The 144,179-nt window shown below is 38.9% G+C and overlaps 2 protein-coding genes across 2 annotated transcripts; one reads left to right on the top strand and one right to left on the bottom strand.

Moving 5' to 3' along the window:
• Window positions 1-26,238: 26,238 nt before the first annotated feature.
• Window positions 26,239-136,947, top strand: PRKAR2B (protein kinase cAMP-dependent type II regulatory subunit beta). Its single transcript, XM_068550388.1, has 11 exons — window positions 26,239-26,831; window positions 56,860-56,895; window positions 95,934-95,986; window positions 103,217-103,300; window positions 113,187-113,293; window positions 116,757-116,910; window positions 121,556-121,657; window positions 123,056-123,130; window positions 132,276-132,341; window positions 132,470-132,608; window positions 135,017-136,947. Exons 1-11 carry the CDS (start codon window positions 26,522-26,524, stop codon window positions 135,148-135,150), a joined length of 1,260 nt encoding a protein of 419 aa, XP_068406489.1. The 5' UTR covers window positions 26,239-26,521; the 3' UTR covers window positions 135,151-136,947.
• Window positions 60,117-60,721, bottom strand: LOC137768790 (glycine cleavage system H protein, mitochondrial-like). Its single transcript, XM_068550389.1, has one exon. It carries the CDS (start codon window positions 60,719-60,721, stop codon window positions 60,200-60,202), a length of 522 nt encoding a protein of 173 aa, XP_068406490.1. The 3' UTR covers window positions 60,117-60,199.
• Window positions 136,948-144,179: the final 7,232 nt, after the last annotated feature.

The raw sequence follows: 144,179 nt of genomic DNA, 5'->3' as shown, positions 1-144,179 counted from the left end.
GCTGCCCCTGCCCTAAACTACTGCAGCAAGCATAAGGTCCGTGAAGGGCAGGAGGGCAGAATGGATGGATCATCTATATCCACCTCCATCCCCTGCACAGATTTGGTCCATCTTGTTCACACTGTATCTCCAGCCCCTAGAACAATGCCTAGTGCACATTAGGCCTAAATCCATAATTGTTGATTCAGTAAATGATGGCTAGATTCAGATGGCTGAAGAGAAGTTGCAATTTGTGGAAAATCTTCAGATCCTCCTCGCTTCATCCTTCTTGTTCAAAACTAAAAAATAATTTGGTGTTGATTCTTTTCTACTACGAATCCTAGTGTTGAGAATCCACAGTAATAGGCCTTTGCTCTCTTCTGGCCAACAAAAGTCTTATCAATAATGAGATGACTAAATATTATGACCTTTAGCACAATATGTTATACATGGCCCAGCATCTAAATGGAAAACAGTATTTAGAGAGAGTTAAATATGTAACAGAGACCTGTTTTCCATGCAGATCATCCTGAAGAGAGGAATACAGGTATTTCCTGATGAGTGGAAGGAAACTAACAGTTCCTGAGCCAACTTTACACTAATGTGTTGTATACATTATTTCATATAATCCACATATGTCATTACAAGGTAGAGAATATTACATTTTACAGGTAGAAAACTGAGACTCGGGGAGTTTCAATAACTTGTTCAAGTTCCAAAAATTAGTTAGTAACAAACCATGATTCAAATCCAAGCCTGTCTGTTCCCAAACTTCAGGCTTTTTATATTATACCTGACTATAGTAGAGTATGTATTTCTAGCTCCATCAACCATTTGCCTTGTGACCTTTGAGATGATCACTTTACCTCATTCATTAAACACAAATATAAATAGCTACCCACCTGTCAGGGAGTTGAAAGAATTCATGAATGTTACAGAATACAGCACATAGCACTACCTTGCCCTCAATAAATATTTGCTGAATTTGAATTTTTCTGAATATCTGAATTGGCTGACAGTCATGAGAAAGGAGAGAAAAATATGTGGAGTAAATGCCTGATTTATCATCCCTGAGAGGGAGAAGAGAAAGAAGTAAGAAATGCAATTAAATGATTGTGTAGTTGAGGGTATAAACTCAGCCAAAGTGGACTGCAAAGCAGGATTCAGAAAATAGAAGAAGTTGGGTTTCTAGGAGAACTAACATAAATGGTACGTTAACAATTTTCAAAGGATTTTTGTTTTCGCTTTTGTTAGCAACAGAGCCTTTCTTCAGAAACCTTATTTTAAAGCCCAGTATAGAAAAGAAATATAGACCTCTTCTTAGCCCTGGTTTCTGATTTCCATGGTGTCCCCTAAGAAACTTTTATGGAACCCCTCAGGCTAGCTCAGGGCATGGTTTGAAACTTCCTGCTCGTATATCTGCCTCTTCCCTCAACACCCAATCAACCACAGGATGTATATTTAATAAAGGGGGCTGTTCTCTTTCTTGTAATAACACTATAAATACCTACTCTGTAGAGTGTTTTCCTGTTGATGGTTAACACAGTCAGAGGTTGAGGCATCCTTATGCATGGTTTGATTCAGGCTCTAAACGATGGGGTCAAGAATATCTGTCTCTCCATTTTTCTACATTGCATTCTCTGTGAATACTCCATTCTCAAACAGGCTCTCTCTATTTGTGGCAGAGATGGCCCTCAGCAATTTCGGGCTTAGATCATCCTCAGTCCCTACAATCTTGGGAAAGAGTGACCCTTGCTTAGTAGCACAAGTCCCCTTAAAATATTTGATTGACTCATCATCAGTCATGTGCTCATCCCGATCCAATTACTATGGTTGGAATAATTCAGAAAATGGTTGGCCAGGCCTGGTTCATGGTCTCACCCTTAGAGCTGGGGGGAAGCCAGTTCTACCAGAGCACAAGGATCGAGAAGGATAGGTGTGAAAGGAGATGCCCCAAAGTGATACCGAGCACAGAAAAACACATGTCCACTCTACCACTCAGAGACGTGATCACAATGAGCCCAGGACAGGGAGATCTGAAGACCACGTTAATTGAAGTGATGATGTAAGAAAAAGGCAGAAGTAGAATTCAGGAACAAAAAGTAAAGAAAAAAGATGGAAAAAGTGTCCTGTTGGCAGTGTGGACTTGTGCTTCCACAAGGAGAAGGAAAGGACTTTCAGTCTCTGGAGGAAAGGCAAATATATCGTGAAGTCATCCAAAGGACTATTTGTCATCAGGAGAAGATGAAAAGTAGTCAACAAGGGCCTGCAGGAGGATTTTGTGTGGGAATTCAGATTGTAAACTCACTGGGGAAGACTTCAAGAGACATTTTTTGCAAGGATTCAGTTGCCAAGGGTGAAAGAGCAAGACTTGAGCCTTAGGAGTAAAGCAATTTCTTATTTATTTTGGACACAGTGTCTAAGGAGTTAGAGCAGTTGGCTGGACACAGATAGCACTGAGCCAACCAAAGATAAAGACCACTTCTATGGCAGTGTAGCATGATGGTTAGATGCTCAAGCTCTGGAATCAAGTTGATATAGGTTTAAATACTGACTTCATTCATTCGTGATGTGACCTTGACAAGTGACTTGTTCTCCCTGGACCATGGCTTCCTCATCTGGAAAATGGGGATGATAATAATTTCTCATTCATGGTCTTTTGTGATTTAGGATTAATAGAGAGAACATTTGCAAAGGACTTCATACAGTGCCCAGCACATAATAAGGGTACATAAATGCTGGTGTTCATATTATTTAGAAACAAAATGGTTGATAGTTACCATGTAGATATTGTATGAATTATATCAAAACATGAAACCTAAATCAACTAAGTGAAAAACTGCATTGCCTCTGAGAAAAAAGTTGGAAAGAGACATAAATGAGAGTAGACCAGAATACCTGAATATTTTACTTGAAATAGAGATGTCATTGCAGTATATTTTTTCATTCATTCATTCAAGAATTTTTTGTTAAAAGCCATTAAGTGCCAGGCACTGCACACAAGGTACTAGGGATAGAAGGAAAAAGATAAAACTCTCAGCCTCAAATAACTCACAGTCTAGGAGAAACAGAGAAAGAAAAACATAAACGGTATCAGAACAGCGGGATGAGAACTACCTAAGTAGAGGTTTGTTCAGAGTGTGTGATGGGAACAGAGCAGTGAGCGGCCAACTCTGCCTCGACATTCTATGGGTCCAGACAGTATTTGAATACAATCTGTTTCATATTTGCAGGTTGGAGGTAAAGAGAAGTTCAGTAACATATAATCTTAGAAGGTCACATCTAGAAACAAAACTGGCAAATGTTAATAATTGTTGAAGCTAGGTGATAGGGATTCTTTCTGTTATTCTCCCTATTTTTATGTGTCTTTGAAAATTTGCATTTTAAAACTTTTAAAAAATGGCAACTGAAATCTAATTTCTCAGAGCCAGAAAAGAGCAGTGAGGCAGAGAAGCACGTGGCAGCAGCCATAACCAGGAACATACAGATGCTTAGGCAAAAGAAAAACATTGTGCCTCACTTGATATGGACAGAGGAGTAAATAGAAGAAAATAAGGGGTAGAGGCTTGAGAAAGACCACTTAAGGCCGTGAGAGCAAGGGGAAAGGAATAGAAATGGAAAGACAAGTGGGAGCAAAAAAGGGGAAAACTAACAATAACCAGAATTCTGAACACCCACTTATCAAAAAAATAAAAACAAAAAAGAAAGAAAGAAAAGAAAAAAAAAAACCAAGGAAGGAAAGAAAGAAAGAAAAATGAAAATGATCAAAGCAGACCTAGATGAAGCTGAATAACAAGGGTAAAGGCACAAGCAAAAAATTATTCTCTGAGATGAAAAGAGATTAGGATTGTGCTCCAAATAAATAATAGGGAAAGATGAAACAGAAAGATGATCCACGAGGAAACCAAGTACAGAGGGAGAGTAAGAGTTCAGATAAGCTACACAACACAATGTCAATATAAGGTGCTGCAGTGTAAAAAAATTTTCAGAGTGAGGTTGGGTTACTTTTGGGAAGATCCACATATACACCTTGACAAGTTCTTTCCTTCCTTCCTTCCTTCCTTCCTTCATTTCAATAAGTAGTTTGTTAATCTTGTTCTCTGGCAATAAACCAGAAAGTCAATCACAGAGCTTAGAGCCTAGCAACAGAGACAAACAACTAAACAAGCAATTATAATAAACTCTGGTGGAGCCCAGACAGGGACATGGCAGGTTCTCACAGAGCAGGCTTCATTTCCATGCAGGGGGTTCCCCCAATCCAGGGGCTGGGCCTTGGGCTTTGTAGGTACCGAAAGCTGACCTGCTCCCATGCCAATGTCCATCTCTTGGGGAAGGACACACCTTAGTCAAGCTCACAAAGACATAACCACCAGAAGGCCAATTTATTTATTTATAGTAAGAGAAACAAATATGAAAGATTTGGAGATTTTTATTCTCTGATGAGCGCATTCTTTCATGATAGACAAATCTAAGTGGGCTCGGATTAATGAGACAGGAAGGAAGTGGGCAGGGCACAACTGTTAAAAGAATGAGAAGGGGGGGGCTTCCCTGGTGGCACAGTGGTTAAGAATCCACCTGCCAATGCAGGGGACATGGGTTCGATCCCTGGTCCAGGAAGATCCCACATGCCGCGGAGCAACTAAGCCCGTGTGCCACAACTACTGAGCCTGCGCTCTAGAGCCTGCGAGCCACAACTACTGAGCCTGCAAGCCACAACTACTGAAGCCCGCGTGCCTAGAGCCCGTGCTCCACAACAAGAGAGGCCACCGCAATTAGAAGCCCGTGCACTGCAACGAAGAGTGGCCCCCGCTCACTGCAACTAGAGAAAGCCTGCGTGCAGCAATGAAGACAAAACACAGCCAAAAATAAAAATAAATTAATTAAAAAAAAAAAAAAGAATGAGAAGGGGGACACAGTCGTTGAGAAAAACAATATAACAAAAGCTGGTTAAAACCAACTAGGGCCAAGATGGAACATTTGCCTTCCATTAGACATTTAGCCTCATTATACCTTCACTGTAATACATTAGCATGCTAAATGACACACCCACCAGCAACAGGACAGTTCCAAGGCTGACCATAAAAAGCCAAAAAGTGTGGGCTTCCCTGGTGGCGCAGTGGTTGAGAATCTGCCTGCCAATGCAGGGGACATGGGTTCGAGCCCTGGTCTGGGAAGATCCCACATGCCGCGGAGCAACTGGGCCCGTGAGCCACAACTACTGAGCCTGCGCGTCTGGAGCCTGTGCTCCGCAACAAGAGAGGCCGCGATAGTGAGAGGCCCGCGCACCGTGATGAAGAGTGGCCCCCGCTTGCCACAACTAGAGAAAGCCCTCACAGAGAAACGAAGACCCAACACAGCCATAAATAGAAATAAATAAATTAAAAAAAAAAAATCATTTAAAAAGCCAAAAAGTGGGAGGTGGTCCAATTTCTGGAAATCCCACCCCTTCCCCAAAATAGTTGGAGTAATCTTCCCACTCATTAGTGTATGAAATTACCCAGCCCATTAAAAACTAACAACTCCATACCCAGGGCCCTCTCCCCTTCTGAGACAGCCCATATTCGGTCAGTGGAGTGTGTATTGTCCTGTGTAGATCTGCTTTCACTCTACTCTCTACTCACTCTTGAATTCTTTCCTGTGCAAAGCCAAGGACCCTCACCTGGAGGCCCATCTCAGGGACTCACTGGAGACCTGGGGCGTGACCATTCATTCTCTCGTGCCCTCTTCTCCTTCATTACCATCAAAGGATTGCTGAAGAGAATGGGTCACAGCAAAGGGGTGAGAGATGCACGCTCTTCATGCCCAGTGTCACTGAGCAGTGATAGCCCAGTGCGTGCTATCAGTCATTATCTGCCTCACAGAAGATACTGGTGTTCATGGGTCAGGGCACCATCCCTCTAGCCGCTGCTAGAGAAACTGTCACAGCCTTTCTTTCGCAATATCCTTCTATTTATTTCTATTTACACATTCATTCTCTAGATACAATCCAATATAATTAACTAAATATAATTTTCTTTGATATAATCGCCATTGAGTCTTGCCCCCCCTAAGGTGATACACAGATTATCCAGATTATATTTGGGTGCTCACAGTCTGTTGGGTCCTCTCTAGGTAGGTCTGGTTTTATCTATAATGTTTTAATTGTTCCTATTTTCATGTTCAAAGTATAATTTTAACCTCATTTTAGGGGGTGTGCTGCCTATTTTCTGTTTATTAGGTCCACTCTTTAGCCAGCTAAGATTGTGTTTGGCCAATAAATGGGGCATCAGAGATCAGAGAGAAGGAGGAAAATGAGGTCGGGACATTTCTCCCCCTTTTCCCCTTTTGGCGTTGGGGTGGTAACGGTTCCTGGTGTTGCTACTCCCACTGTGCCTTGTTGGTCTCCCTAATTCCTGTCCACACCATCGTAAAGTCTCTTTGTTAAACTCTCCTCCATTATCTACTTTGGGCATGCCGTCTCTTCCCTGTTGGAACGATGATAGAAGTTGGTGTTGACTTTAAACCCATATATTACCAATGGGAGGTAAAGGGAAATAAGACTGGAGCACAAATATGTAGCCAACTAATTATATAGTAATAAACCCCCAAAGAGCTAGGAATTTAATCTTCGGGGCTGTGAAAGAACAAATGTTAGGTATTACTTTCCTGAAACATAAATGAATGAAATAAAGTAGAATTTTGGGTTTGGTGGGGGTTTTTTGTATTTTTAAAATTTTTTTTAATTAAAAAATTTTTTTAAAATAAATTTATTTATTTTATTTATTTATTTTTGGCTGCGTTGGGTCTTCGTTGCTGCATGAGGGCTTTCTCTAGCTGCGGCGAGCAGGGGCTACTCTTCGTTGTGGTGCGAGGGCTTCTCATTGCGGTGGCTTCTCTTGTTGCGGAGCATGGGCTCTAGGTACGCGGGCTTCAGTAGTTGTGGCACACGGGCTCAGTAGTTGTGGCGCACGGGCTTAGGTGCTCTGCAGCATGTGGGATCTTCCCGGACCAGGGCTCAAACCCGTGTTCCCTGCATTGGCAGGCGGATTCTTAACCACTGCACCACCAGGGAAGCACTAAAATTTTTTTAAATTGAAGTATAGTTGATTTACAATGTTGTGTTAATTTCTGCTGTACAGCAAAGTGATTCAGTTATACATATATATATACATTCTTTTTTAATTCTCTTTCATTATGATTTATCACATTGAATACAGTTCCCTGTGCTATACAGTAGGACCTTATTGTTTTATACATAATAGCTTATATAGGCTAACCCCAACCTCTCACTCCACCCGTCCCCCCATCCCCCTCCCTGTTGGCAACACAAGTCTGTTCTCTATGCCCATGAGTCTGTTTCATAGATAGGTTCATTTGTGTCACGTTTTAGATTCTATATATAAGTGATATCATATGGTGCTCGTCTTTCTCTTTCACTTAGTATGACAATCTCTAGTTGCATCCATGTTGCTGCAAATGGCATTATTTAGTTCTTTTTTATGGCTGAGTAGTATTCCATTGTGTGTGTGTGTGTGTGTGTGTGTGTATATACACACCATATCTTCTTTATCCATTCATCTGTTGATGGACATTTAGGTTGTTTCCATGTCTTGGCTATTGTGAATAGTGCTGCTATGAACACAGGGGTTCACGTAGTATCATTTTGAATTACAGTTTTGTCTGAATATATGCCCAGGAGTGGGATTGCTGGATCATATGGTAACTCTATTTTTAGTTTTTTAAGGAACCTTCATACTGTTCCCCATAGTGGCTGTTACCAATTTACATTCCCACCAACAGTGTAGGAGGGTTCCCTTCTCTCCACACCCTCTCCAGCATTTGTTATTTGTAGATTTTCTAATGATGGCTATTCTGACCAGTGTGAGGTGGTACCTCACTGTAGTTTTGATTTGCATTTCTCTAATGATTAGTGATGTTGAGCATCTTTTTCTGCGCCTATTGGCCATCTGTAGTAAAATAGAATGTTTAATTTAAAAGGAAGCTTAAAGAGTGTCAAGTTTCTTAACAATGTATAAAATTGAGGGAAGTAAGGTTAAGTGGCTCACCTAAGATAACAAATTTCTTAACTAGAGAACTGAGAGTAAATTGGCTTTCTGGTTCTTAGTCCTTTGCTACTCTGTTTCTTCCAAGGAACATTGTTTTAGTTTCTAGAAGAAAGACAGCAACATGGGTGTTTTACAGTTTTCTTTCATCGAATAAGAATTCCAAAAAAGGGAGGGAGAAGGAGGTAGATGTTGTGGTTTTAAAATATGCCCACAATTTCTTTGATAATGTAACCAAGCAGGACCCCATCTTCCCAGGACAGATCCTTCCCTCATATCCTCTGCTGTAGCTCCTCTCTGAAGTACCTAGATAACAGTATCTGATGCATATTTCCTGAGTGGTTTTACAGATGCTAAAACCCTCCCTAAATGGAAGGCTTTAGCTACTTGAAGACCCAGAGCACGTAGCAGCCAGGCCTAAGGATTAACGATGTTAACCCCTGTGACACTGCCCTGTTGCCTCACCATCAGCCAATCAGAGTATTTTGCACGAGCTGATCACAAACCCTGGAACTCCCCTCCCTCGCCTGTCCTTTAAAAATGTTTTGTTGAAACACATCTGGGAGTTCGGGCTTTTTGAGCACTAGCTGTCCTGGACTCCTTGTAGGGTGGATTGGCTCTACTGCATGCGGGTGAGCGGACCCAAGTTTGGTTTGGTAATAATAATTCTCCCTTTCAGAGGTGGAGCTAGATTCCTCTCCTCTTTAGTGTAGGCTGGATTTACTGACTTGTTTCTAACGAACAGAACATGGTAGAAAAGATTGTGTAACACTTCCAAGACTAGCTCATGAAAGGAAATGTGACTTCCTCCTTGCTCTATCTCTGGGACATTTGCTCTGGGGGAAGCCAGCTGCCATATTGTATGGACACTCAAGTAAACCTGTGGAGAGGAACTAGGACCAACTGCCAATAGCCCTTTGAGTGCGCCATCTTGGAAACCGATTCTCCAGCCCCAGCACAGCCTTCAGATGACTGCAGCCCTAAACTGCAGCTTGACTTCCGTCCAGAGCCAGAACCACCACTCTAAGTTTCTCCTGAATTCCGAACCCACAGAAATTATGAGCTAATAAATATTTGTTGTTTTAAACTGCTAAGTTTGAGGGTAATTTGTTACATAGCAATAGTTAATACAGTAGAGAAGAGGAAGGAAGGAAGAGAAAAAAGGGAGAAAGAGTAATCAGAAAAAAATGCTGCTTATAAAACATTCTTGCACAGCACAGACAAAAATGCTCAGAGAATAACTAAAAACCACAGAAGCCCAATGAGTTAGGGAGGTGCCAAGTCAACATATTTGGAGCACAGAATGTCGTGGTTTCTGTAAGAATATATGAAAAAAATGTTTTATAATTTTAAAACGTGCAAAGTGCCACTCTGATCACATCGATCAGATCGTGGTCTGTACAAGCCCAATATTCTATTTATGATTGTGGGAGAAGATTTTGTGGGAGAATATGATTACTCTTTATGGCAATAATCTCTGAAGTCAAGAGAATATGCTCATTATTTATAATTTCACTCTTATATATAAAATATATATTTATATATACATACATATGTACACACGTATGTATATTTAGAGAGAGACTAAAAAAATATTGAGTTCTCTATCATCTTTTTTTTTTTTTTTCCTTGAAAATGCCTCCAAGCGCCAAGAGTTGATCCTTCCATCTAAAATCCTTGTGACTGTCTTTGCAGGAAGATCTGGGAGCCTAGAGGCCAAGGAAGCTCTGCTAGTTGAGTGTTAATATTTGGGGAGGGGATGGCTGTCAGAGACGTAAGCCCCCATAAAATAACCAAAGTTACAGTCATTACCCATCTCAACAGAAGATTTAATCTGAATGAAAATCAGTTGATCATATTGTCAATTAATTCTATGGTTTGGGTCTTCATGAAAGACACAAGTCCTTCTTGCTAAGTATAAATGCCTCCCTATGAACCTCTCCGTTTGTGGATTTACGTTACATTTAATACAGGATGAGGGGGCCCTCTGAACTTTCTTCTGATTCTGATATTTGTGGATGTCATTCCTCCTAAGTGTGGATTATTTCTCTTCTAGTCTTTGATTCCTTGTCCATTCAGCTTTCATCTTCTCAGACTCAACTATGGACCAACATCAAGGAGGAAAGCAAAGCTAAAGACAAATAAATATAAAAACGAAAGTTGAATTTTTTCGAACATGGTCGTATAAAACATAATAACTTGCTCCCAAACAAGTAAGGACGTGTGATAAGAGAGTAGCTGCGCTTTGTGCCTGGAATAAGAAGAGTCATCAAGTAAAATGCCTAACCTAGCAGGTGTGAGATTGGAGAGTGGGGTCAGGTTGTGAGACAGAGATGGTGAGGAGAAGGCAAGAGGAGGAAGGGAGTCGGCATGCCTAGCACCACGGAGGCAGCTGAAGGAGTGGGGATCAATCAAGAAGAAGAAATCCCTGAAATTAAAGAAGAAATGAGTCCATCCTGTGATAAACCATAATGGAAAAGAATATAAAAAAAGAATGCATATATGTGTATAACTGAGTCACTTTGCTGTACAGCAGAAATTAACACAACATTGTAAATCAACTATACTTCAATTAAAAAAAAAAAAAGAAATGAGTCAACCTAGCTTGGGAAAGGTAAAAGAGGGCACTGACTCGAGTAAGTTTTACTGAGAGACAGACTAATATATACAAGTTGGATGGAGGAGAAATTGGTCCTTGGCTTGATAGTAAGATGAGTAAGAAAGTAGGAACTAAGTAAGTGAAGAAATATCAGTAAAAAGAGAAGATGAAAACAATAGGAGAGTTTACCTAATGTTGGGCTTTTTTTTCCCCAGAGAAAAGAGAAGTCTGCAATAACTTGTGAGTGACACCGAGACTGCTAGGGGGTGATTCATGCCCATGCAGTCCAGCTCTGAAAGGAGAGCCTCTTAGGATTATGCAAGTATTAGGGCATGAAACAGGACTCCTTCTAATGCTCTGGGATTGTACTGTTTATTTTCCTAATGGGAGACTGTATTTTCAGGGGCAGAGGAAAACGTCTGAGAGTTAGAAAGCATAATAAAGTTCAGGAGGAAAAAGAGAGTTCCTGGAACAGACTGACTTACCACTGCATTTGCAAATAATTCCCCTACTGTTAAAATAAGCCTTTGGCAGATAGATTCGGTTTGCTTCTGGAGAAAAGGGAAATAATAAAATCCATTACACCAGTGCTTTTGACTATTTCATTGAAGGAAGCTAACAAAAGAATAACAGTAATTGGAGGTGCTCCACACTTTTTGATTCAGATTTAAAAGTTTTTGTAATTTTATTGCAAAGACTAGTAGTAGCAAGCGACAGAATAATACCTCATGCCTAAAATTATGCGGCAAAAAGAAGATGACAGACTAGACTTTCCAGTATCTTAAAATCAATAACAGAATGACCAAAAAGAGCTTGAATGGTGCCTTTATCTGAAGAGACAGTCGTCAATGCGAGACATAAATCTTTTAAAAATAGAGTCAGCATATGGGTTGCCTTCTAACTGTGTGAAATACATAAAAACGCTAGAAAAATGTGATTAGAATTCCAATACATTATGGATAAAGCTTGAAATAAGGCAAGAATATTCATGCAACCCTCTGCAATATGCATAACAATAGAAACTCTGAAAATATACTCCATGGTAAAATGCTAATGAAATATTAATAAGCAAAATTTTCTGTGCATGATCAGTGAAAGCAGAGAGCTATTAAAGATTGGAAATCTCTTATTTAGAGAAAAGTGCAGCTATATAAATAAAGAGGACAGAATTAGAAATGGTAGAAGCAATCTGTTCGGTGGATCAAGGAATCAGGAGAAAATAATACATAAAGTGTGATCCCAAACTTGTTTTAAAAAATAACAGCTATTGTCTCTGGATATAGGGAATATGGGAAATTCTAATATTTTCTTAGTATTTTCTTGTTTTTCAAATAATATCATGTATTATTGTTTAAAATACTATTTTTAAAAATTGTGCCACAGATTTAAGGCCAGTACACTGTATAAATAAGGGAAAGAGCATATGTAAGTTGTAACCTACAAAAATAATATTATTATAAGGATGACAAGAACAGATGGATTCTGTTTTCATTTTGGTGACAAATACGTAGGTCTAGATTCAGTGTAAGCAACTATAGAGTGATTGAGGCAAAGAAGAGGAAAAAACATTTTTAAAATGAGAAAAGAAAATTAAATTTTTATTAGAATCTTAAAAGTAAGATTTTTTTAATGGGTGAAAGGAGGCAAAACAAAATTGGAAGAGATATTAAATAAAGAGAATGTTAAACAGAGTTGATTTCCTGTAGAGTTTAAAATTATAACATCTATGTACATTGTATAGGATGTGAAGTATTTCTATTGAAACATACCTAGAATCGTAGAACTCTAGATCTAAAAAGAACCTTAGAGATTACCGAGTATTTAATTCCTTCATTTTGTAGAAAAAACTGAGACCCAGAAAGGCAAAGTGCCCAAACCTAGTCGTCAGCATTCAGTGCTCGTTTTGTCTGGCTTTACTGTGGTTTATGGCATATGTGAGCATTGCAGTCTTCCTCTTACAACTTCCAAAAAAGAGAAGGAACATTCATTAGGGCTGGGCCATGACATGATAGTGCATATTTTAAAGGGATGTGTTCAACTTTTCTAAAACTGAAGAGGATTGGATAACTGACAGGAAACTTAAAGAAAAAAGGTAAGCTACTTGTAAACTGAGTGGAGAAAATTGAACGGTGGGGTGGGCACGAGGGATGTCAGTGAACTCAGAACTCAGGAAGCATGAGTAAAAGAGATTAGCCAGTGGAGACTGACCTTGAATCAAGGGTAGAATGTGACAGCTCTCTATAGAACATTGATGGTCGATGAAAATGATAACATTGTAGGTGTTTAGGGTCTAAATTTGTAAAAAGACGGATAGACTCAGAAATAATTTTTCGTGGAAAGCCAAGTAGCCAAGTTTTCCAGAAGTCGTGAATGGAGAACAAAGGGTTAATAGGGTTCTCCTGTTCAGAGAACTATGACAAATAAAAAATAGGAAGAAAAAAGAGGGTAGGTCAATCAGGAGATGTGTGACACAGAACACTGAACACAAGAACACAGAAATAAGTTAGCTTTTTAAGGAATTATTTGACATAAAATAGTGCATTCAAGCCTTAGGAAGAAAATTCTGGGTAAAAATAAAAATGCACAACAACCCCCAAAATATATAAAGAGTGGGTAGAGATATTTAAATTTAGGTTTCTGTTATATTAACAATTATTAAATCTGAACTATAAAATGAATAGAATTTCATGGAAGAAACTCATCAGTGTATAAATAATGAAAGGAGAAAAGATTAGCTTTGGATAAATATTACAATTGTGAGTGTGTCAAGTTTTCTCTCTTTTTATATCACCCAGAAAAATTGTTTTAAATTGAAAATATTGGGACTTCCCTGGCGGTCCAGTGGTTAAGACTCCACTCTCCCAATGCAGGGGGCAACGGGTTGGATCCCTGGTCAGGGAACTAAATACCCGTATGCCACATGGTGCAGCCAAAATAAATAAATGAATTAATAATTAATTTACAAAATTAAAACCATTTATGAAGTCTTATGACTAAAGCATTGGCCAGCTTTAAAAAAAAAAAAAAAAGATTGCCAAGTATTTTTTTCATGACTAATGCTGACCTGTTTGTCCCCCTACCCACTAGAATCAGAGGCTCCTGCAATTATACAATAAAGCCAGCTTGGTGGGGGACTCAACAGGGTCCCTGCACACTGTGAGGAGATGTATTTCAAGGGAGGTAGTTTTATGGAAGTTTTGGTAGTTTTGGTAGTATGGTAGTTTTATGGCTATGTTTTGCCAACTGCTGTCTCGGGGACTCTGGCTCTGAGCTGGGGATCTGCATAATGTTATCAGCTGCTCTGGCCCTGCCGCTAACATCCTCTGCCTCGATTTAATAGCAGAAGATGGCATGCTTATACCCAATACCAGCAGTCGACTAGGAGGACGCAGTTCCACTCACCTCCAAATTAATTAGGTCTCCCAGTTTATATACTCTCAGACTCATCCTATATTTCTTCATAATTATGTAATTTGTTTTCTATTTATTTGTGTAATGTCAGTCTCCCTAACCAGAATGTAAGGACAGGAACCTTTTACTTCTATCCTAATTGTCCGTTTGTGTAACCAGAACTCCTAGCACAGTGCCTGGCACAGAGCAGGTGCTTTAAATAATGTTGACTTCATGGCAGAATTCTCTCAGAGAGCCACTACAGCTCTCTGTAAAGGAAATGTTCCTTAATCTATGTCAAACAGGTAACTTGCCACATTTTTTAATCCTGGAAGATAGGTGCATTTCAAATATCTTTCAAGGCTTATTCTTATTCATTTTGCTTAGTGCAACTCTCAGCATTAGTATTTTTGATTCATTGGGATGTACTCCAAAAATAGGAAATCAAATCTAAATACATAAATTGGACCAGGAAGTAGCCTCCTGGACATATTATTATTCTTATGGATGATGAACTCTCTTCCCAATAGCTTCCCATCCTCCCTGGATTATTTCATACCAAAAAAGGCATGCTTCACAGAGCTCTTCGTCCTTTAAGTGGCAGGTTCTATTTAAATACATAGATAAGCCTTGTCACGCTGTGCTGTATTAAGAATGAAGTACTACTGTAAAGTAACATTGCAGTTAAAACAATACTTTTGGTAGCTTTCCATGCTTCTTCAATCCTTCCTCATCTTTTGGAGACCTTGTGAACTTCGGGCCTGCCTTAAAAGAAATTTTTAAAAAATCAAGAACTAAGCAACAGCTAGAAATGCCATTATGATATTAACATTGTCATAGATACAAGCATACACAAGCAGTAAATATATTTGATTTTCTAATTATTGCATGATCCTAGTTTGACAGCGTCTCTGAGAAATCATGGGGAACACTATATGTTCAAATCTTTGCTCAATCCTTACATTTTGTAGTTTATGTGATTTTTAGCTTGTGTCCAGCCTTTTAAGACGATAGGCTTATTCTATTAGGATCCATGGAAAATAACACATTTCCTGAGAAAACAAGATCTTGCCCAGTCTTGAAGTACCAAACAGTGCCTGGAAGAAATGATTTAACAAGATTTAACCTTAGGTGCCCTCACTTGAGTTACTATGATTTGTTTCAGATGTTATCTTCATTTTCCTGGTAGCACGGTAATATCTTAGAAAAGATGAGGTCACTAAGCTGCTCTACAAATACACCTTTCCAGTTGACGCAGTTTATATATATATCTTGCTGATTCTGTTTCTGCTACTAAATAGCTGGGAAACCTTGGGAATGTCATTTTTAATCTCCATCTGGCCTCATTTTCCTCGTTTACAAAGTAAAGGAGTTGCGTAAGATCAATGGTTTAAAATATTTGGCAACAAAACCCTTTCTTCAAATAAAATATTTTGTCAAAGCCTGAGGTATGGAATAGAATATGGCTCCAATTAACATAGCTTGAAAATCACTGATTCAGATACTATCTTATGTCGATTTGACTATGAAATATTATAATTCCCATTAATAGATTCATGGTTCATATTAACAAATATTCATTGAATGCCTGCAGGTATTAAGGCCTGCAAGGATCTGCTGTATCATATGCAAGCCAGGCCATGACCTCTTTCTCCTAGCAGATTATTTTCCAGAGGGAAACCACATAATTCCACAAATTAAAATAAAAAGTTATAATACAAATACAAAAGGGTACACAAAATAGGGAGTGGTTACTTCTGGCCAGGGGATCAAAGAATTTTTCATGAATGAGGGGTGGCATTTGACCAAGATGTAGGATTTTTAACTGGTGAAGATATGTAAGGGTTTCCAGGTGGGGCAAACATAGTAAGTGAAGGTTTGGAGGCAGGAAATTGAAAGGTACTTTAAGAGAAGGGCAAGTGTCCCAGATTGGTTGTGGTGTAAATGGCATGATGGGGACTTTGAGCTAAAGCTGGGAAATTAGGTTGGAATCAAATTATCAAAGTCCTTGAATTTCATGATAATGAGGTTTGCTTTTATTCTCCAGGATACAAAAAGTCATTGGAAGATTTTTTTTTTTTTTTTTTTTAGCAGAAAGTGACATAAACAGAAATGTATCCAGGAAAGATTTTTCAAAATAATGTGTAACAAGAAATGGGAAAAACTCGAGACAGGATGGTTACTTAGAAGACAGTTGTCTGGCAAGAAGTGACAAAGCCCCAGCCTGGCACAGTGCTGAAATGTGGACTGAAATGTGTCACCCCAAAATATCTATGTTGAAGCCCTAACTCTCAGTGCAACTGTATTTGGAGACAGGGCTTTTAGGAGGTTATTAAGGTTAGATGAGGTCATGAGGATGGGGTCCTAATCCAATAGGATTGGTGGTCTTATAAGAAGAAGGAAAGAGAGATTATCCTCTTTCTCCAAGCACACAGACTGAGGAAAGGCCATGGGAGGGCTTGGTGAGGAGGTTGTCAACAAGCCAGAAGAGAGCTCTCACCAGAACCTGACCATGCTGGCACCCTGATCTCAGAGTTCCAGCCTCCAGAACTGTGAGAAAGCAGACTTCTCTTGTTTAAGCCACCCAGTCCATGGTATTTTGTTATGGCAGCCTGAGCATACTGAAACAGAGATATTAGGAACGGCAGAGAGAGGACAAATGGCAGCAAGACAGCACGGAAATAGAATCAACAGGATTTGACAACTAATCCACTTTGTGATGTGGGAGGCAAAGGTCAACAGTGACTGTAAGCCAATGACTAGAAGGTGTTATGATGCCATTTATGGATATAGAGAACAAAGGGGAAAGAACAATTCTGTGGGGCCAGAGCTTAATTTTTGTTTCTGACAAGTTTGGTGATTGAATTTGAGGTGTTGGCAACATAGCCATGCAAAGTCTTCCAGCAGGTGAATGAAATTGTGGGTTTGCTGGTTAAAAGAGATGCCTGAATTAAAAATCTAATTCATTTTGGAGTCCTCTGCAGACGGATGACATCAAGGAGTGATTGCGGATGAACAAAAACATTCATGCACAAAAAGATCTGAATGACCCCGAGTCTATTAAAAATGATAGCTATCTCTATGTTTGCCACGTAGGCCTGGCTTATATGTGTTTTTACAAATTCTGGAACTTGGGCAGTAAAAGAGAGTTGGAAAATACAGAAGATCTACCTTTAAAATGGTAAATAAAATGTAATTTAAACACCTCCAAGTATCCCCTTCTGCTTTGATACATGTGTAATTTGTTTCTGTTGGCAAGAAAAAGGCCAACTAGAATTTTCTTGACCATGCAGTTCGACAAACAAAAGATACTGTGACCCTGAAGCAGGGTAAAGTGTAAACTTTTCTTCAAATAAAGCACACATTAGCTCTAAGAAGACTGAAAGCAAAAATGGAACATTTGATCCCAGAAGGATGCTGATTAGCAAGAGAATTCTACACCTGGGAACCTTTGTTCTTGAATTTCGCAAGTGACAGTGGAGTAACTAAATTGGAGACAGAACACGAGGAACAAAAAAGGACATAACTGAAGTAGAACAAGATATTATAAAACAAAGGAAAATTTCATAAACATTCAACTCAGTGAGACAATAAATAGGATATTTAGAGAATGAATACCTTGAAGGTCCTTCCCTGTAAAAAGTAGCTACCTGTCTTAGGAGCAACCGATTTCTAAAATTCATGAAACTTGATGCAGGTTTGGGTTTTCCCGTGAGATGTTCAGCCCACTAAATAAGGACTGGAAAATCACAGCTGTATGATCTCCTGAACCCAGAAAAAAAGAAAGAGTTATATGAAATGTGGGAATCCCTGTAACTTAGTACCTGCCATAGAAATTCATACTCTTTAGTTTAACAAAGTATCAGTAGTATGTGTAGGTCATTCCCAGTTGCTGGAAACAACCACTTGCAGTTAAATTTAAGTTATTTCTTTTGCTACTTAATGACATATTTCTAAATAATATATATGTTAACTATTTCTTGATTCCCCCATTAGATATTTCTATTGACTTCCTGTTACAGAATGTCAGGATTTAGTGCACTTATGTCATGCTCCCATAACACATAAACACACACGCAGATGCACTCTTCCCTTTTCTCTTTTTCTGCCCAATATAGTCATACCACACTTTTTGGTTGAATCAGTTCTCATTGTTATGACTACATAAATATTGCTCATGGCTAGTCACATAGTGTTCTTTGATTTTATTTCCTTTCTTGTTCAACATTCTGTTTTCCCTGGAGTAGATCTTGCTGTTTTCTTCAGTTGTAGTTTTCTCTTAAACTATTGTTCATTCATTTCCCGAACTCTCTGCCAGAGGTGTAGTTTTCTCAGTATAATCAAGCACATTAGATACTTTGTCAGTGCCTTTCTTCTTCCTTGGGGATTTCCTTCTGTATGTCTCTGATTTCTTGCTTCAACTGGGCCTGGACGATCTCTAGACCTGCAAACAGCTGCTATCTCAGGCCTTCTTCACCATCATCCTAAGAATTCCCTTAGCCTTCCTTCTGCTTGCGTTCCCCTCCCCCAAACAACTTCTTCCTTTCTTTTCCCTTTCCTTCTTTCTTTTTACTCAATAAATATTGAGTACCCACTATGTTCCAGGCATTGTTCTAGGTGATGTGGATAGAGCAGACCTAGTAATAATGAGTTCAGTGTTGGACGTGGTGAGTTTGAGGTGCCTATTAGACATCTCACTGCAGCTGGATATAGAGGTATTGGGTTCAGAGAGAGATTAGGACTGGAGATGGAAATTTGAGAATCATTCAGATATAAATGGTATTGAAAGCCACTGGGCTTGATCACCTGGGAAGTGAGTGTGGAGAAAGAAGCTATCTGGGGTGCTTCAACATTTAGAGGACAGAAGGATTAGACATATCCAGGAAAATCAGACTGAGAAGATATAGCCATAAGGGAGAAGGAGAACGAAGAAAAGTAGTGTCCTGAAAACTAAGTGAAGATAGTGTTTCACCTGGGCTTCCTCAGGATGGCAGCTTACTTCAGGGAGCCAGGAAGGAGACTCTCTCCCCTCAGGAGAGAGTAAAGCCCTGGATAAATTCCTTTTTGATTAACTCAAACTCAGCTGCTTTGGGACTTTAATTCATCTGCAAAATCCATTCACCTTTGCCATATTTGATTGGCTAGAAGCAAATGACAGGTACAAATCACACTATTCTATAGCACTTGAATACCAGGGGGCAAGAGTTAGGGGTCCCCTAGAATCTGTTTGACTCTGAGGGGTTCAGTTGAAAGGGAAACATTGATGACACAGGAGAGAGGTAGAAATTTCAGAAGCGATTTCTTTGAGTAGGTCAAAGGGAACAGAATGGGGCACAGGCAGACAGAGCATGGACATCCAGATGAGCAGGCAGAAGGTAGAGTATGTGAGTAGTGGTGCAGGTAGGTTGGTTGATGTGGCAGTGGGAGCATATATCAGTTGCTTTCTGCTTATTGTAACCTATATATTCCTATTTCTCAGTTTATTTCTTTGCTAAAACTTACTCGAATTCTTGAGAAAGAGTAATGGGAGTTCGTATTATCTAAAACTTGGTATGTCTGAAAATATCTTTTATTCTACCTTTATTTTGCTGGATACAGAAATTCTGGGTTGAAAATAATTTCCTTCAGCATTTTGAAGATGTTGTTCCATCGTTTTCTAGCATCCAGTGCTGCTGCTAACTAGTCTGATGATTTTCTTTGTCTTTATACTCTTCTGTTTTTGTTACTGTTCTGAAATTGCAGTATTATAGGCTTGGTGAGAGTGTTTTCATTTATTGTCCCATGGGCCTGTCTATTGGTCCTCTCCAGTCTAGAAATTCATATCTTTCAACTCTGGGGGAAATTCCTATATGATTTCTTTAACAATTTTATCCATTTCTCATTGTTTTCTTTCTTGAATTCCTATTATTCAGATATCGAGTTTCCTGGATCAATCCTCTAACTTTCTTATTTTCCTCTGCCATTTTCTAGATTTTTTTCTTTTTGTTCTATTTTCTGATGTCCTCAACTTTATCTTGAACCCTTTTATAGATTATATTTTTGCTATCATAGTTTTAATTTCTGAGAGTTCTTTCTTATTCCTTTCAAATACAGAAGACTGGCTAAAGAGCCAGACTGCCTAGGGTCCCATCCCAGTACTATTTGTGAACTGTGTGATCCTGGGCAGTGACTTAACCTCTCTGTGCCTTGGTTTATTCATCTGTAGTATAATAATATTTATATCTCATAGGGTCCTTGTGAATATTAAATGAGTTAATAGACTTAAAGTGCTGAGAATAGTATCTGATAAACAAATGTTAACAATTGTTATATTTTTATTATTTTATATCAGAAGACATTAAAGTGCTTCTTGATTTTTCTTCTGTTCACTGCAGCCTTTACCTCTCTGAGTTTATTTTTTTAGTTCATTTATTTTCATCTCAGTCTTTCATACTAAAAGGTTTCCATGGAGATTGGGTGATTCCTACCTGAATTCATGTTTATGAGGTGTGTAGGGGTAGGGGTGGTTATTGACTGATGAACTTCAAATGGGGTGAAAAGACAGAGAGCTAAGTTTTTCACCGAGGGAACCTCAAATGTCAGCATCTGTAGGTCTTGTTTCTTGGGTTGGTCAGTTCCCTAAAAAGGAATCCTCTGATTTCCTGCCTAGGAGGGTGTAAATCTCCAAATCAGAATCTGCAGAGTCCAGTAGGGGAAGGAGGCCACTGATAAGTAGTTCACCAAATCAGAATCAGTCCCCTTCCTTTCAGTAGAGAACCTTATCCCCACAATCAGCTGTGCCAATCTCTATAGAAAATCAACGCCTCCGTCTCCTGCTGGGAATGAAGGAGAGCAGTTGCTCGCCTCTGTAGGACAGAGGAGGGGCCAGAGAGTGGACAGTGTTGTCAACACCTGTTACAAACATTTCACTAACGCTTGCTCCTTCTCCCCCTTCAGGGGCACCCAGTGTCTTCAGATTCTCTGCTTCTGAGCCCTGGGACACAGAAGTGATCTTGCCTCTTGCTGGCTTCCTCTCACTGACCTCTCACCCGAGCTTGTGTTCCAGCATTCTCTAGTTTGCTCAGTTAGTTCCATGGTTCTGGTAGACAACTGTCACTTGCTCTCTTGTCTCTTCTCCTGTTTTTTTCTTTTAATTAAAAAAATTTTTTTAAGTTTTTAACTGTGGTAAAATACACAAAACGAAGTTTACCATCGTAACCATTCTTAAGTCTATAGTTTAGTAGTGCTAAATATATTTAAGTCTATGTAGTGTCAAGTATATTCACATTGTTGTGCAACCAACCCCAGAATGTTTCCATCTTGCAAAACTGAAACTCTTTTGCCAATTAAACAATTCCTCATCTCCCTTTCCCCTAGGCTCCTGTAAACCACCATTCTACTTTGTTTTTAGGAATTTTGACTACTCTCGATACCTCATATAAGTGGAATCACGCAGTGTTTCTCCTTTGTGACAGGCTTAGTTCACTTAGCATAACGTCCTCAAGGTTCATCCATGTTGTAGCATGTGGCAGAATTTCCTTCCTTTTGAAAGCTGAATAATTAAAAATTTTTTATTGTTATGTAAAATTTTTATTGTGGTTCTTTTGTCCTTATGAGTTTATAGTTTTATTTTCCCCATTCCTTTAGCCATTATTTTAGTAGAGTTTCAGGAAGCAGAGATAAACTCGAGAGTCCACCCTAGTTCTTAACAGGAAACCCACATTCTATTTATGAAATGTAGCATTTAAGGACCCATCCTCTCTTGCTTTTGAGAATCTCTTTAACTTTGCAAGACGCCTTAAAGGAGAACAGAATAATGAAGTTGCTTCTAGTCCTCATTTAGCCAAAGAAAAACTTAAGCTCTGACATTAAGCAAAAAAGTTACTGCAAACAGTTGTTTTCTCAGAACGCATATGGTATGTGTATAAACCCTTCCCTGGGGAATCTGGTGTAGAGGATCTCAAAGTGTGGTCCCTAGACCCACAGTATAAGCATCACCTGGGAGTTTGAGAGAAAAGCAAATTCTCAGGCTCCTCCTCAGACTTACTGAATCTGGAAATCTGGGGGTTGGGCCAGCCAGTGTATTTGAACAAGTCCTGCAAGTGTTTCTGGTGCTCCCTCGAGTTGGAGAACCACTGGTCTTCTAGAGGCAATCCTTTGAAAAGCTGCATCTAGAGATTAAACATTTTATCTTGTCTCAGTGCAAATGTTTACAAGATTTTCAGGCTATGAGGTGACCATCTTTTAGCATGTAAGTGTGTGGTGCCTATACCACCGACAGTGCCCATGTTTGGGACTTCACTCTCTGCTGAAGAGGCGGGCTTTCTCATGTATTTATACTACTTAACCACTTTCTTTATTTTTTATTATTTATTTATTTTTTTCTGTTTCCATTATGGCTTATTACAGGGTACTGAATATACTTCCCTGTGCTATACAGTAGGACCTTGTTGTTTATCCATTCTATATATAATAGTTTGCATCTGCTAATCCCAAACTCCCAATCCAACCCTCCCCACCCCCGCCCTTGGCAACCACAAGTCTGTTCTCTATGTCTGTGAGTCTGTTTCTGTTTCGTAGATAAGTTCATTTGTGTCATATTTTAGATTCCACATTAGATATCATATGGTATTTGTCTTTGTCTGACTTACTTCGCTTAATCTCTAGTTGCATCCATGTAGCTGCACATGGCATTATTTCATTCTTTTTTATGGCTGAGTAATATTCCATTGTGTGTATGTGTATGTATGTATATATATATATATGTGTGTGTGTGTATGTATATATAGCACATCTTCTTTATTCATTCCTCTGTACCTGACCATTTTCTTATCCTGTACCCCACTGGCCACACTGACTCAACAAGGAGAGAACCTCTCACTCAAGCCAGCCAATCCCACTGGATTCTCTCTCTCGAGAATATGAACTAGAGACACCAAAACTGTAGTCGGTGCTGAACCGTTAAAGGTATATGAGACTAAGAGTGATAGCCACAGTGGGCCCTGCGCAAGCACAGCCCCTGTGTCCTTTCAATTGGCCTACTTTTTTTTCCTTGAGTGGGTATATATTTCTTGCACCAAAGAGGCTTGATCAGGATATATCTATTGATGCATTACATAATCAATAGTTAATATATGAATTATTGATAAGAAGTGCTGTATGATTGACTGGCTGTAGTTATTATTATCCATTACAAAGGTTGCCCAAACTATTGGCTTGTCCATGCTGTTGTCTTGTTTTAGCTGCAGCATATCAACAAACTGATGTCTCTGTCTAATATCTGTTTAATTTCCCATGTGCAAAAACAAATTTGGTAGCATTCTTATTTCATTCCAATGCTGAACTCTTTGAGTCCTTTTGCAATTGCTTCTGATTCTCTGAGAAACTAGTGCAAATTGCTTTGTAAATCAACAACCAAAGAACATCAATATCAATGATGTTCTTTTAAAGAAATCAAAGATAAATGGTCCTCATAAGTCACTGTCACTGTACTTCAACATTCAAAAGGAAATATTCTGAAAATGACAGCAAGGGAAATCATATAATATTACCAAAACAGTTATGGGGTAGTGAATAAAGCCAGAATATGATTTGAGAAGTGAACGTTTGTTCTGAGGACAATATTAACATAATAGGAATATGAGGATCAAGCTTTACTTTTTCAGGCCATGGTTATTGATTTAAGAACGGACGCAAATAAAAATTGTTATCAGAGAGCTGTTTGCAAAGATGTTTTAAATCCAACATGTCTTCTTTTAATATTATACTACTGTAGAATATCCCAAGATGGAAGAGACCATATAGGTCATCTAATCCAATTATGCATTTCATGCTTGACTCACCTCTATACCCCTAAAGAAATGACAGCCACATGACCCTGGCATTGTAGTTTATGACAGACCCATCTACCATGCTTCATACAGTAAATCTACAAAAAGGAATAATGGCATTTTGAAACACAAAATATAGGATGCTACTTTGAAATATGGCTCTTGTTAATGTTTGGGGAAGTAGTGCTTTTTCTTCTGTCATTCCTGGGGGAAAGGGTGTTAAGCATTGTGGCAGACACTGATTATTGCTCCCGGAATTGGTTCTCCTGCATCTCCAAATGTTTGCTTGGCACAGGACTGCTCAAAATAAAGCTCAAATTCCCAAGCTTTCCTTATAGCCGTGCATTTGAGTTACTATTGTTGTGGAAAGTAATAAATTACCTCAAAATGTAGAGGCTGAAAACAAGCTTTTTATTATGCTCAGAGACTTGGGATGAGGCATCACATGGCTGGCTGCTTCTGTCATGCTGGCACGACTTCTATCGAAGCAGTCACAAGCCCACCCAGATTCAAGAGGAGGGGAATTAAGGCTTCAACTCTTGATGGGGGAGTGGCAAGGTCACACTGTTGAAGAGCACATGGCACAGGTGAGATTTCTGAAGCCACCTTTGGAAAATGCAATCTGTCACACCTTAGGTGTGGCCGTTGACTAAGTTCTGGCCAAGAGGATATAAGAGGAATTGGTGTGTTTAACTTCCTGGAAGTGTCCTTAGACGGGGGATGTGTATGTGGTAGGAGGGGAGGTTCCCTTCTCTTTTCCACTTTCCTCTTGGCTGAAATATGGATGTATATACTGGAAGGTAGAGCAGCAATTTGGACAACAAATTTAGGATTACATAGCAACAAGCTGGAAGGAGGCTGGGTGCCTGATGATCCTGGAACCACCCTGCCAGCCCTGAGCTGCTTACATTTACATTACAGAGAAATAAACTTCTATCTTGTTTAAGCTACTATATTTTGCATTTTCTTGTTAATCTTAATAAAAACATCATCATAAATGAAGAAAGATGATGCAAACTTGTCTTAAATTACTGGGTCTATAAAGATAATAATGTTTATATGGTCTATATAATATTTATATGGTTAGAGTTTGACTAATATTGTGGGCCATGAAGTAAGGATCATAGTATTTCATAAAAGCTTAATTCTTAAAATGCTTGACCCTTACCATTAGAAGTACCTTACTATATTTAAAAACAACATATTATTATGAAGTTAAAAAATGGAAATAAAACATTCACTCATGGAGTGAATATAAGTTGTGTCATAAACAAAGGATTAATGTCAAAATGTATTTTTATTAAAGGGACTAGTTTGTTACATCTTGATTTCTAGTCTTTGACGTTTCTGAACCGTGTATTTACTTTTTTTGTGTGTGTGTGGGTAGAAAGATAAACTAAGTGAGCTTGCTCTTGAGATATTTTATTTTACAATGATGGTCATGGTAAAAAATGATGTGTTTTTAAATACCATATAATTGGCAAAAGACATTTTCTAATTCAAAACCGTAAACATTCGCAGAATAAACCTCGTTTCAAAGTCCAGGACTTCTTTAAAGCACACATCTCGAATTCTATTTCTCTTTATAGTGAAGTACATATTCCTATTTTTTGAGATATAATTCAAAACCACTGAAAGCATAAGGGAACTTTTTAAAAATAAACAATAACAGTTTAATCAGGCAAAGGTTTTTTTGCTTGAGGGCCATCTGTCCTGACACTGACATTTTATTCAAATTGCTGCACCATCCTCTTTGAAGGGCATCGACTAACTTTAAGTGCCTCACAATAAATGGCACATTTGTCTTAACAAGTAGTAACTGCATAAAGTGGACAATGGGATAGTATCAGTGAAGCAAAACAATAAAACAGGATGGATGGAGAAAGACTAGATAAAATGTGGCGAAAGAAAAAGAAAGGTGTCACAAAGATGGGGCATTATTTCTTTGTCCAAAGAGAACCAATACCACTATACGACTTTAAACAAAAGACATCACCCACACTTATCAATCCAACTAGATTCTCGGAGGAAAATAAAATGCCGCTACCGAGGTGGAGGCCGAAGTTTCAGGGCAAATCGAGTGGCGCCAGCTCTGCCTGGACTCCGTTGGTGAATGACGCGTGGGAATTCTGCCTAGTGGCCCGCCCGCTCCGGGGCGTGCGGACAGGTGGACGGCCAGGCGCGCCTGGGCCGGGGGATGACCCGGGTAGTGCCGAGGGGGGGCCCCCGCCGGGCCCCCGCCCCCGACCGCGCCCCTAGCAGCGAGCCCAGCCAGCCAGCCGGCGCCCGCCTGCGTCTTCAGCCCCTCAGCTGTCCGAGCACCCGGCGCCCGCAGGCGGAGGTTGCCATGGTTTCCGGGGGTCACGTGGGGCGCGCCGGCGCCCCCTCCCGCGCTCCGCGGCGGGGCGGGGGCGGGGCGGCCCAGGAAGGGGAGAGGAGCGGCCGCGGTGAGAGCGGGAGGAGCTGGAGATGCTTCCAGCTCTCCCGACGCCGTGCTCGTTCAGCCGCCGCCGCCGCACGGAGCAGCCGCGCGACGGGAGCCGCGGGCCGGGCCAGCCGGGCCGCCGGGGCCCAGTGCGCCTCGTTCGCAGCGGGTAGCGCAAGCAGCGTCGTCTCCGCTCGCTCGGCGGCCGCGGGGCCCGAGACCGGTCCGGGGAGGGGGCGAGGGCGGCGCCCGGGCGCCCGTTGGCAGGGGAGGCAGGATGAGCATCGAGATTCCGGCGGGACTGACGGAGCTGCTGCAGGGCTTCACGGTGGAGGTGCTGAGGCACCAGCCCGCGGACCTGCTGGAGTTCGCGCTGCAGCACTTCACGCGCCTGCAGGAGGAGAATGAGCGCAAAGGCGCCGCGCGCTTCGGCCATGAGGGCAGGACCTGGGGGGACGCGGGCGCCGCCGGCGGGGGCGGTACCCCCAGCAGGGGGGTCAACTTCGCCGAGGAGCCCATGCACAGCGGCTCGGAGAACGGCGAGGAGGAGGAGGAGGAGGAGGCCGCGGACGCAGGGGCGTTCAACGGTAAGGACCCGACCCCCTCGCGCCCCCTCCCACCCCCACCGCTCCCCCTCGGCCCTTCGATCCCGCAGCTCGGCTCAGCCACCTCTCCCCGCCTTCCCCACCTTCCCTACCTTCCCTTCGCGCCCACCCCCTCAGCATCCATTTCTGTCTCTCCCGCTCGCCCACCTTCCTACTCCGCGCTCTCGTTGTGCCCTCCCCCTCGTCCCCTCCTCTGGAGGTGGGGAGCCCAAAGGTGAGGCTTCTCTGCCCACCCGCCCCCTCTCGTCCTGGGCTCGGAGGCAGAGGCCGACCAGTTTGGGGTGGGCATCTGAGAAACAACTTTCACTGGGGTTGGAGAAATTTCCCTTGACGGTTGTCACTGTGCATAAATGAAGCTGGCCTACTTGGCATCCTCTTTCAGCCTTTATATTTATTAATGGAGTGTCCAAAGCGAAAAGGCGAGGGGTGTTCAATCGGATTGGCTTTACTGTTGTTAGGACGGCAGATTCACTAAAAGGAGCATGAAATTGGACCCTCGGGGCAGAACAAAATTTATGGTGATAGCTTTGGCATTCTTGGAAACAGTCGTCTATTATTTTCCAATTTAGCAATACCGCGTTGTACTATCTTGGGACACACAACAAAGGATCCCGTTTCGCCTGCAATCCGTGGGGTGTTTGGAATGAAGAAACGGGCTAATGGTTTGCTTTTTATTTAAAACAAATACTGAATGATTTGGTGCCTTAAAAAAAAAAAGTGTGTGAAAAACACTGTAGGAAGTTCTGAAAGCTTGTCGGTTGTCTTTAGAATGAAAAGCCAGTGAGTAATTGTAAGGACTGTGCCAGATACTGAAGCTAGAAAGAATGAATGGGAAAGAAAAAGGGATTTTCTCAAATAGTTGCTCCTGTCAGGTCCTACCTCTTCTGCTTATAACCCTCTTTCTCTGACACACGCAGACACACTTACACATTAACAGCCTTCCGTATTTACACAACATGCCTAAATGCCATCTTTGTGGCATCTCAAGCTAAAATACCCGGGTGTGCAAATGTGCAAGTGCTTTTTCTTTGTGGTGTAAAGTAACCATGCATTCAGCATCGCACCAGCTTTTATTTATTTACACTGCTTGTGGTTTGTGTGTCCGCAGTGCATTTCATATAATGAAACCATTTTAAAGTGTCATTTCCTTGTATATGTTCCTAGGAAGGTGTTTCTTTTCTTTGCAAAAGTGTTGAAAAGTGTTATAAAATTAAGGTATTTTTAGCTTGTCCGAAGCAATCACAAAAAGCACTGGAAATTAGTGCTCTCTGAAGATAAAAGGGAAGATTGTTACTTTAAAAATTTTAATTTTGGACTTCGTAGTGTTTTCAGGGGTAGGATAATCATAGTCTTCATTGTTCATTTTGCACAAGAATTTAATCGAATACTTTTCTTATTAGAAATGAGAAACGGATAAAAGAGTACATATTTTAAACAGATGGGCAGGAGAAGCCAATGATGAATGACACAGAAAGGGTAGAGACATCTAATATATACTTCTTTTATGCTCCTGAGACACACATGTACACACGAGTACATTCACATGCACACGGACACACACAAAGAAAAAAAAAAGGACTAGTTTCCGAGATTGGAGAAAAGCAAAGGCTAAGGGACTTGGTAAAGAACATATATTCGTTCAGTACAATATATTGTTAGTATAAAATATTTTGTATAATGTTTTTGAAGTACTTTGCATTTATGATTCTGTTTTCTCTTTACAACAATGTAGATTATACACAGAACAGATTCGATTTTTGTTTTGCAGTGAAATAAGCTGTTAAGTTCTGAGTGGTAGGGATCATTTTATATGGTTTTATGGTCTCCAAAGCACCTTTATTGTAAAAATTACTCAGTGTGAGTTTTAGTAAATATTTGTTAACCAATTGCCCTATTTATTCCCCATTCCTACCCCCCAAAGATTGTTCTGACTGCAACCAATTTGATCATTATCCAGCGCACACATATGCATATACGTATAACAGAAACTTTGGTGATGGTACTTCCCTTTTCTAGGTGTAGTAAAAAATATCTGTTCAGAGTATTTTCTTTTTTTTTTTTAACGGTAGTTTTTATTAATTTATTATTTATTTTTGGCTGTGTTGGGTCTTCATTTCTGTGCGAGGGTTTTCTCTAGTTGCGGCAAGCGGGGGCCGCTCTTCATCGCGGTGTGCGGGCCCCTCTCAGTATAGCGGCCTCTCTTGTTGCGGAGCACAGGCTCCAGACGCGCAGGCTCAGTAGTTGTGGCTCACGGGCCCAGTTGCTCCGCGGCATGTGGGATCCTCCCAGACCAGGGCTCGAACCCGTGTCCCCTGCATCGGCAGGCAGATTCTCAACCACTGCACCACCAGGGAAGCCCTAGAGTATTTTCTATTCTAATCAGTTCTCTCAATTTTTTTAAGGTAAATTGTGAGACCCCCAGTTTAAAGAGAATTTTAGACTACCAAGGGTTGGCGAACTGTTTTGTAAAGGGCCAGATAGTAAATATTTTAGGCTTTGTGAGCAATGTATGGTCTCAATCGTATATTCCTCTTCTTTTTTTTTTTTTTAAACTTTAAACACATATCCCTTCTGGAGGTTAAGGTTGTACAAAACTGGCCACAGACCAAGGCCATAGTTTGCCAACCCTCGGTCAGAGGGGAAGAAAAAGTCAAAATAATGCCATTGCAGGGCGGGGAGGGGGGAAACAATAGGTATGAGCCTATCAGTGTAATGTTTAGGTCTAAAAAAGTGCTAGAATATAAAAAATACCAGATACTGGGTAATCCTCCTCTCATAGTAAAGAATTAGAAAAGTAAGTACTAAAGAAGAGTAAAGTACTAGAAGACAAGTCTTAATTTACTGAGATATAACACAAGACCAAATGGATCAATCGTTCTTGAACTTTTGTATACATCTCAAGGATGTTTGATTCAGAAATGAACATTACCTGGTACTATTCTTGGAGAGCTTTTTTGAACAGGTTGGGGTGGACACTGGGTTTCTTTTTTTTTTTTGCAGACATCCCAGCTCGTTCTGATATCTACATTTCCCTGACCACACTTTGAGATATATTGGTCAACAGATAATGATGATTATAATATCACTTTCTCTTATTAACAGTGTAAAAATAGCTGCCATTTATTGACATTCACTGTGTGCTAGGCACTATCTGAATGTTTTAATTCATTATCCCAGCTTTATAAGAAAGGTGAGACTGTCACTTGCCCAGTGTTTCACAGCTAGTGTGCTGTAGGGATTGGAACACCTGTGGGCCTGGCTCCATCCCTGTGCTCTTAAGTTCCAGATTTTATCTCTGGAAGGGGGTGGGGCTGGCATCGCTTGAGCATCCCTTGTATGTCAAGCTCTGCTTGAGGTCCTTAATGTGTTTTATCTTTAAGGCTCAGAAAAATTAACTTGTCCAAGGTCACACATAGGACTAGTAAGCAGCAGAGCCTGGTTTCTTACTCACATCTCTCTGACCCACGACCATCAGAGGTTTCTCCCTTAATGGAATTTGTACGATGGGCTGACTCACAGGTCAGGTTTTCTTGGTTATTTTTCCAGTAATGGTGATAAATTTGCTTTGATTGATTCATACCCACTCTCATGAATCCCTTAGGACAACGTATTTGTCGATGGTATTTATGAGAGGTTGGGCAAAAAGGCAAGTTTTTGACCGTGAAGCTGGTGCCCATTGACTCAGAGGGATCAAGCATATGACCTTGAACTCATAGTATGGTGGTTGAATCAAGCAAGTGAACCAGGGTTTGGGACCATGGCCATTGATGGCCCTAGGCCAAAAGTCAGATGGGTGAAGGTGGTCTTGACTTCTCTCCTACCTTTCCAAAGGATTCCTTCCTCTGCTGATTGCTTTCCCATTCCCCTTCTATTCTTTTCTAATTTTATCACTTCTAGTGTTTACTTTCAGTTTGCTGTCAATTCTTTTTTTCTTTTGCTGTCAATTCTTGTTAAAAGAGCAACCGTTAGGTGTTAGAATGGCGTATGGCGATCCCCTTTCTGGGAATTCTTGAAGTCCTGAAAAAAGCTATAATGGAGTCTCTGCCTCCCTCTTCCCCATCCTACAGAAAGCGAATATAACATGACATGTCTCTTCTGCAAGGGCAGTGTCCCCAGGCTTGGAATTTATTAGGGTTACAGTAAGCCAAAGAGTTGGAATCATTACCAATTTGGAGTGGAATCTGTGGTAATTAATACAGGCATCATTGTGAGATCTTGTATTGCTCAATTATTTCTTCAGTGAAATGGCTGAAATTATAAAATGAAGTAAATAAAATTCTCAATTGGCAAGTAGTCAGTAACAAATTACATATGGACACATGAAGAGCAATCAAACTGGAATAAAAATAAACTAATATAAAATATGGAAGACCTAATGTTCTGTATTATGGAAAGCAAAGATCTGGAGTTCAAAGTGGATACACAAGGCAAAAAATCTTTGTGGATACACAAAGATAGAAATTTATCATGTAAAATCTGTGACTTAATCCTCTTAAACTCTGATTTACGTCAGATGTTTTTGGAGAACTTTATCTACCTTTGCATTTTTACAGTTTAAGGGGATTGTGGAGACTTTACCAGAGATCCTGAAAATTATGTAAAATATTGGAAAGTCGGAGCTTATGGTGGGAGATTAAGGGAACAAAGGTATTTATCATGAGAGGAAATGGTTGAAAGAGAGTTAAGAGTAACATTCATGTGTCTGAAAATTTTTCTTAGAGGATTCTGAGCAAATATTCTTCATCTCTGTTATATACAGAATTAGAAGAACTAAGCTTCATTGTAGCTAGAAGAATAAAAGTCAGAAATTCATCTGTCTGAAATGGCGTATGTGGTCTTCCAAAAATGAGATGGCAAAGCAGTCGGGGTAATAGATTGATTTTCCAAGAATCTGCTGTGAAAACGGTCTTAAGCTTGTTCATACTGGGAGTGAAAAAATAGGTTGATCCGTATGTTGCGTTCATGGCCTAACTGACAGCAGGAAACTGTAGAGAGTAATAATCATAGCTTTAAAGGAGTGTTGCTTTGGCCGATTTTTTAGGCTCAATTCTATGGGCCCTTATTTAAGAACTTGCTCTCTTGATGGCTATTAGAGACTGTTGTGGGACAAAGCAGCCAGTCCTTAGCTCTTGCCTCCTGCTTCATGTAGCTGTCAACATATGACTAAAGAAAGACATTTATTCTAGCGGTGGTACTTACGCAACGGACTGAAAGTTAAAATATCTTTTTAATATATTATGAAACTCTTAAATCCATTTAATCGGTTTGAAAAATGTTCATGGAAGTCAGTTTTGGGGGGTTAACTTTAAATTCAGACAACATCTATTTTCTTTTATGTATGAGGTGCTGTGTGAGGCATGTTGACATGTTATCGTAGTAACAGTGCCTGCCTCGTGAAGTTGTTAGCGAGGATAAATGGAGTAATATTGGCAAGGTCCTTAGGATGGTGCACCCAGCAAGCGTTGATTACCTGTTAAACAAATGATCTGATTTATAAGTATTCCAGAAATGTGTTCTTTCTGAGTAGCAATTTCATTGTGCTTGGTGGAGATGAATCTAATGTTTGCACTTTATAGAAAGATGAAGTAGGAAACGAGCTTACTGGGCAGTTCCTCTTCGGATTTAATGTGAAGTTATGTTGCATAGTAATAAAACCAACATCCTTTCAGCTGATAATTTGTAGCTAAGCATGCCAGGATTTTGTAATTAATGAGACTTTGTGGTCTTTGGCTATTACGAATTTATATAGTAGTTTTAAATCCTCCTGAAGTGGATTACATCCTTCATGACAATGGCTAAAATGTTGAAGCCATTATTTTATTTATGAGCTTAAAACAGTAATGTTAGAGAAGATTTTTAAAATATTTTGAGTTATAGATGGTAATTGTGATTTTTCAAAGAAGAACGGTTAAGAACATTATTCATTTTAATAGTAGTATTAAATGGATTGCTTTAGGGATTGAAATTGGGAAATCAAAGGATTTTGAAAGAGTGTTCTTTCTCAAACTCTTATCCATCTATTACTTTAAACTTTGGGAAGAGGGAGGGAGGGGAGGGATGGAGGGATGAGAAGAGAGAGAGAAGGTGGAAGAGAGGAGTAAAATTAGTTGGAACTTGTGAAGGGTTCTTTGAGTAACTTACACCTTTTCTGAAGGGATGGCAGAGAACCTAAACAAAAATTGAAGCACTGGATACTTTCATATCTTAAAAATCAAACTCTTTAGCTATTATTTAATGTAAGAGCATTATAAGCTTTCCATTTGAAGACATGTAAGTAAGCTTTCCATTTGAGGTCGCACATATAGTGATGTACTGTGTCTGGGTGGGACAGAGTAAATATTTAATGGTTATTTATTGTTGCAAATCTCACTCCATGGATTCCAGTAAATTTCCAGCTGTCCAGGTTTTGTTCATAGCTGTGTCAAAAAACAAATGTGTTTCTTTTTCAGCTGTACTAACAAGAGACCTTTGAAACTGTCAAGGAGGAGTTTATTTGTGATCCATTAAAAAAGCCATTTAATGAGAGTAGTAGCAATAGAGAAGGCCTGCGGTGGAGGTTGGGGTTGATGGGGGCGAGGGGTTCAGCGAAGGTGATTGAATGACTGACCTTGGGGTCTGCCTTAGCAGTGTCAAGAGTCACAGAGTAAAGGGGCCGAGACCTGGGTTAGCCCATAAGGAGGGGGAATGTGTATAAGTTGGGAGGTAGGATGCTGTGCCCATTCACTCACTGCAGACATATTTATAGAGAGCCAACTCCTTCCTTGTTTTTTTTTAAAAAAAAAAGGAATAGTTATTTTCTTAAGTTTACTATCTCTAGACTTCTTAAGAAACAATCCTTTTGTCAGAGACTGTCTCATAGATAGAATATGTTGTCTATTTCATTTAACAGATGGAGCAGCTGAAAGCAGGAGACGTTCCTTGCCCAGATTTAGTCTGTTTTGGTCTTTCTGTTAATAGAATTATCACAATTCATGTGCTGTTTATATTAACTTACGTACTATGAATCCTTTCTGTCTTCCATCAGGGTGATAGATAAGGTCTAAAAGTCTAGGCTAAAGAGAGGTACTTTTGTTCTTTTGCCTTCAGAATTACCAATTTTTTTTTTTCTCTTTGATTTTTTTCCTTGCGGTGAAATCTAGTATTAGGTTTTATTTTTGTATCAATTGCTTAAGAAGAGACAATGGAAAAGAAAAAAGAGTGCAGTGACTTTTCTGAGGTGGATGAGTTATTGTCATCGTGTTCTTGGTCCTGTTCTTACTGTCCTTCCGCCTTATCCTTGCCGTTTAGTTGTGGTTGGGTTGGTCCCAAAACCCCATATAAAAACGTCACTGTGATACTGATCATTATCTTTATTTTATGGGAGTGAGTTTTTGTGTTTCGGAAATTCAGAATGACTCAGGCTGTTCCATTATGTAATTATTCTGTGGAAAGAATTTGAGCTAAAATTTTCAGGTCATGGCTTACATGAAAACAAAACAATCTAAAAAAAATCAGAAATATAAACACAGTTGGTGTAACATTTATAAATGTTTCAGCAATAGGCTCTGCCATGTGTAGCTTAATATGTTTGGAAACTGAAAAAAAAACCTCATTCCAGTTGCTACTGTTTAAAAAATGTTTCTGTGTTTTAAAAAAGACAAAAGGTCAAAATGTAAACACATGTTCTACATAAAAGTGAAGCCAAGAAGATACACTGTATGCAGTGATTCCGGTGTCCGTTTGGCTGGGGACTGACACTGTTTAATTTACATTAGCTGTTCCAAGACAAAATAGTTCATGGGAGTGATATTGAGGGGAATTTTTTTTTTTTTTTTTTTTTGGATAAAGGAGAAGGAAAAAGCTTCCATTCGTTTAAATACATTTTAGTTAGACTCAAAAAGCATCTTTCCAAAAGGTTCTGAATTAAAACATGACTCAGCTGTTTCATTTCAGTTGCTATAGAAAGCTAATGTTTGTTAAATGATATTCTTTTTATTTAATCATTGTTAACTTTTTTGGCTGCTTAAGTGCCAGACGCTGAATAAGGCTGTTTATACATATCATTCAGCCCTCCCCCAGAGTAAGTGGTAGAGTCAGGATTTGAACCTGACAGTCTTGAGTTCAGAGCCCATCTCCTTAACCATGGTACACAGACTTCATTTTTAGTAACTCTTACAGCAGTAACATGGTTGAAAAGAACCACATATCAAAAAATAAGCTTCCAACTTTTCCCTCTAAAAATTTACAGCCTAGCCCAGCATTGATCTTTCCTTTTGTTTTTTCTGTCTATTCTACCCAAATTAGCACTTGGTATACTGTTTTGTTTTTTTTGTTTAAAGAGAACCTTTATTTTATTTTATTTTGGCCACGCCATGCAGCTTGCGGGATCTTAGTTCCCTGAGCAGGGATCAAACCCAGGCCCTCGGCAGTGGAAGTGTGGAGTCCTAACCACTGGACCGCAAGGGAAGTCCCAGCACTTCGTATACTTTAGAAGCTCAATAAAATGTTTATTTTAAAAATGAACACCTCATATACTGAGCTGTTTAATTCTCAAAACCTTTTTGATTATGTACAGTCATTAGCAAAATATATTTGAGTATACACATCCCATGTATGTTTTTATAAATTTTGTGCGTGTACCAGTATATTAACTTACTATGTATATGAGAAAGCATCCCACCGTATAAATTTTGAAAGGGAGAAGTAACAAGTAATTGTAAACAAGTTCTAATTTTTACTACACCCTAAATGATTGCCTTGTACTCTGCCTTGGGGGTGCATGACCCCATTTTGGAGACCACAATCCTAACAATAGAACTTAACCCATACTCTAATAATATGTAAGCTAGCTGTAGTAAACTTTGGCTTCCTCTTTTAAGTTCCTGGATTATAAAGGACCTGCAGGTACGCAGGGTCCTAGTGTGTGTGTGTGTGTCTTTTTTAATAGACATTCATTAGGTAAGTTAATTGTTTGGCTCAGCCGAACTTTGGCAGAATAAAGAGGAAAATTCTATCTTATAAAAAGGAAATAAAATCATATTATCTGACAGGTAAGATCTAGGCTTTTTCTTTTAAATCTGTATTCCTGTCTGTACCTTGAACGTCAGCCTCGATGATAGAGTACTAATGTCCTTGGTGCACATATTGGGGATGTGACAAACAGAATCATACCATGTTACAGGTGTTTAGTTAAGTTTAGTCTTGGAAGTGCTGATCAGAATTAGAAGAAACTCTAAAGTTTAAGATAGTTTAAAAGATTAGGACCAGGCAACATCCTAAGGAAAAAAAATAAAATAAAATAGTTTAAAAGAAATGCAGTTACATAGGGTATCTGAGGAAGGCCATTTCTGGAGATGACAGTTGGTTAGGAGGGAGCCTCTTCACTATCTCCCTTTTTGTAACTTTTGAAAAAAAGCTTGTCATATACTTGTATCACCTATTAAATACATTTTAAGTGAAAAAAGACATGAAAGAAAGGCAATTCTTTTATAAACGTCCGGTGGGTAGTAGATAAAACACTATAGAGGCACGCAGTATGGTTCGAAATTGATGTAGCCAAATATTCTTGCCTAAGTTATTCTCTTGGTCCTGGGTACCCAGTCCTCTTTCCTTAACTTTCTGCCAAATCCCAGTTTTTATCCAAAGGTTAGCTTACAGTTCGCCCTACCAGAAAATCCTTACGAGATTCTCTGGTTGACATGAATGGTGTCAAAATGGCAGGATGAACGTGCCCTACTTCAGAGTAAGCTTGGCGGATGTCACATGTGCCTGGCACAGGCAGGCACGGAAACACAGGAATAAGCTCCCTCCCTCCAAGACCTTCCTGCACGCATCTCACTTGGCCCACAGAAGGTGCTCAAATACACTTTAAATTAACCTCAAGTTGAATACTGAATGTGTCATAATAGTAAACATCTATAAGTGTATATTTCTAAAGTGATTGAAACCCTCTTGGGCGCATAAATATTAAAAATAGCCTCCTGATAATCCTTTATATTGATGCATTTTAAAATGTTTTCATGAAATATAAAAGCCTTAGCCTGTGTTCAGTTTCATAGGTTTAGACTTCATTATATTTAAAAAAAAAAGGTGGCATATTATATTTTGACCTGATATTTGATCACTCTGCCACATGCAAAGAACACAAGTGCACAGGCTCGCCTTGCGGGTGAGGATTGCACATTCTCATCGAGGAGACGTTCTGACCCCCCTAAACTTCCTGTGTCACTGCTTCTGCTTCTGTGAGCCCTGTGTTAAATCCCAAATGCATCTGTTGCCCTGAACCTGCTTTGTCCTGTTTTCTCTCTCCATCTTGCCTCATTCCTGCCACCTTGAAAGCAGGCTGTCTTCCTCCCTTTATTGCATGAATCCTGCTCACCCCCGAGGGGAGCCCTTTGGAGCCCTCCGGTTTTAACTGTAGCTCCAGCGCAGACCTCTCGCCTTCAGGTTTAGGTTGACATATCTCCCTGCTTACCAGCCACCTCTGCTTGTATCTTCTTCAGGCACCTCCAGATAATTTTGTCCTAAACTTAATGTGTTATCATCTACCTCTATTATTATTCTTTCCTACTCATGTTACTTTTTTCCCACCACTAATTTGATAAACACAGTCAATAGAGCCCCTTTCCTCTGCCTCCTACTTCTTAAACCTGGTAGTTTATGGAAAACAAACAAAACAGATTGCTTTTATTGCTAAAAATTTTTAAGTAGTGCTGAAAAATCAGAAACACTGGAAACTTTTTAGGAATATGACTTCACTTTGGCATAGGCTCTAGGTTTGAATCCTGACTCTGCCATTTATAACTTTTGGAACCTTAAGCAAGTTACTTTACCATCTGTGCCTCAGTTTCCCCATCTGTGAAATGGGAATGATGGCAGTACTTACCTCAGAGGGTTCTGGTAAGAATAAATGAGTTGACAGTGTGTGGCATATACTAAGCCTTATATATGGGTTTGTTAAAAAAACAGAGGAAGGAAGGAAGAGAGGAAGGGCAAGTTTTAGAAGTTAGAACCTGACGGGTTTTAAAAATGAAGTTTGATTTGAAATGTAAGAAACTAGAGATTGCTTTCAAGGCAGTGTAGTAATAGTCCTTAAAGAAAATGTTATTAATGAAAAATATAAAAGTAAAGTCTTCAGATCTTTCAGCTGAGTGTTTCAAATTTTTTACAAAACCCCTGCTCTTTTAAGTCTCAAGTCCTCCTTTAATTCCTTTGAAATGCAAGGAAAATAGTCTGACTTAAAAAAAATAAGGTTAAAAAAAAGCAACGGGATAAAGCTTTGCTTTGTTTTCACACCATCTTCTCCCTTGAGAATCAGTGTCTAACTGGTAGAATAAATAAATTTGTGTGTGCAAAATCTCCAAGTTTATGGTTTTATTCAAGTTTTAATAAGTTATTTTAAAACAAACTTGGGAAAGAGTAAGTAGGGATATTGAAAATAGTTACTTAAGTTAAATGAGGCAGATGCTTATAGTAAAAAACATGAATATGTACCTGAAATATAAATTAATTGGAAAAAATTGGTTGTATAAACTTGACAGCTTGTTGCCATTTCCTCATGTCATAATATTTATGAAAGTAAGCTCATGGTGGGAGAAACTTTTATACCTAAGTTTTACATTAGAATGTGGTTTTATTCTGAAAACCGATCATTCTGTACTTGCTCCACTACAAATTGCTATCTTAATAGAGTTCAAAAAAAAAAAAAGACAGTTCTTTTGGATATCTTTGCTTTTACACAGAGTTATTCACAGGTCTTTGTTTTTTTTTTTTTTAAGGTGTCATTGATTTTTTAACGTTAGTTTTGTTTTTTTAATTTAATTTTATTTTTGGCTGCATTGGGTCTTTGTTGCTGTGCATGGACTTTCTCTAGTTGCAGCACACTGGCTTCTCATTGTGGTGGCTTCTTGTTGTGGAGCATGGGCTCTAGGTGCGTGGGCTTCAGGAGTTGTGGCGCGTGGGCTCAGTAGTTGTGGCTCGGCTGTAGAGCGCAGGCTCAGTAGTTGTGACGCATGGGTGTAGTTGCTCTGTGGCATGTGGGATCTTCCCGGACCAGGGCTCAACCACGTGTCCCCTGCATTGGCAGGCAGATTCTTAACCACTGTGCCACCAGGGAAGTCCTTGATATCTTATTTGACTGTCATTAACAACAGTTTACCAACTAAGCAATATTATGATCTTTGATTCCTCATAATACCTTAAAATAATTTCCTTATAATTTCTTAAAAAGAATTCAGAAAGTATTTTAGTGTTCACATTTTAAGAAAAACGCATTTGCAGAAAGGATATTTTGTGAAATATATTTTAGGAGCACATTTAGCATTAAAAGGGTACAAAGCTTCAGTTATGCAAGATGAATGAGTTCTGGGATCTAATGTATATAGTATGGTGACAGTTACCAATACTGTATTGTATACTTGAAATTTGCTGAGAGGATAGATCTTAAGTTAAATCTTAACACACACACACACACACACTACACACACACACACACACACACACACACACACACACACACACACACAGAGTGGTGACTGTAGAGGTGATGGTTAAATTATTTAGCTTGATTGGGATGATCTTTTCACAGTGTATACATATATCAAAACATCAAGTTGCACACCTTAAATATATGCAATTTTTATGTCAAAGGTAATAAAGTAAAAAAAAAAAAAAAGCAGTGTGAATTAATCTGGTTGGGCTGATAGTATTGAGTATACTGAGAGATTTTTATCTCCGAAACCAAGCAGAGCAGAAATTTTCTCTTTCCCTCTCTCCCTCTTCTTCCCTCTCCCTCCCTCCATCCCTCCCTCCCTCTTCTCTTTTTTAAAAATTATGAAGTACTTCCAATATACAGAAATGAACAGACACTAAATAAGGAACACTCACATGAGCCATCCCCTGTCTCTAACAGATTTTAACACTTCAGTTTTTTTACTTTGAAGAAAATATCACATGTACAGTAGGAGTCTCCTTGTGTACCCCTTTCTTATCCTGTTCTCTTAACTTCCTTCTCCATAGATAACCACCACTATGATGAATTTGGTGTTTATACTTCCTATATATGTTTTTGTACTCTTACTACAAAGGCATTTATTCATAGATTAGAAATAATGATATTTTGCATGTATTCAAAGTTCATATAAATTGTGCCACTTACGAAAGTTTCATTTATGTAAATTATCATCCTTCCGCTTGTTTTTGAGAACAGTGTTTGAGGTAATGTTTCATTGATTCATGTAGCTCTTGTTCATTTTTTTTAAACTCCTATTAGTATACCCTTATATAAGTGGACACTTCATTCATTCTTTGATAAATACTTTGCTTGTTTCTAACTATTTGTTATTACAGTGCTGCAGTGAGCATAATGTGTGTGTGTGCATGTATGTGTATTATGCAAATGTATTAGAGTTTTTTAAAGTGTGAGGACCCCTGGAGAACCATTCATCTCCCACTCCTTGACTTTTTCAGGGAGTCTATGGAGTGAAAACTATAATAATAATAATAAGTTATTTTCCCTTTCCCCCCGCCCTCCCATTCTCTCAGAAGTATATAGTAGAGTTTTTCAGAGGCTGCATAATGTATGATATTGCAACAGATTGAATGCAGAAGCAGATATGAGAACCCAACTGTCTTCTATTATACTAGATTTGCAGAAAGGTAAAACAGAGTCATTCTTCTTATTAATTTTTTTTGTTTTGGAAAATATAGTTATTTTCCATAAAATTGTTATTTATCGTAACACATAATCATCGTGTTAATTTTAAGTGAAATAATATTTTTAAAATAATTTTAATTTCTTATACACTATATATTGATGACTATAACCCATATAAGCAAATAATTTTTAAGAGTGTAAAGAGGTTTTGAGACCACAAAGTTTGAGGACTGCAGTTCTAGGGTATACACCTAAGCGTAGAAAGTCTGGTTGTAGGGAATGCCCAGCTGTCACTGCACGTCATATTGCCATATTTGCAAAGCTGTTATACTAGTTTATACTCTCAGCAGTAGTATAAGAGTTCTTGGTTCTCCACATTCAAGCGACCATTTGATATTGTCAGATTTTAACCAGCTTTGCCAATAAGACGGATGTTAAATTGGAATCTCATTGTAAATTGAACATGCTTTTCCCTGATTACTAGTGATCTTGATCATCTTTTTTATCTTCATTGATCATATCTCTAGTTCATCTTCTGTGAAAAAAGTTTTTTTTCTTGTCATTTTTCCTGTCTGATTGTGTTGTTCTTACTGATTTGTAGGAGTGTCTCCTCTCCTCTCCTCTCCTCCTCTCTCCTCTCCTCTCCTTTCCTTTTCCCTCTCTCCCTCCCTGCCTCCCTCCTTCCCTTCCTTCCTTCCTTCCTTCCTTCCTTCCTTCCTTTCTTCCACGTTCTGGTTACTAATCCTTTGTTGGTAACATGCATTGAAAAAAATCTTCTCCCAGTTTTGGGCTTGTCTTTTCATTTTGTTTATGTAGGTTGAACAGAATTTCCTTTGTTTTCTCTTCCAGTGTTATTGAGATGTAATCGACATACAGCACTGTACAAGTTTAAGGTGTACAGCATAATGATCTGACTTACGTACATCATGAAATGATGACCGCAAGAGGTTTAGTGAACGTCCATCATCTCATATAGATGTAAAAGAAAAGGAAAAATGTATTTTTTCCTTGTGATGAGAACTCTTAGGATTTACTCTCTTAACAACTTCCATATGTAGCACACAGCAGTGTTGATTATATTAATCACATTGTACATTACATCCCTAGTACTTATTTATCCTATAACTGGAAACTTATACCATTTGACCATCTTCATCCATTTGCTCATCCCCTCAACCCTTGCCTCTGGTAACCACAAATCTGATCTCTTTTTCTATGAGTTTATTTCTTTGTTTGTTGAAGTATAATGGACCTACAACACTATGTTAGTTCCTGGTGCACAACATAGTGATTCAGTATTTGTATACATTGCAGAATGATTACCATGATAAGTCTAGTTACCATCCGTTGCCATACAAAGATATTACATTTTTATTGACTATATTCCCCATGCTGTACATTTCATCCCCATGTTTTGTAACTGGAAGCTTGTACCTCTTAATTTCCCTCACCTGTTTCACTCTTTTCATTCATGTTCATACCATTTCACTCAAGAACAGAATTTCCTGATTTTATTGTAGCCTAACATTAATCCCTTCCTTTATACTTATACTTTTTTGTGCCTTAAGGAATCTATCTCTACCTCGAATTAAAAAGATAAGCTCTTCATTTTCTTGTAAAAATGAAAAAGTCTTGAGTTTCACACTTAAGGTTTTAATCCATCTATAATTTATTTTTGTGCCTGGTATGAGATGAGAATCTCATTTCATTTTTTAAAAATATGCATCATTTATTGACTTTTTTCCCCCACTGATTTTTAAACATCAATTTTCCATTTTTATGTGAAGGTACTTACAGTCTATTCTGTTCTGTTGGTTTGTCCATTCTTTCATTACTCTCTCTTTCTCCTAATATGACTTTATATGGTCCTGATATGTGGTAAGTAAGTACATCCACCTTATTTTTCTTCAGAATTGTTTAACTATTCATGGGCTTTTATTATTCCACAGAACTTTTAGGATAAGCTTCTTCAGTGATGTGAAAAACTTTATTAGGTGTTTGTTGGAATTTATAAACAAATTTGGAGACATAAATATTCCATGAACATTGCATATTTCTATTTATCCGGTCTTCCTTTCATTTCTTCAGTGTTTTATCATTTTCTCCATAAAGGATTTTCTTGTCTTTTCTTAGTTTTATTTCTAAGTAACATATTATTTTTGTTGGTATTATAACTGGGATATTTTTCTATTACGTATTCTAATTAGTTGTTACTAAGACTATATAAAAAGAACTGTTAAAACTCAATAACAAAAAGCCGCTAATCAAACTGAGCAAAAGACCTAAACAGTTTAATAAAGAAGACATAAAAGAAGATGGCCACGTGGGAAGATGTGGAGTTAGTGTCTCCCCACAAGTAGGGTGCCTGCCGGCCCATGGTGGGGGACTCTGACGCCCAAGGAGACGGGAAGAACCCCAAAGTGAACCGGTAGGATGTAGGGGGACTGAGGGGAAAGGAGAAGTGGAGGCCAGACAGGATCGGTGCCCCTGAGGCTGGGGAGATGAGGAGAGGCAGGCGGGAGCGACTCTCCAGGAAGAGCGGGAGAGGGGCGGAGGACAATCGCCTGGGCCACTCAGGCCGGGGAGCCTGCTGAGCTCCCAAGCCAGTACCCCGCCCTCCAAAGCCCCATCCAGGCCACATGGGTCCTGGGGGCATAGGAAGGAGGCCGGGGAGACCAGGAGAGGCAGGTGGGAGGGGCCCTCTAGGAGGAGTGGGTGAGGAGCAGAGGGCAATGCCCTGCCCACTCAGGCCCAGGGAGCCTGCTGAGATCCCAGGCAGATCCCCTGCCCTCCAAGTCCCCTTCAGGCTGCGTGGGTCCTTGGGGGCATAGGAGGGAGGCAAGGGAGATCAGGAGAGGCAGGTGGGAGGGGCCCTCCCAGACCAGAGGAGCAGGAGAGGAGAGGAGGGCATTTGCCCCACCCACTCGAGCCCAGGAAGCCTGCTGGACTCCCAGGTGAGGTCCGCTGCCCTCTGAGACCAGGGGTGGGGGGCACGCCTGGGCCCCTTCTGTTCCTTGAGCCTAAGCCCCGCCCCCCACAGCCTCCAGAGCCTTTTCCAGCCCTGTGGGTCCTGAGCATTGGCCCCGCCCACCACCCAAACCTCGCCCTTGCTTAGGCCCTGCCCTCCACAGCCAAGGCCTTCCCCCTGCTCCCTTTTTTAAATTTTCCCTCCTCTTTTTTACTATTGTGGTACTGATGTACCTTCCGGTTGTTAATTCATCTATGTTTTTATTTTTATATTCTTCCTAACATATCTGTTAGTTTCCTAGTCTAATTTTATTTTTTACTTTGTTGTTGTTGTGTGTTTTTTTGTTTGTTGTTTTTTCTTTGTTTTTTTTGCTGCCCCAGGTGGCTTGCAGGATCTTGGTTCACGAGCCCAGGGTCAGGCCGAAGCTCCTGCGGTGGGAGCTCCGAGTCTGAACCACTGCACTAACAGAGAACCTCAGACTCCAGGGAATATTCATCAGAGTGAGGTCTCATGGAGTTCCTCATCTCAGCACCAAGACCCAGCTCTACCCAATAGCCTACAAACCCTAGGGTTAGAAGCCTCAGGCCAAACAACCAGTAAGACAGGAACACAATCCCACTCATAAAAAAAAAAAAAGAGAGAAACGGCAAAAAAATATATCACAGATGAAGGAGCAAGGTAAAAACCTACAAGACCAAATAAATTAAGAGGAAACAGGCAATCTACCTGAAAAAGAATTCAGAGTAATGATAGTAAAGATGATCCATAATCTCAGAAATAGAATGGAGGCACGGATTGAGAAAATACAAGAAATGTTTAACAAAGATCTAGAAGAACTAAAGAACAAACAAACAGAGATGAACAACACTAGGAAAAATCAATAACAGAATAACTGAGGCAGAAGAACGATTAAGTGAGCTGGAAGACAAAATGGTGGAAATAACTGCTGAGGAGCAGAAAAAAGAAAAGAATTGAAGACAATCTCAGAGACCTCTGGGACAACAGTAAACACACCAACCTTCGAATTATAGGGGTCCCAGAAGAAAAAGAGAAAAAAAAAGGATCTGAGAAAATATTTGAAGAGATTATAGTCGAAAACTTCCCTAACATGGGAAAGGAAATAGTCAACCAAGTCCAGGAAGCACAGAGAGTCCCATACAGGGTAAACCCTAGGAAAAACACACCAAGACACACATTAATAAAACTAACAAAAATTAAATTCAAACAAAAAATATTAAAAGCAGCAAGGGAGAAACAAAAAATAACATACAAAGGAATCCCCGTAAGGTTATCAGCTGATTTTTCAGCGGAAACTCTGCAGGCCAGAAGGGATGGCAGGATATACTTAAAGTGATGAAAGAGAAAAACCTACAACCAAGATTACTCTACCCAGCAAGGATCTCATTCAGATTCGACAGAGAAGTCAAAAGCTTTTCAGACAAGCAAAAGCTAAGAGAATTCAGCACCACCAAACCAGCTTTACAACAAATGCTAAAGAAACTTATCTAAGCAGGAAACACAGAAGAAAAAGACCCACAAAAACACCCCCAAAAATTAAGAAAATGGTAATAGGGACATACATATCAATAATAACCTTGAAGGTAAATGGATTAAATGTCCCAACCAAAAGACACAGACTGGCTGAATGGATACAAAAACAAGACCCGTATATATGCTGTCTACAAGAGACACACTTCAGACCTAGGGACACATACAGACTGAAAGTGAAGGGATGGAAAAAGATATTCCATGCAAACGGAAATCAAAAGAAAGCTGGAGTAGCAATACTCGTATCAGGTAAAATAGACTTTAAAATAAAGACTGTTACAAGAGATAAGGAGGGACACTACATAATGACCAAAGGATCAATCCAAGAAGAAGGTATAACAATTATAAATGTTTATGCACCCAACATAGGAGCACCTGAGTACATAAGGCAAATGCTAACAACCATGAAAGGAGAAATGGACAGTAACACAATAATAGTAGGGGACTTTAACACCCCACTTACACCAATGGACAGATCATCCAAACAGAAAATAAATAAACACAAGCTTTAAATGACATAATAGACCAGATAGATCTAATTGATATTTATAGAACATTCCAACCAAAAGTGCCAGAATACACTTTCTTCTCAAGTGCACATGGAACGTTCTCCAGGATAGATCACATCTTGGGTGACTGTAATCAAGCCTTGGAAAATTTAAGTAAATTGAAATCGTTTCAAGCATCTTTTCTGACCACAGCGCTATGAGATTGGAAATCAATTACAGGAAAAAAACTGTAAAAAAACACACATACATGGAGGCTAAACAGTGCACTACTAAATAACCAAGAGATCACTGAAGAAATCAAAGAAGAAATTAAAAAATACATAGAAACAAACAACAATGAAAACACGATGACCCAAAACCTATGGGACGCAGCAAAAGCAGTTCTAAGAGGGAAGTTTATAGCAATTCAGTCTAACCTCAAGAAACAAAAATCTCAAACAATCTAACCCTACACTTAAAACAACTAGAGAAAGAAGAAATGGACAAATTCTTGGAAAGGTACAACTTTCCAAGACTGAACCAGGAAGAATTAGAAAATATAAAGAGACCTATCACAAGTAATGAAATTGAAACTGTAATTAAAAATCTTCCAACAAACGAAAGTCCAGGACCAGATGGCTTCACAGGCAAATTCTATCAAACATTTAGAGAAGAGCTAACACCTATCCTACTCAAACTGTCCCAGAAAATTGCGGAGGGAGAAACACTCCCAAATTCATTCTACGAAGCCACTATCACCCTGATACCAAAACCAGAAAAAGATACCACAAAAAAAGAAAACTATAGACCAATATCACTGATGAACATAGATGCAAAAATCCAGAACAAAATACTAGCAAACAGAATTCAACAGCAGATTAAAAGTATGATACACCATGATCAAGTGGAATTTATCCCAGGGATGCAAGGATTCTTCAATATATGCAAATCAATCAATGTGATACACCACATTAACAAATTAAGGAATAAAAACTATATGATCATCTCAATAGATGCAGAAAAAGCTTTTGACAAAATTCAACATCGATTTATGATAAAAACTCTCCAGAGAATGGGCATAGAGGGAACCTACCTCAACATTATAAAGGCCATATATGACAAACCCACAGCAAGCATCATACTCAATGGTGAAAAACTGAAAGCATTTCCACTAAGATCAGGAACAAGACAAGGATGTCCACTCTCGCCACTCTTATTCAACATAGTTTTGGAAGTCCTATCCACAGCAGTCAGAGAAGAAAAAGAAATAAAAGGAATACAGATTGGAAAAGAATAAGTAAAACTGTCACTGTTTGCCAGTGACATGATACTATATGTAGAAAATTCTAAAGATGACACCAGAAAACTACTGGAACTAGTCAATGAATTTGGTAAGGTTGCGGGATACAAAATTAATGCACAGAAATCTCTGGCATTTCTATACACCAACAACAAAAAATCAGAAAGAGAAATTACGGAAACACTCCGATTTACCACTGCAACCAAAAGAATAAAATACCTAGGAATAAACCTGCCTAAGGAGGCAAAAGACTTGTACTCAGAAAACTATAAAACACTGATGAAAGAAATCAAACATGACATAAACAGTTGGAGAAATATACCATGTTCTTGGATTGGCAGAATCAATATTTTGAAAATAACTATACTACCCAAAGCAATCTACAGATTCAGTACAATACCTATCAAACTACCAATGGCATTCTTCACAGAATTAGAACAAAAAATTTTACAATTCGTATGGAAACACAGAAGACCCCAAATAGCCAAAGCAATCTTGAGAAAGAAAAACGGAGCTGGAGGAATCAGGCTCCCTGACTTCAGACTATACTACAAAGCTACAGTAATCAAGACAGTATGGTACTGGCACAAAAACAGAAATATAGATCAATGGAACAGGATAGAAAGCCCAGAGATAAACCCACACACCTATGGTCAACTAATCTATGACAAAGGAGGCAAGGATATACAATGGAGAAAAGACAGTCTCTTCAATAAGTGGTGCTGGGAAAACTGGACAGCTACATGTAAAAGAATGAAATTATTACACTCCCTAACACCATACACAAAAATAAACTCAAAATGGATTAATGACCTAAATGTAAGACTGGACACTATAAAACTCTTAGAGGAAAACATAGGAAGAATACTGTTTGACATAAATCACAGCAAGATCTTTTTTGATCCACCTCCTATAGTAATGGCAGTAAAAACAAAAATAAACAAATGGGACAAAATGAAACTTAAACACTTTTGCACAGCAAAGGAAACTATAAACAAGACGAAAAGACAACCCTCAGAATGGGAGAAAGTATTTGCAAATGAAACAACAGGCAAAGGATTAATCTCCAGAATATACAAACAGCTCATGGAGCTCAATATCAAAAAAGCAAACCATCCAGTTAAAAAATGGGCAGAAGACCTACATAGGCATTTCACTAAGGAAGACATACAGATGGCCAAGAGACACATGAAAAGCTGCTCAACATCACTAATTATTAGAGAAATGCAAATCAAAACTACAATGAGATATCACCTCACGCTTGTCAGAATGGCCATTATCAAAAAATCTAGAAACAATAAATTCTGGAAAGGGTGTGGTAAAAAGGGAATCCTCCTGCACTGTTGGTGGGAATGTAAATTGATACAACCACTATGGAAAACAGTATGGAGGTTCCTTAAAAAAACTAAAAATAGAACTACCATATGACCCAGCAATCCCGCTACTGGGCATATACCCTGAGAAAACCATAATTCAAAAAGAGGCATGTACCACAATGTTCATTGCAGCACTATTTACAATAGCCAGGACATGGAACCAACCTAAATGTCCATTTAGTTCATTTAGGACAGATGAATGGATAAAGAAGATGTGGCACATATATACAATGGAGTATTACTCAGCCATAAAAAGAAACCAAACTGAATTATTTGTAGTGAGGTGGATGGACATAGAGTCTGTCATGCAGAGTGAAGTAAGTCAGAAAGAGAAAAACAAATACCGTATGCTAACGCATATATATGGAACCTAAAAAAACAAAAAAATGGTACTGATGAACCTAGTTGCAGGGCAGGAATAAAGAGGTAGACATAGAAAACGGACTTGAGGACATGGGGTGGGAGGGCAAAGCTGGGGTGAAGTGAGAGTAGCATCGACATATATACACTACCGAATGTGAAATAGTTGGCTGGTGGGAAGCAGCAGCATAGCACAGGGAGATCAACTTGGTGCTTTGTGATGACCTAGAGGGGTGGGATAGGGAGGATGGGAGGGAGGCTCAAAAGGGAGGGGATATGGGGACATGTGTATGCATATGGCTGATTTCACTTTGTTGAGCAACAGAAACCAACACAGTATTGTGAAGCAATTATACTCCAACAAAGATCTATTAAAAAAACCCCCCAAAAACAAATGTCATTTGGAGTACTAAAGACTTGGAAAGTCCTTTAATTAATAAACCTGTTTTATTTAAAAAAAAAAAAAAAAAGACTTAATGGCCAATAAGCCCATGGGAGGGTGCTCTGTATTTTTAGTTATTAAGGAAATTAACATTAAAACCACAGTGAGTTGCCACTGAACACTCACAAGAATGGCTAAAATAAGATGGCATACCTTATGTTAGCGAAGACATAGAGCAACTGGAACTCTTGTTTATTACCTATGAGAGTATGAAATGGTACAAACCCTTAGGAAATCAGCAGGTTTTTATAAGGTTAAACGTTCACTCACCTATGAGCCAGCGTTCCCATTCTAGGCATCTGCTTAAGAAAAAGAAATGTATATGTTCACAAAACGATTTGTATAAAAATATTTACAGAAGTTTTATTCACAATAGCCCAAACTGGAAAAAAAAATCAACAGGAGAATGAATAAACAAATTGTAGTGCATTCACACAATGAAATACTACTCAGCAATAAAAAAGAATTATTGATGCTCTCAACAGTGAGAATAAATCTCACATTTATATGAAACTCACGGACAGGCAAAACTAAGCTATGGTGGTAGAAATCCTAACAGTAGTTTCCTAAGGGATAGTGGGAATTGACCGTAAGGGGGCTTGTGGAACCTTTCCAGGGTGTTGGAAATGTTTTATATCTTGATTGGAGTGTTGGTTATATAGGTGTATGCATTTGTCAGAACTCAGTGAGTTGTGCATTTCATTGTATGTCAGTTTCACCTTGATTTAAAAATAAAACCGTTGGAAACATGGATGCTTTTGAAATCCTCTTTTCCACATTTTAACTGAGAAGTGCCATTGCTTTCTGCACTGATTATCTTGTGAAATTTTTCATTATTTTTGCTGGAAACTAGCATCTGGGTTACATTTTTGTAATTATGGGGCATAAATGGGATTTCTTTTTTGCTGCTTGTACAAAAAGCCAAATGCCAGTCAGTCAAGGTCTACTGTTTTTAAGTCTATTTTACGTTTCAGTCGGTAGTGTATTTTAATTTATGGGTTTCATAAATATAATATGTATATAAATTATCACTTACATTTATCCAAATAATCCTTAAGTGTCAAGGAATACCCTTATTATACTCATTTTTCATTAGCACTTTTCATTCAGTATTTGTTGAACCAAATACATATTATATCAAGCAGTGTTCTAGGCACTGGGGATACAGTAGTAAAACAGACAAGGAAGGACACTGCCCTCTCAGTAGTGTGCAAAGAAACACAGTAAACATAATGCACTAGCTGTCTTCTGATAATGCTTGGAAGAAAAGAAGCAGGATGATGTGATTGAGAGGACGTGGAGAATGTTTAGAGAAAGGCTTCTTTAGGAGGAGACATTTGAGCTGAGCCTAGAATAGCAGGAACGTCTTCATTCTGTGAAGACAAGGGGCATGATTTGAATATGGTATTTTCTAAAACTGTACTTTTATGATTAGGCCAACCTTAATCACATTCCCCTGATTGTTTTCTCACTTAGTGTTCATTTCAGAGCCCTTTATTTTTCTTAATTACCCTTTTCTGGGTCTGTTTTATTGTGACTTCAGGAATGTGTGACAGTTCAAACTCACCGAGCTTTTGGTTTTCCTAGTATTCTTAGTGGTCTAGTCTGGATTGTTCACTCTTACCAACAAAACATTAGTTTCCATAAATCTGCTTTGAAAATACATACTTGCACATACTTGATCCCATAAGTTTAGAAGAGACAGTTTTAGCATATGTGGAAGTAGAGATTGAATTGATGTAGTTTTTTTTTTTTTAATTAATTTATTTTTGGCTGCGTTGGGTCTTCGTTGCTGCGCGCAGGCCCTCTCTAGTTGCGGCGAGCGGGTCTACTCTTCGTTGCGGTGCATGGGCTTCTCATTGCTGTGGCTTCTCTTGTTGCGGAGCACAGGCTCTAGGTGCGCGGGCTCAGTAGTTGTGGAACGCAGGCTCTAGAGTGCAGGCTCAGTAGTTGTGGTGCACGGGCTTTAGTTGCTCCGCGGCATGTGCGATCTTCCCGGACCAGGACTAGAACCTGTGTCCCCTGCATTGGCAGGTGGATTCTTAACCACTGCGCCACCAGGGAAGTCCCTGAATTGATGTAGTTTTGACAATGACCTTTCCCATCTCCTGCTTTTCTTCTGAGCCCACATTTTAAAATCCTAAAAGTATTTGGGAGCTTTTTTCTCAACATTGGTATTACATCAGCTCTGTGTGTGGTTTTATACGGTTAGCTACCTTAGGACTCTGCTAGCTAAAGCTATATTTTTCTTCCTGTTCCTAAGAGGGTAGAATCCTCATGAATTAAAAAGTAGAGGGACTTTTTAAGCCCGTGCGCCACAACTACTGAGCCTGCGCTCTAGAGCCTGCGAGCCACAGCTACTGAGCCCACACGCCACAACTACTGAAGCCTGCATGCCCTAGAGCCCGTGCTCCCCGACAAGAGAAGCCACCACAATGAGAAGCCTGCGCACCACAACGAAGAGTAAACCCGGCTCGCTGCAACTAGAGAATGTCCGCGCGCAGCAACGAAACCCAGCACAGCCAAAAAAAAAATTAATAAATTAAAAAAAAAAAAACAGTAGAGAATCAAGTTCCTTTGTAAGCAGAAGTAACTAGGAGTCTATTTTCCCCCTAGGGTAATAGTTATATTTTATGACCTCAGTATTTTAGAATATCAGTTATATTTTGAGGAGTTTGCTTTGTGAATAGAAAGAACAAAACTGTGCATCTTTTTAGTGGTCTTTAAAGCTGGCATTTTTTAAAAGCTGAATGTCTATTTCATTTCACTCAGCCGTACCTGCAGCCATGCTCCGTGTGTAGGGTAGGTTGATGCCTGATCTCATGCTGTATAATCAAAAAGAAAGAAGAAAATTGATCCCCCAAATGCCGGTCTCTCAAACAGTTCCCATCATGTCCAGTCAGAAGTACTGTGAGCAGACATGGCTTTAACAAAGACACAGAAAATAAATGGTCCTTTTCAATGTCAGAAATTAAACCTGTATAAAAAAGTTTGAAAATTGTGCCTGTTACGTTAATTAGCAAAATATTTCAGGTTTTGTTGTTTATTTGCTTTCATTGCTGTTGATATTTTAAAAAGTTAATTCTTCCTTGGTTCAAGGGTGAGCCTTACTTCAGTTTTAATTTTTGAAGCCCAGGCATAAGAGAAATTAATTTACTCTGAGCTAAGTATTTATTCTGTCAAATATAATTAGTTAACATGGTTTCAATTGACATAATTTCTAGAATCTTTTATTTAGACAGCAGATTTGGAAAGTGTTCATTGCTAGAAAAGGCGACTCATAGGAGGCTAGGGGTGCTAATTATTGTGCTGACTCCAAGATTGTTGTGTACGCCTCACTTCAGGGTATATGAACACTTTCCTGCAAAAGTCCATTTAACCAATGTGGCTCCAATATAGATAGGGTGGCTCTGTGTGTGTGTGTGTGTGTGTGTGTGTGTTTAATGACCATAAATCACAACTCAGGGCTCTTATTTCTTTAACCTGGAACTCCTCTCCCAGCATTATGCTCAGAGATGCAAACTATCTGCATGACTATCAACCTGGCTTTCCTTTCTGAAGGCCAAACTCATTGGTTCATGCTTTCAATTGACTGCTTTTGTTTTTATAGAATTTCTTAAGTTTTCTAGTCTTCTACGGAACTTCTCTTTTTACCTAAATTTTTCCGTTAGGGCAGCTGCGTGCATGGCATAAGCCCTTGCAGTCATAGTATGTGAAAATACCCCCGACTTGGTCAAGCTCTTCAGAGGCAGGGCCTCTGTCACATTCCCAGTGCCCGGCATCCACATCCAATAGACAGTGGAATAAGTGGGACAAGGAGACTTGCTCTGTTTACTTCGCAGAGTTGATTGATTCACGCCACAGCTGTTGACTCAGTGCCTCTTATCTACCGGGCACTGCTTATCTTGGGCTTCAGGCATAAAGAGGTGAGAAGATAAGCAGGTCCTGCTGGCTCCGGGGAACTCCAGTCACAGGTGTGGGAGGCTGTTTTCACTGCTAGAAACAGAGAGGCTCATTCAGCCACCTCAAGTAGCAGAGCATTTTTCCTGTAAGGATATTCCAGGATTAAAGAAGACTTGAATCAGTTATACTTCTGGGGGCTGAGGAATTAAGACCCGTCTGGTTTGGGAACTGATGGGATCTCTGGCTAGACAAGCGCAAAGACATTCATAGGAACACAGGACTCTCAGTGTTGCGCTGGAATGGCACGTGGGAGAAAGTCAAACCGATATAAACATTTCTGTATTTTTCCTTAGGATTCATTAAGATCTTAGGTTATATCTCCTTAAAATGTTAGGGGCGTTTAGTATATTCTTAAATCATATTTGTTTCTCCACGCAGATAATACGTTTGCTATATTTTTCCTTCTATATTCTCCTAATGTGTGTGTGTGTGTGTGTGTGTGTGTATAAATACACTTACAGAGTATCTATAGAATAGGAAAATATAAAGGTGGAAACCAAGAGTCTGAGGCAACCTAATTTGACTTAGCACATTTTAAAGCATCATCTATTAACTTTTTTGTGAATTTGTGCTGCTGTTTACTTTGTATATGCAAAAAATGTAATGTTAAAATTGGTAATATTAGCTCATAGTAAACATCAACCTCTTGTATTTGAATAGGAATTTATAGTTTACGGGCACTTTCAAAGATGTTTATTTATTTTTTCATAAAACCCCCCTTGAATTAAGGAGGACAGATCTTACCTTGCATGTTTTTTAAATTGAGGATTTAGGTCAAAGTTACACGATTCATCCAAGGTTTCCCGGAAGGCGGTGGGGCCAACAGTGGAGCCCACGCCTCCTGACCCCAGTCAGCGCCCGGTGGTGCGTCCTTCCTCACCTTCCGCCTGCTCCCCTTCCCTGTACTTGGGTTCCTGAGAGAGAAAACACCAGGCACCCCATGCCCAGATGCACATCGCTTTACTTACAGCAGAGTCTCCACCCTGAATCTCAATCTTCTTCCCCATTTTGGTAACTAAACTAAAAAGTCTAAAAAAATTGTGAAGGTTATTGTTAGCTTGCCAAGAGTTGATACAGGAAACACTTGGGTTTCATCTCTGCAAGTGGATATGAAGGGATATGTTTTGAGGGATTGGATTTTTGGTAATTTTGTCAAAACCCAGTGTTTACCTTAACTACTGGGTACCACATGCCTGGTGCCCCCATCTTCTTAACTGTCCAGTCCTGTGCCCCATTTACTATTGGGAAATGAAAGTCATAGTCATAGAACCTCTCTACGTACAATTTAAAAATTGATATAATTTCTAGCAAAAATATAAAGGAGAAATAAGGCAATTAATTTATAGTAAGTAAAATGTGTTTCAGTAGGTATGTGCTTACATGTACACAAGAAGACATAATGCAGTTAGATTCTCCCACTTACATGTAGAATCACTAAGAATAATGAAAGCTGCAAATGTAGTCTGATCAGGTGTATTGTACTGGTTATTCAGATACCACAAGTGATATAGCAGTGACATGATTTTTTGAAATGATGAACATCTATTAGTAAAATTCCAAACAAAACAAAAATACCACAAAAAAACCCCAAATTCCTTTGATTTATGTTGTATTTGTGTTGTAGAAAATCTGATGTATATTAAAACTGCATATAATAATCGTATTTATGTATAAACAGTGTTAGAATTTAGGCTCAGGTGGTTATAAATTGACTTGTTTGCCAACATGAATGTCCAGTGGGATATGTGAAAGTAGTGCAGGACAAAAGTTTTGGGATTCATGACAGTTCTTTGTTGTATAGGATTGTCCTGTATGTTGTCTGTCAAATGCCAAGGATGTCTTCTGAATTATTGTGACAGTTGAAAAAATTGCTCCCACAACTTTAGAATACACCTCCTAGGTGGTGATGCCGCTTCGTTGAAAATCTCTGCCTTAAACACTTCAGAAAGACACAGGGAATTCGCCGGCAGTCCAGTGGTTAGGACTCCATGCTTTCACAGCTGAGGGCTGGGTTCAATTCCTGGTCAGGGAACTAAGATCCAACAAACCGTGCAGTGTGGCCAAAAAAAAAAAAAAAAAGGCACAGAAACCTAAGGGACCCCAAGGGAACAAAGATGTCCCAACATTTCAAACCAGAAGCTCACAGTGCTGTGATTTCATTGTCTAGAGAGACTAGAGGGAGAGGAGAGTGTCTGCTCTGTTTCTTGCCCCAAGGCTGAGATATGCTTTTTACCTTCATCTTGACTTGGTCAGCCAGCACTATCTATTCTGCATTCCTGTGGTTGAAGTTTCCCCTGTCCTTGTAGCTTGCTGGGGAGGCTTTTTTTAGACTAGGTTCTGAAGGAGTTGTGAAAAAGGGTTGAAGGTGTCCAAGAAAACTGATGGAAGATTTTTTGTGCATGCGATATATAAAATATAACTACACTTTACCTGATGAAAGGTTTTTATATAAGTAATTTGTGACTTTGCAGCTATATGGCTGAATTATTTTGGTATATAAATAGTGGAAATTTTCTCTCTCTTGCTCAGAGTATATAATTTTGCTATAAATTATAGTGTTTAAAAAAAAATTATAGTGTTTTAATAATTGGGTTTGTGAATGATTTCACACAGTTAATCCTTAGTAACAATGGAGATCAATATGGAAGGAAATATTTACCTGTTACATGGTGATTTCAGGCATCAGTGTTTTTGCTTTCTGTTCTTGGTGGGGCAGCATTTTGGTGCTAGAAGTGCCTGAGTTCGAATTCTCAAGCTCTGCCACAGGGTGACTATGTGATCTAAAGCAAACTAATCCATATCTCTGAGTCTTACTGTAAAATGTTGTCATCAGTAATGTTGCGGTGCTGCTACTTAATAGAATGGTTGCAAGGATTAGTGTGAAACATCTGACAGAGTTTTCTTCTAGTACTTATTCCGAAGCATCTATATTTTTTGTGCTCTATAACCGTAATGCTGACAAAAATTTTAAGTCTTCTTTTTTTACTTGACCTATTTCCATAGTGTAAACAGTCTTTATAATTACTGTTTTAAAATATTGAAGTATTAAAAAGTATCATAGTAGACCCATGACATCCTGCTACTAAAATATACTGTGTAATACATGATGTCCTTTCTGTGTATAATATGAACTGTAAACTTACCTGCTTCTCTCAAGAAATAAAGTTTTTAAAAACCTAATGTCTTGAGATAACTGTAAGATATCTGTAAGCAAAACCAAGAAGAAACAACAGAGCTAAGTTGAATGCAGGGAGTGGGCCAAGGGTGGGCTTACCAGCTGAGCAATGCATTCCCATACACCAGCCTGAAATTGCAGCCTTCCACAGATAGATTTGCATATCATAGACCTTTGGGTTGCACAAAAATTGTCAAAACCACAAATATACCATCCTTTACCTAATAATGATATCAGTATATGTGAGCATTTTTTGTTTTGTTTCCAAATTTTTTCACTGTGAAAATGATGCTGTTGAATAGATGTGTGTGTGTGCGCACACGTGTGTGTATCTTTTTCCTTCTCTAGTAATATTTCTTTAGGATAAATCTCTTAAAAGTAGAGTTACTCTCTTAAAGGAGACACACCTTTTATGGCACTAGATGTAATTGCCAAATTGTTTACAAAAATATTATATAGATTGGCACTGTCCCAGTTAAGTAGTTTCAGTCACACATAACTAGGGATTTTCATTTAAAGTGTGTTGGGGGGACTAATTTAACAGGTGAAATGTTGATTTTAATTTATATTTCTTTGGCTACTAGTGAATTTAAACGTTTAATTTTCATATATTAATGGTTTTTCTTCTTGCATTATTTATTCATTCATATCTTTCTCCTATTTAATTTATGGGATCACTTAATGATTTAGGTCCTTTTCAGGGTTTTGGATAAATTAAAATTTTATCTAATCATGTTATTCTGCTTTTCTCTTTCAGCTCCAGTAATAAACCGATTTACGAGGCGTGCCTCAGGTAAGTCTGATGATGGATTTTGCTCACTAATGGTGACATTTTAAAAATGGATTGGATAAGAAGGTATGAAAAGAATAATTGCTATGGAGTAATAACTTATTTGTCAGTCATTTTCCCAGAAAACACAACCATCTGATAAAATCAAGAACTAGAAAATAATTGGAAATACCCACTGAGTGGCTAAGCTTAAAATCACACTGTGCACTGAGGCTAATGTATGGAGACTCTTACCCCAATTTGTTTATTTCTGCTCTTGATAAATTATTATCTCCATGGTTATCTGGTTTGCCAGTCACAGTTTAGAAGCAGTAATTTAGAACTTGGGTAAAGGACACTCTAGAAACAGGGAGGGATGGAGAGTTTTTAATAAAGGACAGGAAAACTCATAACACTCCGATATAAGACCTTGTCATCATGGGGTTCTATTCAGAATAGGAGCAAATTGCTTTATATTTGTTCATGCCCCAGGGGCTATTGCTGTCCTAGAGATACCACAGTAACCTTCTGCATATTCACAGTGAGGGCGACCTTAACCATTGACAGGTGCTTAAATTTGGTTCACTATACTGGGCACCACCTACATTACATTGGTGGGGAAGTATAGTACACAGTTGAAAGCATTTCTATCCTAAATGAGTTTGGGCGCTGAAATGGATAAACTACTGTTTGGAAAATTCACTTCTGTGAAATACCTTCTTCTCTAAAGATAGAGGACAAGTGAAGTACTACCATGTTTGGTTTGAGAAAATGACTTTCTTTTATATATAACTAGAGTTTTTTGGTTGAAAAACACAAGAAATAATTTCAAACAGATCATCTTTGACATTTATATAATACAAATGAGTCATTTGTTTCATAAAATTACCTAATTTCCATCTGTGCTATATTATTAAATGTGTTTTAAGATTGAGTTTTATTTTTAATTTGTCAGCAGTTACTGGTATAATTAACTCTTATTATGTGGTGACCAGGTCTATAAGGAAAAAGACAGGGATTAGGATAATATGCTGTATTGTGATGGTATCTACTTTATCCTCCTGAGCTTTTTGTAATGTTGAGACATAATCTATTTTTAATGTTGAAAACAAAGTGTAGATTATAATGCCTTTCATGGAACGAGAGATTATGTTTATGTCAGTAAGGCATCAATCAGACTTTATCCCAGAGTAGAGCTATCAAGAGTGATCGTATTCTGGTGTAATATGTAGTCTTTCATGAGCAGTGGTGGAAACAGAGAGGAACAATAAGACAGAATCAGTAGTGTGATATCTTGTCTCCGTGATGTAAGATTCTTTCTGTAGGAACATAGTTAAGACTCTTAGAATAAATTGTCTCCCTTTCTGCCTTAAACTGACATGAGACATTTATTTCTGGGCAAATTCCATTAATATTTGTTGTTCAGTATACTTAGCATCAGTTGAAGGATCAGGGGCTCTAGTATATAGGTTCGTTTTGAAACACCCTTATTTCACTCCCCACCACCACTGCTAAATCTGTGTCCAGTGTATCTCAGCAAGATTGGCTGGAAATGCAGACAAGCTAGAATGCCGGCAAAGAAATACACGTTCAAGTCAAATGTTGCATTTATTCCAAGTGATAGGCAATAGGAAATGCCAGTGAAAACAACAGGGAGCAGTTTGATTTAAAGAAAAATGAAATGATATCAACGTTCAGGAGTCATATTGTAAAAGCCTTAAAAGGTGTAACTATTGTTACCCTAATAATATAACATGCTGGAAAGCACTATGAGAATGAATTTTGACATTAATTATTGGGAGGAAAAGAGAACTGACTTATGGAATACCCCTGATGGGTCAGGCACTGTGGTAAGCATTTTATACACATTTTCAGTCTTTCAGGCAAGGGAAATAAAATTATATTTACTGCCTTGGATAAAAAGAACAATATGGTCTTTGTCTAAAACTTTTTTGACAAAGAAAGCAGAAACTGTCTTAAGACATCTTGGGGAGGAAATTCTACAGTTCTCTTTGTTAATTTAATCTAGTGGCGAAAAGTAATTCAATGCAGTAGTAGACTTCAGTTTCTTTTGAAGTAGCATTTCCTGAACATAAAAAAAATAGATATCTACTTAAAATAGGGAAATTCATATCTTATAATTAAAAATATTTCTTAGGATATCTTTTTTTGATGAAGTTTTAATTCAGAAATACTTCTTCTTTTCAGAAGTAAATTGTAACTTTAAATTTGTAATGTGAAACCTGTAATTTAAGGGAAAAAAAATAAGTGAGCCAGAAATGTAGGATACAAGAGTTTACTTCTTGATACAAGAGTTTATTTCTTACTCGTCTATTTTTTTTTTTTAATTTATTTTATTTATTTATTTTTGGCTGCGTTGGGTTTTCGCTGTTGCGCGCGAGCTTTCTCTAGTTGCTGTGAGCGGGGGCGACTCTTCGCTGCGGTGCGTGGGCTTCTCATTGCGGTGGCTTCTCTTGTTGCAGAGCACAGGCTCTCGGTGCCTGGCCTTCAGCAGTTGTGGCGCGCAGGCTCAGCAGTTGTGGTGCACGGGCTTAGTTGCTCCGCGGCATGTGGGATCTTCCCGGACCAGGGATCGAACCTGTGTCCCCTGCATTGACAGGTGGATTCTTAACCACTGTGCCACCAGGGAAGCCCCTTACTTGTCTATTTTTTAATAATAATTACAACAATAAGTACTGTATGTATACATTATAACAATAAATATACTATGTGTAGTGCTAGGTATTCAATCACATTTTTTTTTCAATCACTTTTTTTTTTTTTTAAGAAGTTGAATATTTTATTATTAAACTGTTTCTTATTTTCCTGCAAGGCTGTTGCTTCACTGTATAAAAATAGCACCAGCAAACACAGTATATTGCAAAATTAAGATAGTAATGTTCTTCACTGGACACTATACAACTAACAAACTTTTCTCCACTGTCATTTCTTTCCAGTGGCAAGTTCATTGAGTATTTTGACCCAAATCCAGGGATGGCTGTAAACAAGTTACAATATTATATAAGGTTAAGATAGCAATGTTATCCTTGAATTACATAATTTTTATAACTAGTTTTACCACAGATAATTTCAGGAATTCTGAGTATTATAACTGGAGACTAGCCTAAAAATCACAGGGTGTTGTGAAAAAGATGCATAGTGTTTATCTGAAATTATTAGGAAGTTAAGGGGTATTTTTCTTCAGGCAACAATGTTTCCAGTAGCTTCTTTTGCTAAAAGTTGCTTTTTAAAAATCTATCCACCACTAATTTAAGACAACTATGCTAGATTAAGTTGTTTCAAACTAGTTTATTTAGGGGTTCCATTTTCACTCCTCAATAGATTTTATGTATTTCTCATATGCTTCTTCACTCATTAGTTCATCTAGTTTTGAAGGGTTACTGAGTGTCATCTTGATCAGCCAACCATCTTCATAACAAGATTGGTTGACAAGTCCTGGATTTTCTGCTAGAGCTTCATTAATTTCAGTTACTTCTCCTGATAGAGGAGAATAGAGTTCACTAGCAGCTTTCACACTTTCCAAAGCACCAAATTCCTCTTGTTTGTTCAATTTTGTCCCAACTTCAGGCAGACTACAGTAAACAACATCTCCCAAAGCTTCCTGTGCAAAATTGCTGATTCCCACTGTTCCAACACCGTTTTCTGTTGTTACCCATTCATGTTTGTCTGTGAATTTACGACCGGACAGCAGAGCGGGGCCGGTGCGCAGCGCCCGGACGGCGCCTGCCCGCAGTCCCCAGGGCCGCGGCGGGCAGGGCGCGTTGGGCGCAGAGATGGCGCGCAGGCTGCAGATCGCGGCCCGCACGCTGCGCGCCACTCGCAGCGCCATGTTCGCAGGGGTGCAAAGGGTCTCCGCACGGCATCTAGAGCCTCAATCACTTTTGATTGAACGAAAATTTAAAAATAGTGTGTTATGATATATTCCTAATTTGACTGAGTTTCCTACATCTTTGAGGTTTTGGCTTTTGATATTCGTACCGCACCTATCAAAAGTAAATATTTCAACTTGAATACTTCAAACAAAACATTTCTCCCTTTTATACCTTTTTCTTTTGTTATGGTTCATGAGGATGAGGGCAATGTTTATATTAAGGATGTGTTTAACAAATACATAATTTCAGATCATTTTTATAAATAACACTTTTTCTGCTGAACTCTCCTCATGTGTTTTCAGTGCCTGCCCACAAACCTGTTGGTTTTTATTTCTATAAGTAAAAGGAATCAGTTTCACTCAGTATTTTCAAACAAAATTAATTCCTAGAATTGTAAGAGTTTGTAGCAGTTTCAGGGTTTCATAAGTTAGTTTTCCACTTGGTTCAGGAATGAAAGGCATATAGTGGAGTGTGATTAATGGATAAAAACAGGTGGGCATTTGGAAGAGCAGGGTCTTGCCTTATAGCGTAGATAGGATAAGTTCTACAAGACTTATGATGATGAAACTGTCAGATTTTTTTTTAACATCTTTATTGGAGTATAATTGCTTTACAATGGTGTGTTAGTTTCTGCTTTATAACAAAGTGAATCAGCTATACATATACATATATCCCCATATCTCTTCCCTCTTGTGTCTCTCTCTCTCCCACCCTCCCTACCCCACCCCTCTAGGTGGTCACAAAGCACCGAGCTGATCTCCCTGTGCTATGCGGCTGCTTCCCACTAGCTATCGGTTTTACATTTGGTAGTGTATATATATACATGCCACTCTCTCACTTTGTCCCAGTTTACCCTTCCCCCTCCCCATGTCCTCAAGTCCATTCTCTAGTAGGTCTGCGTCTTTATTCCCGTCCTGCCCCTAGGTTCTTCATAACCTTTTTTTTTTAGATTCCATATATATGTGTTAGCGTACGTTATTTGTTTTTTCTTTCTCACTTACTTCACTCTGTATGACAGACTCTACGTCCATCCACCTCACTACAGATAACTCAGTTTCGTTTCTTTATGGCTGAGTAATATTCCATTGTGTATATGCGCCACATCTTCTTTATCCATTCATCTGTCGATGGACACTTAGGTTGCTTCCATGTCCTGGCTGTTGTAAATAGAGCTGCAATGAACATTGTGGTACATGACACTTTTTGAATTATGGTTTTCTCAGGGTATATGCCCACTAGTGGGATTGCTGGGTCGGATGGTAGTTCTATTTTTAGTTTTTTAGGGAACCTCCATACTGTTCTCCATAGTGGCTGTATCAATTTACATTCCCACCAACAGTGCAAGAGGGTTCCCTTTTCTCCACATCTTCTCCAGCATTTATTGTTTGTAGATTTTTTGATGATGGCCATTCTGACCGGTGTGAGGTGATATCTCATTGTAGTTTTGATTTGCATTTCTCTAATGATTTATGATGTTGAGCGTTCTTTCATGTGTTTGTTGACAATCTGTATATCTTCTTTGGAGAAATGTCTATTTAAGTCTTCTGCCCATTTTTGGATTGGGTTGTTTGTTTTTTTGTTATTGAGCTGCATGAGCTGCTTGTAAATTTTGGAGGTTAATCCTTTGTCAGTTGCTTCATTTTGTCAGATGTTTTTTGAAATCCAGGTAAATGTATCTCTGGTATCTTCCTGACAGCACCCCATAACCTTTGTTTGCTTGTTTGTTTACTTATATTTTTATTGAGATATAATTGACATGTGACATTGTGTGTGTTTAAGGTGTACAGCATGTTGATTTGATACATTTGTATATTGCAGTATGATCATCCATAACCTTACAGTACCCGATAATCCTATTGTTAAACAAAAGAAAAAGAAATACTGCTTTTGTTCTTTTTTAATCCATTTATGCTCTGAGTAATCACTTCTTATCTTGTCTTTTTTAAATACACAGAAGTCATATACATACTCTATTTTAGAGTTTTGATAGAATTAACACTGACAGTTTTGCATTTAATTTCTCTTAGAGCTTATTATGGACTTTCTGTTTTGGAAGATTCTTCTTTTTGGTGGAAAAATGGGAAACATACTATTTATTGTTGTAATTATTATTAAAAATTATTGGTAGTAGTAGAGGTAGTAGCTGAATAAATCTTTGAAGAGTAAAACTTTAACCAAACAACAATTCTTTTGCTTTGTTGTTCATCTGGTATATTATATGGGAAAGACCCTAGGATGTAGAGTTATACAGACCTGAGTTCAAACCACCCATTTACTGTGTAAATTTGCGTGTAAGTTATTTACCTCATTGAGTGTTACTTCCTTATTTTCATTTTCTTTCATTTTGGGATCACAGCAGCTGTATTCACTTTTTTTTTTTTTTTTTCACTTTTGTTATGCTGGTTAAGTTAGATGGTTTTTATAAAGCAGAGTGTCTAGGCTCTCAAAAATGTTAGTGGTCAGCTCTCTTGAACATAGTTGAAGACAAAACAAAACAATAAAATGCTCAACTCTGTGTCTTAGTCTGTCATAGAAAGGCCTTAAAGAGTCATAACACTATTTTATGTTCATCCTTTAATATGGGCCTCTCTTTTTATTGTTTGTACATTAAAGTTTTTTAAAAAAAAAGAGTATAATGATTTTCCTCTGTGGTTTTGGCTCTGAATTGAAAAACAAATTGAAATGACCCATTAATCTTGAGCCAGTGCCTTCTCAGGAGGTCAGACCTGTCTCTGAATTTTTTAATCTCAGGATTTTATTTTGAAAAAAATCAAGCTTATAGAAAAGTTTGAGGAATAGTTCATTGAACACCTTTATCTAGATTTCCCAGCTGTTATTATTTTGCCACATTTGTATGCTCTTTTCTTTCCTTCCTTGCACATGCACTGACACACACTTTTAGTTTTTTAAGTGAACCTTTTAGGAATCCTAAATACCTCATGCATGTCTCCTAAGAACAAGGACATTTTCTGAATAATATAATGTGCAAGGAATTTAACTTTGATACAGTGCTGTTATCTAATCTATAGTCTAGAGTCCAGTTCCTCAGTTGTCTTGCTGTGTCCTCTCTCCCTCTCTCTCTCTCTTTTCGTTCAAGCTCATCCAAAGATTTTATATTGCATTTAATTGTCATGACTCTGCTGTCGTTGTCTTTCACAAAATGGCTCCCTGAAATTTTGAAATCTGCTTTTTTAGAGCTCTGACGGTTATCCCCAGCAGTGGGGCAGTTCCCGGTTATCACCTGTTGTGAGTTCTTACATTGTATGGGCACGTCCACTGTCTGGTCACGATGCCCCACTGATTGCCATGTATTGCTGTCACGGACTGCTGTTGAGCATTACTTGCTCTAATATGTCATTATTTCTTATAACAAAAGTGAAGATGGAGCTCCAAATTATGAATTGGCTAATTTTCTTTTCACATGTAGATAATTAGCCACTCTGCAATTTTTAGCCATAACATGAGCATTGAATTTTATAGTATATTTTTAACAGATCTAAAATCGTCTAATTTTCCCTAAACTAGCATTTGGAATAATTCAGAAGTGAAATTAACTCTTTGAATCTCACACACCCACTGTGTAAAAGGGCACATTAAAAACTCAGTAAAATCACCCCAAACAGAAAATGATTAAGTCCCCAAGAAAAGTAGTGAAATAGCAGAAGTTCCAGATCTTATCTTGAATCTGATTCAGGGAACATATGCTTCCTTGATTCAGGGCGCATATGCTTCCTTCTGTTTTGTTTTGGAAGGATTTTGTAGCCTTGGTATTCATTGTTTTTATTTTAAAGTTATTTGACAAGAGCTTTTAACCCCCAAATTATTTTTTCCCAGAGTTCATTCTCATATTTTCAAACCAATTTGCTAGTATGAATATATTTACATTTATATTTTGTTATTAGAAGCTCATTTCAAGCTTGGTAATCACCAACACTAGATAATGCATTCCAGGAGAATACTACTTTAATTCATTTACTAATCCGTTCAGCAGACGTTTACTGATTCTTTACTTTGTGCCAGATACAGTGCTAGGGATGCAAGAAGAGTAAGATAGGGCCCTTAGGAAGTTCCGAGTCTAGCAGGGAAGCTGGCTGTGACTCAGAGTGTGCTAAATACCACAGTATCCACAAATGGAAAAGGAGAAAATGTATAGTTCTTCCCGGGCATGGGGCTCACAGAAAGGGTGCCATTTGAGCTGGTCTTTAAGGCTTATGACGTGGGTTTCAGCAGGAAGATAAGAGGAGTATTTGTGTTTTATCACTAGTAGGGCTGTTTTTATTATAAGTTCTTTTTCATAGTATGCTGCTCTGCACTTGACCTCTGCCATCAGTCACTTGTGGCCTGGAGTAGGCAGATGCCCAAGGCCATGGACAGCAGCGGCTGAAGGCCAGGAGTTATTTTTGCCTTTAACTTAACCATTGCTTCAAAATGTTAGCATCTCTCTTATCAGGGGAGGCAGTATAGGCTCTGGATTCAGAGACCTAGGTTGGAGTATTTGCTCTGCTACTCACATATCCACTTACTAAAAGTGTGTGTGTGTGTGTGTGTGTGTGTATGTTGGTCTTAGTTGCCTTTGTTTCTCCAGGTAGAACATGGAGATAATACCTATCTCACAGAATGATTGTAGTGATTAAACAGAAGATAATCCATGAAAGACGCTTCACACAGTGTTCCCCCCAGTTTAGTTTCACACTGTCAGCCTGTTGTCCATGTGGGTCTCCTAGACGGGCAGGGGGCTCCAGGAGCCTGGACTGGATTTGAGGGGGGGGGTCAGAAGTAGCTCGTGGACTGCAAAGCTTGACACAGAGAATCCTTTAGAAAGATGACACCCTGGGTGGGGTGAGATCAAGAGTCAGCTGGATGAAACCAGAGGTGCCCGCGCTGGGCAGGGAGGTGGACCTGGAGAGGGTCTCTGAGAGGCCAAAGCACAGGTCCCGGGGCTCTTTGGAGGGGGGGGAGTGGTTCCAAAGCACCTCCGTCCCTGTTCTCTTTCTGTTCCCAGGCTCCTGTTAAAACAGACCCTCCCCTGGGATTCATCACAAGTCAGAGCAGGTGAACAGAGCAAGTGCTGCTCCCTTCTCACCCTCAGCCTCTTCCCTCCTCCTTCCTCTCTGGCAGTACTAGCTGACTGGTGCTTCTGGCACGCAGTGCGAAACAGAGCCCAGTGGGCTCCACGGCAAGTGTTCAGTCTCTGGTTCTTTTTTGTTAGGCTCAGGAATGCTGATAAACTGTCTCAAGGCCAGTGGGAGATTATCTCTTGAGCTTTATTGCATTTTCTCCAAAGTTCTCTTAGAGACCCCCAGGGAAGGGAAAGAGAGAGGCAGTAGTAAAACCTTGATCTACAGATCAGGGCTGGGCAGGGCGTCTCCTTCTGGTCCTGTAGTGTCCTCAGACCAGCAGACGTGGAGGGATTTGAAAGATGGCACGGAAGACTGTGCAGCCCGCTCAGCCCCTTGTGTGCCCCGGTCCCTGGACGCTGCCTCTGAAACAGACAGGAGGAGCTAGAGTGGACATTTGAACTTATCGCAGCCGTTCTCTAAGCGTGATCAGAGTGGAGGTCACTGCTCTGCAAACTCTCCGTGTGAAGGACCAGTTCCTCCTGCCCCTTCGCCCCCGGTCCGCTGCAGGCCCTTCCTTTTGTAAACGGTAGTGAAACTGCCACGGTGGTAACACATCGCTGTACCAGTGGTAATAGTACAGCTATTACTATTAGATGCTCCCGCTCTCTGGACTTATCTAACTGTGTACACTGAGGTTTAGGTGCCATGACCTCGGTGTGATCTGTATGAGACATGAAAGTTCTCGTAAGAAGCTTTATAAAGGGAAAATGCACATTTATCTAAAGGAACTGATGATTAAAACAAAACCAAAAACCATATTTTACCACTTGGGCATTTTGTAAGAGCAGACTGCAGTGTGAGTGGTGCCCTTGGACAGGTAGGCTGCTGGTGTGCGGGGGAGGGGAGGGGCGGGCCGGGCCCGCCCCAGGTTCGTGGCACACGTGCCCTTACCTCTGCTTCCGGCATCCATGTGCCTCCTCACGTTGGGAACGCTTCACGGGCTTCGCTTGTCTGGCCTTGGGACAACTCACCCCACACCATGTTCCCCACCACTCAGCACCCTTTCTTTCTTTCTGGATGCCATCTGTGAATAGAGTGTGCGTCCATGCTGCTCTTACTATTACACATCGTTTGATATTGTGGTTGTTCTCGTGTCTCTTTTCCTCTACTAAACCGTGAGCATCCTAATTAATGAACTGAGGGAAAAGGGCATTTCTGGATGAAGTCAGAGAAAAAACAGAATGGAAAGTAAGGAAATGGGCATCCTAGAAAAATGGGAAGAATTGGCCAGATGTGTTATAATGGGGTTTAAGATTCCAGAGGAGTCATGACCAGTGTGTATTAGTTGCGGGGTGAGACTGCTAAAGTGGATATTGGATGAAGCTTTATTGGAGTCAAGGAATTTAAAAAAAAATTGAGGGTGGCTATGGACATTGATGTGTTCTGTGATGATGGCAAAACTGGAGTGGAAAGAAGACAGAGCTAGATGCCGGTCTGGAGGGTGCCTGAATGCCACAAATCTAAGGGGAGCAGGGCATCAGCAAGGAGTACCACGTCTGGTCTGGATGCCAGAGTGGGGAGCCAGGGGCACCCCTCACTATCATTTGGATCCCACTGTGTGTAGGGGGTGGGACCTTCTGAGAGTAGTGGTATTCTTACAGTGGAGGGGGGCAGGCGGGTGTCCCACAGGTCAGCTGTTGAGCAGATATTTATTGAGCAGTTAGCGTCACCAGGCACACTGCTGGGCTCTGGGTAGAGCAGCAGTAAACATGCCCTGCCTTCCAGGACCAGTGGGGAAGCTTAAAGTGTGGAGATGAAATTGGGGAAAGGTGGTTGTCTGGAGGGTCTTGCATCTTGTGGATGACCAAGGATGACAGAGCAAAGAGGGCAGAGTTGGATGGAGGGTGTTTCGGTTATAATTTATTCACTATGAATGCTTGTTTAACTAAACTTTCGTTAAGGCTAACTCTATCAGGTTCCCAGTGAGAGCACCTTAACCTCCTGATGTTTACTGTGAGTACGGAAGGCAGGAGGTGTAGAAGCGAAGAGCTTGGAATGGCCATTCTTCCGTTTATTGATCAAATATTCAACGAGAGCCTGCAGCGTGTTTTGCACTGGTCTGGGCCAGAGGCCAACAGACGTACCTTAGGATTTTAGTTGCATCATTGTTTAGCTGTATGAACTTGAGCATCTTACTTAAACCCTCCTCTGTAAAACTGGATTGTTGTAATTCATGAAGAGATGTAGGCAAAGTTTTCTTGGTTTTTTTTTTTTAAACACAGTGCCTGACACACGAGTGCTAAATAAACTTTTATATATCGTTAGGCTCAATTTGTCAAATTCTAATCTAATGAAAATGCCACAATATTAGTATCTATGATATTTTCTCCTATAATCTCTCCCTCTTAATTTTAATTGGCCAAAGTGCATAATTCAGTGTATCTCTTATAGCTAATTCCCTTACGTCAAATTTGGATTAACTTAATTAACACTGTGTTGATATTTGTGGGGAGATGGGAGAGATTTCTCTCAAATATAACATCCGTTAGCTTTTTGGATAAAAACAGAAAAGCAACTTCAGTCTCCCCTAAATTATAAGCTGTATGATCTGCTTTTTAAGATTTAACCTTTAATTTTAAATGGGTGTATGTACAGCCCTCCCTTCCCCCCCTTAATCAGATTGAACCAGCTGCTTCTCGGAGCTGATTACTGGAGAATGTTACTGTCATTGGATTCTGAGACTCTGAGAGGCCAACAGTGTCTAGCTAATCATTTGATCACGTTTTGTGAAAATTAATGGTACAGCTAAGAACCACAGAACGTATCCAAGTAATAAGCAGGTTTCACCACCACCACCATTTTTTCCTACCTTCAGTCTTGCATTATTAAAATCAGAGAACATTGATTTTGTTGTTGTTCTTGTTTTACATAAGATTGTATAATCAAATTGCTAAAAAATGAAAATATAAATGAACGGTATATTGTTTTCAGGATGGTAGAAAAGAGGAGCCTTTCATTTGAAAGACTAAACAGCTTAAATAATTGTATCATTATACATGTTTCATGGAATTATGAATGTTATCATCTTTACTGACCTTCATCAAAAAAGGTGGAACTGACCCTCTACTTAGATATTTTAAAGCAGAATTCTCAGTTATAGCTCCCATTTAAGAACAGATGCAGGTAGTTTGATGTGCTCATTGCATGACATAAATAGGGTACCAGACGCAAAGTGCTCCAGAAAATGTACATGGCTTTCATGCTCTAGGGTTCTTTTCACAGCTGAGTTTCAACGGGTTGCTGAGTGGTGAGCTGCTGTAGAAACTGAAAACTTCAACTCTTGTGGCTTTCTAAAAATAAACCGCTACTTTCAGGTTACCTTTTTATTTGGTATTTTCACTTTATTCAGATTTTGTGGCCCTCTTATAGCGTTGCTTTTCTTTTCTTCAGCACATTTACGTGAAGGGGACGATTTAATCTATTTTAAGTAACTTTCTTAAATTTGAGAGCTATTCTGGGAATTAGAATAGTGAAAAGGCTTATAATCCAGAATTATTTATTTTATTTATTTATTATTATTTTATTTATGACTTATTTATTTTATTTATTTTTATTGATTAAAAAATAAACATTCATGTTGTATCACCTAGGCAGTTAAATTAGAAGTTAAATAAAATTGAAGTTTTTCTCTAGTTAAATCTTTCAGAAGGGCTTCTTCCTGTTAAACTGTATAATCAGAGCGACTGGTGTCTCTTGGTTTGTTGTTGTAGCCACAGGAGAATCACCCTGTATGTCTCATCCTGGACAGAGATTCAGAGGCAGAGACCATTACATATTCTGAAGGCAGCCTGTGAGTCCTGTTAAAAGATAAACTGAGGCATATTAAACACTTTAAGAGTTTACTTGAGCAAAAATTGATTCGAATCAGGCAGCGTCGCATCTAGCAGATAGAAAGGGGCTCCGAGGAGCTGCCCAAAATGAAAGAATTTTATGGGCAGAAGGGAGTGGGAACAAGGAAGTTACACTAGGAAAAAAGTGAGTTGGTTATTGCAAGGTCACTTTCCTTTAGGGAGTAGCAGGGTCTATCAGGCAGGTGACCTCCCTAGGGCCGACCAGGCAACTCCTGATTGGCTGATTTAAGATTCGATTTCTGGGAGATGGGAAACTGTAATTAAGTCAAGTCTCAGTTTGGTGACCTGAGGCTTATTAGAGGCAACACCATTTTGGGCCTGTAGTCTTGTTTTTAACAGTCATGAATGTTTTTCAGGAATTTATAATTCCTAAAGCTCTCCCCCTTGCTTTCGTCAAAGAATAAATTTCTCTAAGGAGAAGTTGCTCAAAAGCTTATTCAAAGGACCATTTATTTTGGTTATGAACCGTCGTAGTCTAATTTGTGAAGGTATTGTAGATGGTGATGATGATTCTAAAATATAAGCAGGATGGACTGTGTGCCAGGCACTGCTTCTTAGCCGCCTTCCCCATGATAACCCACGAGAATCACTGCTACCATCTTTGAAGGAGGTTTTCTTATTGTCTCCATTTTACAGGTGTGAAAACTGAGGCACAAAGAGAATAGCATGCTTAAGGTCATGTTTTTATTTTTTTAATATGATTAATTTATTCTTTAAAATTGAATCAAAGTTTTTAACAGTTTTATTAAATGGAAGTCACAAGCTAGTAGTACTATAAAAATCTTGGATACTTCACAGCCAAACCATGCCCTTGTTTGTGAAGATTCTGGAGAACACTAAATCGAACAACTCCTAGCTATATTTCCATTATAATTTTCATCCTGAATTTTGACATTATGTTATATATTTTATACACTAAATTCCAGCAAAGTAAAGGAAAAGCACTGGTTTCTAGTACCATTCTAGCATTGTATTTCTACACATACTTTTACAAATGAAGCATTTAATTTATTGTTGTTGTTTACTAACAGCCAAGGTTAGTCAAGTTTTTTGTGCCCAAAATTGCAGAATGGTTTACATTCTGATGCTTTTAGCCATCAGTTTGAGTGATTCAGATTTTTTTTTTTCTTATTTTTCTTTCTTAGTATCAGAAAAGGTTTATTAAAAAATCGTCACCCTGAACTGGTGTAGCATGTGATGCTACCATTTATTAAAACCAACTTTTCCAAAGTGGTCCTTATATAAAGTATATAAAAAGCAATTCCTGGTGTGACTTATGCTCTGCCTCTGCTCCTTGACATCTTGATTCAGATTAATTTTGATCTAAATTTAAGTATTATCCCCTTTCTTTTTCAGCTAGATATCTGAAAATACTGTGTTGCCACCCAAATTAATGGATAAGTATCTGGGAATATTATAAACCATGATACTACTTGTTTATACATAGAATTTAACTACATTTTTAGAAACGATTTGCTTGCAGTTTAGTGAGGTTTATTATGTCTCTTTGTTTCTCCCTGGAGAAGGAAAAAAAACTATTAATATTGGGAAAAATCAATTTAGTTTATATTGTCATGACTACCATCTGTATGCTTTTCGGATGTCTGCAAATCAAACAGAAGATTAATGATGCAAGTATACCTAAGGAAGGTGCTTAGAACTGAATAAGTCATGTTTGCTTGGTTTATAGAATTGTATTATTGCAATTATGGATCCTCTAGAAAATAAAAAGACCTAGTTACATCTGTTTGTATAAACTAGGAACCACTGAGTCCAGCACTCTGAGCAGTCTAAAAACAGTATGTGAGATGCTCCTTGGGGACAGAAGGGAGAGGGTGAGATGTGAGAAGCACCAGGGGAGGTAGGCATGGACGGAGGGGAGGGCCGAGAGGTGATGGTTTGTTCATTTTCTCCGTGTTGATTTGAAATCGTTTTCAGCTCTCCCTTATCTTCGGCAACAATAAGTCAGCATCTTTTTTTCTTTTTTTTTTTGGCCTTTTTAATGATGAGGTCATCTCCCACGATATATCAAGCGCAACTGTTAATATGTTTCTAAAATGGAATCTTTGTGAATCAGTAGCCATGTTTTTTGTAGCTGTAAACAGTGCATAACGTACCTTTTATATCGTTTAAAGATTTCTTTATTATAAAGTTGGTACATGCTCATAGTAAAAAGTCAGATGGTACAAAGGGTATAAAGTGAACACTACAGGTGCTTGTTTCTTCCATTGTTTCCAATCATTGTCCTGGAGGTAACCACAGTTAATGGTTTCTTGAGTACTTTCCTGGACATTTTTATGCACATACATATTTAGTTAGAATTAAAATTATATCCAGCTTTGCATATTGCCTTTTTCACTTAACAGTATGCCCTGTACTACTCTTCATGTCCTTATATCTAGAGGTGCCTCATTCTTATTTTAACGACTGAATGGTATTCTATTATATGGATACATTAAAATTTATATAACAGGCTGTTTACATTTTAGGTACATGTGTCTTTGCATGATTGTGCAAGTACATCCATTGGCTATATTTCTAGAAGTGGAATTGCTTAGTCAGAGGTATGAGCATGTGAAATTTGTGTAGGCATTGTCCAACTGCCCTTTAAAATAGTATACTAATTTATACTCATGTTTAACATATAATTGCAGAATTTTAAAATTTGTCTCAATTCGGATAGATCAGTATGTTTTAGTTGGCATTTAAAAAAATTTATGAGTGAGGCTTGGGATCTTTTCATTAATTTTGGCCATTTGTATTTATTTTTCTGTTAACTGCCTGTTCAAAAAAATTTTTTTTTCCCTTACTGATTTAAGTGTTTGAGCTCTGAGGTCAGATGGCTTTGGGTTCAAATTTGGGCTTTGACATTCACTAACTGCTTGACCTTGAGAGGGTTGTTTAGTCTCTTTGAACTTTAGTTCATCTTCTGTGGTGGTAAGAGTACCTAACTCATGGGGTATTCTTAACTAATTGATGAGATAATCAATGTACAATATTTAACCCATTTCCTAAAGAATAGTAAGAATATAATATGTTTCCTAGTAACATTACTAGTACTACTGAGATTTTTTTTTTTAATTAAGGATAGAACTTGTCAAATACCTTCGTGGCATTCATACAAGCATTTGTTTTCTTCCCTTTTAACATAATGATATGGTAAGTTGTATTAACAGATTTTTCTAATATTGAACTATCCTTATATTCCTAGAATGAATCTGCTCGATCATAACATCAATTATTAATTGTGTTCTTAAAATATAACTGACACATATCAACTATTATTTTAGTACAAGTCAAAACACATTTTGTAACACAGAATTCAGCTCTGAATTTTAGGTATATTTCAGAGAACATTGTTGAATATGCTTTCCTGTTTTAGGTGAATAATGAGGGATCAGAACTAGGAATTATCTATTTAGAAACTGCTGGTTGAAGCACCTCGTAACCCCAACAAGAGGCATTAATTATGATTCAGATGTGCTAGTCAGTATATATAACAAGCAACCATTGTTCTATCCAAACCATAGAGCAAGAAATGGCATAGGGAAATGACATTTTGTTTCTGCATCATATTTTCATGTTCTTTGAGATTATATATACTTCAGGGTTTTTAAAATAATAATCACAGTGTAGTTTTATAAAACTGCAAGAACACTTTTTCATACATAGGAAATTAGTATATGTTCTAATTTGTGCCTTTTAAGGACATGTGCAGCTCTGAAATAGTATGTTGTATTGTTTCGATGACTCAAATCCTGTTACTTAAGGTTAATTTTAGATTGGGAATCTAGCAGAGAAATGAAATAAATACATAAGGAACATTTGTGTAAACCACTTCTCATGGTTTTCCTTCCAAAACCATTTTCATCCATAAAATACTGACTTCTTTTTTTTAATTCTTCCTTTTTTAACTTCAGAAGTACTAAGGGCATTAGAAATGTGGTATGCATGAGGTAAAGATATTTTATATTGAAAAGTTAGAATTTTAGTTCCATGCTATGGGTCCATTCTGTATACAAACTTGTATATAATTAGAACCTGGAATTCCACTGAGAAACCCTTTGAATAATCATAATAGCTGCCATTTATTGAGGGCTTCCCATAAGCCAGGAACTGTTCTGAGTGCTTTGCATGTAGTAATTAATTTTATTCTTAAAGCACCTCTATAGAACAGGTAGTGTATTGTCCTAACATTACAGGTAAGGAAAACTGATACACAGAGGTTAAGCCCTTGTCCAGGGTAACAGCAACAGAGGGGCAGGACAGGATTCAAATTCAGACCTTCTGTCTGCCAACCCTGTGCTCTTTCAAATACTCCATTCTGCTGACGAAGATGGAACTACTGCCATTCAACAAATATTTATTGAGTGTCTTCAGTGTGCTGGAAATTCTTAATTGTAGATCTAAGGCATTGCCATGGTGAGCAAGATACACAAGCTCCGTGCTGTCATGAAGAGTACTTCCTTGTGGAAACAAAATAAAGGCATAAACTCCATAGTTTATGAAGGTCCTTCATAGGCATAGCCAGTTGTGTTTTGCAAAGGTATTTTATAATAACGATGAACGTTGTTCCCCTTTTCTCCGTTTACCTAGTTGGTTCATGAAATCCCTGTCTTGGCTATCCGTGATATGTTTTGTTTTTATGTAGGCCCAGGAGACTGGGCATTGTAGGTGAAAATTCCTGTGCTTTGGCATCTGAAGACGTGGGTAAGAATCCAAGCGCTCCATGGTGTGCTAGCTGTGTGTGAACTCTGGCTTCGGTGTCTTCATTTATAAACTGGGCATTGGGTGCCCTACCCCCTACAGTGGTTGTTAGGATTAAGTGAGCTCAGGTCCCTAGCACAGTGTACGACATAGAAGGATCATCTATTAGTTTCCTACTTTCTATACATTTTCTAGTCTTACTAATTTTCAGTGAAAGATACAAATGCAGGTAGAGGGAATAAGTTGAGTTCCCTGTAAATGATGTTTAACTTTTTTCTCACCAGAATGCTATATTTGTTCAAGTAAGTTTTGTTTGAAATCATCATTTAGGCAAATGTTGAAGAAAGTTGATGTTGCAGAATAACTTAGAATTAATATTCAAAAAACTATCTGCTTGAAAGAGTTAAGTATAAAAAATGCACCTTAACAGACTGCTTTCTCAAAATTTTCATTGGTATATTATATTACTGTGGTAGAATTTACTTCTTGGTCTGTACCATAAAAATAATACGTTTTAATTTCATATTGCTTCAAAAAGATACTGCTGCTTATTTGCTTATACTTAGTAATACCCCATATTCGTTTCATTAGGAACATTTGTTTCTGATATTCAGTAACTCAGTGTAATGTGATAATCAGATTTGGTTGTACTGTAGTGAGTTCTTGATAGAAACCATACCTGTTAATTAAATTATTCATGTGTACACTTAATAGCCTTGGCCCTGTATCTAGTCTGTCGCTGGATTAGTGCTGACTTTCACTGTGGCTTTTCCTTTCTTTCTATTTCTATTGGCACCGTTCCACTTACAACACACATAGGTCGCTGTAACAAGGCTAAGTGAGCTCTCTTGCTTTAGTCTTCCTTCTTTTCCCTAATTCATCTGGCACATCTTTGTCATAATATCCTACGTATCACACATCATAAATTCTATACATTTTAAATTGATTTTCGACTCAAGGCCCTGAAGAACTTAGACTCAGTTACCCTGTGACCCTGTTTTCTGTTACCCCTAACTCAGACCTCCCCATCCAGTCTAGCTGTGGCTGCCTGTTTTATTGTAAACAGTCTTTGATTTAAAATATGCCATGTAATCCTCTCACCAACTTTTTGAGTAAGTTATTATTTTTATCCCCATTTTGTAAACAAGGAAACTGAAGCACAGAGAAGTGAAATAACTGGTCCAAAATCCTTCAGCTTGTCTGGGGAGTAAAGCTTGAAGCCAGTGAGTTTCCCTGTGGGTGTGTGCTCTTCAGCACAGACTTTCTTAGGGACTAAAGCCCCACTCAGGTGTCATCCTGAATAAGAATCTATGGGGTGACTCAGTTCTTCACTGAGTGACTCACGACACCTGTTGGCATAGGGGAGAATGCCTCTCCCAGGAGGTGACATTTGGGCCAACAGGTGGGAAACACAGGGTGGCAGGGCTTGGGGAGCGTTCCAGGGGAATTGTGTGTGCAAAGGACTGCAGCTTAGTCTCATTCATAAGCAAGTGTGAATGTTTATCTAGTCTACTCCGTCCTTATGTCTTTTGATAGCTTAAGCCAAATATGTCAATCTATTTTTCAAGGTTTACACCTCATGTGATTCTTATACAGCTGGCACTTATTTAATCACAGCACCTCTGTGAGGTAGGTCTTAATAGCCACATTTTACTGCTGAGAAAAGTTGAGATTGATAACACTTAGTAATATAAAGAGGTCACACAATTAATAAGTGGCAGGAAAAAAGTGGTAGAGCTGGGATACACCTCAGTTTTTTGTAAATCCCATGCCCTTTCCCCACACTGTAGATCAGTCACTATGTATAACCACGGATAATAATTTATACTCCTGTCTTAGATGAATCAATCTCCCTAAGCAGGATATATGCTAGTAGGGTGCAGGGACCCTTTTTAGTACTTTATTGTCATAAATACCAAGCACAGCTTTACAAATAGTCAGTAATGAAAGGTCGTTGGCGTGCGTTAGCTTCGCTAAAGTTAGAGGCATTTTGCATATAGTAAAACAAAACTTTAATAGTTAAAAAATGAGTTGTTTGCAGAGTGCATGTGTCATTTTCATAAAAATAATAAAACTATTAAAAATACCAGTCAATGGTTCTGAAATCCATGGAACATAAAAACTAAATTGAAGACCTAAGGCCAACCTTATTTGTTCTGCAAGACAGCAAAACTTGGTGGAAGAGAAGAATTTCAGTTTTGCAGACTACCTTTATCATTTGCGTTCTCTGACTAATATCATAGATAAAGAATCATGGGCACTTCTGTCAGAACCATACGTGGTCCCCGAGTTACGTATCACCCACTTTTGTTGTTAGAATTCCATTGAATAGTCATTAGGTTTTGAACGTGTTATTTTGCAAATACTACTTCCTTATCAATGACTGCTGTATGGTTTTATTTTTAGTTATTTTTGGTATTGGTTGGACCTTTATTATCTTGTTTTCCTTATTGTCCTGATCTTTCTGAACCAGTGTTCCCCTTAATTTCTGAGGTCTCCTTGATTGTGAGTGACTGAAATGCACGTTGAATTCCATCAAGTGAAATTGGAAAGTTCATTGAAATAATGGTGGCGGTGGGGTTCTCACAAAATCATCCAGCCACAGGGAGGGCAGGAATGCAGCTGGGCACCTGGCACCTGGGCTTTGAACACTGGTAGGGATCTCCCCATCTCTTGTCTCTGATTCTCTCCCCTGCTGTAAGCTGCTTTCTCCACATGATGGGAATATGACCACCACAGCTCCACACTTTACAGCAGTAGCCACCAGGAAGAGTCCCACCTGACATTCCCTCTGGTTCAAGCACCCCAAAGATCCCAGGAAAGTGTTCTAATTAATTAGCCCAGCCATCCTGGATTGACCTGGAAGTTGTCTCGTTTTCCTGTCAGGGGTCTGCTAGGACACAGGGCTTGGAAACCCTGACCTCCCCGGGAAGTAATTTTATCTGCCCTATTTTGGGTTATTAGGATCCTGTCTGCTAGCTGATTCCTAGGTTAGACTGACTGCCCTGAAGAAGCCCTCTGTGTTTGTGGAAGGCGGCTTCTCCCATGGCTCGTGAACTTCCTTTCCAGCCTAAGGGGACATCTGCAGTGTACTCAGTACCTTTGCGAATCAAAGACGGTTGATGAGCCCTGAGCTCTGGGTGTGAGGAACGCTCCTGTCACTTGTTTCGCCACCTGCCTGTATGACTGCAGGTGACCCATTTGGATTTGTCTTCTTCTGTTGAGAAACATTACCGTTTCATGATAGAATAATGCTTTACATGCAGAGTGACAGTAAATAACAATACCAGACAAATGTCGCTTCTCTTTAAAAGAATGGAACTATTATCTTGAATATCAATTCATCTGGGTACTAATGGAAAACGCCTTGAGGAAGAAATAATACTTTACATTTATACAAGTTTTTCTAAGAGATAAAATGGGAGGCTAAAGGTCACTGTAATTTTCCTTTCACAAACTTTTTTGATGTTATTTTCTTCTGAACATTAAGAGCAGCCAACCACCTGGCTCCTTCGTATTTTGCAAAGTTATTGAATTTTTAAATCAGATTGGATTTTTTTTTCTAGACTTGCAAGGGTTTGTAATTTGTGAGAGAACTGCTTTTTGGTGCAAAAAAATGTTTGTTTTTGGAATGTTTATACTCTGATAACTGTAGAAGAGATGGCTTTGTATCTGGTTGGTTGTGCTGTCCCTTCAGTTAAATTAAAAAGCACTTACCATTAACTCAACTATTTGCAAGACACTGTTTAGTGAGATTGCTAAAGATGAGTAGGATTTAGCTTGTGCCCAAGCCTGTGGAAGAGCTGACCTTGTACCCATGACTGCCCTACCAGACAGCTGTAGGACGGCACAGCAGAGCTGGGTTATGGTGCCACCACTCTGATTCCATAGCACACAGTCTACAGGGAGCTTGTGCGCAAAGGAACAGATGGACAGTCCACTCAGTGAGTTTGTGCCCTCAGTGGGTGAGGCGGAGAATGGGGGTCTACCCTTCTCGCTGGCTTGCTCAGTTCCTGTATGCCTCTCAGAGTAAGAGCACTTCTAGGGTTCAGAGGAATCCATTTTCCACACAACATGGCTTCTTAATGTAAGCCAGCAACAACTTCTGCTGCTCAACAGAAGAAAAAGCAATCTGTTTTAATGCTGGAGAGAAAACGCATTGTTGTGGACTTAGAACTATATGGCCATCTTCAGCAATGGCTTCCTATGGGATTTTCAAGAATAACATTGACTGTTGGAGATTTTGCCTCATATATTGTTTAGAATTTAGCCCCCCACATGATTCCACTGAAATGAAGATACAAATAAGGTGCATTTTGTGTTCCTACCTAGAAGGAAGCCTTTAATTCTAACTTTCGTGCTTGGGGCAAGTGTCAGGGAGGATGTGGCATTTGTGCAGAGCTTTGAGGAGAGAGTAGGATTTTGATAGGTGGGAATGGGGAGTGGAAGGGATACATTTCCAGTGGGGAAACCACGTGAAATAATAATGTGTTGAGATAATAGTGAATAGTCTAATAAGGTTAGAAATATATGGGCTTTATTATAGTAGGAGGAAAGTCTTGAAAAATAGGTTAGAATCAGATCATGGGGGGGGGGGTGTCCTTGAAAGGCTTGGTAAGAATTTGGGCTTTATTCTGTATGTTGTGAGAAGCATTAAAAATTTTGGTCAGAGATGTGTCATGCCCAAGAATGGTCAAGATGGATTCCTGATGTTTCAAAATAAGTCCATATTGTCCTCGCCACCCCTTTCACCTCAGTTATTACGCAGGAACAAACTGAGAAGAGGTGATCTCTTCGTGGGGATAGCCATATGGAACGATCAGACTGCCTTGCTCAGGTGTGTGAACTTGGAGGAGTGGAAGGAGGCAAGGTTAGACTGTCAGCTCACTGTGCTGTTATTGACATATGTATTATATATGTTACAGACCCAACAGTTTGGTGTTATAATTATTGCTTTATGCAATCCTGTCTTTTGAAGTAAAAATTAAGAGAAAAAAGAACAAATGTGTGTATTTATACAGTCTTTTATATTTACTCAAATGTTTATCTTTTCTGGTGCTCTTCATTTCTTCCTGCTGATTTGAGTTAGCCTCTGGTGTCATTTCCTTTCAGCCTAAAGGGCCTCCTTTAGTATTTCTTGTAGGGCACATCTGCTAGCAACACATTTTCTTAGTCTTTGTTTATCTGAGAATGAATTCATTTCACCTTCATTTTTAAAGGATAGTTTTGCTGGATACAGAATTCTTGTGAGAATGTTTTTCTTTCAGCAATTTGAATATGTCATCAGTGGCTTCTGATCTCCATTGTTTCTGATAAGTTAACCATTAATTATTTTATTTTTCCCTTATATATGATAAATCTTTCTTTAGCTGTTTTGAAGATTTTGTTTTTGACTTTTTAGAGTTTAACTAAAATGTGCCTAGGTATGAATTCCTCTGTGTTTATTCTAGGCTATGGTTCATTGAGCATCTTAGATCTGTAAGTTAACAGTTTTCATAAAGTTTGAGAGTTTTTTGGCCATTATTTTTTCCTGTTTTTCCTATGTCTTTCTCTCTTTTTGTGGAACTGCCGTTATGTGCAGGTTAGTATGCTTGATGTTATCTTACAGGTCTCTGAGGCTTTCTTCATTTTTATTCATTCTTTTTAATCTGTTCTTTAGATTGAATTATTTCTGTTGATCTTTCTTCACGTTTCTTGATTCTTTTTTCTGCCAGCTCAAACGTGGTGAACCCATCTAGTGAGTTTTTCATCTCAGTTATTGTGCTTTTCTATTTCAGAATTTCATTTGTTTCTTTATCATAATTTGTACCTCTTTACTGAGATTCTCTTTGTTGAGTTATTGTCATCATACTTTAATTCTTTAAACATGGCTTCCTTTAGTTCCAAAGCATTATGGTTTGCTTTGAGGTCTTTGTCTGAGAAGGCCAACAGCGGGGCCCACTCAGAGACAATATCTATTGACTGCCTATTTTCCTGAGTATGGAACACACTTTCCTGTTTCTTTGCATGCCTTACAAGTTTGCTGAGAGCTGGCATTTTAGATTATATTTTGTAGCAATTCTGAATTCTGATTTACTCCCTGTCAGGCTTGTTTCTGCTGTTTTTTTGTTTAGCAACTTTGCTGGGCTAAATCTATGGACTCTGTCTCCACCATGGTGTGTAGATGCTAATGTCTCTGCTTTTTAAATTTTTTCTTTTTTTAAATAAATTTTATTTACTTATTTATTTTTGGCTGCGTTGGGTCTTCATTGCTGCGTGCCGGTTTTCTCTAGGTGCGGCAAGCGGGGGCTACTCTTCATTGTGGTGCGTGGATTTCTCATTGCAGTGGCTTCTCTTGTTGCGGAGCACGGGCTCTAGGCGCGCGGGCTTCAGTAGTTGTGGCTCGCGGGCTCTAGAGCGCAGGCTCAGTAGTTGTGGTGCACGGGCTGAGTTGCTCCGCGGCATGTGGGATCTTCCCAAACCAGGGATCGAACCCATGTCCCCTGCATTGGCAGGTGGGTTCTTAACCACTGCGCCACCAGGGAAGTCCCTTAAATTTTTTAATTAAAAAAATTTTAACCCTGGCTCTCCAGGGGTAGCCCCTGTGTCTGCATGGCTTAGTTTTCAGTCCATGATTGGTTAGAGGTTATAGTCAAATGCCTTTAGCTGATGGATCTCTGTGTGAGTTGGGGAGCATGTTCAAATTTCGGTAGCTTTTTTTCCCCTCTGACAACCATCAATCTGTTCTCTTTGTCTTTGAGTTGGATTTTTTTGTTTGTTTGTTTAAAGATTCTCTACATGTGAGATCATACAGCATTTGTCTTTGTTTGCCTTATTTCACTTAGCATAATGGTCTCAAGGTCCATCCATGTTGTTGCAAATGGCAAGATTTCCTTCTTTTATGCTGAATAGTATTCCATATTATGTAAATACCACATTTGCTTTATCCATTCACCCATGGATGGGCATTTAAGTTGCTGCCACGTCTTGGCTACTGTAAATAATCAAGACAGTGATTTCGTTTTCTTCAGATAAATACCCAGAAGTGGAATTGCTGGATTGTATGGTAGTTCTATTTTTAATTTTTTGAGGAACTTCCATACTGTTTTCCGTAGTGGCTGCACCAATTTAATAATGCACAAAGGTTCCCTTTTCTCCACATTCTCACCATGGCTTGTTATTTCTTGTCTTTTTGATAATTAATAGCCATTCAGACAGATGTGAAGTGATATCTCATTGTGGTTTTGATTTGCATTTCCCTGGCGCTTAGTGATGTTGAGCATCTTTTCATGTACCTGTTGGCCATTTGTATGCTTTCTTTGGAAAAATGTCTCTTCGGATCCTGTGCCCATATTTTAATTGGATTGTTTGGGTTTTTTTCTCTTGTATTGTTTCAGGTAGTTTTAAAGTGTATCTAACATCCGACTGCCATCTCTGTGTTCTCTGCATGTGCTACAGTCTCATGGACAGCCGGGGATATTTGGATAGGTTGGGCCCTGTCCGCTTTCTCCTGTGTGCCCACACAGCCTTCCAGTGGGCCATGGTTGCTTGGAGAGCTTTTGAAGCTCTTCTGTGGTTGTCTCATTTTTAAAAATTTCTGGTTAGTCTGTTAGTGTGATGTTTGCTGCAGCCAGGACCACAACCTCCAGCTAGGTATCCTGCTAGCCTTGCTGTTTGTCTGCCGCCGTGATCACCATTCCCAACTGTGTTGCTGGGCATGGAGTTTTTTGCACTTTACTCTTAAGTTAGCCACCTCCAGCGGCAAAGCTGGTAAAACTACGCTGCTGACCATCCTGGGGCTGGGGCATATGGGGTAGCAGTCCTAAGCAGGGATGCCGTAGACTCCCTGTGAAATAATGGAAAAAATGTATACTAGTCTCTGTCCCCAGTTCCTGGTACAGGGCTCCTAAAACCCTTGTGATTTTCTAAGTCGTAAGAGCGGTAGAAGCATCTTTTGTCCTAATGTTTGGTCTTTGATCCTTGTTCCTAACACAGAGCTCCCAAATCCTTTGAAATTTCCTGGGTGATGGGAATGTCTTTGTTCTAATGAGGAGACTTCTGGTGGGCTTGGGGATAGCTTCAGGATGGGGGCTGGTCACCAGGAAGACCAAGCCAGGATTAGAAGCTTGGGACTTTCAGCCCTACCTGCCATTCTCTGGGAAAGGGAGAGGGACTGGAGACTACGTTAATCATCCTCAGTCATGTGATGATGATCCGGCTTTGTGAGGAAGCCTCCGTAAAAATCCCCGAAGTACAGGGTTCAGTGAGCACATCTACATGCTGGGAGGGTGATGCACCCCAACTCCACGGGGACAGAAGCTCCTGCGCTCGGGGCCCTTCCAGCCCTTGTCCTATGTATCTCTTCATCTGGCTGTTCATCTGTACCCTTTATCATATCCTTTGTTATATAATAAACTGGTAAACATGTTCCCCTGAGTTTTGTGAGCTGTTCTAGCAAAGGATCAAATCCAAGGAGGGGGCCTTGGGGACCTAAGATATATAGCCACGTTGGACAGAAGTTGTGGGTAACCTGGGGACCTACTACTTGTGATTGGCATCTGAAGTGGGGGGTGGTCTTGTGGAACTAAACCCTTGCCTTGTGGGATCTGATGCTAACTCCAGGTCGATAGTGTCAGAACTGAATGGAATTGTGGACATCCGGCTATTGAAGGAGGATGGGTCAGTGTGGGAATCAGCTCTCTCTCACGCGTGGTGTCGGAAGTGTTGTGAATGTGGTAGTAGCTGGGAGTAAAGGAAGAACACAGGAGTGTTTTTACAGTCCCACTGTTCTAACTTGAGGTTCAGTAGTTTTTCATGAACAAATGCTTTTCAATTTGTATGCCTTCAGTTGATTTCCAGAGTCCTGAAATGTTTTTGTTTTACTTTTTTGGTGAGAATTGTATTTTGTTTTATCGTTGCTTTTGGGGTGAGGAGTTGCCATACTCCTCAGTCTGCTGTTCTGAACACCTGAAGATGTTTTTTTAATATTCAAGGTGAAGAGGAAGCCATATTCTTATAAGATTAAGGTAGACATCAGGTCCGTATTTTTATTTTATGTGAAAAGTTCTATTAGAAAGAGTTCAGTTTTACAATAATATCGTTAATGAGATTTTTTTTCCTAACTACTTTCTAATAAGTTTTTGTACCTTGATTCTGCCAATTGAAGAAGCTGTATGTTTTTAGGAAGTATTAAATTATAAAAGTAATTTTGAAAAGGAATTAGATGCATTTAAAAGAAAGACTGATTTTTGGCAAGGTAACATTTATTATGTTTTTAAGCCCTTTTATGTTTGAGAAATGAATGTTTCAAAGAGTCTTACAATCATCTCTTTTTGGAAAAAAATCCTTTACTTCTGATTATAAACACAGCACAGTGAAAAAGAGGAAAACCTAGGAAGGCACAAATAGGAAAAGTAGAATCATCACAATCACACTTCGAAGAAGAAAACCACCGTATGAACTCTGGTATCTCCTCTGCAGACTTCATGCATACTATCTGTGGGCTCAGGTCATTTATCTGTCTTGAAACCTGTTTTTTTAAAGAAACAAACAAAAAAAGCAACCTAATTCAGATTTGGTGAACATCTTCCTATGTTATTAGATGTTTTTGTAAAACACAATCTTTAAATGGATGTAGAGTATATCAGTAGTATGTATGGATATCTATCATAATTCATTTGTTTATTGTTGGGAATTTACATTTCTTCTGTTTTCAGCTGTCAGGATGTCTTCAGATTAGATTACTTGAAGAGCACTTGCTGAATTAAGCACGAGCATTTTCAAGGCTTTTAATAACTATTTTCAGACCGACCCCTCCATCTCCACCCCACCCGCCGCTTAGAGTTTCACAGCAGTGTATGAAAAAGTTCACTCTAAGCTGGGCACCCTCCCCAAAATGAAATTTTGGTAAAATCATGTCCTTTTGCTAATTTATTAGATTTTAAATGCTTAATTGCTATTTTATTTCTATATCTCCTATCTTAACTTTATATCATTTTTTAAATCAAAAATTCTTTTAAATTCATTGTCATTTATTGCCTCACAAATCTTGACTTTTTTTTGAAGTTTCCCTTTAAAAAATTAGAAATGGATTTTTTCTTTGCTCAGAGAAGAAAATCCTACTAAGCTGTTTATTAGGATTAATTTCTTTTGAATTTAAATAATGAATAAGCTAGACTGACTTGCTTTTACTTGTGTATATATATTATATATTATAAGTGTTTGGATGTTAGTATGCATTGTCCTGTTACAGTTAGATGATATTTTTCTAAAATAGCATCGAAATTCTTATTAGACTTCTGATAATCACATAGAGAGACTTAACTGAAAGATACTCCTGTAATGCTTACATTTAGTTTTATTACTAAATCTGGAAGCTGGGAATTGACTAAACTATTTTCCTGTAACTCTGGCTATATTTAAGTCCAAATATCACATCCAAGTATCATCTTGACAAATGATACTGGTTCTGAAAGTTTATTAATAAATTAGAAGAATCTGTAGTTTTTCTGTTCCTGTAATCCTCTCATAGGTACATGTTAGGCAGTGTTAGTCTCAAAAACAGTAAACAAAATTATTTTTAAGCTTTAAGTAGCTCTGCTGTGTCTGAAGGACAAAATTCTATTTTGATAAATATGAGTATATCATTCATTATCAGCTAGAACTTGTGTTCATATTACTTTAATGTGATTCAAGGTCTCAGACCAATGCCAAGAGGTGATCACATTATCTGAACAATAGAGCATTTGCACAAACTCTTAGGAAACCGTTTGCTGGCCTTTTAGTCAAAGAATTAGAATTCTTTTTTGATTTCTCCTTGGCTATTAATTTCTGAAAACCCACACTATGCATCAAATATAATGCTCAGAAGTCTTCCTTAGACCATTTTCAGCAAAGCATAAATACAATTTCTATTACACCATTGTCCTCTAGTACAAACAGATCCACTTGCTGTCTGCTACTTAATAGTTCTGGAGAATATCTTTGAGGAATTGTAGTGACTAGTAGCAAGCACATACAAGGGCTTTGAAGCATTAATAGTTATCAAAATATGTTCTCAGAATTATTCTTAAGGCTCTTTTATTGTATCTATTTGTCTTATTCTTGGTCATTTGTAAGTTTTTATACTTTTACTTAAAGAACATTTGTTTGGAATATATGATCTGGAAAATACCCAGAAATTGGGTCCTTTGATTACATGCACTTGACCTTTCTTGGATCTTCACGTTGTTAATTGTCTTAAATCCTTACTGATGGAAGGAATGTCAGTAGCTACAGGGGGACCATTGTTGCATGTGAGAGGGAGTGAGGGCACATATGGTGTTTCCTCCATTCTCTGAATCCCGCAGGCTACTCATAGCCTATGAACAGTGGTATTCTGTAGAGTATTTGAGTCTATCCTATTCTGGATTCCTCCTCACAGAAACACTTCATGTTGATTGACATGCTTCTTTTTATAAACCTGTTGAATGCTTTGTCCTCTTAAGTGTGCCATACTCCTTATAAACGAGTTAATTATTAAAAGAGGTGATGGATATTTTATAGACTGAATGTATACGGGTTGAACATGTGGTGGAAAGAAAATGGACTGGGGATAGATTCAATGATTGAGTCCACGTACTTCATAACTAAAGTTTTTCATTGCTTTGGAACCCAAGTCTAGAATAAAAATTTACTTACCATGTGTATATGGGTTGTGACATAGTTAGTCCTTTGTTTTTCCTTGGGAGGCATTTTTGAAGAAAAATTTACACTTAAAAAAATACAGTTTATATACAATATTATGTTAGTGTCAGGTTTACTACATAATGATTTGATATTTATATACATTATGAAATGATCACCAGGATAAGTCTAGTAATTATGTGTGCCCATACAAAGTTCTTACAATACTATTGACCATATTCCTTACGCTGTATATTACATCCCTGTGGCTTATTTATTATACAACTGGAGGTTTGTACCTCTTAATCCCCTTCACTTATTTCATCCACCCTAATGCCTCCCTTCTGGCAATCACTTGTTTTGTTCTCTGTGTCTATTAGTCTGTTTTTGTTTTTGTTTGGTTTGGTTGTTTTGCTTCTTAGATTCTGCATGTAAGTCAAATCATGCAGTATTTGTCTTTATCTGTATGGCTTATCTCACTTAGCGTAATACTCTCTAGATCCTTCCATGTTGTCACAAATGGCAAGATTCCATTTTTTTATGGCTGTGTAATATTTCATTGTATATATATAAATGTATGTATATATATATTTATATATACACCACATCTTCTTTATCCATTTGTCTATCGATGGACATTTAGGTTGCTTCCTACATGTTTTTTAAAAAACAGATTAAAGAATGTTTTGGTTTCTGTAGCTTTAATAATAGGAAAATAGCAAGTGATGGGCAAATTCTCATTTGTTTGAAGCTGTCTTTTGCTGCTCATTTATGCATCTTAGTGACACTGATCCAATAGTATCCTGAACATGGTGGTTTACTTGTGAGGTATGAATGGTTCTTGATAAATATAACTAAATCACTTTGCTGTACACCTGAAACTAACACAACATTGTAAATCAACTATATTCCAGTATAAAATTTAAAAAAATTTTATAGAGAACCAGAAGATGGTTTTGAGGGGCTGATTCTTGAAGCCCCATTGATAACCTTGGGGAGAGGTAAAACCAACTAGATTAAGTGGAAGCTGTATTTCTTTCATTTCACCAAGACAGGATTATACAGTTAAGTATCTTGGCTAAAATCTTTAAAATTTTTCTGACATGAACATAACTGATTTGGGAATTAAATATTCACTTAAGTACTATTTAATGAAGCTTGCCAACATTTCTGCAAGATAGGTTCAGGATGTGTTTATATTGCTCTTTTTGTATTATAGCTGAAATATAGGCAGTAACATAGTAGATTATAATGAGTTTTTAAAAATTTATTTATTTTATTTTTGGCTGCATTGGGTCTTCATTGCTGCGCGCGGGCTTTCTCTAGTTGTGGTGAGCGGGGGCTACTCTTCATTGCGGTACGCGGGCTTCTCATTGCGGTGGCTTCTCTTGTTGTGGAGCACGGGCTCTAGGCGCGCTGGCTTCAGTAGTTGTGGCTCGCAGGCTCTAGAGCGCAGGCTCAGTAGTTGTGGCACACGGGCTTAGTTGCTCCGCGGCATGTGGGATCTTCCTGAACCAGGGCTTGAATCCGTGTCCCCTGCATTGGCAGGTGGGTTCTTAACCACTGCGCCACCCTTACTCTGTAGATTTTTAAGTTAAGTTTTTTTTCACTGTTTGTAAGTAAACTGTGAGGTTGATTTCAATACTCTCTCTCTCCCTCCCCTTTTAAGCCCCTAATAGAGAGAGAAGGAGGGAGAGGAATCCTTGGGTTTAGGGCCATCAGACGGTGTTCTCTCCTCTGGGCACATGGTAAGATCACACTTCCATGTCTCCGTGATGTTAGGAAAGATCATGTCACTTGTCCTATGAAATGTGATGTACATTCCTTCTTGGCAGAGGTGACATGCATCACTTCCACGCTGAAGCTTTGGGAGCAGAGGGGAGGAAAAATTCTCCAGTACCCTCTTGAGGTCTCTGGCTGGGCTTAAGAATTAAACTGACAAGATTAAGAGAAGAAAAGCATACAAATTTTATTGAAGTTTTACATATACATGGGAGCCTTCACGAGAAAATGAAGACCCAAAGAAGTGACCAGAGCAGGAGGCTTTTACACCTTTTAGACAAAAAAAACAGTAAATTTGTGAAGAATTGACAAGACAAAGGGATTTGGGCTGTGGGTAGTTAAATGGTGAAGGAGTAACAAAGTTTGTTTATACAGCATTCTCTGCCCTGGTGATAAGAATGTCTCCCTTCCTCCTGGTACAAGGAGAAGGTATCTTTCACATGGGAGGTTTATCTCCTACTTTCAGGGAAGAAAGGCAGGGGAGGGAGGTGGAGGTCAGAGTGACCTTCCTGCTTCTGAGATTTTCTCAAACTCCTTCAGCCTAAGATAGTATGCCAGTGTGCCATGTTTTGGGGTACCATGTTTTGCGGTGCTGTGTCTTGAGCCCCATCAGGAGCCAGTGAGTAATTTGGCACTGTCTTGGGGACTGGTGACATTCTAAATGGTGGCAGCTCTGTCAGCCTGCATCCCTCTGTAAAGAACACATGGGGCAGAGTACCCACTGTCCTGAGATGGACGTATAGTGTAAGCGAGATGTAAACTTCTGTAGTTTTAAGTCACAATGCTTTGGGGATGCTTGTTACTGTAGCATAAGCCAGTCTACCCTGACAGATGCAGTTTCCATAGGTCTAAGGGGCAATGAAGAGATACTAAAATAACTATTCATTTCTTCAGCCATTTTTGTTAACATTTACTGTGTCCCATTCACTCTTCCAAGTGCTAGAAATACAGCAGTGAACAAAACAATCTCCTCTTTTCTCAGGAAACTTCTTCCCATTCTTCATTAACTATTTAGAGAGTCTGTTTTTCTGCAAAGCCTTGTTCTCTGAGCAGCAGGTCACCCCTTTCTCTTCTGTGCTCCTACATACTTTGTACACACCTCCATCGTGGCACTAGTGTTATTGTGGCTATTCTATTTCTGTTTTCTTGTTTTCTAGGCTGTGATCGCCTAGAGAACAAATGGTTTATACATGGTACATAGTTCTATATAATATTTACCAACAAGTACCTACTGTATAGCACAGGGAACTATACTCAATATCTTATAATAACTATAATGGAAAAGAATCTAAAAAAAGATACATGTATGTATAGCTGAATCACTTTGCTGTATACCTGAAACTAACACAATATTATAAATCAACTATATTTTGATAATAATTTAAAAAATAAAGTGATATAAAATACATAGATGTAACAACTTACATAGTATAATACAGAGTGATAATATAGGTACTTTGCATCGTTCTTTTTGCATCACCTCCCACATTTCAAAAACTATTTTTCTGAATGAATAAATCAGATTTCCTGTGGGGTTCCTTTTGCTTGAATGTGATTTGGGATCTAAATGTGAACGTCTGTATTTTGACAGATTGTCCAAATGCCTTTGCTTTGTGAATTACACTTTAAGGTGATCACTGATATGTCACAGCGGATAGGTACCAAGTTACCTGGGCAGAAATGTGAGTGAAGGGGGAGGGGGAAAGTCTATGGCTTGTCGTTGTGCCTCTTACCTTTACTCACTTATAACTAGTATACCTGTATGCCAGTGTTGCCCAATCTTATTTTTATCATTGCGTCTACCCCAAGTCTTTTTAGACTTTTTCTCCCTAACTGCCACACCCCCCCCCCATGAGATTTTAATACAACACATATACTGTATATCTGGTTAAGAATTGTATGTGTATCTGTGTTTTATATTGAAAAAAAAGGGTTGTTGTTTTTTTCGCCCCTTCCTCCAGCTAATCTTCTTGTTTGAAAATGCATGCCTTAAACTAGTATTTGTTAAAGGTACATTTTCTTCCCTTTGTAGGAGGACATTTCCACTTCAGTAAGCTAAGTTTAACCATATTGAATCAGAGCTCTGTTGTCTAATACACCTGTGCTTTTATAATAGCTTTATTTTAATCTGATTATCATTTAAATAAGTGTGCTGGAATCTTAGTGTATTGAGAACACTGGGAAAGTAAATTTCATATATTTTGTAGAAGTCCATTTTTCCCTAGGTTTTAGGCCTCTAAACCATGCAGTCTTTCTGTACAGGCCACATTTGCTTTTGATTCCTTCAGCAAATATTTATTGAGGGTATACTGTGTGCAAGGCTCCGTGCCAGGTGCTGAGGCCCAGTGACTCATGGGGCTTGGTCTGCTTCCTTTATTCTTTGTTAGCTTTGTCAGAGCGCACAGGGTTATGTAAACTTGTCCAGGTCACAGTTGTTTTGACTGTACTGATTTTTATACATTCCCGACAAAGTATAGTGGGCACTTGGTGAAAAACCCTGGGAGTTGGTGCAATCCCTTGTGCGGTATAATAAGAGGGATACTTGGTCTTTGTCCCAGCGCCTGGCACAGAGCTTCCAAAACCCTGGGGATCTCCTGAGTTTCTTTGGTGTGCTAACCAGTGATTCTTGGCTGAGGGGCTCCTGGATAACTTCAGAATGAGGGCTGGTCCCAGAAAGACCAAACTTTGATTGGAAGCTTGGAACTTTCAGCCCAACCTCGGAGAACGGGAGAGAGACTGGAGATGGGGTTAATCACCAAAGGCCAATGATTTAACACTTGGTGCCCATGTAATAAAACCTCCATAGAAACCTCTAAATGACAGGGTGCAGAGAGCTTGCAGATTGGGGCGCACATCAAAGAGCTGGGAGAGTGGCACTCCCAGAGAGGGCATTGACCCCCTCCCACTATATCTTGCTCTGTGCATCTCATCCATCTGGCTGTACTTGAGTTGTATCCTTTATAATAAACTGGTAAGAGTAAGGAAAGCACTTCCTGAGTTCTGTGAGTCATTCTAGTGAATTATCAAACCTGAGGAGGGCGTCATGGGAACCCCCAGTTTATAGCTGGTCGGTCAGAAGTATGGGTAGCCTGGGAATTGTGATTGGTGTCTGAAGTGGGGGCACTCTTGTGGGACTGAGCCCTTTAACTTGTGGGATCTGATGCTAACTGCGGGTAGATAGTGTCAGAATTGAATTGAATTGAATTGTTGGACATTTGGTTGGTGTCAGAGAGTTGGAGAAATGGTGTTCGAAAAGACAACATGTATTTGGCACCAGGAGGAAAAAGAAACCCTTGTCCCTTGTCTGTCACACTGTGTGAGTGTGTGTGTGGGTGTGTGCGTGCGTGCGCGCGCACGCAGTGCATGAAAAGATTGAGGGCCAAGCCCCAGAAGATGCAGACCCAATATAGTTCTCATTTCCCTGTTCTGTCCTGCAAACCCTGACAGTTGTCTGGCTACACCAGTGCACATTACACTGTCTGCAATGTGGGAAACTACTTAAATTTTTGGAGCATTCTAGATGACTAATGTATTATCGAAATACATATATGCACAACATGACAGGAAAAACTCAATGTAGGGTTCACATAAAGAAAACGACTCTGCTCTTCATTACTGTGTAATTGCCAAACAAAGACTAGAATATATAGCTTCAGCTCAATTTCAGATTGCCCAGGAGGGAGGGGGTACAATTCAGAAAAAAATTCGAGGCAGCTCAGGTTATCTGGAGGCTTTGGTTTGAGGGTCCATCCAGACATAGTCTTTCATCCATTCATTCCTTGTATAGATATTTACTGAACTCCTAACCTCTTTGCTTGGCCCCTTGGTGAACAAGACAAAAGGTCCTCATTTTCACTCAACCTCTCTGTCCCCATTTTTTTGGACAAATGGTGTAGGATATTTTAACAAAAAAGAACAACTTTTTATTCATTCATTCATCCATTCATTCATTCTACGTGTGTTTGTTTGAAAGTGTATAATACAGGTAGACTATTGGGAGATATTTAAAAGAGACATTGAGTTTGCCTTCAAGGACTGTCAAGCTTGTTTGTTCATCAATCAGTCATTCATTCAGAAAAATGCATTGAGCCAGGCACTGTGCCAGGTCAGTGCTAGGGAAATATAGAAATGAACAATGCACACAGTCAGTCCCTGAAGGGCTACAGTTCCAGCCTGAAGGGGCAACAGGTGGTAACGTCTTTGGTAGAGTGAAGTGTGGTAGGTGATGGTAATGAGCTGTGCCCACACTTGAGGGACAGTGCAAAGGGAGCACAGCAGTGGGGTATCCTGAGTTAGCCCTGTGCAGGCGAGAGGTCAACACGTGACTCTTAATCGGACTTTTTAGATGGGGCTGGAGAGAAGGGATGGCTTGGAGAGGAGGTGGAGACTGTGTCAGTGAAGTTAAGGAGGTGTGAGCCACCATGGCTGTGCACAAAGCTGCAGGTGCTGTATTTTGATTTGGGTGTAGGAGGTGGCAGTAGGTGAATTTTAATATAGTGAAACAATTGCACATCAGTGCCAAGAACGAAACCTTGTAATATTGGCACAGTAAACAGTTCAATGAAATGGATAGCCCAGAAATAAACAAACATGTGATAAGGTAGGTATCACAAATCAGAAGGGTGTTAAGTAATAAATAATACTGGGGCAATTGATAAGTTATTTAGAAAGAAAATCGATTCTTACTAGTGATGATTTTTAGTCAGCATTTAGGGGCTTGAAACTTAGAAAGTAGAGGATTAAGATTTCCTTCTGTGAATTAAAACTTAAGATCAACACTAATGGGTCAAGGCTGTTTATAACAGGTTACCTTAAAGAACATAGTATCTTATCGACGCTATCACCTCACTGAACATATAGATCCTATGACAGTGGTTGACTTCACGGGCCCCACCCTCACAAGGGCCTCTAATTTAGTTTAGTGTTCTGCTCTTGCCCTCTTAAGAATCTTAACTTTTGAAAATGGGCGTATATTTTCATTTTGCACTGAGCCCTGCAAATTATGTATCAGTCCTGCCAGTGAGGTTGGTCAAACATGGAAACAGAAAGTTATGGAGCCAAGCTTTAGAGGTAGATGCTCTCCTGCTTTTAGGAAAGTTGCAACAACACAGTTCAAGAGTCTGGGCCACATGAGCAGGACCATGTGTATTGTGTATGGATGCCTTGGGCTGTCCCAGACTGATGCATTAAATAGTCAATTTATTTGACAAACTCTCTCTTCCTCCCACCTCCATCTCACCAAGGAACCTTTTAATTGTGATTTGGCTTCTCCTGTGGTCTTCCTGCAAGGAGAGAGCTGGCTGGTCACGCTGACTCCATACTGATTCGGGAAGTTAGTAACTAAGCTGCCATTCTGGTGATATGCGTCAGTGAGGTTCTTTAATGGGAGCCTGTTCCGGGAAGAAGGTCCCCTTCTGTTAGGTTTCTGAGGCGGAACGCTGATGTCCAGGCATTGAGCTGGTGAATTCACCAAAGCCGTCCAGCACAGAACAGCGGTTAAGGACAAGGCCTTTGCATAAAAAGGAATGAGGTTCTAACACCTGCTACAACATGGATGAACCTGGAAGCCATCGTGCTAAATGAAATAAGCCAGCCACAAAGGACAAATATTATATGATTCCACTTACATGAGGTACCTAGAATAGGCAAATTCACAGAGTCTGAAAGGTTAGAGGTTACCAGGGGCGGGGGACGGGAGGAATGGGGAGTTGTTGCTTTGTGGTTTCAGAGTTTTTGCTTAGGGTAATGAAAAAGTTTTGGATATAAATAGTGGTGGTGGTTATACAACATTGTGCATGTACTTAATGCCACCGAATTGTATACTTAAAAATGGCAAATTTTGTGTTATATATAGTCTACCACAGTTTTTAAAAGTTAATAATGTAGTATACCAAAAAGCATTGAATGCGCGCTTTCCATGGGTGAATTGTATGGCGTGTGAATTCTATCTCAATAAAGCCGCTTTCTGAAACATTAAAAAAAAAAGAAAAGAACAAGGCCTTTGGAGTCAGCCAGACAGCCCTAGGGTCAAGTCCTGTGGTGCTACAAGATGATGTGCGATGTTGTGTGATGTTGGCCAAGATACGTAACTGTGCCCCGTTCTTTCATCTGCCAGGTGGTGATTATGACACCTATCTTAGGGTTGTTGCGAGACGGAAGGGGGAAATATACACCAGGTCAGGGTTTCTCAACTTCAGCACTGTTGACATTTTGGACCAGGTCGTCCTTTCGTGGGGAGAGGGGGAGAGGGAGCTGTACTGTGCAGGGCGGGGTGTCTAGCGGCATCCCTGGCCTCCCCCAGCAGCTTCCTCTTAACCCCCCACAGCTGTGACGACCAAAATGTCTCCAGACATTGCCTAAATGTCATGCTGGGGGGCAGAATAGGCCCTGGTTAAGAAGCACTCACTGGTCTAGGTGTATAGAGCAATGCCTGGAGAAAAGAAAGCTACCGGCAGGTTTTGTAATAATAATGACAGTCGTTGAACTAAAGATGACAATACTCCTGAGACCATCCTGAGGCCCCTGGAAAGACATTTGTCAGCCTTTCACCTGTCCTCTGCTCTTTAAATTTCTACATCCATGCCAGAATCAAGTCCACATGGATTAAAGGGTAAATGTAAAAAGGTCTACCTTTACAAAGTGAAAGAAGAGAAGTTACAGATCTGTAGATTTGCAAATAAAGAAGACTTACAAATACCAAACTCAAAAGCATTGGTACTTTTGTGATGTTTAACATTGGGTTTAAATCATGTTGGGGAATTTTCTTCCCTGATGTCATTACATTAAAAACAAACAGCATGCATAATTGGTAAAAAAAAAAACAAAGACAAAAACAAAAAAACTTGGTAATTATAGTTAAAAAGCAAACTGGAGGGAATTCCCTGGTGGTCCTGTGGTTAGGATTCCGCGCTTTCACTGCCATGGCCCCGGATCAATCCTTGGTTGGGGACCTAAGATCTTGAAAGGCACATGGCGTGGCCAAAAAAAAAAAAGCTGGATAAAATGATTATAAGAAATATGATAAAGTGGTATTGAGAAGCTGGTATAAGTCAAAAAGAAAACCAAATACAAAAATAAATGCCTCAGACATAGGGACAAAAGAGGAAATACAGTCAGCTTACAATCATTTGAACATTGTTCAAATTCAGTAATACTTAAAAATTTAAATCTTTTTTTCATTTAAATTGGCAGAGATTTTGAGCATTGATGTCTAAGTCTGCGGTACCATTTAGAGGAGTCTCCTTACACATTTCTTATAGGACACTGGATGGGTATAATCCCATTGGGAAGAAACATGGTGATAAATATGCCTTAAAAGCTGTCATGCCTTTTAGCCCCCAAAATAACATTTGGGAATAATTCCACAGCATAAACTGAAATGTAGACAAATATTTATGCATGAAGATGTTTATTGCAAGGTTGTTTTAACAGAAGCCAGCTTCGTGTCTAGCATTAGGGGTGTGGTAAGTTATAGCTTATGTAAATAATTAGCAATCCTTAAAACAATATTTACAAAATGTTTCCAATGGCATACAGAATTCTTCAGTGTTAAATGAAAAAGCAGGTTTTAAAATTGTGGATGCAGTATGAGCTCAGCTCAGAATAAAGACTGGAAAGGAATATGCAAAATATTAATAGTATTTGTTCCTGGAAGATTGAGTTATGGATAATTTATGAAAGTTACTCATAACTGCTTGATTAAGTTGATCATTTCAAAGCAGACTTAGACTTTGTGTGTGTGTGTGTGTGTTCTTTCAGGTAATTTTTTGATCTTATGCATTTCTATAGCTTGGAAATGAAGGTGAAAGAGGTTAGCTATGTTTCTCTGAATAAGAGAAAGGAAGCAGTTATCAGTGTCTTAAAGTGTAGCTTTATATTTTAGTAAATTCCTTATAAATTGCAATAGCAAACTGGCTTTGGGGGGTAGACTGCTTGCCCTGGGTGAGGTGAATTAATGGTTTTTTACACCACAGCACTCTTTTTGTTCACTAATTTTTAAAGATATATTTATCGTAGCATGTTTCTTGGTGAAGGAATCTTTAAAATGTCCATTTTTATTTTTATAGTCTGTGCAGAAGCTTATAATCCTGATGAAGAAGAAGATGATGCTGAGTCCAGGGTATGTAATTTACTGAATGCGTTAATTTTAAATTATACTCCCGTATTGGATAAAGAAAATAATAACAGAAAAGATGTTAACAGGCATATAGGTTAACAGGAGGCATAATGGAATTATTTTGACTGTTTCTTTTCCTAGTCTTATCTCTCATAGTTTACTTCTTCTTCATGTTCTGTATAATTACTTCGATCCAAAGCGTCTCTCTCTTTGGATAAGAGGAAAGATAAACATAAAAACTCACTGAAGTTGTGGTTTTATTTCTCTTGCAAAAATATAGTCTGTGATGAAAAATGTTTTTAGCTATCTTTCCCAAAGTGATAATGTTATTTTTCTTAGACAAACAAGTATTTCTAGGCAAGAAAAACGCTGGGAAAAGCCTTGTGCTCCTACTGTTTTATCACAACAGAAGGTTACTCTGAAACAACAACAAAAAATCACAGTAAAATTACATCTAAAATGTCAGTACAGCAGTTATTGTGTTTTAAAATCTATGAGTCTGATAGTTTGCTCAGAAGCTGATTTCTTGGAGGTCTTAATGTTTTTGCAAGACTTTGTCCAGTTTGGTTTGAAACAGTTTTTAAGCTGTGTCCTTTAGCTCCATTCTCCTATTATTTATTTAGTAGAAAGTAAACTCAATAGGAGATTACTGAGCCTGGAAATGGAAAGTAATCATGTACTTTTTTTTTTTTTTGAGTACATACTTTGCAAAAGTTTCTTTTCTTCTATTTGGCCTTAAATAAAAACAAAAATCTGTTTCTGTAGCTCTGAAAAATACTAAAGTAAGATTGAGTTTTAACATAGAAAAGCAGATACTGGATCCCTAAGTCATTACATCATTAAGCTCCCTGAAATGTAAATAAAATCCAGTGGTAGAAAGATCAGGAGCTTTAAATGACACAGAAGATTTTGGAGAAAATCCCATTTCACTCTTGTCCCCACGGGGATTTGCAGCACCAGACTTGCAGTGTTCATTTCTCAGTACCATAACTTATGTATTTTGATCAGGTCCATAAATTCCAGTCTGAAAATTATGTTGCCTTAGGATCAAGGTATCGTCTCTAATGTGTAATGTGCTGTTACCCCTCCATGTAGTCTGAAAAACCCTCCCCTCTCCTACACTTTATTTATGTATCTCGCAGAAACACTAGTGGGTGACTTTGAAGACAGCGTTCTTTGTGTATAAATGTATATGATAAAACTTGGTAGTTGAGATGTTCGACGAGCTGGTTTACCTTAGTAAAAATCTAAATAGAAAAGAACATTTAAAAATACATTTTGAAAACAATATACAGTATCTCATAGACTCGAAAACTGTTAGCTACCATTTGGTCCACGTGATCGGTAAAGTGGTTTGGCTGGGTCACTCCAACTAATTTCTAACAGTCCTGCTGGGGAGGCTATACCAGTTAAACTTCATTTGGCTGTGGGAAAGAAACAATCACATTGAGATAAAATACAAAAGAAAACATTGGGGAATTATTGGACATATGCTTGGAAATCTTGTAGAATTCCTGAAAGTGTTAAAGAAAACCCTAGGCTGTGGTTAGCAGGCAGGAGCCAGCCCCCTCTGGGGTCCTTCCACAGCATTCGTGCAGCACCTAAGAGTATCGACATTGAAAGGGAGTCAGCTGCCCGTTACTCTTATTGTGTCTCTCTCAGTTCAAAATCCCAGCTTCCCCGTGGAGAGTTTCTCACAGGCCTGACTTTGGCTGGGGGACCCCACTTATAAATGAGGGCATCCTGCAAGCCCACTCTTGGGCATATACCCAGAGAAAACTCTTAATTCAGAAAGGCACATGCACCCTTATGTTCATAGCAGCACTATTTATGACAGCCAAGACATGGAAGCCACCTAAATGTTCACTGACAGAGGAATGGATAAAGAAGATGTGGTACATATATACAAGGGAATATTATTCAGCCATAAAAAAGAATGAAATAATGGCATTTGCAGCAACATGGATGGACCTAGAGATTATTCTATTAAGTGAAGTAAGTCAGACAGAGAAAGACAAGTATCATATGATATCACTTATATGTGGAATCTAAAAAAATGATGTAAATGAATTTATTTACAAAACAGAAATAGACTCACAGACATAGAAACAAACTTAGGGTTACCAAACGGGAAGAACAGGGGGTGGGGTGGAGACAAATTAGGAGTTTGGGATTAACATATACACACTACTATCTATATATAAAATAGATAACCAACAAGAACCTACTGTATAGCACAGGGAACTATATTCATATCCTGTAATAACCTATAATGGAAAAGAATCTGAAAAAGAATATGTATATGTATATATATGTATATATAACTGAATCGCTTTGCTATATACCCGAAACTAACATAACATGGTAAATTAACCATACTTAAATTTTTTTTAATGCTTAAATTTTTAAAAAATGTTTAAAAAATAAATAAATGAGGGCAGTTCCTAGAGAAGGAGGCATCTTTGTGGGTTGGGCATTCACCCCGAGTTGTCCCTATAACACCCTTCAACATTACTTTAATTTTTTAAATTAATTTATTAATGATATATTAATCATTATAATGAAGTGTCATGGGTTATCCATTAGGTTGACTCTTCTCTACTAAAAACTGTAATTTTTTTACATATTAAAATATTTTAAAATAAAATATTAAACATTTTAATAAATATTAAAATAGTTTAATATTAGAATATAAAATATTTTAATATTTTTCGTCTTAGATACTATAAGTCACTTGTACCATAGCCCTTGGAAATGATTATTACAGATTTCAAAATTTAATTGGCTCTAAACCAATACTGGAAAATGTCTGTAAGGAAAACATGAAGTGTATTTCGATAAACTAACATTTCATTTGGACATTTTGTCTTATTTCAGAGACTCTATTTATATTATCAAATCCCAAAATCTCAGAGTAGTATAAATAGATATTTATTCTTTGATATGTATTCAAAGAAAATTCAAACACTTAAGACTGATTTTGGAAAACAACAAATTAGATTTTGGTTGGAATACCTTTAACAAATGAAAATGTAAGGGTTATATACATCTAGCATGTAGAAACTGGCAGAGAAGGGCTGGTAAATTTAAGAATGGAGCATTTCTTTCTTCTGTTATTCCATAAAGTGTTTTGGGAGTGCCTTCTGCATATCTGGCCGGGTGCTGGGTATACAGTGGTGAGCATGACGGAGGAGTTCTTGCCATCTTGGAGCTTAGAGTCTAATAGCAGAAGCCGACCACAAGCTAGTAGATTAACAGTCACAAAATATGAAGTGCTAAAAGGACAGTGTAACAGGGTGTAGGAATTAAAACCAAACCAAACCCCCCAGATCAACAGTGTCCCTAATGAAATGGAATAGTTGGAGAAGGGCTCCTTGAAGTGAGACCAGAGGATGCACGTGGAGAGTGTCTTGCTAAAAGCCCAGGAGTGCATTTTGGGTTGACCCAAGCCCATCAGAGTGGGAGGAGTCGGAGGCTCTGAATAAAGGCAGGTGTGGCTGAGGCTGATTGGCTGAGGTGAGGGTGGAGAAGGAGTGGGGATTAATTCTCTGTGAATGTGATGGACTCCATTGAGGTTTTAATCTGCAGAATGTGGTGCTCTGATTTAAAGTGTTAAAAGATTACTTTCAGCTCTGTGTGGAGAATAGATTGGACAGGTATGAAAATATCTTGTACAGACTTCCCTTGCTTCACAAAATAGATGCATGGTGTTTCCTTTAAAGAAAACATGTAATTTCAGTGTTACTTATTGTTTTTCTAATTTATTTTTGATTGAAAGACAACAGAGGTTATGGCAGGAGTTGACAGACTTTTCCTGTAAAGCTTTTTTTGGGGGGAATTTTACGATTTTCAGAGAATAAATACTTTAGGCTCTGGGGGCCGTGCTGTTTCTGTCACAACTATTCAGCTCTGCTGTCATAGCAGGAAAACAGCCACAGACAACACATAAATGAACGGCTGTGGCTGTGACCCATGAAAACTTTATTTCTGGACATTTGAATTTGAATTTCATATAATTTTCATGTGTCAGGAAACATTCTTTTGATTTTTTCCCCCAATCATTAAAAAATGTAAAATCATTCTTAGCATAGGGGTCATGCAAAAAGAAATTTGGCCTTCGGGCCATGGTCTGCTGACCCTGGTTTCTAGTATGAACTCTGTGGCCAGCCTACAGCTGGGGTGAATCCCAGCTCTGCAGCTTCTGAACTGTGTGACATGGAAGAAGTTACCTGGGCCAGTTAATTTTCTTACTTTTTTTCTCTTGAGAGATCACTCAGTATTTGTCTTTCTCTGTCTGACTCATTTCACTTAGCATTCACCTGCTTCATGGGATCTCTTACTAGGATAAAGCTAGTAATAAAGCCCTTTTTAAATTTTTAAAGCCCTTAAAACAGTGCTTGGCACGTAGTAAGTGCTACATCAATATTTGTTTAACCAATAAGATTTTTATCCTGAAATCAGAAATAAATTTTAATAAAAAACAAAGTGGCCTCTAGTATAATAAAAATCACATTTGGGCACATTGCCGAGGCCTTAGTTATCCAGATGCAGATCTCATATGTCGGATCACACCAAATCCAACCAAAGGAAATGAGTCTCTAGAAGTAGGAGAGCGTCTTCTGAGCAGTTGGTACAGGGCAGGGGAGCCAGAGCTTCAGAGATTCACCCGATTTCTGACTGTTTGCTTTCCAGGATGCAGAGCAGGATTTTCATGGCCGGGGGTGGAGGCTATGATAGATAACGGACTCTGGGCACTGAGGAGTGATGGCAGGGAGAGGGAAGAAAGGAAAAAGGGAAACAAAGAGGAGAGCAGTAGACAGTAGTAAGGGTGGCAGGATGGAGAAACAAGATTTGGAAATATGAATTCATAAGAAGAGAAGTAGCTGGAGAGAGAAAGAAGAGGAAAAAGGTGGGTTTTAAAAAATTTTTTATTGACGTATAGTTGATTTACAACGTTTCAGGTATACAGCAAAGTGATTCAATTATATATATATATAACTTTTTCAGATTCTTTTCCATTATATATATGTATATATTTTTTACATCTTTATTGGAGTATAATTGCTTTACAATGTTGTGTTAGTTTCTGCGGTATAACAAAGTGAATCAGCTATACGTATACATATATCCCCATATCCCCTCCCTCTTGCGCCTCCCTCCTACCCTCCCTATCCCACCCCTCTAGGTGGTCACAAAGCAAAAGGTGGGGTTTTGTGTGAGGTGTTCATACAAAGTGAATGGGTCAGGAGAGAAAGACTTAAACTGATGACAAGGGTAAAGCAGGTACAAGCTGGTGTTAAAAATGATTTAAAAAGACAGTTTAAGTGATACAAACATTATTTAACACTGCACGAAGTGGGCAGTCTCCATTCCCAAGGGTCCAGAGAGCTGCAAAATGGGGTGGAGGGTAGGAAGCTTTTATAGGATAAAGAGTAAGGAACAAGGAAGAGAAAAACAGAAAATAAATAAGGAGCAAGGAAGTAAGCGTAGAGCCCAGATTTGGCTTGGCTTTTGGGGATTGGCTGACTGGATATTCTGTGTTTCTGGCAAAGCGGGGCATTTATAGGGACACGAGAGTTATCTAAGCTTTGGTTTGCTGACGTGGCACCCCGGACAGAGGTGGCTCCATCTTGGGCCTAGGAAGTCATTTCAACATCAGCGACACATTATCCCCAACCTTTTCTCTCTGAGGATAGAGCTTCTCAGCAGGCAAACGTTTATGATTGCTTCAGTTCGAAGTTCCAGATGGCTTTTGTGAAGTGAGAAATAACTTTTTGTTTTATTGTGTTAGCCTTCCTTATTTGAAGTAGGCACGTGTGAATTTTGGTTGGCATGATTTAGTTCATATCCAAATTTTTAAAGTTTTTTGTATAGCAGTGAGTTCTTAGGCAGGAGGATCTGCTTTTTCTGGGTCCACGTGCCATCGTAGAATCTAGGTTGAGGTGAATATTGATTAGATAGGAAACAAAAGTTTGCATATCCCTTACCCTTGGAGGAAAAAACTGCAGCAACGTCCTCTCTCACTGGCTAATAGTATGTAGCAGTATACTGTGTATACTGCTCTTGTGTGTGTGTATAGTCTATAAGCAGTACACACATAAATAGTACACATATACTGTACATTTCCTCAGTTTTTCTTGGGCCTGATTTTCAGCCATCTGAGATGGGTTTGAAATGCCGATTTTAATTTCCCATTGTGAGTTGTGATGTGTTCACGGGCACAAAGCTCACCGCTGCCCGATCCTGGTTGCTGTGACGGTGGGGCTCCTGCTCAGCCTCCTCTCTTGCAGTCACTCTGTGTGTGAATGTTAGAATAGCAAAAGGTGGTGTATGGGTCTCCAGGAGACCAACTCGGCGTCTTCTGCTTTTAGGACCATCTCTTGCCTCGCTGACTCATTTTATAGTTACACAGTACCCGCGTTCACAGAAGAATGGGCCTTTTGGGTCCAAGTCGGTGAGCCTTCTGCTGGTCGGAAGGGACTCAGGAGAGTGGGCCGCACTTGCAGAAGGCGTTCTGTTGGCCTTTACCCTCGGGAATGAAAGTTTCTGAGCAAACAGTACACTGGTTTTCTTTGAACTCGTTCTCAGATGAGCGCACCAAGACTGTTGGATTCATTCTCCCTCAGATCCATAGTCTCCTTGGTGGGACAGTGCGTGATTGCTTGCTCCCTGTGGAAAATCACTCTCCGTGGGCATAGTTATTATATATACATTGTGCATAAAAATGCATTTAACATCTAATGCAATAGACAGGTAAGAATTTACTCACTTCTAGAGGCTTTATCAAGTTCTGAAGGAAAGAGCTACATCCTGAAAGAGTATTAAATTCAGTGGTAAAGAGTATGAAACAGTATTAAAGAGTATTAAGCAGAATAAAGGCAGTCTGTAGATTTTCAACATAGCTGTTACAACATGTTGTCCTTTTGTATGTTCCCGCTGACTGGAGCCTTGGTGTCTTCAGTGATTAGCCAATGCAGACCCTTACAGAATGAACTTGCTAACCTGGGGGAAACACTCCTTTGAAAAAACTTGCAAGTACTGTATTGATGAATGTACACCACCTCCCTGAGACAAACTGTATTACTTTCCCCTATTTAGCAGGCTGGTAGTTAATGTCTAGTCACCTAAAGTGAACCTCAGCACTAACCGTTCTTCCTTCTAATATCCTGCTAGGAAATTTTATCCCTTATGAATAAGGTGAGTAGACTAATTGTTAATTTGGTGTCCTTTTAGATTATACATCCAAAAACTGATGATCAAAGAAATCGATTGCAAGAAGCTTGCAAAGACATCCTGCTGTTTAAGAACCTGGATCCGGTAAGATAAAATCTCAATAGTAGCAACGGGTTTTTTTCAGTGTTCGTGTGGAGAACTGTGCAGGATCTTGGACTTCACCCTCTTTACAAGCTAACATCACCCAGGGCGATGTAAAGGCCCCACTGCAGATGTCTGCATACGCAGTGGGTTGTGTTCTAGGAGCTGGGGAGGTCGCTGCTCTCATAGCAAGGAGTGAGCGCCTGTTTGTCAGCGGAAGGCTTCTCATCCCTCAAGGTTACTTGCTGCAAACACAGCCCTGAGAAGTGGCCCAGGTGAAGAGAGGTTAAGACTTTGCATTCTTCGCCCACTCAACAGGAACATGTAGGGATGTACAGGGCCCATGGGGGAATGTCTCTTTCACCAGTCAGTAATAGTCATTATTTTAATGTATGACTTTCATATTATACATATTTTTAAAGTAAAGTTTTACTTGGCTTTAAAGGTAGAGGGTTTTTTTTTCTTCGTAAAGATTTTTGAAATCTCTAGTCTTTGGTTTGGGGTGTATTTCTGGAGTGACCGTACTGTTCAGACTTTGCCCTTCACCCTGACCTAAATGCTCTGCTTCCATCATCACGGATTATGCTTATTCACTGCTATATGGTCATTGGGGAAAGAGCCCCTGCTGCCATGTTCCCCATGTGAAACCTGAGTCAACTTTGGTAACTTACCTCGATTCTTTTTTCGGTCAAACTCAACATCTTAATAGTTTTCGGATTGATGCCCTAGAGAAGGATGCATTAATCAAGACCCACTCTTTTAAGATGAGGTCTTTTTAAAAAGGCCATTTTTTATAAAGAGGAAAGTACTGCTTTATACAATGTCTTCTATGCTGGGTCATATTATACCCTGAAATTATTTTTAAAAGCTCTTTGGTTTCTAATACCATTTATGTTAATGTTATATCCTCCAGGATCACAGATTATATTGTGTGACTGTGGAGATTTTATTTTAGGGCCACATAATACAAGTTTTGTCCACTTTGATCCACGTCCTCTACTTACCACCAAGTCTGCAAAACTAGGAGCTCTAAAGAAAGGGTTGCTGGTAGTTTTCTCTAACAATGGAAGAATAAGAAATGGGATTAAGATAGAAAATTTAGGAATTTTGTTTATGAATGGAAAATCTTCCTGGTAGTATTAAATAGTAGAATAAGTGACTAAAAGGAACTTGTTAAATTTTGATGGGCTTCCAAGTAATCTCAGATTTCATTTATCTAGAATGATAATGATTCTGTGAAATAAAGGACATGAAACTATGACCTCTAATGATCTCCCACCAGAATGAGACCAAATAATTATTAGTGGAAAGATACAACTTTATGTGTGTGTATAAGATGATAATTTTGCTATTGGAACTAAACTAAGTATTTAATTCGTTTGCTTCAGATACACACAGAAGACAGCTATGAAATTAATCCTTAGTTTTATCCTTAGGGGTAAGCTTCAGCCAAGAAGGTTCTCTATTTTCAGGCCAGAGCTTTGTGTGGGAGAATTTCAGGGTCACCAAAAACAGTACTTCTCAAGCTTTAATACGCCTGTATATCATCAGAGGATCTTGTTAAAAATGCAGATTCTGGTTGAGTAGATCAGTAGTGGAGCCTGAGAGTCTGCATTTCTCACAAGGTCCCAGGTGATGGCAACGCTGTCAGCCCACAACCATACTTTGAGTAGGAAGGACCAGAGGCCAGTGTGAAAACGTTCAAGGTCAGTATTTTGGTACTACCATATGTTATTTTGTTTGCGTGCTTCTCTATTCAGTTCAACTGGTATTTTAATGCTTCAGCAGTGACCAAACAGTGATACTGTGTAGTCAAACAGTAAGTGATGAACAGGCATGAGTGAAATCACTGCCAGTTACAATTTCCTGGCATGCTGCCTATTCTATTCCATCCTGTAAATTAAATTGATTTTTCTTGCCATTTCAACTTTAACTCTTTTAAAGCATTGTGAAAATTTTGGTTGCATTTAAAATAATTTAAAAAAAAAACTTTTCCTGGTATATTCTGGCAGGGAGCATCTTAAGTTAAAATGGTTATTTTTATAAACATAGGCATTTTTTTAGCCTTTTTTTAGATTTTGCTGCTCTGATGAAGGTCTTCAATATTTATATTTTAAAGGTCACAGTTCATAGGGACAAAAAAGAAAAAGCCCATTGATGAATGACCAAGTTCATAAGTTATCATTATTGAATGTTTTATAGGGAGGAAGTAAATATATTTTCATAGTTGTTTCCAAAAGATCTTTTTTTGAATTTGAGCTCATACCATCTTGATTTATTTCCCTACTATCTTAAATCCTTCTAAGAATGATACAGAATATAAATAAGTAACAATTAATTCTTCTCAGCAAATAACCACCTGGAATAAGAAATTTATCCCCAAACATAGCAGATTGAAGATTTTAAGTTAAGTTCATATTTTAAGCAGCTTTCTAGTTTTTTATCGTATACAATTTTTGTCATAACCCAAATGCATTTAAATTGAATTATATATTCCACTTATATAATCTGCCTATCATATAGCAGCTCCTTTCAGGTCAATTCCTTGACCACCCACTATGTTCCAGGGCCTGTATGAAGCGTAGGATGCCACAAAAATACTTAGACATGGTTCTTGTGCTCTTGGAACTTATCATTTAGTGAGGGATTCAAATACACATACAAAGCAATTTGGTAAAACATGGTAAATGCTGTAATACGGTCAGGGTGCTATGAGAGGATGAGGCTCTCTCAGCCCCACGTGAGGATCCAGGAAGCTGGAGAGGCCACCTGAGATGAGCCTCAGAAAATGAGTCGGAAATCGCCAGCTGAACGAAAAGCACAGAACGCGTTAACGCTGGAGTCTAAAGTGGAAGACATCCAGTGGTGGGGCTCAGACGTGTGTGCCATGTCGGGAAGGAGCAGCGTGGCGTGCCGCACCGTAGCAGCGGACACACACTATAGACAGTAGCATTTTAAGCAGAGAAAGTAACAGTCAGGTGTGTCTGAGGTCACTGTGGTGGCAGGGTAGGGGGTGGAGTTAAAGGCGAGAGACGATAGGTCAGGAACAAAGGAAAGGAGCTCAGTGAGGAAACCGCACCGCGATCCATGCCAGGAAATGGATCCAGGAAAGAGCCATGCTGTGGTCCAGGGAAAAGAAACACGCCCAACTAAGGAGGAGGGGGGAAGGGATGGTTTCATAAAATACTCAGGACGAGCAGAAGTTGGTACCTGCTGACTGAATGAATCGGGACCCGACAGAAATAGTCTCAGATGACCCCCAGAGTCTGGCTGCGGGAGGTGGTACCTTTTCCTGAGATGGAAAAACTTGGAAGGAGGAAGGGGAAGCAGTAATTACTAACCAGCAAGAAGAACAGTCTTGGCTTTGCATCCACTATCTCACTTGACTTTCCTAAAGGCGTTGTTTAGCTTGAAAATCTAGCATCTCCTAGACCTCAGAACATATTTCCTTGGAGTTCTGTATATTCATACATTGAGCACAGCATTTATAATTATTAACCTCTTTGAAGATGTTCTTTTCATGAATATTTTAATGCTCGACTCAGTAGGCCATTTTTCTTCTGAAATATTTCTAATTTTAGGCAAACTGAAATAATCTTCTTATGCTATGTGATAGGCTCTTTCATTAATGGAGAGTAAATTGTTATTTTTTAAGGGAGTCAAAGCCCTTTTACCGAGCTCAGTCTCTAATTTACATTCTGTAGGCGAATAAGATGTGGATTTCCTACAGTAGCTGTCAGTCACCGAGATAAGCCTCTGCATATTAAATATTTCCTATGTTCTTTTCACTCTGTGCATAATTATGGGGAAATTACATTTTGATTGACTAGAACAGACACTTGTCACATAGAGAAGTTCTAAAAGAAATAGTTGTTCTGTATTTTATCAGGGGTTACTTTTGCATATATCCATGTACAAATTCTTAAGCTTGATAACGTTTTAAAATGCAGCTAATTCCAAAATAACAAAAAAAAATTTGCTATAGCACTATATTTCATCTTTTTCTCCATTTGACATTCAGGGCTAGAGCTAGCTAATCAGTAAAGCTGATAGTCCCCCCCTGCCCCCGTCTGCTCTAAATGAGTTGAAATATAAATAATAAGCAAAATAAAATATTAGTAAACTATTTAATCAAACTTCATAATTTTGATAGGTGACCGTATGTCGCCTGGGTTGATGAACTCCCAATTAGCACCACATCGAGAAGGCACTGTCTTACTGCCCCCCATTGGCTTCATCTTCAGCCCTGGCTGCTTGCTGTTTCACACATAGGTGCTAGAGCTCACACGGGGACCCAGGGAGGGGATGAAAGCCATGTCCTGCAAACCCATCACCCTCTTTCTTCTCAAAGTTTTTCTTACCCACATAAAGATGTAATGTTATGTTCTCTGTTTAAATGGAGAGTTTGGTTTTTTAATTAATTAAAAAATTTAAATCAGTATGCATATAGAATTTACAAAAATTCAAAAGGAACAAAAGAGTAGTCAGTGAAAGGAGATCTCCCTTCTATCCCTGTCTCCCAGCAATCCAGTTTCTCAGGAGCCAAGTTCTTTTAGCACTATCATGCATATTTTTCTAGGGTTACTCTATGTATATACAAGTATATTCTTTTTAAAATTTTGGTGGCAGCAAACTCTACACGTAGAGTTCTTGCCCAGTTCTTTTTTTTTTTTCCTAACACTTTATCTGTATTTATAGAGTTTTCATATTCTTTCTTAATATTATTTTTATCAGTATTTATTTTTATAAAAGTTTAAATTGGTAGCATTTATGTATTATAAAGCTAAACCATGAAAACACATTGTGTTTTGCTGTTGTCTAATGTTTTAACATTGTATATACAAGAAGAGGCACCCCAAATAATATTGAAAAAGAAGAACAAAGTTGAAGGACTCACACGTGCCAATGTCAAAACTTTTACCTCAAAGCTGCAGTAATCAAAACAGTGTGTTACTGGCATAGGGATAGACATACAGAACAATGGAATAGCGTTGAGAGTCGAGAAACAAACCCATATATCTGTGGCCATTTGATTTCAACAAAAATGCCAAGATCATTCACTGGGAAAAGTGAAAAAAAATTTATTTTCAATAAATGGTGCTGGGACAACTGGGTATCCACACACAAAAGAACAAGGTTGGACTTGGACTCCTACTTCACACCATGTACAAGAATTAACTCAAAATGGATCAAAGACCTAAATGTAAGCTGTAAAACTATAAAACTCTTAGAAGAGCTTTATAGAAGGGCCTCGTATTCAGAATATAGAAAGAACACTTAGAACTCAACCACAGAAGGACAGACAACCCAACTTTAAAATGTGCAGAGTTCTTGAATAATAGACATTTCTCCAGAGAAGATATACAGATAACCAATAAGCACATGAAAAGATTCTCAGCGTAATTAGTCACTAGGGAAATACAAGTCGAAACCACAATGAAATACCACTTCACCCCCACTAGGATGGGTATCATTTTGTTAAAAAGGAAAATAACAGGTGTTGGCAAGGAGGTGGAGAAATCAGAACCTGGTACATTGCTGGTGGTAAAGTAAAATGGTCCAGGCACTGTGGAAAACAGCTTGGCCGTTTCTCAAAAAGTTAAACATAGAATTACCATATGACTCAGCAATTTCACTCCCATGTGTAGATCCAAAAGAATTGCAACAGGTGTGCCAATAAATACTTGTATATGAATGTTCATAGTCGCACTATTCACAGTAGCCAAAAGGTGGAAAGAACCCAAGTGTCCATCGACAGGTGAATGGGTAAGTGAATTGTGGTGTGTGTTCGTATATATATAGTGGAATATTATTGATCCATAAAAAGGAATGAAGTATGATATATGCTATAACATAGATGAACCTTGAAAACATTATAATGAGTGAAGTAAGCCAAACACAAAAGATCACATATTGTGTGATTCCATTATATGAAATATCCAGAATAGGTAAATCCATAGAGACAGAAAACATATTGGTAGCTGCCAGGGCCTAGTGGGAGGGGAGAATGGGGAATGACTGCTTAATGGGTGCACGGTTTCCTTTTGTGGAAATGTTTTGAAAGTAGGTACAGGTGGTGGTTGCACAACTTTGTGGCCACTGGTCCACTTTAAAATGGTTAACTTTATGTGACATGAAATTTTACTTCATAAAAAATGTATATATAATCCATCCGAACATGTTGATTTACTTTAGTTTTAATATTTAATGGTTAGAACACCCTTTAAGGATGAGTTTGGGATTAACACACTACTATATATAAAATAGATAATCAACAAGGACCTACTATATAGCACAGGGAACTATATTCAATAGCTTGTAATTACCTATAAGGGAAAAAAATCTGAAATGTATATGTATAACTGTATCAATTTGCCATACACCTGAAACTAACACAACAGTGTAAATCAGCTATACTTCAATTTTAAAAAAATCAACTGTTTACAGAATCGATCACTGAAGCACCTCCTCAAAATCCCTGGCTTCCAGAAAACAGTTTGAAAACCACTGAGCCCTTTTGACAGCATGTGGAAGATGGGAGCCTGTCTTGACAGGAACAGGGAGCTCATCTCTTTGCCCTGTCACTGCTAGACAGCTGTCCTTCTTAGGTCTTTACATTGTTCCAAAACCTCCAGAAACTTCCACCCAGCAGTCCCAGTCCTGGCCTCTGGAATCACCGACATCATCATTGTGGCAGCAGATAGCATGTGTTCACTGAAGTTCCTCCTACAGCAGGGTTTCAGATTTCCTGATTGCCCTTCTTTGAGTGTTCTCGCGCTTGTCAGCAACTCCAGTAAAAGATAGGGGGTCTTAAAATCCATACTTTTTTTTTTATAGCTGCATAGCTTTCCAATGCATGGATGTATCAAACTTATTTATCCAGAGCCCTGTAGATAAACTTGAGTTTTCAATTCTTTGCTATTACAATGCACATTTTGCAGTGAAAAATGCCCATGCACATGTCATTTGACAAATGTGTTACAGAATAACTTCCTAGACAAGGAAGAGTGAGGTGACGGGTAGCGCGTTTGAAATGATACCGACTGTTGACAGTGCGCCCTCTGAGACCCGTTCCCATCAGCCGTCTGCGGGAGGAACCCTCCTTCCCACACCATCTCCACCAGTGTGTTAGTCTAACATTTTTATCTTTCTGAATCTGGCAGGTGAAAAAGGGTATCTCCTTTCAATTTTGATTTGCATTCCTCTTTATTTTGAAAGAAGTTGAACATCCTTTTTGTGTTTTTAAGAGTTCCTTCCCCCTTTTCTGGAAGCTTTGCAGGTCAGGTCTGTATCTTTGATGTTCTAAAACCACACTGTCGTGTGGGTGTGGAGGTTCTGGTCCTTGATTGTGCCGGGCCCTTGAGTGAGCCCTTTCAGTCTGAAAACTTACATCCTGTGGTTCTGGAAAATTCATCCCATATTTCTTTGATTATTTTCTCCCCTTTGTTATCTCTAATATCTCTTTGTCTGGAACTCCTGTCTTTTCATCTGTCGACTTTCTTTGAAGTTTTTATTTTAATTTACCTTCTTAGTTCTTTTACAAGAAAATTCTGTAATGGGAGGTACATGTTACGCATTTGTCAAAACGCACCAAGTGTACAGCACCGCACCAAAGGTGAACCCAGATGTCAGCTGCGGACTTTGTGTGATAATGATGGCAGTGTAGGTTCATCACTTGTAATAAATGTACCTTCTGGTGGGGATGTTGACAGTAGGGGAGAGGCTGGGGGGAGGCAGGGGGTTTATGAGAACTCTTTATGCTTTTCGCTACATTTTGCTGTGAAGCTAAAACTTCCAGTGGTGGGGCTCAGACGTGTGTGCCACGTCAGGAAGAAGCAACGTGGCATGCCGCACCGTAGCAGCGGACACACACTATAGACAGTAGCATTTTAAGCAGAGAAAGTAACAGTCAGGTGTGTCTGAGGTCACTGTGGTGGCAGGGTAGGGGGTGGAGCAGCTAAAACTGCTCTCAAAAATAAAATATTTAAAAGGAAGAAAAAATTTTGGTAATCATGTTTTCAGTTTTCAAATTTTGGTAATCATGTTTTCAGTTTTCAACTTACCCATTTTTCTGTGATTGGCCCTTTTTCTAAATATCCTGTTTTTCATCTCATGGATATAACATTGTCTTGAACATCTCTGGGTATACAAAGTAGAACTTTCTGAAAGCTCGTCACTGTTCTTGAATTTTCTAGCTCATTTGGTGTTATACTGCTGTTTATCTTAGTCTTGTAGGCTACCAGAGGGGCCACGGAAAGCTGATGTGGAGCCCTGAATAAGTATGGCAGGGCTGTCCACCAGTGTCCTGCTGGTTGAGTGACAGGGGGCCAGCTGTTAACATGGGGGAACCCCTCATCCCAGCAAGTGAAGGCCCTTGTGCCAGGGCACCGGTCTTCACAGTAGCTGTTCTAGTTCTCATTTATTCAGTTTCTCCCAAGAACCTGACTCTGATCTTTTGTCTGGGAAGAATTGGGGTTAATATTCGGTTGCCAGGTGTTCTGTGTTCAGGGTTGAGGCATTTGGAAGGAAGGTATCAACCGATCGTGGAGGATTTTGAATCGGTCTACCTGTTTCAGCTGTGTCTCAGTCCCGTTCAGACCGGACCGGGTGTTTCCCAGTCTGGAGCCTTTGGAGCTCTGACAGGTGGTCAGCCCCTCCACACTGCAGCCCCACCTGCCCTTCTCTGGGCTGCATGCTTTCTCTGCCCCCATTTAACTTCCCTTTGCTCTAGAAATCTCTCTGCCAGTTTCCCCTTCCCATTCTCATGGTTGTGGAGTCGTACCTTGATAGTCTCTATGAAATGTTAATGGCGTCTCAAAAAGAAGAGAATCACACGTGGTCTGTTCATGCTCTGATCCAGAATATTTTGTTTCTTCAACCTGTGTTTTCCACTTGCATCTTTTTCCCCCTCTAATCTGTCTTCAGCTCCTTAATTTGTTTATAATAGTAATTGATTTTGGCCTGGGAGTGACTTGAAGCCTTCTTATGACTTCTGACGTTTCTGTTCCTGTGCACCATACTGTTTCTCCGTATCCATTTGTTTTTAACTATTCAAAGGTTTTTGAATTGTTCCTGTATTTGTTCTGAGGAAAGATTTCTTTTGCCTCCTAGTTTATTCTCACTAGCCGAGGTTTATCCTTAAGCCTTGAAAAGCACACTTTAGCTTTTAGAATAAAAATTCTATTCTAAAAATTCTATAGCTTTTAGAATAAAAATTTTTAAATAGTTATTGACTGATAGGTTTGATGTTTCTGGCTTCAGTTTTAATAAATCTGTCCTAGGGAGGTGTGTGGTTGCTTCTTGAAGAGAACCTTAGTGAGAAAAGATAGTGATGGAATATTTGCTACAATCTTTTTTGGTTTTGCTCTTGTTGGTTTGGTTCTATTTTGTTTTTGGTGCTAAACCAAGAAGGATTGGAGTCAGGATTTAAATTCACTAAGTATTTATAGAGGTAATCTCTATATAAATTCTAGTGATGACCAAAATAGGGAAGTTTTGTAAAAGTTTAGGTATCTTTAAAAGACATTTGCAGTAGTTCTTTATTAACTTGATCATTTTAGTTGCTAAGATTATATTTCACAAGGTATATGATGGTTTGGTAGTTAATTTTTCATATTAAAGTGGTGATAGTTGCAAACATTCTAAAATAGACTAATTATAATTACTTTTATTCAGGTACTGAATATGAGAGTAAATATATAATCATCTGGTTTGTATGTGGTGACGAGGACTATTCTGTGTATTTTTTTTGACAAGACTTAATGGCCGTGATGATATTTCCATTTCTTTGAGCTTGTTCACAGAAGTATAAGCTAATTATGGTTCTTTAAATATAAAGCTAAACATGTTCTAGATAAACCAAGATTGTCTTTTCTTTTTTGAAAAATAGGAGCAGATGTCTCAAGTATTAGATGCCATGTTTGAAAAATTGGTCAAGGAAGGAGAACATGTAATTGATCAAGGTGATGATGGCGACAACTTTTATGTAATTGATAGGTAAGTTTTGTGTAACTTCGCTGCTGAAATGTAATGAACCTTTTGTGAAAATCTCAGTGGTTATTGTAACGACTGACAGATTAATGTACGATAATTGCTATTGCCTCTTGACCCTTATTCCTGTGTAACTGGCCCTACACACCTACAGTGAACCCATGCAGTGAAACCGTGCTACATCATGGAAAGAGGCATAGTGTATGGAAGACTGGTGACTTTTGGTTAATCTAGAAATCTGTCATTTACTGGGAGCCTCCTCATTTGTTAACTTCTAACTGAGAGGTAGTGATGCCTGTTACAGAGTTAGAGATGGCTGTTACTGTGAGAATAGCAGCATAATACAACATCTGGGATATTGAATCCGTATAACTCAATCTGTTATTATGTTTTCTAAAAAGTTTCTTCTGTCATTACTTAATGAAGTAAAACGTGCTAATGGTTTAAAAGATTCAGATATTTCAGAGGGGCCTAAGGTGAAAAGTTAGTCTCTCTTCCTGCTGCTTTAGCATCATCTAATCAGCAGAGTGAGTAATTTGCGTGTCTTTCCAGAAATTGTTTATGCATTATTATATTTGTCTATTAGAAACTCTGTAGAGAAATTATTTAAGTGAGAAGACCTGCATTTATATTGAAAATCTAATTTCAGAAAATTTAAGTTGTGCTTGACTTCATCAAAGAACAGTGTGCTTTTCAGATGTAGAGAACAAACGTACGGACGGACACCAAGGGGGGAAAGCGGGGTGGCTGGGGGGGATGAATTGGGAGATTGGGATTGACATATATACAGTAATTTGTATAAAATAGATAACTAATAAGAACCTGCTGTATCAAAAAATAAATTAAAATCAGCTATAAAAAATTAAAATAAAATAACATAAAAAAAAAGAACAGGGTGCTTTTAGCAATACTTAGGTAACAACCCTAAGATGTAAAAGGGGGGCGCAGCCTGGACTGGGTCTTCATTTCTGCACTTCTGTAACATGGTGATGAGGTCTTGATGAGACATTTGGCTTCCCCAAGCACCCCACCACCACCAACCCCCGCCCTGCTTGCATGGAACACAGATCATCTCCCAGCCTGATTTGTCGGATTACATTTGCTTCTCTGGGCCAAGTTGTGTTCTACTCAGAGGCTCCGCAGAAAATCACACCCCCCGCCCCCGTCTGCTTAGCCCTCGTTCCCTGATCTGGGCTCTGTGGGTGGTACCTTTCCTGCATCAGTAGCACATGCTCTCCGAGTCCCTCAGTCCCTCAACCCTAAGTCCGTGGTGACCTGGGAGAGCTGCACTAGCCAGGGCTGGGGCTGGACTCTATGATTTTAGAATTGTCCCACATGTAAATTAAAGTCATGATTCTGGTACCATTAACAGCTTTCATCAACGAAACACCTCAGAAATTCACTCAGCTGTTGAATCGTATTGAACTGTAGGGGTCTATGCGAACCCCAAAGGTAGTACAGGAATAATTTTCTTTTAGTAGGTATTTTGACTATAAAAACGCCTTACATTTGTATATAGCACCTTCCCTTTTCAGTTAGATCCTTGTCACCGTTTTGACAGATGACAGCTTTCAGGCCCACAGAAGTGATGCGAGTCGGCGAAGGTCACCCAGATGATGCGTGTGGAGCTGACCCAGCATCCGGGTCTCTTGGCCACTGTGTGTGCTCTTTTCGTGGCTCTGCCCTGCCCAGGGCCTCACGTTCTCAGGGGAGAAATCTACATGAAAAGGCAGCACACGGTATTTTAGCAGATTTTTAGACTGATATGATTTCAGCTGGACTAGTATCTCACTGTACTTCTCGTCAACTCATTTGTTGTGTATTTTATCCTATTCAAAGTAGAAAACATAGAAAACAGTTTTAGTGCAAACGTGTAAAGAGTATAAATAGAAAAATTAATCTATACTTGAAAAATAACTATTCATGAAACAAATTCCAGAGGGTATCCCTGAAACAGCCATTCTAGCTGTGAATTATATTAAAAGCCAGTTATTCTTATTCATGAATATCTTTTGTCTCTAATATCTTATGTGTTTGCTTTTGTTGTATCTTTACCATTGATAATCCTTTCTTAATCTTAAAAACACTCCCTGTTTTGTCTTTGCTAGAGAGTTTAGCCAACAGAATAAAGCCAAAGAGTTTCTCCTGTCTGCCCTCACAGGTGTTTCAGCAAGCCCTGAAACCGTGTTCTCTGCTAAGATACAGTACATGGAAAGACAGTTCTCCACAAGAAGAATGCAGTTTCCAGAAATACAGGATCTGGATAATATGCAGCGCAGTGACAGTTTCACTTGCCTAGAAAAAGAAACCCAATTAAAAGATAAGCACAGAACGACTGTAAAAAGACCAGGATCAGACACTTAGCCTGAATTTCTACCACTTTTAGATTGTGGGGTCAGTCTAACATGAAGGGCCAGATGGTATAAAGAGCCAGAGAGTAAATTTTGCAGGCTTTCTGGGCCATGAGGTCTACGTTGCAGCTACTCAACTCTGCTGTCATAGCACAAGTCAGCTACAGAGAATGCAGAAAGTGCCGCTGTGTTTGTCTTTCCAATAAAACTTGATTTACACAAGCAGGCAGCCAGTCTTGGGCCTCAGCTTGCCGGCCCCTCCTGTAGATAATAAAGGACCCTGTAAGTACTGTACAAGCAGTGCCTGACCAGATTGTTAGAGCTATATTCTTTTTAAAAATTCTTTTCTTCTGATCTCAAAAGTAATACATATTCGTTTTAGAAACAAAAACTCTTTAATTACGTAGTGAATGTCCCTAGAATCCTCCACAATTCTTATACTCAGAGATCACTGCAGTCAGCAGATTCACACACATTCCTTCAGATGGTTGTCTTTGCATATTGCATTTGGTTGCAGTCTTAGTTATATTTTTATCGTTTATTTCAATACCTTAAATATTTGCTGTTTAGTCTCATTTACCCCAGACGATGAGACAGCAGGCGCATGTATGGGCCTTACCCTCATCCCGTGGATGGTCTCTTCTTCCTGCTTGTCTGGAACTGGTGGTGTCTTTTTCACATATTGATGCCCTTTTATTACTTGTTGTCATCAGAGGGGAAAGGAAAATAAGAGCCCATCCTCGGCTGTCACCCTTGGGTGTGTCCTGAGTCTCAGGGAGGACTCGTGTTACCTTACTGTGCCTGTGGACAGCTCTCATTGCGCTCACCCAGCTCCCGCTGTTCCCCGACGGAAAGATCTCTGCAAGGATGCAGAAGAAGCTGGGAGCAGTGGCGTATCTGGGAGGAAACTGAATGGCTGGGCCAGGTCACTATTCACCCTTCTAGACATGTAAAATTTTAACTGGGTGAATGTGTTATGATGTCCCAGCCATAAGACTAAGCAATAAATGATTTTTTTTAAAAAAAAGAATGAGATTGTATTTCCCAGGGCTCATGTTTTATCGTGATGAGATTTTACTTGAATTACTTTTGCGTCTTCTTTTTCACATGTGCAACAGAGGAACGTTTGATATCTACGTGAAATGTGATGGTGTTGGAAGGTGTGTTGGCAACTATGACAATCGTGGGAGTTTTGGCGAACTGGCCTTAATGTACAATACGCCCAGAGCAGCTACAATCACTGCTACCTCTCCTGGTGCTCTGTGGGGCTTGGTGAGTGAAGTATTTATTTGACCTGAATGTCATTTGTAAAAATCATGATGACAGAAGCCAGGTGGCTACAGTACTTTAGTTCTAATAGGTAGATTTATTTGGGATCATCATCAGTCATCAGGGAATTTATTAAGCAAGTACTAGATGCTGAACTATTGGACACTAAGACTGTGCTGAGTTAAAACTTCATGTTCTTTTCCCAAATTGAGTCAGGAGTTTAACCTGCTGGCCGTGGGAAAGACACTCAGATCCAAAATGTTCCTCTTTTACCCACTCTTAAAAACCAACCAGCCACACAAACAAAGGCTTCAGTGCTGTTTTTTCAGATACCTATCTGTGGTAAATGTTATCATCTGTGGTTCCCAGAGTGTGGGCCCCTGCCCTGTAGCATCTCTATCACCTGGGAACTTGCTAGAAATGCAAATTGACGCCCCACTTACTGATTCAGGCCCGTTGACTCAGAAACTCTGGCCATGGGGCCCAGCAGTCTGTATTTGAGCAAGCCCACTGGGTGATTCTCATGCATGCTTGAGAAACCACTGTAAACTGAGTCTCTCCGTGCTGTATAAATTGATTGGTAACAACTTTGCATTGCCAAGCAGCTGTGTGGAGAAAAAATACTTGGTGCCTGTGCTTCTCACGTGGATGCACATCAGAATTTCTTGGAGGTGTTAAAAAAAAAAAATTATCTCACCTAGGCCCTACCACAGACAAACTTAATCAGACTCTCGGGGGTTGGGACTCTCAGACCTGGGCTTTTAAAGAAAATTTCTTAATTGTGCTGTTTCTACAAGACTTAAAAGTTGGTTTAAAGACATTTGGGGGACTTCTCTGGCAGTCCAGTGGCCAAGACTCCATGCTCCCAGTGCAGGGGACCCGGGTGCGATCCCTGGTCAGGGAACCAGATGCCGCATGCCACAACTAAGAGTTCGCATGCTGCAACTAAAGACCCCCTCACGCCGCAACTAAAGATCCCACATGCTGCAACGAAGATCCCATGTGCCGCAACTAAGACCTGGCACAGCCAAGTAAATAAATATTTTTTAAAAACCCAAACATTTGGGTTGGTGGGGGAGGGAGATTCTTTTCATAGATGATCTTAGGATGCAGAGTAGCCGACCGAAGGCAAGCTGATTCTGGACTGTGTTTAATCTGGTGCTTAGGGATCACCTGGGAATCCAGTTAAAATGCAGATTCAGATTCACCGGGTCTGGGATGAGGCCTGTGATTCTGCATTTCTCACCAGCTCCCAGGAGACACCAGTGGCTGCCGGTGCCCAGGACACACTTTAAACAGCCCTGATTTAAAGGGAGTGTTGACAATACTTGTATTTCCTTTTAAAATTGTTGAAAACATCCCATCCTATAGTTTTGACATGCGTTTACTCGGTTATTTCTCTCAAATCCTTTCGTGGAAGGAGGCGAGGTTGAAGTAACAGGAAGTTTGCTAACAATCTCCTTCCCAAGGACTGTAGCTTCAGAGAAGTTACACATTATTCAGCCACCACTCAGCCTTTGACTCCGCCGTGGATCCAACTGATAAAAATAGCTGTTGATCAGAGAAACAAGACATATTGTGCATGTCTTCTTATTAGACCCAGGCAGTTGCTGTTTACTTATTAAAAATGTGATGAGTCACTTTTTAAGTGGTGGAAGCAAAATTGGAATTGTTTCAGGTGGAAGGGAGCTGAAGTGTCTTAAGGGCTATCAAAGATTTGAATACCCAAAGCCAGCAAAATAAACACTCCAAACCCGAGCAGACTTGGCCCCTAGGAAGCATTTGCCTGCCCTCGCAGCCGCGGGTCTCTATCTCTTTCATTAAGGAAGGTATCATTTAAAATTTAATCATCCTGATAGGGTTGCCAGCCAGGGTCAGACTGTCACGTGGTAAGGAAGCCTTCTCCCGGCAGGTCCTTGGAACAAGGTCACACACTTAGCGGGTTGCCCTTTGAATACTGATAGTTCTCTCAGCCCTGGAAGGAACCTTGAACTAGGGACAAAGGCCCAGCATTTCCCAGGGCGTGTGATACTTATGTTCTCAGGTAGGATTAAGCATTTTCAGAGATTTTGTTACTAATCTGTACATGTTTCAAGCTTTATGAAAGTGGGCAGTTTGTGATGATCACCTTGGGGATGTGCATAAGTGCAATAGGTGTTTTTAAAAAATTATAATATTTAACATAATTAATACTTCAAACCTGCTTTCTTAGCAGCTCACCTAACTAGCCCACTTTCAGCAAAAGCCGAGTAGAAAAGAGATTTTGCTTTTAAGACCAACAGGTTGGAGCTCTGCCACATAAGTGCAGGTGTAAAGATAAGCAAATCTCAAGAGAAAAGTCCTTTGTAGAATAGTCTAACTTTGTAAATAAGACTAAGTCACTGTTAACCTTGGGGGATTAACTGATCTACAAGACCATGCTGGTGATTCAGAGGGGCAGTGATTGATTGAAATGACTAGGGTGAAAACATTTGAAATGGGACTTTGTGGATTTTATTTATATGTCACAGTGGGTGTGAAGAGGTGGGCACTAATAGAAAGTTTTTCCTGAGATGTGTAGCTCATTACGGTTAATTTCTAAATTGCTAACCTATTTCTAGTCTTCTCTGTTTTGCAGTAAACTCTGTTCATAAAATGGTGTTGCAGCTGGTTCCCAGACCTGATTATATATCAGAATCACTCGGGGAGCTTTTACGAAATACAGATTATTATAGAGTGCTATATGCAGAGATTTTGAGTCATTAAAGTCTGGGATGTTAGAATAAATCTTTTTTTAGAAAACAACAGCTGATTCTGATGCAGAACCAGACTTGGAAATTATTTCAATATTTTTACTAATTATCTTGAAAATTTTTCTCTTTTTATAAAAATGATTAAGAGTACAAGTCCAAATTACAGCCCTTATAAAATTGTAGTAAACTAAATTGGAGAACAGCATGTTTAATTTCCTAGAGACTTATATCCTCACTGGTATTTTTCTCCATCATATCAGTTCATTTAAATTCAGCCCTAATATGTTGGCATAGTAATTTATTAATTAAAGAACATATCCCAATTAATTTATTTTATATTAAGATGGTACAGTTATCAGTGTATGCCGAAGTAACATAATTCTAGGGACTCTTAACTGAGAACTAAAATAATGTTTTGTAGGAATTTTTAAAATATAAAATTTGTAGGAAAACCATTCTTTGAGCCATTACCTTTAAAGTTTTCCCTAGTTCCTTAATTCAGTGTGGTATCTTTGGGGTTAAGTAGTATAAACATAGGAACATTTTAGAATGATGAGCATGATAAACACTGGAATCAGAGTCTATTCAAGAAAGTTGTAGTTTTTCTGTGCACCTTTTTCAAAAGGTGACAAAAACCCTAGAGTCAATAATTTTTCAACATCGCTTTACATTGTACTTTCATGATTTAAAAACATTTTCTGATACTGGTTTTCATGTATTTTTTACCGCAACCCACAATAAACACATTAGGAAATGTCACCACCAGTGCGTGTGTGTGTGCGCCTTTGTGTATAACTGAAATAAATACATAACTCAACATTTTACTAAAAGGGATGCACACTCAGATTTCCTATTCTGGTTTTTTTGTTTGTTTTTTTTAATAAAAATGCTGGCCATGGGTGAAGGGAGTCAAAAGGTACAAACTTCCAGTTATCAATACATCCTGGGGATGTAATGTACAGCAGGGTGACTACAGTTAATAATACTGTATTGTATATTTGAGAGTTGCTATGTGAGTATATCTTAAAAGTTTTCATCACAAGAAAAAAATTCTGTAACTATGTATGGTGACGGATGTTAACTAGACTTATTGTGGTGATCATTTCACAATATATACAAATATTGAATCATTATGTTGTATGCCTGAAACTAATATAATGTCGTATGCCAGTTATAACTCAAAAACAATGCTAGTCATGTCCCACCGAATTGTAACACTCCAGGGCTGTTATCTATAGCAAAAGAACTCAGAGCTAGTTTGAACTCATAGAAACTGAGCAGAATGGTGGTTGCCAGGGCCTGGGGGGTGGTGCAGTTATAAAATGAATAAGTTCTGAGGATCCAGTGTACAAATGATGATTATAGTTAACAATACTGTGTTACATCCTTGAAAGCTGCTAAGAGAGTACATCTTAAATGTTGTCACCACAAAAAAGAAGTGGTAATTATGTGAGGTGATAGAGGTGTTAACTAACCCTACTGTAGTAATCATTTGACAATATATATCAAATCAACATGTTGTGTACCTTAAACTTACACAGTATTCTGTAGGTCAATTGTATCTCCAAAAGCTGGGGGTGGAAAACCAACAAGGAGCTGGTATATTTTTTAAATGGTGCGACAGCGCCACCTAGTGGGTGTAGTCTGCCAGTTACACGTTGGTCAGATCTCTGTTCTGAATAAAAAGTTAACTGTTGCTTTCTTTAAAAAACATGAATATGGTTCTATATTTATGCTTAAAGAAATAAAAATCTGAAATGAGTCATATTAGAAGTGTAGTAATGTTAATTTTCTATTTCAGAATCTTCAATTATTGTTTGTTCCTTACAGGGAATAAAATGAAACTATTTCTTCAAACTTTCTTTCTCCATAAAGTCTACCTTTTAACTATCTTTGTATTTGATATTCTGCCTTAGGACAGGGTAACCTTCAGGAGGATAATTGTAAAAAATAATGCCAAAAAGAGAAAAATGTATGAAAGCTTTATTGAGTCACTGCCATTCCTTAAATCTTTGGAAGTAAGTATATGTTTGTGCTTTTATTTTATTTTGCTTTAAAAGATTCTGTTTTGTTAGGAATACTTAGTTCTGTCGAAGGTTTCTTTGAATAATAATCTATCCATATTTTCATTTGAAAAGATTGCGGTGTTTTTATAGCTTAGTATCTCTTTTACTGCCTGTAACTGCATTTGTTTTGTCGTTTACAAGTAATAGACTCCTAGGAGCATCTATAGCAGATTTATATGTGGTCTCTATCTAAAAGCAGACTTAAACTAGTCACATAAATGTAGGCAATAGCCTTTATAGGAAGAGGTTATCTAAATACAGAATGTCCTCACTGGCCTCTCCTTCTTTATTCCTTTCCTCCTTTCCTCTTAAAATTGACCGTCTAAGGTCTCTCTTTCTTTTTTCAGGCTACACTTATTCACACGGTGAACTTGGCAAATCCCCTGGCTTTAAATTATGTTGATGCTTCTTAAAATTGACATCACCGGGCAAGGCCCTGCCCTTGAACACTAGGCTCATTTATCTAACTGCATATTTAACATTTCTTCTGGGATGTCTAAAAGACATCTCAAACCTAACACGTCCCAAACCTCCTTCCCTCTCTTCCCCACCTTAGCGATAGCAGTGCCATCCTTCTAGCATCTCGGCCAGAATCCTTGGGGCTGACGGACCAGCCTGCTAACATGTCTCTTTGTTGGCTTGTCAGTATCCACCGAGTAGCAGTTCGGGCCACATTTCAGAATGCATATTGGGCAGCTGATCTTCTCCAGCAGCAGATCTCTTTAAATAAAAATAGGTCAGGGGTTGGAAATTCACACGCCTTTAGAGCTAGGTACATAAAAAGAAGAAATGGTAAACTTGAAAACATGTGCTCCAGAAACAGCTGCTAGCCCACCAGAGTTTATTTTTGCTGCATGGAAATAAGGGCTGAGTGTTGCTGAATGCCCTGATTTTTCAAGAGAAGCTGGAAATTCAAGTTTTTATGAAAAATTTGTTTAAAATGCTGGCAGTTAATTAATATAACACACACATGCACACACACACAAACCCACACGCTGCTCAATTTATTTGGCCTATAGGCTACCATTTTTAAACGCCTGAAATAGTTACGATTACCTGATTAGTCTGTTTAATACAGTTGTCCCTATGTTTCCACAGGGATTGGTTCCAGGACCACCCCGGTGGATACCAAAATCTGCGGATGCGCAAGTCCCTCACACTGGGCCCTCCTTAGCCCCCGGGTTCCGCATTTGTGGATACAGAGGGCCAATTGTATATTTATTGAAAAAAATCTGCAGATAAGGGGACCTGCACAGTTCAAACCCATTTGTATTATCAAATACAACTGTATTTGTATTATTAAATACAAATACAGTATTATCAAGTGTATTATCTTTTTTTCCTTTATAGGTTTCTGAGCGCCTGAAAGTGGTGGATGTGATAGGCACCAAAGTATACAACGATGGAGAACAAATCATTGCTCAGGTATAATACTTTTTATGGAATTCAGTTTGGGGTTATTTTCCAAAAGACTCTTACACACTGTAAGTCTTGATAAAATTTTCATGTGTGTCTATAATTAGTATGTAGTGATGGGTTAAATGAATATTATTTCTACCAAATGACCTGTTAAAAATGGCTTAATTTACAGCCATCAAGCTATTTGAGTATTTTTATTTTTGTAACTAACTCTTAATGAATATGTATTAAATCATCAAATGGATTTCTGCATAATTTTATATTTGTACCTGACATGAAGGTCCCATGTATAGAGAATGTCATTTATAAGAGGAAAACAAATGGTAATCACTCCATGAGATTTATTAATAAGGACCCAGAAGGAGCATTGGAAGATGTAGAATTTTGCATGATCGGTTCATTGGCAAAACTTCCTGAGGCTGCTTCCTGATGAAATAAACCAAGAAGGGAACACACTGCACCATGTACTGTACTGGCTTCCAGGCACTACAGGCACTAAGGGGCCAGCATGCTCTTTAACCCCTAATGCTTTTCTAAGATCCCACTGGAACCAGAAGCAATACATACGCTTCTTGGTTAGAACAGACCTACCAAGAAGTAGGATTTATGAAGACAGTTAAAGCATACCAACGATAGTACCTTATTTCCTAGTTACAGTTTTGAAGCATTGATTGCATGATTTAAACAGATTTTTAACAAACTCTGTAATTTTTGTATCACAATATTACACTGTATTGTAATCTTTATCTGAAGTATTGTCTTTTTCAATATATGTGAAACAAGATTCCAGGTGTGTGAGGCTGAGAAAAGAGTAATTATTTTATTTTATTTTATTATTAATATTTTTTAACATCTTTATTGGAGTATAATTCCTTTACAATTGTGTGTTAGTTTCTGCCTTATAACAAAGTGAACCAACTATACATATACATATATCCCCATATCTCCTCCCTCTTGCGTCTCCCTCCCATCCTCCCTATCCCACCCCTCTGGATGGTCACAAAGCACCGAGCTGATCTCCCTGTGCTATGCGGCTGCTTCCCACTAGCTAACTATTTTACATTTGGTAGTGTGTGTATGTCCATGCCACTCTCTCACTTCGTCCCAGCTTCCCCTTCCCCCTCCCCAATGTCCTCAAGTCCGTTCTCTATGTCTGCCCCTTTATTCCTGTCCTGCCCCTAGGTTCGTCAGAACATTTTTTTTTTTTTTTTAGATTCCATATACATGTGTTAGTGTACGGTATTTGTTTTTCTCTTTCTGACATACTTCACTCTGTATGACAGACTCTAGGTCCATCCACCTCACTACAAATAACTCAATTTCGTTCCTTTTTATGGCTGAGTAATATTCCATTGTCTGTATGTGCCACATCCTCTTTATCCATTCATCTGTCGATGGACACTTAGGTTGCTTCCATGTCCTGGCTATTGTAAATAGAGCTGCAGTGAACATTGTGGTACATGATTCTTTTTGAATTATGGTTTTCTCAGGGTATATATGCCCAGTAGTGGGATTGCTGGGTCGTATGGTAGTTCTATTTTTAGTTTTTTAAGGAACCTCCATACTGTTCTCCATAGTGGCTGTATCAATATACATTCTCACCAACAGTGCAAGAGGGTTCCCTTTTCTCCACACCCTCTCCAGCATTGTTTGTAGATTTTTTGATGATGGCCATTCTGACCAGTGTGAGGTGATACCTCATTGTAGTTTTGATTTGCATTTATCTAATGATTAGTGATGTTGAGCATCCTTTCATGAGTTTGTTGGCAATCTGTATATCTTCTTTGGATAAATATCTGTTTCAGTCTTCTACCCATTTTTGGATTGGGTTGTTTGCTTTTTGATATTGAGCTGCATGAGCTGCTTGTAAGTTTTGGAGATTAATCCATTGTCAGTTGCTTCATTTGCACATATTTTCTCCCGTTCTGAGGGTTGTCTTTTGGTCTTGTTTATGGTTTCCTTTGCTGTGCAAAAGCTTTTAAGTTTCATTAGGTCCCATTTGTTTATTTTTGTTTTTATTTCCATTTCTCTAGGAGGTGGGTCAAAAAGGATCTTGCTGTGATTTATGTCATAAGGTCTTCTGCCTATGTTTTCCTCTAAGAGTTTTATAGTGTTTGAACTTACGTTTAGGTCTTTAATCCATTTTGAGTTTATTTTTCTGTATGGTGTTAGGCAGTGTTCTAATTTCATTCTTTTACATGTAACTGTCCAGTTTTCCCAGCACCACTTATTGAAGAGGCTGTCTTTTCTCCATTGTATATTCTTGCCTCCTTTATCAAAGATAAGGTGACCATATGTGCGTGGGTTTATGTCTGGGCTTTCTATCCTGTTCCACTGATCTATATTTCTGTTTTTGTGCCAGTACCATACTGTCTTGATTACTGTAGCTTTCTTGTATAGTCTGAAGTCAGGGAGCCTGATTCCTCCAGCTCTGTTCTTCTTTCTCAAGATTGCTTTGGCTATTCGGGGTCTTTTGTGTTTCCATACAAATTGTGAAATTTTTTGTTCTAGTTCTGTGAAAAATGCCATTGGTAGTTTAATAGGGATTGCATTGAATAGGGATTTAATAGGGATTGTAGATTGCTTTGGGTAGTATAGTCATTTTCACAGTGTTGATTCTTCCAATCCAAGAACATGGTGTATCTCTCCATCTGTTTGTATCATCTTTAATTTCTTTCATCAGTGTCTTATAGTTTTCTGCATACAGGTCTTTTGTCTCCTTCGGTAGGTTTATTTCTAGGTATTTTATTCTTTTTGTTGCAATGGTAAATGGGAGTGTTTCCTTAATTTCTCTTTCAGATTTTTCATCATTAGTGTATAGGAATGCAAAATATTTCTGGGCATTAGTTTTGTATCCTGCTACTTTACCAAATTCATTGATTAGCTCTAGAAGTTTTCTGGTAGCCTCTTTAGGATTCTCTATGTATAGTATCATGTCATCTGCAAACAGTGACAGCTTTACTTCTTCTTTTCAAATTTGGATTCCTTTTATTTCTTTTTCTTCTCCGATTGCTGTGGCTAAAACTTCCAAAACTATGTTGAATAATAGTGGTGAGAGTGGACAACCTTGTCTTGTTCCTGATCTTAGAGGAAATGGTTTCAGTTTTTCACCATTGAGAACGATGTTGGCTGTGGGTTTGTCGTATATGGCCTTTATTGTGTTGAGGTAAATTCCCTCTATGCCTACTTTCTGGAGGGTTTTTATCATAAACGGGCATTGAATTTTGTCGAAAGCTTTTTGTGCATCTACTGAGATGATCATATGGTTTTTCTCCTTCAGTTTGTTACTGTGTTTTATCACATTGATTGATTTGCGTATATTGAAGAATCTTTGCATTCCTGGGATAAACCCCACTTGATCATGGTGTATGATGCTTTTAATGTGCTGTTGGATTCTGTTTGCTAGTATTTTGTTGAGGATTTTTGCATCTATGTTCATCAGTGATATTGGCCTGTAGTTTTCCTTCTTTGTGACATCTTTGTCTGGTTTTGGTATCAGGGTGATGGTGGCCTCGTAGAATGAGTTTGGGTGTGTTCCTCCCTCTGCTATATTTTGGAAGAGTTTGAGAAGGATGGGTGTTTGCTCTTCTCTAAATGTTTGATAGAATTCGCCTGTGAAGCTGTCTGCTCCTGGGCTTTAGTTTGTTGGAAGATTTTTAATCACAGTCTCAATTTCAGTGCTTGTGATTGGTCTGTTTATATTTTCTATTTCTTCCTGATTCAGTCTCGGAAGGTTGTGCTTTTTCTAAGAGTTTGTCTATCTTCCAGGTTGTCTATTTTATTGGCATATAGTTGCTTTTAGTAATCTCTCATGATCCCTTGTATTTCTGCAGTGTCAGTTGTTACTTCTCCTTTTTCATTTCTAATTCTATTGATTTGAGTCTTCTCCCTTTTTTTAAAGATGAGTCTGACTAATGGTTTATCAATTTTGTTTATCTTCTCAAAGAACCAGCTTTTAGTTTTTTTGATCTTTGCTGTTGTTTCCTTTATTTCTTTTTCATTTATTTCTGATCTGATCTTTATGATTTCCTTCCTTCTGCTAACTTTGGGGGTTTTTTGTTCATCTTTCTCTAATTGCTTTAGGTGTAAGGTTAGGTTGTTTATTTGAGATGTTTCCTGTTTCTTGAGGTAGGATTGTATTGCTATAAACTTCCCTCTTAGAATTACTTTTGCTGCCTCCCAGAGGTTTTGGGTCGTCATGTTTTCATTGTTATTTGTTTCTAGGTATTTTTTGATTTCCTCTTTGATTTCTTCAGTGATCTCTTGGTTATTAAGTAGTATATTGTTTAGCCTCCATGTGTTGGTATTTTTTACAGATTTTTTTCGTGTAATTGATATCTAGTCTCATAGCGTTGTGGTCAGAAAAGATACTTGATACAATTTCAATTTTCTTAAATTTACCAAGGGTTGATCTGTGACCCAAGATATGATCTATCCTGGAGAATGTTCCATAAGCAATTGAGAAGAAAGTGTATTCTGTTGTTTTTGGATGGAATGTCCTATAAATATCAATTAAGTCCATCTTGTTTAATGTATCATTTAAAACTTGTGTTTCCTTATTTATTTTCATTTTGGTTTATCTGTCCATTGGTGAAAGTGGGGTGTTAGAGTCCCCTACTATGATTGTGTTACTGTCGATTTCCCCTTTTATGGCTGTTAGCTTTTGCCTTATGTATTGAGGTGCTCCTATGTTGGGTGCATAAATATTTGTAATTGTTATATCTTCTTCTTGGATCGATCCCTTGATCATTATGTAGTGTCCTTCTTCGTCTCTTGTAATAGTCTTTATTTTAAGATCCTTTATTTTAAGATCCTTGCTGGGTAGAGTAATCTTGGTTGTAGGTTTTTCCCTTTCATCACTTTAAATATGTCCTGCCACTCCCTTCTGGCTTGCAGAGTTTGTGCTGAAAGATCAGCTGTTAACCTTATGGGGATCCCATTGTATGTTATTTGTTGTTTTTCCCTTGGTGCTTTTAATATTTTTTCTTTGTATTTAATTTTTGGTAGTTTGATTAATGTGTCTTGGCATGTTTCTCCTTGGATTTATCCTGTATGGGACTCTCTGTGCTTCCTGGACTTGATGACTATTTCCTTTCCCATATTAGGGACGTTTTCAACTATAATCTCTTCTAATATTTTCTCAGTCCCTTTCTTTTTCTCTTCTTTTTCTGGGACCCCTATAATTCGAACGTTGGTGTGTTTAATGTTGTCCCATATGTCTCTGAGACTGTCCTCAATTCTTTTCATTCTTTTTTCTTTATTCTGCTCTGTGGTAGTTATTTCCACTATTTTATCTTCCAGGTCACTTATCCGTTCTTCTGCCTCAGTTATTCTGCTATTGATCCCTTCTAGAGAATTTTTAATTTCATTTATTGTGTTGCTCATCACAGTTTGTTTGCTCTTTAGTTCTTCTAGGTCCTTGTTAAACGTTTCTTATATTTCCTTCATTCTATTTCCAATATTTTGGATCCTCTTTACTATCATTACTCTTGAATTCTTTTTCACGTAGACTGCCTATTTCCTCTTCATTTGTTTGGTCTGGTGGGTTTTAACCTTGCTCCTTCACCTGCTGTGTGTTTTTCTGTCTTCTCATTTTGCTTAACTTACTGTGTTTGGGGTCTCCTTTTCGCAGGCTGCAGGTTTGTAGTTCCCGTTGTTTTTGGTGTCTGCCCCCAGTGGCTAAGGTTGGTTCAGTGGGTTGTGTAGGCTTCCTGGTGGAGGGGACTGGTGCCTGTGTTCTGGTGGATGAGGCTGGATCTTGTCTTTCTGGTGGGCAGGACCGCATCTGGTGGTGTGTTTTGGGGTGTCTGTGACCTTATTTTGATTTTAGGCAGCCTCTCTGCTAATGGATGGGGTTGTGTTCCTGTCTTGCTAGTTGTTTGGCATAGGGTGTCCAGCACTGTAGCTTGCTGGTTGTTGAATGGAACTGGGTCTTAGTGTTGAGATGGGGATCTCTGGGAGAGCTTTTGCCATTTGATATTACGTGGAGCTGGGAGGTCTATGGTGGACCAGTGCCCTGAACTCGGCTCTCCCACCTCAGAGGCACAGGCCTGACACCCGGCCGGAGCCCTAAGACCCTGTCAGCCACACAGCTCAGAAGAAAAGGGAGAAAAAAAGAAAGGAATAAAGAAAAAAATAAAATAAAATAAAGTTATTAAAGTAAAAAAAATTATTAAAAATAAAAAAATTAAAAAGTAATAAAGAAAAAAAAAAGAGAGAGCAACCAAACCAAAAAACAAATCTACCAATGATAACAAGCCCTAAATAAAAACTATATAAAAAAAGACAAACAGAACCCTAGGACAAAGGGTAAAAGCAAAGCTATACAGACAGAATCACACAAAGAAGCATACACATACATGCTCACAAAAGGAGAAAAAGGGAAAAAATATATATACCTATATATTTAAAAAAAAAGGAAGAGAGCAACCAAATCAACAAATCTACCAATGATAATAAACTAAATACTAAACTACGATAAACATAAAACCAGAAACAAATTAGATGCTGAAAGCAAACCCTAAGTCTACAGTTGCTCCCAAAGTCCACTGTCTCAATTTTGGGATGATTCGTTGTCTATTCAGGTATTCCACAGTTGCAGGGTACATCAAGTTGATTGTGGAGATTTAATCTGCTGCTCCTGAGGCTGCTGGGAGAGATTTCCCTTTCTCTTCTTTGTTCGCACAGCTCCTGGGGTTCAGCTTTGGATTTGTCCCCGCCTCTGTGTGTAGGTCGCCTGGGGGCATCTCTTCCCGCCCAGACAGGACAGGGTTAAAGTAGCAACTGATTCGGGGGCTCTGGCTCGCTCAGGCTGGCGGGAGGGAGGGGTACGGAGTGCGGGGCGAACCTGCGGCAGCAGAGGCCGGCGTGACGTTGCAGCAGCCTGAGGCGCGCCGTGCGTTCTCCCGGGGAAGTTGTCCCTGGATCACGGGAGCCTGGCCGTGGCGGGCAGCACAGGCTCCCGGGAGGGGCGATGTGGATAGTGACCTGTGCTTGCACACAGGCCTCTTGCTGGCTGCAGCATCAGTCTTAGCGTCTCATGCTTGTCTCTGGGGTCCGCGCTGATAGCCGCGGCTCGCGCCCGTCTCTGGAGCTCCTTTAAGCGACGCTCTTAATCCCCTCTCCTCACGCACCAGGAAACAAAGAGGGAAGAAAAAGTCTCTTGCCTCTTCGGCAGGTCCAGACTTTTTCCTGGACTCCCTCCCGGCTAGCCGTGGCGCACTAGCCCCCTTCAGGCTGTGTTCATGCAGCCAACCCCAGTCCTCTCCCTGGGATCCAACTGAAGCCCGAGCCTCAGCTCCCAGCCCCCGCCCGCCCCGGCGGGTGAGCAGACAAGCCTCTCGGGCTGGTGAGTGCTGGTCGGCACCAATCCTCTGTGTGGGAATCTCTCCACTTTGCCCTCTGCACCCCTGTTGCTGTGCTCTCCTCTGTGGCTCCGAAGCTTCCCCCCTGCCCACCCCCCATCTCCGCCAGTGAAGGGGCTTCCTAGTATGTGGAAACCTTTCCTCCTTCACAGCTCCCTCCCAGTCGTTCAGATCCCGTCCCTATTCTTTTGTCTCTGTTTTTTCTTTTTTCTTTTGCCCTACCCAGGTACGAGGGAGAGTTTCTTGCCTTTTGGGAGGTCTGAGGTCTTCTGCCAGTGTTCAGTAGGTGTTCTGTAGGAGTTGTTCCACGTGTAGATGTATTTCTGATGTACTTGTGGGGAGGAAGGTGATCTCCACGTCCTACTCCTCCGCCATCTTGAAGGTCTCTCAAGAGTAATTATTTTAGAAGGCAAATAAACAAGTAAATCAATCAATCCTCCCACACTTCCCACATACATACAGATTAGTGCAGTCGGATTGGGACGACGTAGAGACAAATTAGAGAACAAGGCTGAGGGTCTACGATATAAATTGAAAAACCGCAAAGTATAGAGCACTTTTGAAATGATTTTTTTTAGATTACTTGGAAATAATTATAGGTTCACAGGAAGCTGCAAAAAGTCCCACGAACTCTTCACCCAGTTTCTCCCAGTGCATCTTGGCATCGCTAGTACAATATCAAACCTAGGAAAGTGACATTGGCACAACCTGCAGGACTTAATTCGTTAGTTTTACATGCAATTTGAGCACGTTTTAAAAACAAAATTACATGGCTGTCGATAGACCTATTATGATTTAAGATACTTGAAATTTTAACATGAAGCTTTTATGAAAACCTGATATAAAGGTAAGGGAAAGGAGATATGTATACTATACTTAGAGTTTATTAAAGGTGTCTTTAGATACTAGTTGTCTTTTAAGCATTTATAAACATACAGGTCTGCACTATAGTATAGTATAATCAAGACTCAACATTCCTTGTGATATAATCTGATACGGTATTTCTTGAATTGTACTAAAGAGTTCTGAAATACCTAAGTTTCTCCAGAATCACTTCGAGAGGCTTAGGAAGGTCAGTATCTGCTATCTTCCATAATTATGCTACTGTACCTAATTCAGAAGGCATCATTGGAAGTGAAGGCAGTTTGTTTAAAATCCAAAACGAGAACATGGCTATGTGTAGTTAGAAATGGCAACACTTTCTTTTAGAAGTCTTTTTGGGGCCTTGAGGTGGCTTGTCAGTAAACTGGCATCCAGAGCTTGGTCCCCAGCCAGGTGCAGGACAGACATCTGGGCCCACACATACTGCTCCCTAAGAAGTCTGTTTGCTTTCTTCTCTTTGGGAGTCGCTGGGTTATCTCAGGTCACCATGCTGATGCTTGTAGATTAGGACACACAGAGTGGCACGTTTTAGCATAGGAGCAGCTGACAGAGGCAATGCTGCTGGGAAACGGTGCTAGCATTTCTAACTATGTATGTGCTTTATCCAGACTGCAGTTCAGGCAAAATTCTTACCTCAGTGTTATTTGCCATATTTTCTTGGCTAGTTTTAGCAGAAATACCATGCTAGATAGTATATCATTTCAGATAATTTTTTACAAACGAAATTGTTACAATGTAATTGTTGATCTTAACGTCTCAACTTAGAAGGGGACATAGCCTGCTCCTGTGGGGTTTCACCTTTCAGGCAAATCATGGTGGGATTGATTTCAGGGGCCTGATGGGCGCCAGGATTGCCGTCAGCTAAACTTGCATTTTCACCCTCGGTTTTTGTTTTATTCTGATAGGGAGACTTGGCTGATTCTTTTTTCATTGTAGAATCTGGAGAAGTGAAAATTACCATGAAAAGGAAGGTAAGTCCTAAAAATCCATGAAATATTAGCAAGAAACATAATAGATTTTCCTTCTGATGTTCAGACTAAGGTTAACTTTTATTTTTCTTAAACTGAGTCAAAGTTAATACTTTCCATCACCTTGTCAGGGTAAGTCAGAGGCGGAGGAAAACGGTGCAGTAGAAATCGCTCGGTGCTCTCGGGGACAGTACTTCGGAGAACTTGCTCTGGTAACTAACAAGCCCCGAGCTGCTTCCGCACACGCCATCGGGACCGTCAAATGTTTAGGTAGGATGCATGCAGCCCTGGGCATGCTTGCCCTGGTTGAAATCGTTCTGTCTGCATTGTACGTATTCATGTTGTACGGATCATCTTACTGGGTTCACAAGTTTTATGGTCCCCACGAAATACAACAAGGTTAGGATTCATTGCATTATAAAGTCGATTTGTAGAAGCCAACTTTGTTCCTTTAAAAATTTTCACACACTTATATATTGTGTTCTTCTTTATAGGCATGAAATAACATTTTAGTATGTTGTTAAAATAAGCATCCTGAGTACCAAGTTTTATATCGAATTTTTAAAATAAACAACATACACTGTGTTCCTCAAAAAATGAAGGCTCAAACAGCATTTTTATAAGGTACACTAAGCTTTGAAGGGAAAGCTGGAATGTCTGTAGGAATACTTACTCATCTTGTACTAGGAATCAAAGGTTCAAGCTTGTCAGAGCACAATAAAATCTTGTTCAGCTGTTTATTACTTCTGTGTACCACACAGCAGCTCAGCAGAAATGCCATCTTCAGCTAGAAGACATCTATATATAGCTGAGACTTTATATATGAGACATAACTTAGTTTAATAATGAAAAATATAATTCAGGAGATACCAGTATAGGTGACATTTTCTCTCTTTTTTTAAAGATTTATTTTTATTATTTATTTATTTTTGTTTGTTTTTGGCTGTGTCGGGTCTTAGTTGCGGCGCATGGGTTCTTCATTGCGGCATGCAGGATCTTTTGTTGCGACACGCGGGCGTCTCTCTAGTTGTGGCGTGTGGGTTTTCTCTTCTCTGGTTGTGGCGCGTGGGTTCCAGAGCACGTGGGCTCTGTAGTTTGCAGCACGCGGGCTCTAGTTGAGGCGCGTGAGCTCAGTAGTTGTGGCGTGCGGGCTTAGTTGCCCCGCGGCATGTGGGATCTTAGTTCCCTGACCAGGGATGGAACCCGCATTCCCTGCATTGTAAGGCGGATTCTTTACCACTGGACCACCAGGGAAGTCCCTAGGTGACATTTTCTTCAAGGAAATGATTCAAAAGTAATTAGCCACTCTGTGCTCTTCATCCACAGTTCAGTAGCATAAATTTAGCTTTGATGTTCTTAAGATTTGCAAATATCCTCAGAATTTTCTTAGAGAATTTACTGTTTGAAAGGTTTTAAATAATATAATATTAATCAAGGGTTATACTTGGATGAAAAAGAAGACAATTAGAAGCTGACAGGTAATTTCCCTGAGTAGAGGTATTAGACAGTAGGAGTAAAGGCGATGTGAGTGAAATCCCATTAATTTTTTCCTATAATAAATTATTATATTCACATTAAATTTGAGAAATACAGAAAAGGTAGGAAAAAGTAAGAGTCACCCGATACCACCACCACCCAGCAATTTCCACATCCTATTATAATTCCTTCTCATCTTTTTTATTTGTATGGGTTTTCTGTTTTAAAACAGTTTTGTAAACTGCTTTTTTTCATCCATTATAGCTTAGGCAGTTTCTCATATTTATTGCATCAGACTGTAACATTAGGTAAATACACACATTATGAATTATTTAATCATTCCCCACTGTTAAATAATTTTGGGAGTTTTGGCTCCATTTTTGGGGGTGGGGGGAGAGCTTTTTTGTGTGGCTGTATGCGGAGACTACTTTTCCATATATAGGACTTTTCCTGAGAAATGCTTTTTGGAAGTGGGTTTTCTTTTTATGGTTTTTGATATATATTGCGAGATCACTTATATTTGTACTTATTTACATGTACCAGCAGTGCAAGAATGTCTGTTCACGCTATTGTCAACATTGCCTTTTTTACTTCTGCAAATTTGAGAGGCAAAAAAAAAAGTATTTTAATTTGTATTTGTATGAAAGTATGATCATATTTTCATGTGTATATTATAAATTCAGTTTTAGAAAATGCTCGAGATAGGCAAGCTAAGCGACATAGAGCACATACTTACACAGTGGATAAAATCATTATTTTGGCTGCCGTTTTGAATTGACCATAGTATGAAAGAATAAAAATCATAAAAGGTAACATTTGGATTCTTCACAGCATAGCATCGTAAACCCTGAGAAGGGAAAACAAGATAGAAAGCACTCCCTTGCCGCCCTTGAGTTCATATTACTAAGGCGGTGACATCAAAACCAGTTTATTTTTAAAATTCCAAGGTCTTGACATAACAGTCCCTCATTCTTTTAACCTGGATCAGGAACCTCCAATAGGACATCATACTGCCAAGGGACACTGGCTGCTTCCTTTTTGAAGTGGAATGTTTTTATCTTTATGCCTTTTCCTTGTATCTGATATTTATCTAAAAATGCCTTTGCGTCATTGTCATATGCAGAATAGATACCGTAAATGACTTAGAAATTCTGCAGATTTGCAAAGAATGTTATTTTTCTTTTATTCTCCCCGCTTCTTAGCCATGGATGTGCAAGCATTTGAAAGGCTTTTGGGACCTTGCATGGAAATTATGAAAAGGAACATCGCTACCTATGAAGAACAATTAGTTGCCCTGTTTGGAACAAACATGGATATTGTTGAACCCACTGCATGAAGCAAAAGTATGGAGCAAGAAGACCTATAGTGACAAAATTACACAGTAGTGGTTAGTCCACTGAGATTGTGTTTGTGTAGATGCCAAGCATTTTCTGTGATTTCAGGTTTTTTCCTTTTTTTACATTTACAGTGTATCAGTAAACAGAGTAGTGATTTAATAGTCAACAGGCTTTAACATCACTTTCTAAAAGAGTAGATCAAAAAAGTATCGACATACTGATAAGATGACTTTCTACTCCACAAAATTATGATTTGACTGAAAGGTTTATTCAGATGATTATAATATACTGGAAGTATCTGTGTTTAAGAAGATAATTAAAGGATGTTGTCATAGGCAATGTGTGTTCATTTTGACTCACTCAGATTGATATGTTATGACTACGCCCATGTAAGAGGGAACTTGGCAGTGAATCATGCTATACAGCATGGCATCACATTCTTTTTACAACTCACTATATATAGTACGTACAATTTAATAATGTTTGTTTTCGAGTTTTTCTGGCTTGGTAAGTTATGTACTGGCCTTGGCCTATTGGTGAAATGGTATAAAACATCATATGCAATTTTAAAACCTTTTCTATTTTTGCAATAAAGTACCTTTTGACTTCTTTGGCATAATGTCAGTAACCTACATATTCCAGTGGTTTTAAGGACAGGCAGTTTAGTCATTACAATAATAGGGAAGACTCTTTTTAGATGAAAGGTCATTATTTTCCTCATAAAGCATCTATCTACGCTTCCTTTTTCCATTTTGCAGTTCTCTGTTATCTTTAAAAATTTGAGTTTGACATTTAATGTCACAAATATTTTTAAATGCTCTTTAAACTTATTTGTTGTCTTCTGAAAGCCTAAGATCTTATTATATATGCTAAAAAAAAGTCTCCTATACCAAAAATATTTGGGGTCCTTATCAACATGCCCTTAAGATATCTCTTTGTTCTTCACTAGATGTACATAATACAGTCCTTTGCAGACATCTGCTCCCAGGGGTTTCCTCCAAGGTGGGAGAAATAAATGTTTATAAGTAAAACATATATAAAGATAAAAGGAATTTCTGTCCATTCCAAATATACCATTAGGCCTTGCCACTTGCTTTAATGTAGACTCTCAAAAGTGCAGAATGAACTCAACTGAATAGATTTTTGTTGACAATTGACATGCTTATTATTCTGCTACATAAAATGAATTATATTCAACCAAAGGAATATATTCTTACATGATTTCTAGGCCTACATGACCCCATCGTCTAGAGAGGTTAATTCTAATCAGTTGTTCCCTTTTAAATGAGCAATTTCATTTTGGGAAACATGTTTCAAAGAAATACATACATGGGTAAAAAGATTCTGTGGCTAGTGTGGTCTTACTAGAGAATGTTTATGGTCTTGCTTGTATAATGAAAACGTGGTTAAAATATGTTAATCGGATAATGTATATATAAGAAGTATGTAAAGTATACCTTCAGCCACATTTTAGAACAGTTTTAACAATTTTGCAAACGTTCCCGCAGGAAGAGAGCTTACTACATGAAGAGGACTTGTTTTCTATTTCAGATTTTAAAAGCCATGTCTGCTAAACAAAAAACACAAAGAACCCCGAATTCCTCGTTCATCATTCTGTATTCTCAACTTTATTCACTTTTTCAAGTTACCTGTTTTGTTGCATAAGCTGAATGTTAACTACAAATGCCTGTTTAATAAAGAACTCTGACCAAGGCTGTAAATGCCAGTTATATTATTTTCAGTATTGTTGGTTATATTTAAAATTTCCTTATAATAAAGCACACTTTTATAATAAAGTGTTTTCAATGAGTTTTTTTTTTTTTTCCGCTTGTTTCTTTAATGTGGCTTCCATAGTGCACATTGTACTATGTGAAAAGCATGACAGAGATACGGCATATGTGAAAGGTAAGCCCTGGGCATCATGCAGCAAGGAAGTATGGTTCTGTAGGGCAGTAGGTTTTTAAAAATCTTAACTATTGGTCATATGTGATTTAAATAGTTGTGGTATGTTACAGACTAATTTGGCCATTTAGAATAACCAAGTAAATCTAGCACACTAGGGAATTTATGTGTTAAAGTAATTAAAACACCCCAAGTTTGAGTTGTGGATGCCATTATTTAATCACTGACCAAGAGTCCTTACTATTTGGAAATTCTCTGTTGATGTTTCATTCAAGGATGCATTATGTTGCTAAGAATTCTGGGAGGACACTCTTTTAACACAAAGGTGCTTCCCTTTATGTAGAGAGAGAGAGAGAGAGAGAGAGAGTGTGCATGTGCGCATGCGTGTGTGTGTGTGTGTGTGTGTGTGTGTGTGTGTGTGTCCTGCCTGTCGATATGAACTAGGGCTTGGTGCATATACTTTATTTTTTAATTTTTTTTTAAACATCTTTATTGGAGTATAATTGCTTTACAATGGAGTGTTAGTTTCTGCTTTTTAACAAAGTGAATCAGCTATATGTATACATATATCCCCATATCCCCTCCCTCTTGCGTCTCCCTCCCACCCTCCCTCCCTCCCTATCCCACCCCTCTAGGTGGTCACAAAGCACCAAGCTGATCTCCCTGTGCTATGCGGCTGCTTCCCACTAGCTATCTATTTTACATTTGGTAGTATATATACGTCTTGGTGCATATACTTTAACATAAATACTACTTGTGACGCATGCTGTGTGAATGTGTTTGGTTCATTCTTTAAACCCTGGCTAGCAGACTATTTAAAATGCTGCAAGTGAAACAGGACATGAAGCAAGGAATTTTGGATTTTACTGAAATATGTAGGATTAAGTGCTAAGTCCTTTTCCTTTCTAAAGCATCTTTAAAATATGGATATAATTTTTCCTAATTTTTTTCAAGAAATGTTATATTTGTAACAAGGACTAGATGGCCTTTGGCATTCTTAAAGAATATGAATAATGTATAAGCCTAGAGTGGTAAGTAATACATCTGGATTAGCTGTATTATCCAGCTTAAACTGAAAAAGGGATTCTCATATCTAAATAAAATGTTAATGCCTAAGAGAGAAATAGGATTATTAATACATAAGGGAGAAACAGGATTATTAATATATAAGGGAGAAATAGAATGATAAGGAATGCTGCCTTCTAAAGTAAAAGTGTTGAATATTAGCCTCATGTTGAATATCAGAAAGAATTTTGATGAGAAGAAATTGGAGGAAAAAGAGAAAGGAAATTGGAGAAAGAGTTGAGACAACCTTACCTCTTCCACGATACTTTTAAAGGCAGCAAAACTGGTTGAGCAACTGAAACTATATAGTTGTTAGTTTTTACAGGTATTTAAAAAAAAACACCTTGAAAATAAAACGAATAATGGAAATGTTAGCAATAAGGTAAACCAGGTGTTTGTGGAGGACTTGTGTGCCCAACAATAATTATGAGAGTTTAAATCAATCCCATTTGTATAAGTGAGAAAAATCAATGATTCCATCAAAATCATTTACTTTGTGCATCCATGGCAGAACTCATGGGCAATCGAGATCTCTTGCTTCCTCCTGCAATTCTTGGTCTGTCACTTCAACAGAAAAAGAAAACTCCACACAGCCTAAAAGTTGTGAGATATTAATATATTTATTTGGGGACCTTACTGAGGGCTACAGCCCAGGAAACAGCCTCTCAGCTAGCTCTGAGGGACTGTTCCAAAGAGGTAAGGGAGGGGCCAGGATATATAGGAGTTTTTGCTGAAAAAACAAACAAAAATGTAGTCAAACATCAAAAGATTACTGCTAATCACACACACAAAAAAAGATCTCAAGTTAATGATTTTTCTTTTGCTTTTTTCTAATGCTTTTCTATGTATGGGGAGATGCAAGAGTCTGGGCTCATTGAAATTATTCCTCTGATATATATCTTAACTATCTAGGGCCGGTATCCTGTTTTTCTCCATCCTGAATTCCCCTCAGGGCGCACCGGTATGGGTGGCACCGTGGCTGCTGGCTTGAGGGCAGGCAACATTCTTTGTTTACTGAAATGGTAGGTAATGTTTTTTTGTCCACACATATTTTCTTAATAATGATGTTATTGAGCCTAGTATATAGAGAAATGTGTATAAAGTTTCCAAGGAAAACTGCTTGACCAACAGATCTGGGTATTCCAGTCCCTTTTTTATGCTCTAAATTTGTAAATTTAAAGTTGCCTAGGAAATCCTGAAGAAGCATGTAACATTTATATAAGGGAAGATGTGATGGTGGATGATATGGAGGTAATTGTCTCCACCTTCAAAATGAAAGGCCACCTGTTAGGTGGTGTTCCCAGATTCTGATTTAACCACAGCTGGGTCTTGCCGTTTTCCAAAAAGATTAAAACGCCACTGCAAAATGTAATACCTGAAATGTTCTGTTAGTACCAATTATAACTGAGTCTTTAAAGTAGACGCATTTATTACTCTAAATTGTGAAACGAGCAGGACCTGTGGGGTACACAAAAAAAGCCTTTCCTGTCCCGTTTCTTGTTTGTAGGAAAAGGCTTCAGCCTCCTAGACTTTCCCTGAGTTCCAGAGGGCAGATTCAATGTTACTAATTAGGGAAGTGAGGGAATGGGAAGAAAGAAAAAGCAGTAAAGAAACAACAGTGCAGAGAAGGGACAGGGTCGTGGTTCCTCTTGAAGAGATACACATAACAATCTGGTACATCTCTGAGTTCTTCTACAGGAACTAAGGTCCCCAAGCAGGTGGAGGATGGTAACTTCAGGCTGAGCTCAAGATTCCTGAAGCCCCGCCCTATTACCTCACCACCAACCAATCAAGAAGAAAGTCACACCCTGTGCCCTCACCTCAAATTTTGCCTTTAAAAACTCTTCCCTGAAACCCATCGGGGAGTTTGGGGTTTTTTTTTTATTTAACACGAGGCCCCCATTCTCTTTGCTTGGCCTGCAGTAAACCTTTTTCTGCTCCAAACTCCGATATGTTTGGCCTCAAGTGTGCATCAGGCACTTGGCTTCGGTCACAGTTGGAAAAACAAAATGGCTTTTTTCCCTAGGTGCAAGCAGAAGGTTAAGAGTGAGCTGGAAATGGTCTCTGAAAGGACAAAAGCAGTCTTGACTCTTGACTGTAACAACCCAGAAGTGAAACCCTCTATATTTTCTATTTCACATTAAAAAAAAACTTACAAAGTAGAACCCTTGAGTGAGTTTATGAGCAGTAAATATGCCCAGGCAAAATCTTGGATAGAGTTGCTTCTAACTGCTGATTTTCCATCTCTGCCCTAAAACCTACCACAATCCTTGCTGAGGAACAAGAGAGTGAGCCGTGTATCCCTAGAACTGCACTGCATCTTTTAGGCCGAAAGCTGACGTTTAATACACGTAGAACTCTCTTTACAAAATTGTATTCTTGAAATGTATATGAATGACATTTTTTAAAGCCAAATAATATCTTAATTATCTTAGGAGAGGTGTTCCCTGTAAAGACATCTTTGGCAAATCTTTTAATTGCTCTTTAAAGCTGAACTGAAATATCTTCCATATTTTTATTACTATAGCACACACTTTGATATGCTATGTAACTTCGAAGGAGTCGGCGTGTATTAATGAGACAAATACTGTCTGCCTTTGGGTGATTGGCACCGTGAGGGAATCAAAATGAATTATAAGATAGTGCTTATACGTGATAAGAAGATGAGATCTGTTCTCAAAAAATAGTGATGAATCTACACAGCAAGTGAAACATACAGCACGTGGAAGCTTTTTAACAGGGTCAACATTCAAAACAACATTTGACCTACAGCATAACATATGATACACTATATACTCATAAGAAAATTCATGCTGCTTATTTTCTTTTATTCACCTGTTCGGCAGGTATCTCTTTTTGCCTGGACAAAACGATGCACACGATATGGACCAGACAGAAAGATGCGTAAGATATATGGAGGGAAGAAATAATGTGAATTTGGGGGGAGCTAAATGTAAGCAAAAATGTTAAGTGTAGCACATCTAAATACATATTACTCCTATGACCTTAATTGCTTTTTATCAGAGTTGTCTCTAAAATGAGCTACATCTTACTGGCAACTAAAAGAAAATATCAATACCTAGAGAAAGGCCTAGGATACCAAACAGACAGAAAAGAAAATGTGTGGGAGTTTGTGTTAAACAGTGCAGATACAGGAATTATCTATTCTAGAAAATTTGCAATGAAAGACCTGAGAACTGTCCTTTGAGCAGATGAAAACCGTTATATTTCTGCTTCTTGATTTTATAAAGTGGAAGTGGGATTAAATAGAATTGTTGCAGGACTTTCCTGGCGGTCCAGTGGTTAAGACTTCGCCTTCCAATGCAGGGAGTGCGGGTTCAATCCCTGGTTGGGGAGCTAAGATCCCACATACCTCTTGGCCAATAAACCAAAACATAAAAAAAAAAAAAAAATGTAACAAATTCAATAAAGACTTTAAAAATGGTCCACATCAAAAAAAAATTTTTTTTAATAGAATTGTTGCCTTCTCTAATACATTTTCAGTAATACTAAATTGCACAACTTACAAAAACTTTTTGAGGGCTGAGGACACCCACGTTTATTTCTCTAGACTTGGCTGTCCTAAACGCCAGACAAATATGTTCAGCTGCTTACAGGAACTGTGTACACAAATTTCCTGCCTGCACAGCAAGCTCATCATCTGAACTTGAACCCATCCTTTCCCCTTCTCCCAGTGCCCATCTCTGTTCTTTCCAACATTTCCTATCTCTGTCAATAGCATTGACAATAGCACTGACACACCACAAATATCCCAGCCAGAAACCCTACCCATCTTAGAAACCCAACAATTCTTCTTTTTAAATGTTTTATTGTGGTAACATTGGTTTATAACATTATATGTTTCATACGTACAACATATTTCTACTTCAGAATACACTACAGCGTGCTCACCACCAAAAACTTAGTTTCCATCTGTCACCATACAGTTGATCCCCTTAACCCATTTTTCCCTCCCCCCACTGCGCCCCTTTCCCTCTAGTAACCACTACTCTGTTCTCTGTATCTATGTGTTCCAACAATCCTTGATTCTTCCTCCTAATGGTGATTGCGTTATGTCACCCACATATCAACCACTGAAAAAAGGTCTTGCTTTATAGTCATCTGAGTAAAATCTAAACTTTTAATTGCATCAAAAATTACAAACACAAGAGACATATATTTCTCAGTTCTGAAATGGCCCTCATCATTTAGTTCCCAGGCAATTCCTTACAATTTGAGTTTACCTGAGTACTTTGAACTAAGATAATTATTAAATTAGCTCATTTTATAAAGTATACTAAGATATATGGAAGGATATTTGTATAAGAGTTTAAATAATCTGCCAAGAAAGATACTACCTGAAAAGTTTGGGCACTTAACTACTTTAGTCCATCTATGTGCTCCATTTTCTAATTTGAGTACTTGATTTGAATGATTTCATTAGCTTTTAACATTTTGAAGAGCGATTTTTTTTTTTTTGGCCGCACTGAGAGGCTTGGGGAAGAGGGAGGGGCGGGGAGTGCGGGGGACTGGAAAGCGGGAGACCCAACCACTGTGCCACCAGGGAATTCCCCCAACAGCAATATTTTCAATATTTAAGCAGTGCCATGTGCTTTACCTCCTACCTTTCTTAGTCCAGCAAAGTAGTCATTGGTGTACCAAATGTGGTGGAATCCAGGGAAATATATTGTTTAATTTCACCCCTAAATAGGATTTATCTAGTTTTTTTTTTTTAACTAACAAATTAGAACTTGATGTTTCTTTATAAAGACAGAAGTATTTTACAAACTGCTGAAGAGACATTTGGATGCTCGTAGACAACTTCTTGACCTATCTGGGCATAGTTTATGTGTAATATGTGTGTGTGTATATGGTATCTGTCTAATCAAAAGTAGGTGCTATTTAAAGAAACTGATTTTTTAATGTCAGTTTTATCATGGAAGTATCTTATGAACAGATGTTATTTAATATATATATATAAAGATTTTATATCTATTATATAAAATATAAACCTCATTTTATATTTTATTATATATAATATATAAGTGATACAAAAATTATATCTGTTTTAGTGAAAGAGTAGAATTTACATATGTAAAGATTTCTAAGGAGATCTTACTGGTCTTGTACTTTGATCTTTGTTCTGGCTTAGGGCTGGTTTTGTTAGCCATCCGAGGATGAATGATGGTGTTCCTGTTAAATATACATAAGGTACTAATGTAGGCATTTAGTTTCCCAGGAGAGTCAGAAGACAGGACTAATTGTCCACTTAGAGGTATAGCGATTCTAACACTGATATTTAATCAGTTGTGACTGAACTATGAGAATTTTACTCTTCTATTTAATGACTTGGACAAAAACGAGAGTATGTGAAAATATTTTATATCTTTGTATCCTTATCAACTAGCACAGTGGTCAACCAATAGTAGGAACTAAATAAATACTTTTGAATGAATGGATGGAAAAACCTTTACAGGGCTATTAAAAGATAATCATTTCTAATAATGTACAATAGCTTGATCTGTAGGTGAAGTTATTCTTCCCACCTTCTGTAGGTGAAGTTATTCTTCCCATCATCCCATTTATTCCACAAATAAAAATATCTCCACTAAGGCGTTTAGTAAACGCTTTCAATTAAAAAACCTTTTAAAATAAGTTAAGGTTCAGCCAAAAGTAGATCTCATGGTTTATACAGTGAAGGGGAGAAAGGAGTGGCACCAGCTCTTGAGAGTTCATTTTTTGGGGGAGGGAAAGCTTTTTAGTTTCCTGGAGAGCGTTACTCATAAATAGCTCAGATTTTAGTTTTCAGTGATCAGGTGAATTCCATGGATTTTTCTTTCTGTCAAGAAATTAAACACTGGAGTTCATATTTTCAATTTTTCAATTCTGGGGCACAATGACCCTCCACCGTTAAAAAAAGGAAGAAAATAAAAATACACAGAATAGCAGGGCCACATTCGAGTCCTGGGGTCACTCCATTAACCTCTGAATGATAGTAAATACAAATCTTGTCCTTTTTACTCAGGGAAAAATTTAGGCATTTTATTGGTCCTCTGAATTA

The sequence above is a fragment of the Eschrichtius robustus genome, chromosome 8 (genome assembly GCF_028021215.1).
Source record: "Eschrichtius robustus isolate mEscRob2 chromosome 8, mEscRob2.pri, whole genome shotgun sequence".
NCBI classification, from domain to species: Eukaryota; Metazoa; Chordata; class Mammalia; order Artiodactyla; family Eschrichtiidae; genus Eschrichtius; species Eschrichtius robustus.
This window is presented reverse-complemented; position numbering and strand designations above follow the sequence as displayed.

Coding starts and splice junctions, on each gene's coding strand:
- LOC137768790 (XM_068550389.1), bottom strand. CDS start 60,721: ATGGCGCTGCGAGTGGCGCGCAGCGTGCGGGCCGCGATCTGCAGCCTG.
- PRKAR2B (XM_068550388.1), top strand. CDS start 26,522: ATGAGCATCGAGATTCCGGCGGGACTGACGGAGCTGCTGCAGGGCTTC. Junction 113,294..116,756: donor AACTTTTATGTAATTGATAG/GTAAGTTTTGTG, acceptor CATGTGCAACAG/AGGAACGTTTGATATCTACG. Junction 132,342..132,469: donor AAATTACCATGAAAAGGAAG/GTAAGTCCTAAA, acceptor TCACCTTGTCAG/GGTAAGTCAGAGGCGGAGGA.